This window comes from Heterodontus francisci, chromosome 13 (genome assembly GCF_036365525.1).
Source record: "Heterodontus francisci isolate sHetFra1 chromosome 13, sHetFra1.hap1, whole genome shotgun sequence".
NCBI classification, from domain to species: Eukaryota; Metazoa; Chordata; class Chondrichthyes; order Heterodontiformes; family Heterodontidae; genus Heterodontus; species Heterodontus francisci.
This window is the reverse complement of record NC_090383.1, coordinates 87,193,688-87,337,866: the sequence shown is the minus strand read 5'-3', so window position 1 is coordinate 87,337,866 and position 144,179 is coordinate 87,193,688. Positions and strand designations below refer to the sequence as shown.

Here is a 144,179-nt window from a genome sequence, read left to right as displayed (position 1 = left end):
TACCGACAAATTCTAAAAAATATGTCTACCCTTCATGCCAGGAAACTTACTTGCTCATATTCCTAATCCATTACTTCTACTCGGTGCTCTGTCAATGAGATCAGTATTGAGTAGTGGTTGGTTGGGATTGTTTCCCTGGAGGCCTTTGGTTGCTCTCATCTTAGAGAGGAGGTGAGGAGTACTAATTCTTTTAATCAACTGTGAATTGCAATTAATGGCCAGTCATTCACCTAAATAGTACTGGAAGGGAAGTTCAGATGTTTGCTTTGAAAAACTGTGCAGAATTGGGTAATATATATTAAATAAGCTCAGCTAATGCAAACCCTTTTGCACAAATTCAGTAAAATGAGGCAAGCAATGTATAATCATGTTAAAGCCTCCAGCCACATGACTGTGCTGCACAAGTTATTTGGGGAGGTGGCTGAAAGCAGGCAGTATCAATCAGCCTCCAAAGAGTGTGCCTGTCTTACAAGCAGGACCCTTGCAGTAGATAGCCCAGAGAGGCCCAGGTGTCACCAGAATCCAAGAAGACTGTCAGTGAATTTTTTCAGTCAGGCAGCAAAAGGAAAGCTTGAGCAGGTTGAGCCTATACTCATTGGAGTTTAGAAGATTGAGAGGTGGTCTTATTGAAACATGTAAGATTCTGAGGGGGCTTGACAGGGTAGATGCTGAGAGGACATTTCCCCTCGTCGGGGAATCTAGAACTTGGTAGCACAGTTTCAAAATAAGGGATCTCCCATTTAAGACAAAAATGAGGGGGAATTTCTTCTTTCAGAAGATCATAAATCTTTGGAATTCCCAATCCCAGAGAACAGTGCAGGCTGAGTCATTGATTATATTCAGGGTTGAGTTACACAGATTTTTGATTTACAAGGAAGTCAAAGGTTATGGGAGTCAGGCAGGAAAGTGGAATTGAGGCCACAATCAGATCAGCCATGATCTTGTTAAATGGCAAAACAGGCTTGAGGGGCCAAATGGCCTACTCCTACTTCTATTTATGTTCTTACGTTCTTCGTACATTTATTCCTTCCACAAGGGAATTACTAGTAAAAAGCATTGGCTTAGGTGTCACTGCTCTGAAACAAAGCACAAGCACCACATTGCAGCAGGATGCCAACATGAGCTGCCAACAATTGATAATTCTAGTTTTGGCATAAGCTTTGTTATATCTTTGCCAGACATGTAGACGCTAAATTAAAAATTGCACACACTCCTTTCAATTGCCCCAACCCCAGCATGGGTATTCCTAGGGGAGCCCAGAGGGAAACATCCTTGGAAAATGCCTGAATTTTATTCAAGCATTTTCCAAGGGAGCTTACTGTTGAATGTTCCCAGGAATTTTAGAACACCTTTTTTGCTTCATAGGCGATAGATTTTTAATGTGGGGAGAAACTCTTTTCTGTCAACTTGTTTAAGGTTGGTCACCACAATGCCTAAAATGAGAAATTCAGGGTTGTCACGACCCAGGAAATACATAATGCAAGAATCTGTCACTGTTTACTGTGACAGTTTGCTAGATTTTAGTAAAAGTTCAACACTTATGAATTGAATCAATTTTTACAAACATTTTAATAAACAGTTCCATCAATATGTTACAAAGAAGCTCTCATTGTTACTGTTCAATTTGTACATTTCTGATTAGTTTCAGTGAACCTTACACATAAAAACATACTCCATGTAATTCAAAACATGTGTAAAGTTGGCAAATTAAATCCCTGCCTCTTCCAGAAGTTGATCCCCACTCCCCATTAAAGTATCTTTGCTGCAGTTTTTTTCATGTGGGCAAGTATCAAAAATGTATGTGTCTGTGCTGAGCAGCAATATCGTGCTATGTAATTGCCTCATAATAAAACCATTGCCTGGCAAATCTATCCCAGGGACCTTTCCCCCAGAAAAGAAATTCTCTGCTTCAAGAAAGTAAAGCTTCTGCTCCAAATAAAGTCATCCGATCCTCGACACTAACCTTAACCCTAATCCTTTTGCTAGAAAACTAGGAAAAGCTGACCAACAACTTCAAACAAGCTGACACTGCTCCTGAAAAGCTGACAAATGAAAATAAAACCAGTCCTGATGTGTGCAAACGAATAGTTCCCTGAACTTTGTGGCTTAAACTTTAGGTGTACAACATTCCGTTGCTTGTATTGGAGGAAAATAACATTACTAGCTGAAGGAGAAAACCAAATGCGTGGTGTATTTGCAGGATGCTGCTAGCGCATGTGTCCTAGAAAAAATTAAATTTTTTTCATTAAAAATAAGGTCCCACAAACAGCAATGTGATAATGACTAGATAATCTGTTTTTAGTGACACTGGTTTAGTGATAAATATTGACCATCATACCAATGAGAACTACCCTGCTGTTCTTCAAAATAGTGCCATGAGATCTTTTATGTTCACTTGAAAGGGAAGACAGGGCCTTGGTTTAACATCTCTCAGTGCAGTGCTCCCTCAATACTGTGATGGAATGTCAGCCTAGATTTTGTAATCAAATCTCTGGAGTAAAACTTGAAGTCACAGCTTTCTAACTCAGAGTGCTAACACTGAGCTGTGGTTTTCCATTATTCTGCCCCTTGCCATAATTTCCTCCAACCTTCTACCAGAGTCCAGTGGCTAACAGACTGGACAGTTTCTGCTCTTCTACTCAGCATTGTCCCAGCATTAGCAATAGTGATTATCATTGCAGTATAAGCATACACTGATTGTGTTCTATTTGAAAGTATGCCAATCCACACCCTAAAGCTATTCCTAAATCTTAACCTCAGCCAAAAATTAACCTTTAAACAAACATAAGATTGGGTCCAAATTTCTTGACTCTCCCAGTGCACTCTACAGAGGGTCACAAAGAATATTTCATTATTCTGTCATTTAATATCTTCTCTGCACTAACGCTTTGTCTTTCACCACACCATTAACACACTCTGTCTTTGCCTTTGCCCCATGACCTCCTTGTCAGTTATTCTCTGTGATCCTCTGTCCTATTTGTTCTCTTTTGCCCCACTCCCACTTTATTTGCTTAAAACCTATTACATTCCTAACCTTTGCCAGTTCTTATGAAAGGTCACTGACCTGAAACATTAATTTTGCTTCTCTCTCCACAGATGCTGCCGGACCTGCTGAGTATTTCCAGCACTTCTAACTTTTACTTAAAATCTAAGTGTTGTACTAACTTTGACAACAACTGGCAGTGAAATATGGATAATACATGATCTTGACGCAAATTGTACAACCATGTCAATCCTTCCCTGCTAAATGTCAGCCTCATTAGACACATCTCTATGTTCATGAGCAGGTAGTGGTGCCTTGTATGGAAAACTTGCTGTAAATGGAGTGGATGGACTTGAAATGTGCCACCTGACATTATGGGTAGCCCATTCCTACTCTTGCAGATCCTCTTTTGCTACGTCCAGTACTAATGAACCACATAATGCTATTGTCATAACTGCACAAAAATCTGGGATGCAGAAGGAAGACTGGGAACAATTTATCTTTAAATGAAGGCACCAACGTTTCCACTGAAATCTCCTCAATCACTGGACATGATGAATCCACTGACCCAGCATTACTGCAGGAATATGAGGTGCTTCTCCTTTAAGCGCCCCACCTCCTGGCTTAACTAAACTAACAAATCAGCAGAGTGCATTAGTGTTTGCACATCAGTTTGTGTTTACAATAGTTTTGTTAATATTGGAAGCAGGTGGTAAGCAAGCATTGTACTGCACTCCCACATTTATGGCTACCACTTACACTGTAAAGTTTATGTCAACAGCAGTTTCTGAGCTGTCGTGGATAAAGTATTCCCTTCCCAGATCTGCTGTTTTTTTGGTAGCATGGTGCTCATCAAGCTCAGTTCTTCACCATAATGAATACATAAGTCAAAGAATGTAACAGAAAGAGTTTGTTTTTGTCTCATTTTGACATAATATTTAAGTTCACTATCAGATGGATTCAATTTCAGATGTTCTTGCAAAATATCGCCAGCTTGTTTTTATGAAAGATTATACAGAAATATTAACTTGTTAAAAAGCAAATGGAATTCAGAAAAGCAAACAAGTCAAACTATTGTGCTGATGTAGTTGGGTCACAGGATGAGCCATTTTATGCTTTGCGTTTGCTTTAAAGCAGAATAGTGTAATATTTTTCTTTACAAATTTGTCTTAAATAACATGCTATTGAAATGTACAAATGAAAATAACCAGCACAGACTGCTCCCAGCCATACCAATATACACTAATGTGCATTATTATTCAAATGCCATAGAATTACGGGCCAGTCATTTAATAAAACAAAATAAGCCTTTATCACAATGAGTTTGGAGTACAAGAGTAAGGAAGCCTAGCTACAATTGCTCAGGGCTTTGGTGAGAGCCCTAGCAAAACTGGAGACAATGGGAATCAAGGGGAAAAATCTCCACTGGTTGGAGTCATATCTAGCACAAAGGAAGATGGTTGTGGTTGCTTGAGGTCAATCATTTCAGTCCCCAGACATCACTGCAGGAGTTCCTCAGGGTAGTGTCCAAGGCCCAACCATCTTCAGCTGCTTCGTCAATGACCTTTCCTTCATCATAAGATCAGAGGTGGAAATGTTTGCACAATGTTCAGCACCATTCGCGACTCCTCAGACACTGAGGCAGTCTGTGTCTATACGCAGCAAGACCTGGACAACATTCATTCTTGGGCTGATAAGTGGCAAGTTACATTCATGCCATGCAAGTGCCAGGCAATGACCCTCTCCAACAAGAGAGACTCCAACAATCACCTCGTGACAAAAATAAGCTGCCGATATTTTGCAAGAACATCTGAAATTGAATCCATCTGACAGTGAACTTAAATATTATGTCAAAATGAGACAAAAACAAACTCTTTCTGTTACATTCTTTGACTTATGTATTCATTATGGTGAAGGACTGAGCTTGATGAGCACCGTGTTACCAAAAAACAGCAGAACTGGGAAGGGAATACTTTATCCATGACAGCTCAGAAACTGCTGTTGACATAAACTTTACAGTATAAGTAGTAGCCATAAATGTGGGAGTGCAGTACAATGCTTGCTTACCACCTGCTTCCAATATTAACAAAATTGTTGTAAACACAAACTGATGTACAAACACTAATGCACTCTACCGATTTGTTAGTTTAGTTAAGCCAGGAGGTGGAACACTTAAAGGAGAAGTACCTCATATTCCTGCAGTCATGCTGAGTCAGTGGATTCATGCGTTTTGTTTTTGTATTGAAAGCTTAGAATTCTGTGTGTTTTAAAACTGAGGAAAGGATTTTTCACTGTGGACATTGATTGCTGAAACTTCTTCAAGGGGTCGAAGAAGTGAGCCCGGAGGCGGAGGCGACGGAAGAAGAGCTCAACGTCATGCCGAGCGCGAAATTCATTGAGGTGGGGGCGTAAGGGGATAAAACTGAGACCTGATTGCTGAAACTTGTTGGGTTTGACAGAGTGAAATACACAGACTGCAAGGCACCTGTTTCCAAACAACTCAGCAGGGGAATGACAGGTCAAGATTTATGATTGTCATGTGACTGGATTGTTGAAGTTAGTTTCACTTTTGTATTGTGAAAAGAGTGAATTGGACTAGGAGCAGGCAGTTTGAAATGTGGCTGTGACCTGCCTGGAGACTGGAGAAAAAGACCACATTCTGTAAAGGAAGACTTGCATCTCTTGAAAAGAAATCCTGCATTTGAAATGTGGCTGTGATCTGCCTGGAGAGAGAAAAAAAAGACACAGGAAAAATTGAGTTACTTTTCTCTGTAGAAGAAGACTGCTTTTCAGAAAAAAAAACCCCTGTATGTCAGACATAGCAGATTCCTATTGCCTCCAGTCTTTGAAGAATCCCTGCCTCAAGAGTGATTCCTGTTGCCTCCTGTGTTTTGGGAGATCCTGAAATCTCATGAAAGCTTCTACTGCTAGACTACTGCTTTTTAAAACCCAAGCAGACCTGTTACTACACCCTTTGCTGAAAGACCTGTGTGATGCCTGCTGCAGACAAATTCCCTTAAACGCGTACCCATCACAGACTGTTCATCAACCTCGCCTGGAGAGACTTCGAGTGGCATCTGACTATTCACTCTGGGACACCTCACCATGCCAAAAACATCCTACCAGCATGTGATTAACTCAATCACTTTATTTTTTTTCCTTTTTATTCCTAAGAAACAGCTGTAACCCAAAAATCCTTTTCCCTGGTTAACTGGTATTTTTGAATGTATGTGTGTGTGCATGAGGGCTAAGGAACTAAGGAGCTTTTCATATATATATATATATATATATATATATATATAAAATGTAGATTTATCTCATTAGTAGTTAAGACTTATTATTTCTTTTCTAATAAATAGTTAATGTTGTTGTTGTTTAAAGAAACCCGGTTTGGTGTGCTTTATTCTGGGGGACAAATAGAGTTTCTAATTTGGCTACTCTTTGGTATGTGGAAAACTTTCTTGATATGCTGTGACCTGTGGAATAGTGGGACTGAATTAATAGTGCATCACTCCCACCTTGGTCGTAACATATTAATTGGGGGCTCTTGCAGGATGAAAATCCAATGCTAACCATGTTAATTGTGAGGGGAGTAATAATTGAAAGAGAAAAGTAAAAGAATCAGGTTTCTTGTGTAATAGGATAAAGACCATACCACTGGTGGTGAGGGGCCAAAATTCCAGGATCCTGTCTGCGCTAGTGAAAAAAGGGTAGAATGGGCTTTCTGTGTGCCCATATTGAAGAGCATAGACCCCATCGCAAATCCCAGGAACAGGGACACCATCAGGGTAATCATTGTTAGGGAACGAAGAGATCCTCACCCCATTCTGCTGCTGGAGGTTGGGTCTTCCCACAGCCACTCCACTGGAAAGACGCTGAGGACCTTGCTGAGCCAAAGAATAAATATATAAATAAATTAATTTTAAGGTCCTAAAGGAGCCATAAAGCATTTAAATAAAGGTATCAATTACCTTTAAGGTAAGAAACTTTTGGATTCTTTCCAAGGGTCACAGTGGAAGTCATGTGAAGCTTTACAAAAGTGCTAAAGTCAGGAGTAGCTCAGGAAACCTGCAGGCAAACTCCCTTGACCTAGAGGGACAGGTGAACAAGTCACCTGGTACCTTTGGCTGGGAATTAGAGTGAAAATTGAACAAGTTGGAAACCCAATCAGACCAGATTCAAGCCCAAGTTTCAGCCTCTTGGCAGGGGATGCATCCATCCTTTGCCCTCTGCAGCCCAGAAATCTCAATCCCTGAGTGTTGGTGGCTATCATAATGTTACGATCAGGTGAGGAGGGGTTAAAGGGCTCCCCTCTTGTCCCTCTCCTTTGACTGCAACAGGGTTTATTTCTTTTTTAAAGCGAATGTGCTTGCCAATTCAATTACGTGCTATGATCATAAAAGAACCCATCGGACAGGATTTCTTGAATTTAAGAAAAAGGTTAGCTTTATTATTCTGAAATGCATTGAAGTAAAATAATAAACTACACTCCAACTTTCACACACACTTGAGGTTCACACACACACAAATAGGTTACAGAATGGGGAAGGATAGATTGGTCAGATTAGAGTGCGGAGCAATAAAAAGGGGTCTACAGTTTGTGGAGTTTGGTGACTCGGTTGTCTTCTGTCTGAACTCGGTGGTCCTGAGGCTTCTGGCTTGCAGCAGATTTGGGGTTTTCCTGTAGAACAGTTCCTTCACGGGGTCTCTGTCTGCAGCAGTGGTAGGTTTGGGTCAGCAAACAGGGTTCCAAATCTGCCTGGTGGTCTGGGGAGAGAGACCGGGGGGTGTCCATCTGTCTGTCTGCTGCAGAGAGAGAAAACACAGCTTAAAACACACAGATGGAGGACCTGTCACAGGATGGCTCAGTGTGTATTTCCTCTTGCAGCTTAATTAGTTCATGTCTAAGAATTCCCTTTTCTCAATCAGAGTCCCATTGAGTGGTTCATCTCCACCCATCTACTGTCCCAAGTGTTTGCCTTTAAACGTCTTGTTAATGGAGTCTGGCCCGGTGATTCACTCCAAACTTCCCAAGTCATTGTTTTGGAGACGACTGGCCAGACAATTCAACTCCCTCTCGATACATTGGAATGTAGAGGATTTGATACAAATTTCAGTAGCCGTTTTAGCTGCTAGCAGTCACCTTTATTAAAATTTAATTCAGGTTTCCAGCCGATGGATTAAAAAATCATTAGTCCTAACATGTGTTTGTGACAATAAATAAGCCTAGCCTAACCTAATGTTCACACGTGTGAATGTATCTTTGCTACTTGTAGATCTCCTGTAATAAGTCACTTTAAGAAATTCCTCCTGAATGAAAGTATTAACTTCACCAAGTAAAGGTGAACAAAATGGCCATTGTGGTTAACATATGTCTGACATAATTTATGACTTACTAGTTCAGAGAACTTCCCAGGTAAATGGCAAAGAAACAATGATAATTTCTTAAAGTCATAAATAGACATCCTGAAATGTTGCTGAAATTTGTAAAATACAAATTCCTGGTAAATCTTAATAAATTATTTTACACCTTTAGGAATTAAAGTTGATCAATGTGATATGATAAGAGCACCCTCTGGTGGAAAATAACTGAGCTCCTGATTTTTGGCTATCTCTCTCGAGACAGCATTTGAATTGTGCACAAACACTTCCCTGTTTTAAGACATTATTTAAAACTCAACTCTTTAACAAAGCATGTCGACCCTCCAACCTATGTCCTCACCACACTATTGAGGAGCCAACCCAGGAGATTTTTGAAAGAGAGACCTTTGCTGCAGCAGGGGATGAAGAGTTCAGAGAGTGGCTTCAGCAAAGGGCCTGTACTAAACTTCAACTCAATTCACTCACTCATCAGCACCAAAGCAAACCCTGAAATACAATACCATGACATTCATTCTGCTGAAAGTTACACCTGTCATTTTGATAAGATTAGATTAGATTAGAGATACAGCACTGAAACAGGCCCTTCGGCCCACCGAGTCTGTGCCGACCGTCAACCACCCATTTATACTAATCCTACACTAATCCCATATTCCTACCAAACATCCCCACCTGTCCCTATATTTCCCTACCACCTACCTATACTAGTGACAATTTATAATGGCCAATTTACCTACCAACCTGCAAGTCTTTTTTGGCTTGTGGGAGGAAACCGGAGCACCCGGAGAAAACCCACGCAGACACAGGGAGAACTTGCAAACTCGACACAGGCAGTACCCAGAATCGAACCCGGGTCCCTGCAGCTGTGAGGCTGCAGTGCTAACCACTGCGCCACTGTGCCGCCCACTGAGTGTTATGTGGACTTGCATATTAGATACAATACGGTACTCACATTAGACTATATGGTACATGTTGTATGAGTTAGGTCATACGACCTGGGGGTTCAAAGGTCAGATAGCACATGTTGAAGGACTGTATCTGGAGAGTGAAGATGGCTGAATAATGTCTTTGAAGCAAAGTTTAAATCCCAGTATTGTTAAGTGTCATTACTGCAGAATCCAACAGTGACGATGAGATCTAAAATATTGGTTTAGTTTGCTGAACCATTGCAGTCAGATATAGCTTTTGGCAGATTGGAATCTGCTGGGATTAGAGGTGTAAACTCATTTGATCCCAACAGTGAAGCCAGTGTAGTGAGTATGTGATACGTTGCATGGCTGGAAGAGTTTGAGGCTCATACCTGTTTCTCATTGGGGCGACGTCGATGCAGAGAACGCAACGGAGGGCCTTGTTGCTGTATAATACTGGGGCATCAATGAAAGAAACATTCAAAACACATAATGGCACAGGAGAATGGGATGATTATGACAAGGCCATGGATGCATTAAACATCCATGAAGATGAATGCAACATTTCAGCAGCATGTTTTTCAGCAGATGAAGCAGACAGATGGGGGAAGCTTGTAAAATTTTTCATGAGATTGTGGCAAACATCTAAGGGATATAATTATGGAAATGATTTGGATAATCAGCTCAGGGAATGAGGTGTACAAAGTTGCCGGTTGAACTACTTGAGGCGCAAGTTGCTTGAAAAAGGTGTGTTAACCTTGGTGGAAACGTTGAAGGTGGTGGCTTCATTTGAAACTGTGGAAGCTCAATTCCACTTCATGATGTTGGGTGCAAACTCTTCAGCTTCAGGATATCCTGGATCAAACTCAAGCCAAGTGAACAAGCTTAGATCCACCGGAGGTCAAGGTAGGGGGAGCCCAAGTAAGACTGAAAAAGAGTGCTTCAACTGTGGAAATTTGGGACATTTTGGGAAGGATCCTCACTGCCCTGCTAAAGGCAAGACCTGAAGAAATTGTGGGGAAAAGATCAATTTGCTAGGAAATGCAGAAACAAAACCGAGAAGAGAGAAAAGTCTGGAAAGAAAAGCAGAAGACAGAGGAATAAACAAGGCAGAAATGTATGCCGAACAGAGGACGGCAGTAAGAATGATGGTGAATGTGATGAGGAATGCATGTTTGCAGTCACTGATGGGAAACATGGAAAGGTTTCAGTGCTGATTGGTGGGGTGAAGGTGGACATCATTGTGGATTCTGGAAGTGACAGCAATGTTATTGATAGGACATTGTGTGAAGAATTGAAGAGAATTGAGTGCACATGATAGAAATGTGTGAAGAGTTGTTCCCATACACATCCAAGATACCACTTCAAACTGGAATGTTTCAAGGCTGTAGTGCAAGTAGGTAATGAAAAGGTAGATGCAGAGTTTGTGGTCATCGAAGAGAAAGGGGAACCACGTATGAATAGAGACAGCTCAAGCCTCAGGGGTGTTGCATATTGGATTGAAGGTAAACTTGGTGAAGACATATGCTGAACTGAAGGATGAGTTCAAATCTATTTTCCAAGGAATAGGAAAGCTCTGTCATCATGTGGTGAAGCTGACCATTGATGACAACATCAAGCCAGTAGCTTAACCTGAACAAAGAAAACCTTTTGGATTGAGGAAAAAGGATGAAGCCAAGATCCAAGAACTCATTGATCAAGATATTGTTGATCCAGTAGAAGGACCACCACCTTGGATGAGTCCAGTAGTGGTAGTGCCCAAGCCAAATGAAGACATAAGTCTGTGCATTGACATGAGACAGGTGAATGAGGCAGTGGTGACAGAACACCATCATATACCAACTGTCGATGAGATACTCCAGGAGATGTCAACAAGTAAGATGTTTTCCAAAGAAGGGTCACTGACCCGAAACGTTAACTCTGCTTCTCTTTCCACAGATGCTGCCAGACCTGCTGAGTGATTCCAGCATTTCTTGTTTTTGTTTCAGATTTCCAGCATCCGCAGTATTTTGCTTTTAATTAAGATGTTTTCCAAGTTGGACTTAAAGTGGGGGTACCACCAGCTAGAGTTGCACCCAGATTCTAGGAAAGTCACAACTTTTGTCATACAGTGGACTGTACCAAAACGAAAGGCTGTTATTTGGCATAAATGCAACACCTGAGATATAACAGCACAAGAACCATAAAGTAATTCAAGGTGTCCCAGGGGCAGCCAATATTCAGATGACATCATCGTTCATGTTGCCTCCCGAGAAGAACATGATGAGAGGTTGAGACTAGTGTTGGCTAGGTTGCAAGCAGTGGGTCTAATGGTGAATTCAGACAAATGCCTATTTGGAGTGTCAGGGCTGGTATTTATGGGTCACAAGTTGACAAGCCAAGGCATTAATTCAGCAAGAGAGAAAGTTAAGGCAGTGCCAGAAGCAAGAGAATCACAAAATGCCAGTGAAGGCAAGAAATTTTCTTAGTCTAGTAAACTATTGTGCAAAATTCATACCAAACTTTGCTACAGTGGCTGATCCATTGCAAATGTTAACAAGCAAGAATGAATGATTTGTATTTGGCCAACAGCAGAAGGATGCATTCAGAGCACTGAAGGAAAGCTTGGTGAGTGCTCACACTCTTGGGATATTACGATCCACAAACACCAAAGGTCATTGCAGATGCCAGTCCTGGGGGACTAGGAACAGTGCCAGTGCAGACACATACTAGAGGACCAAAAGTCATCACTGACGCAACTTGTAAGTTGTGCTACATCTTTGACGGATGTGGAGAGGTGATATTCTAAGACAGAGAAAGAGACCTTTGGACTCGTCTGGATATTTGAAAGATTTCATGCATACTTGTTTGGCATTGAATTTGAGTTATTGACAGAGCATAAACCACTGGAGGTGATATACTCTCTGAGGTTAAAACCATGTGCTAGGATTGAGAGGTGGGTACTTAGATCTCATCAATACAAGTACAAGGTTAGTCACATGCGGGGAAGATGTACACTACAGATCTGCTATCAAGTCTACTGAAGGTGGACAGGATGGAAGGGTCACACTAGAGAAGGAAGCAAAATCGTTTGTGCGATTTGTAGCGGTACGCTCGACACCCAGAGCAATGACAACTAGGAAGATAGAGCGAGAGAGTCAGACAGAGATCCAGAAATAGGAGATATCAGGCAGAGGATCCAGACAGGAGAGTGGGAGAAGAGTACACACAAGTCCTATGTTGCTGTGAGAGATGAACTATGCACAATGGGGAAATGTGTGCTCAGAGGCAACAGAATTGTAATGCCAAGGCAGCTAAGGAACAGAATGGTGGCATTGCCTCATGAAGGTCATTTAGGAGTGGATGGTATGAAGCAGAACCTGAGAACCAAGGTTTGATGGTCTGGAACGGAGAAGGATGCAGAAAGATTTGTCAAGACGTCAGCCAACCCAGATATAGCCATCGATATTTTAGGTCTGTTTCTGTCAGGAGAGTCAATTCTGGTTGTGATTGACTATTACAGTTGCTACTATGAGTATTTCGTGATGAAGTCTACAACAGCAGAGAAAAGAGTGACAGCACTGACTGAGATATTTGTGTGGTATGGTTTGCCAGTTACCTTATATTTAGACAATGGGCCACAGTTTATCTCTCAGATGTTTTCTGATTACATGCAGGTTACAGGGATTCACCATCACAGTGTGACGCCAAAATGGCCACAAGCTAATGGAAAGGTGGAACGTCAGAACTACTCTCTAGAGAAGTGGATGAGAATTGTCCAAGCTGAAGGCAAAGACTGGAAGGAAGCACTTCTGTCATATGTGGCTGTGTACAGAGCAATTCCCCATACTACGACAGGGAAGATTCTAGCAGAGTTGCTGTTCAGATGCAAAATCCGCACCAAGCTGCCGAAAATCAGAGACGTCTCTGATGATCTAGAGGTTTGAGACCAAGATGCTGAGAAGAAGGGTGTGTCAAAGTTTTATGCAGATCACAGAAGGGGTGCCAGAAAGTCTGATATGATGCCAGGTGATGAAGTGTTGGTTAGATGAGTGGGTCTGAGCAAAATGGACACAATCTTTCTTCCAGAACCATATAATGCTATTTCCAAAACTGGAAATAGGGTGATTGTGACATCACCAGAAGGAGTAGAATATGACCGAAATACGTCATATGTCAAGAAATATCAGTGTTGCAGTAGTTTTATGATGCAGAACCCAGAGTCCAAGCTAAATCGGACTCCAGATCAAGATGCACAGATGGTGAAACAGCAAATAGCAGTTCGATATCGAGATGAGGTTCAGGTGGCAGGAGGGACTGTTGAGGTACCTGGACCAGGGACCAGAGACTCCAGAGTTTCTGACAGCAGGCTGACAGTTTGCAGTCCAGTGGCACAGATGAATCTCATGAAAGGAAACTGGTGCCATCAAGTCCAGGGACGTAAAAGTTTCTGAGATTGCAGGTACAGCCACACATCAGAGGAGACCACCCAAGAGACATTAGGATTTTATCTAATGTGAATGCATTCAGTTCTGTAATGCTAGAAAAATCATGGACATGTTTTCGGTCTGATAAGGGAGGAATGTCATAATGATAACTGAGTGTTATGTGAACTTGAATATTAGATACAATATGGTACATGCTGCACTAGATAGGAGGTCATCTGACCTGGGGGTTCAAAGGTCAGATAGCACATGTTGAAGGTCTGTATCTGGAGAGTGAAGATGGCTTAATAAAGTCTGTGAATTAAATTAAGTCTCAGTCATGCTAAGTGTCATTACTGGAGGATCTGACAACACCTACCACCAGAAACAGAAAGACAAAAGGTTGCTTGCTATGGTCAACAAGGCATCACCTGTTTGATACATCTATCGATTACAGATTGGTTTATGTTGGCTGTGGCAACAAAGAAGAAGTGCAAAGCGCAAAAGGTTAGGGCTACTGGGGACTGCCTGTCCTGAGCTTTGGTTGCAGCTCTCATTGTACAGTGTTTCACAAATCTGTCACAACCTCTTGTACACTTCAGCGAACATATATACAATTCCATCAAAAGTCCAGGTGTGTCTATCTTTGTGTATGGTTAGGAGGATAATAGTGCTTGGGATAGTCCTCTGGTGCAATTGGGTATATCTGTTGCTTGTCTTCTTCCTCCAAATTGCCTAATTATCCTATTGTATCTAATCCCTTCAGGGACCCCACTGTCTCAATTTCTAAGTGACAAAAAATGTTGTGTGGTCAAAAAAACTGTGCAACAAATCCTCTTCAGCCAATGTGTGGTTAAAAACAAAAAAGAATAAAAGGGAAAAAAAACATTTGCAAAGAATGCATTAAAATTGTAGGATATCCGTTCAACTAACTTTGTATTCAAAGACACAGCCTTGTAAACTGGAAGTACAATTTGTATGGATTAAATTACAAAGTTCAGCACTTCATATGCACAGGCTGGGAAATAACACTAAAGTCAAAATGATATGACTTCCTCTGTATTATCATACTTAACGAAACCTCTACCTATTTCTGGCAGAAGCTTCCTGTGTAAACTCAGCTAAAACTGACCTCCCCCATAATTTTGCTACTGTAGACCTTGATTGCACTTATTTATAGAATACAACGGAATCAAAAATATACCCCATATTGTGTGCAGCTGTAACTTGCATCAGGGATATTCTGAAAAATACATATGATGTGTTGAATGAATTTTATACTTATTGCTACTCACCAGTGATATTGTTTAACACCAGAATCTTGGAACTCAATTTAGTCCATAATTGGAGGACGAAATTATGGAAAAAAGCTTTCACTCAATTTACGATGACAAATTTCATGAGAACGAATGCTTGCCTTTAGGTCATCAAACTTGATGTTACTTATGTCAAAATACTGTTAAAATGCTCAAGGATGTATCTCTAGTCAAACTGGTAATGCAGAATTTGTTGCAAATCAGCAATGGCTCAAGAGTGGATAAAGGACCCGATTTACCTGGTTCTAAGATCATAAGATATAGGAGCAGAAGTAGACCATTCGGCCCCTCGAGCCTGCTCCACCATTCAATAAGATCATGGCGCATCTAATTGTGGCCTTAACTCCACTTTTGTGCCTGTCCTCCATAACCCTCGACTCCCTTGTAGATCATAAATCTGTCTGAATATATTCATGGCTGAGTTAATGACCCAGCCTCCACTGCTCTCTGGGGAAGAGAATTACAAAGATTGATGACCCTCTGAGAAGAAATTCCTCCTCATCTCTGTCTTAAAGGAAGACTCCTTATTTTTAAACTGTGCCCCCAGTTCTATATTCACCCAAGAGGGGAAACATCCTCTCAGCATCCATCCTGTCAAGCCCCCTCAGAATCTTATATGTTTCAAATAAGATCACCTCTCATTCTTCTAAACTCCAATGAGTATAGGCCCAACCTGCTCACCTTTCCACATAAGACAACTCCTTCATCCCAGGAATCAGCCTAATGAACCTTCTCTGAACTACTTCCAATGCAAGCATATCCCTCCTTAAGTAAGGAGACCAAAACTGTATGCAGTACTTTAGGTGTGGTCTTACCAATGCCCTGTACAGTTGTAGCAAGACCTCTCTACTTTTACACTCCACCCTATTTGCAATAAATGCCAACATTTCATTTGCCTTCCTAATTACTTGCTGTAGCTGCATGCTAACTTTTTTGTGATTCATGTACGAGGACACCAAAATTCCTCTGTACGGCAGCATTCCATAGTCTCTCTCCATGTAAATCATACTCTGCTTTTCTATTCTTTGCCCACTCGCTTAATCTATCTATAACCTTTTGCAGACTCTGTGTCCTCCTCACAACTTGCTTTCCTACCTATCTTTGTATTGTCCTCAAATTTGTCCACAATACACTTGGTTCCTTCATCCAAGTCATTAATATAGATGATAAATAGTTGAGGCCCCAGCACTGATCCCTGTGGCACTCCACTAGTTAGATTGCCAACCTGAAAATGCCTCATTTATCTTGACTCTCTGCTGTTAGTTGGCCAATCCTCTATCCATGCCAATATGTTACCCCCAATACCATGAGCTCTTATCTCATGTAGTAACCCTTTATGTGGCAACTTATCAAAAGTCTTTTGGAAATCTAAATACACAACATCTACGGGTTCCCTTTATCAATCCTGCTTGTTACATCTTCAAAGAACTCTAATAAATTTGTCAGACACGATTTCCCTTTCACAAAACCACGTTGACGCTGCCTGAATGCATTATGATTTTCTAAATGTCCTGCTACTACTTCCTTAATAATGGATTCCAACACTTTTCCAATGACAACAGATGTTAGGCTAACTGGCCTATAGTTTCCTGCTTTCCCTCCTTTCTTGAATAGAGGTGTTATAGTTACAGTTTTCCAGCTTCCTGGACCTTTCAAGAATCTAGGGAAATTTGGAAGATTTCAACCAATGTATCCACTATATCTGCAGCCACTTTTTGTAAGACCTTGGATGCAGACCAGGTCCAAGGAACTTGTCAGCCTTTCGTCCAATTTGTTTTCTTTGTACTTTTTCTCTAGCGATAATTGCTGCAAGTTCGTCCCTCCCTTTGGCCTCTTGATTTTCTACTATTCTTGGGATGTTTTTTGTGTCTTCTACTGTGAAGACAAATATTAAATTCTTGTTCAAAGTCTCTGCCATTTCCTTGTTTCTCATTATTAATTTCCCCAGTCTCGTCCTCCAAGGGACAAATGCTTACTTTAGCTACTCTCTTTTTGTACATTTGTAGAAGCTTTTACTGTCTGTTTTTATGTTTCCTACTAGTTTTCTCTCATACTCTAATTTATCCCTCTTTATTATTTTCTTAGCCATCTTTTGCTGATTTCTAAAATTTTCCCAATCTTCTGGCCTACCACTAATCTTCGCAGCATTGTACGCCTTTTCTTTCACTTTGCTACCATCCTTAACTTCCTTAGTTAGCCATGGCTGGTTCATCCTTCTCATAAACTCTTTCTTTAAGGCACAGTATGGTCAAAGGTAAGTGTTGAAAAAATTATGGAAGAATTTTGCAAAGTAAGTTCTAATCTTGCTGGCATTTTTACTGAGATGACAATTGATGGGAGAATAGCTAACTGTGTTTACCAATCTCGGTCCTTCCAACAGTGTTTCACTGATTAAATGGGCATCAGCCATTCCACTATACCCAAATATATATATAGTAAACCAGTTAAGAAGCCTTAATTAAATTATGAAGGTCTGTCACATATGCCAGACATCTGTGGAAGATTTTCCATGGGATTCTCCTGATCTCCTGTTGTAACTTCAATATAAAATAGGCAGAAGGAGAAATGGTGTAAAGGGTTGTGAGCCATCTATGCTGCTCCTCCATGGGTTCATTATGATGCAACACACAGATATTCCAGTCATTGATTTTGAAATTGAAAAATTGTGCATTATTACTATCAGAACAGATGTAATCCTAGGAATTGTTATTGGTGTACTAAACAAGGGTTTGGCTTTGAGTGATATGAAGTTTCTTGATTGTTGAGTTGACTGATATCAGTGGATTCCCTTTGTTAGTACACTATGAGAATTTCTAGGCTTATATCTATTAGTAGGGATGGTGTGCAGTGTTTTACTTTCAGAATCTCCCATTATGGCAGATCAGGAGACTCCCCTCTGCAGAAATTACGGGTGCAGATATCTGGATCTTGTGACAGTCGTTATGACTGGGATTTTTTGGAGGCGGCAGGGGTCCTGCTGTCGAGGCCAAAAGCAGGTCACGACCCTGCTTTGGCAGGCATCAGGACCCAGGGCCATATTTTACAAGCGGCAGCCAATTAAGTAGCTTCTGTCCAATTAGGATGGTGTCCCACCCCCAAGAGCTGCTGGCCCTATCAGAGGGCCAGTAGCACAGCAGCACCACCAGGAGTGGTGGTCACTGCTGGGGCTGCACCCAGGGATAAGGACTCATTGATAGATGTGTGCTCTCAAAGTAAGATAAGTGGGGTCTGGGGGCACTGGGGCCAGTCAGGCAGGCCCCAGTGAGAGTGGGGGAAGAGGTTGCTGAGGGCAGGTGGTGCCAATGCTGCAGGAGCAGACATTGTTGCCAGTAAGCCCCTCCTGGGCCAAACAGTGCCCAAAAAAGGAGGGCCCCGCCACCGCTGGTAAAATGTTAGCGGAGGTGGGAGGAGGTCCTTAATTGGCCACAAGTGGCTCAATTGGGCTCTGGATGGGTGGACCATCTGCCATTTTTCCCACCGCTGGCAAAATGGCATGGTGATGGGAAAACATTGGGCATGCTACCTGACGTCTTCCCATGCTCTTTTGCAGCCTTCCCGCCTCTGAGCCCTGTAAGGTGCCTCTGCTGATTTACTGTATATGTGTGACCATGATAGACCAATTTATCCTATTTAAATGTGTGTTTTAACATGATGGGTTGTCTAATCGAGAGGCAAATTAATTAAGGTAGATGGAGCACTTGTTAAGTGCACTGAACAGCCATTTTAAACTCCTGAAATTGTATATGAGAGACCAGCATAGTTGTTAATGTTGCAATTTCCTAAAGCAATGCTGCCTTCTAGCCAGAGGAATGTAACTATTGAAGCCCTGCCACGAGGATTGAGAGGCAGAGGAGCACATTGTTTATGTATGGATCATTCTCCCTTTCCAATCTGGAAGGCTATATGAAAGATGATGCTGGAGCTGAAAAAAACGATCTGCTTAGGTCAACTAATAGAACCGTCATGCTTAAAAGGCTGAAGAATTTGCTAAGCTGATGGTGAATACTTGCCTTAAATACACCTGCAAGAAAGTGGAGGTTCATTTTGGTCTCCCAGCAAGAAACTAATGGGGTTGGGCGGGGTGAGAGCAGCACGAACCGAGAGGAGTTGGTGAGGGACCTGCCCCAGTTTCTGAGTTTTCTGTCATTTTCATGGTTAAGGTGTGCTGCCACCATGAAATGTGTATCCCGTAAGAAGCTTGTCAATTAGGAGGTAGAAAGTTGGGCACTGAGGCAGGATAAAGGGGAGGGTGCATTTTTTTGTAGCCAAAATAGGGAAGCAAACTGGAGCTGCAGGAAAATGTCTGGGGGGCAATAAGAGTTCCAGCAGGGAATAGTGTTTAGACAATAATGTTTTTCTCAGGTGACAAGTAGTATGTAGCCCCTTCTGTAAGTTAGTAAAAGCAAGATGTTTATCTCTCAGAGCCTGTTTGTAAAGAGAGATTACTGACTTTAAAGTATCACCCAAAAGAAACATCTGTGTCTATGCAATATACGGTGCAAAGTTTAGAGAGGACTTGGAGGAGTTAACTACATGATCTCTACAGTTATGGATGAATGGTTAACTGTATTGCAGGCTGCCATTAAATGCTTGGAAACTCCTGTGGTATGTGCAGCTAAGCACAGCTCATAGGCACAACGGAACTATTAATCATGACGAGAGACCACTGGGTTTAAAATTTAAAGATGCTCTCTTGGCCACCTATAACATGTTGGGAAATTGCATAAATACAGCCTTGAGGCAGGAATTCAAAAGCCTCATAGCTACCTAAAGTTCTGCAATCCGTCAGCATATTCACAGATTTGTGAAAGTGCTCAACAGCAGCTCCTGCCTCTAATAGCAATGGATGAGGTGGCTATCTATCAGGGTAAAGCCATAACCCCTACAAGCATCTGTAGGCAGATGTTCCAGATAGCAAGCAGGATCACCCTAGCATTAGAAGGCACAATATCATTTGACATGACTCACGCTACACCACCCATTGAATTTACCTTTCCAGCCGCGGCTGCCAAAGAAGGACAAGAATGTTACCTTACCTTTGCCTTGCTACATCGTTCCCTATTTTCAAATACTTCCTTGAAACCTACTTCTTTGACCATGTTTTCGCTCACATAAGATCATAAGAAATAGGAGCAGGAGTAGTCAATTCGGCCCCTCAAGCCTGCTCTGCCATTCAAGAAGATCATGTCTGATCTGACTGTGGCCTTAACTCCATTTCCCTACCAGCCCCCTATAACCCTTGACTTCCTTGTAGATCAATAATCTGTCTAACTCAGCCCTGAATATATTCAGTGACCCAGCCTCCACTGCTCTCTGGGGAAGAGAATTTCAAAGATTAACGACCCTCTGAGAGAAGAAATTCCTCCTCAACTTCATCTTAAATGGGACACCCCTTATTATGAAACTGTGCCCCCTAGTTCTATATTCCACCATGAGGGGAAACATCCTCTCAGCATCTACCCTGTCAAGCCCGCCACCGCCTCCCCCCGCCTCAGAATTTTAGATGTTTCAATAAGATCACCTCTCATTCTTCTAATCTCCAATGAGTATAGGCCCAACCTTTCCTCATAAGACAACTCCTTGATCCCAGGAATAAGCCTAGTGAACCTTCTCTGAACTACTTCCAATGTAAGCATACCCTTCCTTAAATAAAGAGACCAAAACTGTACGCACTACTCTCGGTCCAGTCTCATCAATGCCCTGTACAGTTGTAGCAAGACTTACCTACTTTTATGCTCCATCCTCTTTGCAATAAATGTCAATAGTCCACCTGCCTTCCTAATTACTTTCTGTACCTGCATGCTACTTTTTGTGATTCACGTACAAGGACACCAACATTTCTCTGTGCTGCAGAATTCTGCAGTCTCCATTTAAATAATATTCTGCTTTTCTATTCTTCTTGCTAAAGTGGATAACCTCACTTTTTCCCATATTATACTTCATCTGCGAAATGTTTGTCCATTCATTTAACAAATCTATATCCCTTTGCAGACTCATTGTGTCCTCCTCACAACTTGCTTTCCTATCTATCTTTGTACCATCTGAAAATTTGGCTATAATACACTCGGTCCCTTCATCCAAGTCATTAATACAGATTATAAATAGTTGAGGCCCCAGCACTGATCCCTGTGGCACTCACTAGTTACAGTTTGCCAACCTGAAAATGCCCCATTTATCCTCTCTGTTTCCTGTTAGTTAGACAATCCTCTATCCATGCTATATATACCCCTAACACCATGAGCACTTATCTTGTGTAGCAACCTTTTATGTAGCTTCTTATCAAATGCCTTTTTCAAATCCAAATACATATTACTCTACTGGTTCCCTTTTATCCACCCTGCTTGTTACATTCTCAAAGAACTGTAATAAATTTGTTAAACACAATTTCCCTTTCATGACTCTGCCTGATTGCATTATGATTTTCTAAATGTCCTGCTACTACTTACTTAATAATGGGATTCTAGCATTTTCCCAATGATGACAGATGTTAGGCTAACTGGCCCGTAGATTTCTGCTGTCTGTCTCCTCACAAGAACACAAGAAATAGGAACAGGAGTAGACCGTATGGCCAGTCGAGCCTGCTCCGCCACTCAATATAATCATGGCTGATCTTAGGCTTCAACTTCACTTTCCCGCCTGCTCGCCATATCCCTTGATTCCCTGAGAGACCAGAAATCTGTCTATCCCAGCCTTAAATATATTCAACGATTGAGCATTCACAACCCTCTGGGGTACAGAATTCCAAAGATTCACAACCCTTTGAGTGAAGTACTTTCCCCTCATCTCAGTCCTAAATGATCGGCCCCTTATCCTGAGAGCATGTTTTGGATTCCCCATCAATGGAAATAATCTCTCAGCTGACCCTATCCAGACCCTTCAGAATCTTTTGTTTCAATAAGAATGCCTCTCATTCTTCTAAATTCCAGAGAATACAGTCCCAGTTTACTCAGCCTCTCATCATAGGACAACCCCCTCATCCCAGGGACCAATTTAGTGAACCTTCACTGTACCGCCTCCAATGCAAGTATATCTTAAATGTGGAGACACACACAGTACTTCAAATGTGGTCTCACCAAAACCCTGTACAATTGTAGCAAGACTTTTTTTTAATTCCTGTACTTCAATTCCCTTGCAATAAAGGCCAACATGCCATTTTTCTTCTTAATTGCTTGCTGCACCTGCATGCTAACCTTTTGCATTCCTTGTATGAGCACACCTAAGTCTCTGTGAACAACAGCACTTACAAGTTTCACACCTTTTAAAAAAATGTTGCTTTTCTATTCTTACGACCAAAGTGAATACCTTCACACTTCCCTACATTATACTCCATCTGCCATCTTGTTGTTCACTCACTTAACCTGTCTATATTTCTTTGTAGCCACTCTGTGTCTTCCCAGAGCTTACCTTTCCACCTAGCTTTGCATCATCAGCAAACTTAGATACGTTACTCTCTGTCTCTTCATCCAAGTCATTGATATAGTTTGTAAATAGCTGAGGCCCCAGCACTGAACCTTGTTGAACTCCACTATTCACTGCCTGCCAATTTGAAAATGCCATGTTTATGCCTACTCTTTGCTTCCTGCCCATTAACCAATCCTCTAGCCATGCTAATATATTACCCCCAACTCCATAAGCCCTTATCTTGCCTATTAACCTTTTTTGTGGCACCTTATCGCATGCCTTTTAGAAATCCAGGTATACTACATCTACTGGTTCCCCTTTATCGAGTTACACCCTCAAAAAACTCTAATAAATTTGTTAAACAGTATTTTCCTTTAGTAAAACCATGCTGAATTGTCTAATCAAACTGTGGTTTACTAAATGCATTTTTAAGACTTCCTTAATAATAGTTTCCAGCATTTTCCCAATGGCTGATTCCTTTCTTGAATAGAAATGTTACCTTTGTGGTTTTCCAATCCGCTGGCACCTTGCCAGAATCTAGGGAATTTTGGAAGATTACAACCAATGCATTCACTATCTCTGCAGCCACTTCTTTTAATACCCTAGGATGCAGGCCATAAGGTTCAGGGGACTTGTCAGCTTTTAGTTCAATTAGTTTTCCTAGTACTTTTTCTCTAATGGTAATGATTGTTTCAAGTTCCTCCTTCCCTTTTGCCTCTGGATTTTCTGCTATTTTTGGGATGCTTTTCGTGTCTTCTACTGTGAAGACTGATACAAAATAGTTGTTTAAAGTCTTTTCCATTTCCTTGTTTCCCATTATTAATTCCCCAGTCTCATCCTTTAAGCGGCCAACACTTACATTAGCTACTCTTTTCCATTTATATACTTGTAGAAGCTTTTACTGTCTCTTTATATTTCTTGCTAGTTTACTCTCATACTCTAAATTCTCCAATTTTTTAAGCCATCCTTTGCTGGTTTCTAAAATTTTCCCAATCTTCTGGCCTACCACTAACCTTCACAATACTGTATGCCTTTTCTTTCAATTTGATACCATCCATAACTTCCTTAGTTAGCCATGGATGATGCATCCTCTCAGATCTTTCTCAATGGAATATGAAATGTTAAGAGTTAGGAAATATCTCCTTAAATGTCTGCCACTATTTCTCTACCATCTTACCTTTTAACCTATTTTCCCAGTCCATTTTAGGCAACTCTGACTTCATACCCCTGTAATTGCCTTTATTTAAGTTGAAGTCACCAGTTATTTGGTATATGCACCTTTGATGAATTGTTATTGATCGGTGTGAAGCCAGTGGCCCATCACATGGGTTATCCAACATATTATTCCACAAAGTGGTAGAAAACAGATTGCTACAGTGATTACCTAAATGGTGAGTTTTACTTTCAAATATGGTGTCAGGTGACAATACTGAGCAGAGTTCAGACATTTTTCCCGAGGGAAAAATCACAGAGAACGTTCCCCTCCTGAGCTAATCACATGTACTTATTAGTTCCTGTCACAGTCGGTACATGAGCGAAGGCTTTGGTACAGATTAGCTGTCTGCTCTCACTACTAGGGAATAGAAAAAGGAAAAAAAAAGCATTAAAATAGAATAAAAGGATTTTGGTAAAAGATGAATGGAGCAAATTAATACATCCTCTCGTTGCCAGAAACCAATAACAAGTTAAATGATGACGTTGATTAAGGTGGCAGAACCTTATCTCTCACCCAAAGTCTGGAACCTATAGCAACAAATAGCATCTAAACTAACTTGCATATTTCCTATAATGAGCAAATATGGCATGGACGTGGAGACTGTTCCCTATAATAATATTGAAAAGCAGTAGCAACAAATAGAAGAAGCAGAAGGGAAGTGAAAGTGAAGAGAGTGCAAAGAGGGTGAAGTGCATTGCCTTGGGTAGTCTGTTACCTTTATATGAATTTTAAATTTTAAAAAACGCCGTTTAATGAAGTTTGGATGTAACTATTAGGTAATGTTTAACATCCTCCAGGGGCTCCAAAACATTTGGAGTAATTTCATTCTTTGGACAGTGCTGGGAGTTGTTTTCTGCTCTTGTTCAATGGCAATGGCCATCAAAAGGATGGCGCACGACCACCTTCTCAAGGGTAATTAGGGATGGGCAATGAATATTGGCCTTGCCAGCGACGCTCACATACCGTGAATGAAGAAAAAAGGAGATAAGCTGAGAACTTTTGCCCTTTGCCCTGCAACTCTCGTTACCTGTCCAAAAAGAGAGAAACTAATAACATTTTAGCAAAAGAAAACTGCCATTGCTTGTTAAATCTGTCGATACCTTGTTAATGAGCTTTCAGGGGAAGATGTGGCAGTTTTTCACCAAGGGAGGAGTTAAAATGACTGGGTAGCAGTTAGGTTTATCCACTCAGCTGCAGTTAATTAAACAATGTGGCTAAACGATCTGGCAGATTATTCTGCCAACATAGATTTTACTGCAATTTCAAACACTTAACTCGTTCAGTGTTGGTGGTGGTAGAAGGCTGCCTGGGAGTGCAGGCTCCAGTGGAGACTGAGTACAACACTCACCAGCTGCCATCTGAATTTCTAAGCTGCACTTTTAACGGCTCATTAATCACCTGAGCAACACTTAGCTCAGCAGCTTCTTAGATGAGCAGTGAATAGAAAACTAATAACTGCAAACTCAACAGATGACCAGTTAACTATTGAATACCCTAAAACACTTCATGGATGTATCATCCACGGTTATGTGTATGATTGTGTGATTTTATGACCCTGATATTAATGGAGAGGTTGGGAGGGTGTGGGGGAACATGGTGACACTGGGAAAACCAGACAAAGCCGGGAACCTGGATGCACTGCTGATCTCAATTGCAGAACCTTATTTAAATAACCTGCTACAGACCTCCACCCGATAGCTGGCCAATGGCAGCCTTGCCGACAGATGAGAGCGCAAGCTAGTGGCAGGAGGCGGCAGCTGGCAACCTGCAGTGATAGTCCCCGACTGCGGGAGGGGAAGTTTGGGGCCACTTTTTGGTGGGGTTGGGGGGTGTTGATCATTGCAACGAAAGCTCAAAACTTCCATGTGAGGACCGAGGAGCACCTACCAACCCACAATAAAACATGAAAAATGAATTTTAAGCTTACCTTCAAACTCTTCTGGCTCAGGATCATCCTCCTGGCAGCTTTTGCCTGATGGGGGAGCAAATGCTGACCATACCCCACCCCCGCCACTCCGTTTAGGTCTCCTAATGAAATTGTCATTTCCAATCTGCATATTTAAATCAGGACCTCAGTTCCTTTTGGCAGTGCCCTGCTCAAAGCAGCGGGCCAATATGGGGACATGGCAGGATTGAAGTGGAACTGTTGGGAGTAAGTGACTCACGTTACTTTAACAGCCCTCCCTACATGGTGTGGGCAGTTAAAATCAGGGCCACATCTTTAACTCTTCTGAAAGATAGTAGCCTGGATTTTGCAGTAATAATAATGGTATGGCTAGCAGATATCACCCTTATTAAGAAGTAAATTGCACTGCAACTTCTGACGACCACATATGTGCAGAAAACATCAGCATTCAAATACTTGAAGGGTGTGAAGATTCTGTACTTAGCCACTAATTACCCACTAAACATGCCATAGAAAGTTAGGGCATGTCCATTCAAGTGTAAGTGAATTTTTAACATCATGGCGAGTCTTAATTACTGCCAAACAATCTCTCTGGCACTGAAAATTTACTTTTACAAGGGTGGTGTCTCATTCCTTCAGATTTTAATTATTGTTGGAAATGTTTTCAAATTAAAATTTTGCTTTTATTACATTTTCTCGTGGTCTTGTTTACCTCTGTTTTGTTTTCTGTATGTGATTTAACATTGAATTAAATATTTTAATTTACACTACCTGGTTTAGACTCAGTGTGGGAGAAATTCGTTACATAGCATTGTCCCTAGCAGCACTACGCAGATTTATGTTGATTCCCCGGGGGCAGGCAGCATTGTGGGCCACTGCCTGTGCGGTCTGCATGGCATTCTTCAATGATATCAATGCCGAATGCCGTACTGGTGATCGGCTTACCTCCTCCTGCTTAAGAAGGCTCCAGCTGAACAGTTACTCCAGCAATCAGCTACTGATCCACTTATTGACAATTTAATCCGAACTCTAATTTTAAACAGCATCAGTGGCTTGAGTGTTTGCCAAAAATACAGCCAGCTGTCATAGTAACTGGCTGTTTTGATGATAACTGGCCTGAAAGAAGCAGAACACAAGCAGTTTAAAACATACTGGGATAGATTTTCAACTTTCTGCCTGGGTGTGAAACTGACATTGTGGACCAGCTGCCTATTAGAGAGACTACTTGATTTTAATTTTCAATTGGAGGTCCTGACTTGCTCTGTCAATTTTTTTTGACTCAATAGGGAAAGATCTTTAATTAGGGAGGCACAGTGGTTAGCACCACAGCTCCAGCGACCTGGGTTCGGTTCTGGGTACTGCCAGTGCAGAGTTTGCAAGTTCTCCCTGTGACCATGTGGGTTTCCGCCAGGTGCTCCAGTTTCCTCCCACAACCAAAGACTTGCAGGTTGATAGGTAAATTGGCCATTGTAAATTGCCCCTAGTGTAGGTACATGGTAGGAGAATGGTGGGGATGTGGTAGGGAATATGCGATGAATGTAGCATTAGTATAAATGCGTGGTTGTTGGTCGGCATAGACTCGGTGGGCCGAAGGGCCTGTTTCAGTGCTGTATCTTTCTCTATGAGTACATGCTGAAGGCAAAGTGAAAACAGGAAAGACTAGCTGTGATTGACATGGGCAGAAGGCAATTAAGAAGAATCAATTCTATTTTCAAAAAAAAAATCACTGAAACCCAATACAATAATTGAAGCTCCAGTGAACAATTCTAAATTGAGTCTCAGGTTTGCATATGAAAAAAATCACAACTTTTTCCGATTTAGGGAATTACCACAAGTACAGTGCCATTTGCCTATAATGGCATTGTCTGAAATTGCCATCGAGTTCATCAACAGGAAGGGGTTTCATTCCCTGAATATGCCGATAGTCAATGTTGCAAACCAGCTCATCCTGCAGGTCACTGCATGCTACCTGGAGTCAAGGCATGATTCATTTATTTTCAGCCAATTTGGGAATACCTGCGCTGCTCAGCGAGAGCAATGGGACAGAATGGCTGGTAGAAAACCAGATCAGAGGCCAAAAACAGGTTCAATAATACCTTGGACACAAGCAGGGTCATAGTGGTACACGCCATCAAAATTCTCAAGCTGCATTTTTGTTGCCTGAACAGGTCACAGGTTGCAGTAGAGTCCAGCAAGGGTTTCACAAATTGGAGTGGTTTGTTTCATCCTCCATAATTTTCCCATTACAAAGGAAAATAAGGTAGAAGAAGAAAGACTGGCCCCCTGTTCCAAAGAGGACAACCTTACAGCAATGCTGTAATAGCTTTTTCAGTCGCCTAGATAACAAAGGATTTAACAGACCGAAGGGCCTGAACACTCCAGTGTGATTTCTAATATAATTTAATGACAGTACTTGGAAGCACTTACTTCTGTATCAATCTTATTTTGTGAGGCATTAGATCCGCAGCTTCCATTTTGGGGGACGAGCTGACCTTTCAGCTTGAAGGCAGGCATGTCAGGCTAGAGAAGTAGCAGTGTCACAGCAACAGAACACCTTAGTTAAGAGTGCATGTCCTGGTACTTTCTTTGCTTTTTGAGTGTCTTCTGAGGCAATGTACAAATGCTTTTGATCAGTCAAGAACATTATACCGTGACAATTTATGATGTAGTTTAGATAGTGATTTTTCTTAAAACACAAACAGATCAAAAAATTGCAGCAATCTGATAGGAATTCAAGATATGAAAAAGAATCTGAGATAGATGATGAAATCTAAAATAATAAGTACTCTGTGCAGCTCCACTCTGAATATTTTAATGCTACATCTGCACATTCCCTGTTTTCCCGTCAAGACATCATTTAACATTTACTCTCCAGGATCATTTTTCATCCAGAATAAGACAGCTGAGCTTTGCTGGAAGACATGCTCTGACAAGGTTAATTTCCCATTCAGCAGATGTCAATCTGCAGAACTGCACGAAGCTAAGTTTTGGTATTGAGCCAATTCTAGATATTCCATGTTGTGACGGATGCTTCAGAAAAGGAATCCTTTAACCTTCTGCTGTCTCATCACATTGTTTTAATTTCACTGCTTTAGACCGAAAGGTCACAGGCCTATAACTCAACCTTTGACTGTAAGAGTGAATTATCCGCTCTCACTAGCTGAGTTTTGCCAATTCTTGGTAGAAAGTGACATTCATGTGTGCTTCTGACTGAAGGGAACAAAATCTATCAGAAGCAGAGAAACCCTGGAGAATGTCATTGATGATAGTTATGAAGAAATCAGGCAGTGTGGGAATAGGTTGATTTCTTCTCCACTATTAAATTGCATTGGCCTACTCTGTTCCTGGTCTGTTCCCGAAAACATTCCTGCTAAAGGCACTGGTCTTGGGTCACACAGTATGATCTTCAGGGCACCTCATCCCCTTTAACATTCCTCACTGCCTCTTTTGATGCTGCAGCGGCACCAGCGAGATTTTCTGCCCTTTCAATGGGCTGTGGGTGGGGGGGGACGGGTGGGGGGTGGTGGTGGGAGCTCCATCTTGGCAGCAGGAATCCCACAGGGAGCCTGCTGCACCTAATGATTGACCCCAACCCAGGAGAATACTTTGGGACTAGGGTGTATCTGGAGGGCAGAAGTCCCACCTCTCTGGTAGTCTGCCCAAGAGGAGAACCCCAGTACTACAGTCCAAACTATTTCACTCTCCCAGGAGATAGTTGATGGCAGGAGGTAAGACCTGAAAGCCTAATAAATAAAATAATTCCACCGGTTTATAGTTTTCAAAAAACACAAAATCAAACATGTAATATTTTCATTGCTGTATTTAATGTAGCAATTTGGTTAGCGCACAACTAAATTTAATTCAATTTAATAAAACAATTTCATTTAATCACAATAAAAAAGTTAAAAAACATTCCAGTGTGTCATTTGACATATAGCAATGGGTCACCTATAAATATCATAGATGGGTGAAGATATCATGTGCGCATGAATGATTAAGGTTATGTAGTCTGAAAAAGGAGCAGCAAATGTACTGTTAACCTTCATGGTGTTAGATTTTGCTGAGCCCTGAATACATGAGGCTGCTCCTTGAATGAGCACATGTAGCTGCATTGCTGTATACACTGGCATAATTGCTTATGTACTGTAGCAGAATTCAGGGCAGCACAAGGCTGCTGCTGGAAACCTGAGGGAACGGGCACCGGCATAAGTTGTCAGGTCATGAGGCTATCATGGTCCGAGAAATGCAGGATGGCCTGACGCAAGGGAAGGCCAAGCTTTCCTCTCCAGAAGGAAACAATAAAAAAATTAAAATCCTTACTTTTGTTGACTTCTTCTGGCCTTGCTCCTGCTTGTCACCATCTTTTATTGATACCTCTGGCACTGGGTGCCACTACCCCAACTCTCAGTTAAAATCACATCAAGGTCCAAATGACATCAAGATTCACGAAGGGCCCACCTGCTTGGGGGCAGCAGAGATGCTGCTGAAAAATTGTCAGTTAAAATGGCACTGGGCAATGAGGCATGGTTAAAATCGACCCTTTAGTGATTGAATTACCTCAGTGGACACTTCTGTATCTCTTACTGGCCAACTCAGTGGCAAAACGAGCAATCAATGCGCCTGTCTAGTTGCCTGGGGAATCTTCTGTCACCTAGAGATACCTGAAAAAGTGGAGAATATTTTATAAGTGCAGAGAAAATTTATATCATAATGCTGGTTTTTAAGGGTTGGAAAGTAAATGACTCAGTTGCAACTTCATGCATGGTTGAATGTGAATTCCTATTGATCCTTGTTTTTTTTAAATTGACAATATACTTAGTAGCAGCAGTGTCTTTATTTTATGCCAGGAATCTAAGGTCAATATTCATTTTATCAGCTGCTTGTAATAAATGTATTTTAAAAACAGAAAATGTTTTTGCATAAGTGAAATATAATTGCAATCTGTTATGTTAATGACTAAGGACCCTACCTTAGTTCCTACTGGTGCTGAAGAATAATACCTACTAATGAAATTGGTGAAAACAGTTTAATTGTGCCCTATATTTCTTATAAATTTAGAACTCAAATTATTCATAGACATAAATAAGTATATTCAATTTCAAAAGGAAGACTACCATTTGTACATTGCATCATATCTCATCTTTCAGAAATATCTGAAAGCGTTTTATGTACAATTGCAGAATTCAACTCAAAGAAGTTACTAAATGTAGGTAAGTGTTACATATTACTCAAACAAAAATGGATTTTTTTGTCCAGGATGTTTAGGTATTTTCAGAATCTTACATGGTTAAACAAACAGGTTCTTATAAAATACAGACCACCTTCAAATGACTGGGCAATTAATTAAATTTCTTTGGTTCCTACCTGAAACACAACAAACAAAAAAAACCATCATGTGTTGAATACCAACAGACACAGAGGCCCTGATGTATACAGGGAGGCAGAGGGAGGGGGATGTGCGTCTGTGGTCGGGAAACCTGAAATGTGTTCAGAGGCGGTGGAGGTGGGGGGGGGGGGGTTCTCAGAGCATGCCAGCAAGGAAGGAGAGAGAGAGTGTGCAGGGAGGGAAAACTATTGGGGGGAGGGGCCTGTAGATTGCATGGGGGTGGGTATTGGCCAATCATGGGGAGGGGAGAGATCACAGTGGCTGGGTCTGAAGATTGCATGGTGGGGGTGGGGGGGTGGGGGGGGGGAGAGTATCAGCAAATCACGAGGAGGGAGAAATCATGGGGGAGGGGTCTGAAGATTGCATGTTATGGGGGGGGGGTATCAGCCAATCATGGGGGCGGGGTCTGAAGATTTTATGTTGGGGGGATGGTATCAGCCAATCATGGTGTCATGCAGGCCCCCACCTGCTAAGAAAAAGACATATTAATTTCACCAAATGGACATTAAATTTCAAATTGTTGCTGGGAAGAAGAGAAGGCCTGTTGCAAGGGATTGCCAGGCCCCTGGCTGGAAAAACATTTTTGCATATTAACAGACAGTGCTTGTAAACAAAGGAGCTACTCCCTGCTTCAATTCAATCCACATACAGATGTGGTCAGACCAGTTAGTCACATGACTAGCTGGCTGTTGCAGAGTTTGAACTGAGAGTTTTAAATGGGAGAGACAGTGTTTGAACTGGCAGAAATGCTCCTGGACTGAAGCAGACCTCCTCTCCTGCCTGCCTCTGTGCTCCCATCTCTTTCTCACGGAGCTCCAAAAACTGAGTGAAGACACATGAACCCCAAGAGAGAAAAGTCCCCTACAGTGAACAAGGTTTAAGACGACTACTGGGCCCCAACAAAAAGCAAGATCCACTTACAAACAAGGACTCTACAGTGAGCTCGAAGACCCGTAACAAAAACTCTTCAGATATTGCCTCAAACCTTGTCAATTTATTCCATCTGCTCCTTTCTGTCCCTAGTTGCATGTGTGTATCACATATGCATGCTAGCGTGGGCGTGTTGTGTATCCATAGGCGTCAACTGAATTAGAGTTTAAGTTTTAATAAATTTCAATCTTTCTTCTTTAAACCTAGGAAAACCTGCGTGTGTGTGTCTGTGTGTGCTGGTTTCTTTGCCTTATTCTTGGAAAGCGGTGAACAAGGATTCACCAAGGGGGAACTAAAAACACAGTGTGTTTAAAAAATTAAAACCCCTGTTCGAGTAAGACCAGGGGAAGGCTAAAAGGGAACCCTAGACCTCTTTCTCATCTGGTTGTAACAATGGGGAGGGAGAGATCATGGGGAGGGGTCTGAAGATTGCATGTTAGCGGGTGGGGTGGTATCAGCCAATCACGGGGAGGGAGAGATCATGGCAGAAGGTTTGCCTGGGGAGATGTGTAGAAGCATTCCAGCTCCTCCGAGCCTACAAGACACTTATCTGCTGGAGCTGGCAGCTCCGGCCTCCCTTCAGCTGTGGGTTTCCCGAGCCCTAGGAAACCTGGCCTGCAGCTGTTAAATTTAAATGACTGTCAAAATCTGAGGCATAGAACCTTATTTAAATATTATAATTAGTGATCCGCCTCTTCAGAGCAGGTTGTTCGACCGGCCCCAAACTCACGGTGGTTAAACCAGAAGCAGATGCGTTCGTGGCAGGTTAAGTTGAGGTTTCTCATTTTTACCAATTTCACCCGAACAACCCTATCTTATTGTTGTGGGGGGACAGTTGGTTAAAATTACCCCAGAGCTTCACAATACTAACCAGAGTGATGTTTCCATGATCTGGTGCTCCCAGTGGGGTGTTGGGTTTCATGGAATGCATCTCAGGAAATAGTCTGCGTCTAGCCCGTGACTTCCATTTATGTGGATGGAAAATCTTTGGCTGAATGACCACAATTTCTCAAGATGTGCTCCATGTGAGTGCTGCTCTCAGTTGGGAGCACTGGATTGTGGAATCACCTCTAATGACCTTACTGCTAAATGGCTTAACATATATCTCTGGAAAATTAATCAACATCACAATCTATTCGTGACAATCTTAACTTAAAAGGTCCTTGCTGACCCCAAAGTGGTCTTTGACAGGCCTTTTGTACCTTTATTAATATAGCTGGCCTTCATCGTGCAAAGAAGTGCCTCAATCTGACAACAGCCGGTAACAATTAGGGTGCTACTGAGAATAATCTATTATCTATTACCTGAAAAGTTTGCAAAGAAACACTATTCAAAAGAATTCAGTTGACTGGTTTGTTTCATGAACTAATTCAAAACTACTGTGTTATTTCACTGAACTTGCTGCGTTTTACTACTGTTGCAAAAAAAACTCTATAAATAAACTTAATGGGTAATTCAATCTGATACAATATCTGGTGTGATTGATATTAATTATCCTCTGCAGTGATGTGGATGCACAGTAGCAATGAGACAATAAACACGTCCACTATTTGCCCAGGGTGCTAAATCTCTGATTACTTTGCATGCAAGGCCACGCTTCAGATCATTGCGAGCAAGAGTTTTTGAATGTGGAAGGTGACTTTTGTGTTATGTGCAAGAAAAGCATCTCGAATTGTAACACCTAATATGGCAATTGCTTCTTTGAGTTTTTCTTCCTTATTCCTCCTGGTATCTCATACCCTTCATACTTTTTCCTGCTTGCAAGCTCACTGTGTTGTAGTCAGGATGATTGTACTGTCTGTTCACTCTGATTTATTGATTCACAGGAACTCAAAGTGTGGAACTGCTTACATTCCTCAGTCTTTCTTATCTTCCACCATCCACAGGCCTTTAAAATCTAATCTTGGTGTGATCTAATCACTACTACTAGATTTTCCTTTCTTCTAGTTTTTAAAATCTATATATATATATATATATTGATAATATAAATAAATTACTGGCCAAGCATTGTCAAATGCAAATGGCTGCGTAACCACTAAATAATATATTACAAAATTAAACCTAAACTTAAAGAGAAACACAAACAGTCTCTCTACATTTCAGTCAATCACTCAGAACTGAAAACATGCCAGCTTGATTTAGAAAGGTGACTGTCGCAAGTAAATCACGCATGAATAGTGCTACAAACCATGGGCATCAGAGTAAAGCCAAGGAAAACATACATAGAGGATGTGTCATGGCTGGCAGTGAGGTAGGATATGCATCTTTACTCATGGGGCTCACAATAACTCACTTACTACTTTGCTGCTTGTGACCTGTGGTCAGACTTACCTGTGGAGATAGTTGTTATAGCTCACTGCTGAATATGGCATTTGCTCTAATAGGAACATAGGACCATATTATCAGGAACAGGCCATTCAATCCCTTGAACCTGTTTGGCCAGTTAGATTAGGACTGGCCTGTATCTTAACTTCATCTACCTGCCTTTGTTCCATAATCCCTAATATCCTTACCTAACAAAAATCTATCATTCTCAGTTTTGAAATTTTCAGTTGACTTAGCCTCAGTAGTTTTAGGGGGAGAGAGTTGCAGATCTCCCCTAGCCTCTGTGTGAAGAAATGCTTGCTGATATTACGACGAACGGCCTAATTCTAGTTTTAAGACTATGCCCCCTTATTCTAGACACCCCAAACAGGGGGAATAGTTTCTCTCTATTTACCAGATGAACTTTTTAAATCATTTTAAACACCTCAATTAAATCACCTTGTAATCTTTATACTCAGGGGAATATAAATCTAGTCCATGTAACCATTCAACCTTTTTAGCTTCAGTTTCACAGTTTAACATTATAATTTCACAATTCGTTTATGTTTTCATAATGTGACAGATGCTGAGATTTTTTTTTAAACTGCGTTTTCAAATTTCAGATCACATATAACAATAATAAAACATACGCACTGGTCATAATACAATGGTTTGGTATGTCGGGCACAGTTTTGTACCCACAATCATGCACTTGCTCAGCTCCAGATTTGACACAGTGGGGAAGATGTCAAGTAAAAGTCATGTGTTTCCGCAAAAAGGAGGAAAAATTGGAGGGTCAGTCATCATGGAATAGCCACTAAAGCAGCTGCCAGCTTCAGAACAGTAATAATGCAGGATTGGGATTAGGTCACATTCCTGCTTCCTCAGTCAAGGATGCTATGTGGTGCAGGGAAAAGCAAGAAAAAGATGACGCAAGAAAATAAAAAGAGGGAATACCACTCCAAAAAAAGAGATTTTGTGAAAAATTTATAGAGCAAATTTGGAGAACAATACTAAACGGTGAAGAACAGCCACAAAACATATAAGAAAATCAGTATTAAACAACAAAAAGGTTCAAAAAAGAGGAAATCTTTTAGACAGATCATAAATGAAAACAAAAATCATTCGGATAATCCTTTCCTTTCCAGTTCAAGAAAATCTTTGTAAAATGGGACTTTCCTGTAAAACTTGATGAATGTTTCCAGTTATGCCAAGGGCTGATTTTATTTCAATTAGGATAACCATAGAGTTAAAATAATCTTTTATCTCAATCCGGTTCTTGTAACTATAGTGTCCAACGCCTGCTATCATTCTGGTGAATCTATATTGTACAATCTCTTTGGTTTTGATGAATTTTTATTATGGGGCACTCAAAACTGTGCATGTTACTCTCACTGTGGTCTAATTATTATCTTATATAAATATATCATTATCTTTTCTTCATTCACGGGATATGGCCATTGCTGGCAATGCCAGCTTTTATTGCCGATTGCTAATTGCTCTTTAGAGAGGGTGATGAGCTGGTTCTTGAACTATTGCATTCTGTGTGGTGAAGGTACTCCCACAGTGCTGTTAATCTTTGTTGTTGTGCTATATGCTCCTATTTATGAACCCAAAATGTTTTGACTTTCATTATGACTTATCAACCTGCACTCACACTTTCAGGGAATAATGGGAATGATTTTCAATGCTGATCTTCCACTCGCCCACAGTAACTTCAGCACAAGAACTGCAGAAACCCTGGAAAAATCAGCCTAATTTTTTTTTTTGCAACAAGCCTCCAGTGAGATACTATCAAATATCTTCTGAAAAGTCATAAACATTACAACTGCTGCATTACCTTTATATATCTCATTGGTCACTTCAAAAACACTCAGTTAAATTTGTCAACCTTAACCTACCTTTTATAAATCTGAGCTGGCTGTCATCGATTAACCAAATGCATTCCAGCTTTAATGAAGACTCTTCTGGAAGTCTTCAGTATCTCCAGTAGTTCTCTTAACATGCACACTGTCTGAGGTGCTCAATGTTTCTTTCATCTGCGTGCTCCACCTCATTCTACAGCTTACTTCTTGAGTAACAGGATATCTCTTTCACACTCTTTTATCTTTCATGCCTTTGTTCACTCCTCACTCAGATGGCAAGAGCAAGAGAAACACAAAGATTTGAGGCAAGGCTTGAGGCACCTTAGAAATTCAGGAAGGCTGGAGCAGTTTACAGAGCTGGCGGGTTGCTATCTCAGACCAGAGGTAGAAGCATGGAAAAATAAAGGGATGGCGCACAGAAGTTGAAAGAACTAAATGTCCCAAGCAAGCTCTGGACACCCATTCAGCATGCAAAGCTCATGGAAGTCCTCTTCCTGTAGTTTCCACAGCAGTGGGAAAAGGGTATGTCTCAATATACAGGACAAAATATAAGGCATTGAATGGAAGTCTAAAATTTACAGCCCACTCAAGGTCGGGCTGGGCAGATGGAAGTGTCGTGGTGTAAGGCAGCTGTTTATCTATGTGGAGAAACTGCCATCTGAATTGGTCATAGTGGACATATTCCTAGGAAAAAAAGAATCTGCCAGGAGGACAAGTCTACAATTGCAACATGATGATATATTCTGAAAAATACGGATAAATAAGTCTCTTATTTCACACTTAGAGTCAGCTTTATTGGGATTTAAGCATGGAAAGGATTGCCTCACAAGTATGGAGCAGTGCCAGTGCAACACTTAAGCTGCCATTAATGGTAGTTGTGAACTTCATTAAGCACTGAATTTTCAACAATTTTAACTTATTTCCTTTCCTATTTATAAAAGGTCCCATCTAATACTTGGATGAACATCAAGTTATTCAAAGACTTGCTTCATTTTCTGTCCATTTTCAGATCATGTAGGATCAGAAACTTATTACTAATATCACTCTCATCATTGCTGCAGCGTACTCTGCAGCTGAATCACTTCACAACAGGGACATTGGGAATGTCCTCTAGCCCTTTAACACAACAGTTCTGGTCTTATATACTAGTGTGTCCTGAAGAATCTCAAGAGGAGATAAAGTCAGCATCTGCTGCTATTCCTCACAATGGTGGATGATGAAAAAAGTCCGATGGGGAAACAGGCAATCATCAGTGTGAAATTATGGTGTGGACCAGAGCACTCATTCAAGAAGTCCTGACGATAGGTCACAGACTTGAAACGCTAAGTGAAATTTTAAAACCACAAACACACGGGTTTGGGTTGGGTGGGATGTAAAAATTTTTAAATATCTCAAACCCGGACCAACCTGCCTCGAACCCACCCACTTTTGGTTTAATAGAGGTGGGATGGATTGGATTGGATGACCAACCCACTCCCAGGAGGTGGGTTGCTCATTTAAATATTTTAATGAAGTGTGTGTCTCACATTTAAGCTTTGTTTTAAACTTAACCCTGGCCTACCGTCTTTCTCGAGCCTTAGGAAACCTGGCTGCTAAGGGAGGCGAGGACTGCTGCATGGAAGAGTTAAGTACCTTTCCAGCTCTGCTTGTGGACCTGGAGGAGCAGGAATGCTTCCTCCAAGCACCCCAACATAACCTGCTTTCCTCACCACAATTAGCAATCACCCTCAATTTGACTCGCCCTCACCACGGTCACTAAGCCCCCCAACAAGCCCATCTGTGCCCCCGATCTGTCTCCAACCACCTGAGATCAACTCTCCCAACCACTGTATGCACTCCATGCCCACCCCAGCTCCTTGTGATCGCTACCCCAGTAGCAGGAAAACTACAAGCTCCTTGGCTGTGGCCTCTGCTGCAGCAGTCCCCACCTAACAGTCTATCAATCAAGTTAACTTCCAGAACTTCTTGCAAATCCCGCCGCAGTAAAGATCAGCTCTGTTAAATCTGTTTCTCTCTCCAGAGAAGCTGTCTGATCTGTTGAGTATTTCTCGCATTTTCTGTTTATATATTCAAGAAGCTTGATTGGCATCAATCATCCTTTCGCACTTAGACAGCCCACAGATATCCACTGGGAGGGGGAATCTAGATGGTTACGATGAGCGTTTGTTGTTGAGTGAGCCATAGCACACAAAGGTACAAGGGAGTCACATGTGTCAGTGGGCTTCAATAATGGACATTGGAAGTGGGTTAGAATTTACCCTCTGGTTCCAGAGCCTCATGATCTAGATCTCAGGACTCCTACTCCAGAAGAATGTTGGATGTACATGGCAGTCTTTAGAGTCTCTGGGCATCATCTGGGGGATGTGAAGCAGGTGGCAGGGGTCAAGGTGAAGTCCAATGCCACCTGGATTTGGTATGATGCAGTGCCTCCTAGAGCAAATGGCAGTTCCAGGAGCCTCTGCATTAATCCCCCAAAGGAGGAGGTCTCCAGACCAATTAGTGGATGCATTCACCACAGAAACTTGAGGCTGGATTTTCAAAGTGCTTTGGAGGCAAGCACGGGTGGGAGTGGGGATTGAAGGTTGGGTTCTCAGAAGACGTCTCTGGATCCTGACACCTCTGACACATGGTCAATTTTCAAAGTGAGGGTGGGGGAGAGGGAGACAGGAACCTGCTCACCTCCAATTAACGGCCTGTTAAGCTCCTTGAGGTGCTTGTTAATGGGCTGGGGTGGGGGGGGGGGGGGCAAGTATGCAATTTTCAATTGGCAAGTCAGTGAACCTGAACAGTCTGGTGCACGTCAGTACGCAACTTTTGGGTTCAATGTGGGAAGAAGTTAAAGTTTTTTTTATAAACTTAAAGCTCTCAGGACTTGGTGGATCGTGCACAGTACCTCTCATTTAGCCGTATAGCCACTTGCCTACCTGGTTAGGCTGCTGGCTCTCCGAGGCGCTGCCTGCTTTGTTCTGTAGGGAGTGACAGGCCCCATCATGGCTGCCGTCTGCCTTTGCCACTCGTGCTCTACAGGAAGCTCCTGTCCTCTGGTAAAGCTCCAAGCCACTAATTGGGCACTGATCTCGCCTCCAGCCCAATTAGGCCATTTACATTTAAATATAGCATCACGTGAGCGACAGAGATGGGGCACGGGGTCGGGACCTGGAAATTATCCAGGCGTCAGGTTCTCGACCCTGCATTAAAAATCAAGCCCTTGCGTCTGTATCAAGGGAATAATAGCCATTGTCTTCAGAGAGATTCTTTCAGGGTCTGTGTGGTCTAAATGCAATCATCAGACCTACCCTTCTACTAATTATTGGTCAGGCAGAGCTGGGTCTCAGCACCAGATATCACTAAGTTGCCCAAGTCAAAAAATAACGCAGTACCTTTGAACCAGATCACAAACTGTAAGATAGACAAAGCAACCAGTTAATTTCCTTTAATGAATAAAGAACAGGAAAAAGATCTATAAATTAATGACAAAAATACTCCATTTTATTAGGAACAAAGATGACAATGGGAAACCCTATGATATTGTGTTGCTAAGCATCCAATAAACATTTGGTCAAGTTGTGTGTGAAAAGCAACAACATAAGCTGAAGGCAGTAGGCGGAGCGAAGAGGTGGATAAGGCATTGACTGAAAGAAAGGAAGTAGCAAGTAATATTAAAGTCTGTGATGCCTGACTAAACAAAATGGTGTCCTCTGGAAATCAGTGTTAGGCCGCCTACAATTCCTAATAAGCAAGCTGGACTTAAGAAACAAAATGTATTTTGGTCAAATTTGGGACGGCAGTTAGATTGGCAAGGCAGCGAATGAACTACAGAGAACTCAGACAAAGCTTGGTGCAGGCCAGAGCTATTGCAAATGGAACTCAATACAGATTTAGATTTTAATAAAGAATGCTTACTCGGTAACTGCTGAACTAGCCAGTGGAGATACTAAAAATGATCTGGGATTTATAGTGAATTCAACACTTACATTGTCTACTCATTCCAACAATCAATAACGCTAACAATGCCAGTGCTAAATAATTAAACAGCTCTGAGACAATCATCAATAACTATGCTCTGCAACGAGCAGAACATCCAAAAGCAGGAAAGGCAAAGAGGAGCAGAGCACGAGGAGCAGCAGGACTGGAGGTATAAGAAAGCGTGCGAAAAACCTGTGTGGGAGAGAGGCAGAGAGGACCGGAGCCCAAAGAGCGGGGAAAAAACAATCGTAAAGTGACATCAGAGTGACGTCACATTGAACAGTGAGAGCAGGGAAACAGAAAGCAGCTGGGGTCAGTATTCAAGTAAGTTTTTAATTTAATTTAATTGAAACAACATAGAGTAAAAATTGATTGATTTATAAGTATATAAACTAAAGACTAAAGCGGTTTAAAAAAAACTAACGACCAGTTGGAAATTTAAATAACAAATTAAAATCTAACTACATAAAATAGAGATGCAGGGCCAGGCGATGTGTTGTACCTGCATGATGTGGGTACCAACGATATAGGTAGAACAAGGATAGAGGTTCTGCTGAGGGAATGTGAGCAGCTAGGGGCTAAATTAAAAAGCAGAACCAAAAAAGGTAATAATCTCCAGATTACTACCTGAGCCACGAGCAAATTGGCAAAGGGTCAATAAGATTAAAGAGGTAAATGCGTGGCTCAAAGATTGGTGTGGGAGAAATGGGTTCGAATTCATGGGACATTGGCACCAGTACTGGGGAAGGAGGGAGCTGTTCCGATGGGTTGGGCTCCACCTGAATCATGCTGGGATCAGAGTCCTGGTGAATCGCATAACTAGGGCTGTAGATATGGCTTTAAACTAAATAGTGGGGGGGAGGGTTCAGTTGCATGGAAAAACAGGAAGTTAAAGGCGAAGGTAGGAGTGCAGGTTAGTGGTGAGGCTGATTTTTACCAAACTGCAAGATGTATACTGGTTAAACCAGAAGAGAGAAATAATAAACAGGTGAATAAATCGTCAGTGCTGAGGGACAGGTTAGGGGGTATAGCCCAAATAAGAGTTCTATATACAAATGCACGGAGTGTAAGGAATAAACTAGATAAGCTGCAGGCGCAAATTCAAATGGAAGATTATGATGTGGTGGCCATTGCGGAGACGTGGCTGCTGGATGCTTGGGACTGGGAATTAAATATACCTGGTTACAAAGTTTACAGGAGGGACAGGGAAAATGGCAGAGGGGGTGGAGTAGCCTTACTGATTAGAAATAATATCACCTCATTGGTGAGGGACGACATAATGAGGGGAAAGCATCCAATGTAGACCTTATAGGTGGAATTGAGGAGCAGAAAAGGATCTAAAACTGTAATAGGTGTTGTTTATAGACCCCCTGGTAGCAGTTCTGAGGTGTTAGATTGTATAAATGCACAAATTAAGCAAGTGTGTAACAAAGGTAGAGTAGTATTAATGGGGGATTTTAACTTACACATAGATTGGGAGAGGCAGACTAGCACCTGTCAGAAAGGTAGTGAATTTCTGAAATGTCTCCGGGATAGTTTCCTACAGCAATATGTTCTAGATGTGACAAGGGGACAGGCAATATTAGATTTAGTTATGAGTAATGAGCCAAATTTAATTAGTAGCCTAACGGTGCGTGAACACTTATCAAATAGTGATCACAACATGATCGAATTCAAGGTAGCGTTTGAAAGTGAAAAGCACAAATCAGCTACTAGAATTTTAGACTTGGGTAAGGCTGACTTTACCAGGATGAGACAGAGACTGTTCACGGTAAACTGGGTAGATCTGTTAATTGGTCAAATGACTGAAGAACAGTGGAGAATATTTAAAGAAACATTCAATGAAATACAGAGCGAATATATACCCCTGAGAGGAAAAAGCTCCACTTCACAGAAAAAACAACCATGGACAACTAAAGCGATTAGGGATAGCATAAAACAAAAAGAAAGGGCTTACAAAAATGCAAAACACAGCACAGATCAGCCGAATGGGATTGATACAAAGACCAGCAAAGGGTCACAAAGCAGCTTATAAGAGCTACTAAAAGAGATTATGAAAGGAAATTTGCAAGGGACATCAAAATCAATAAGAAGAAAGTTTATAGTGACATAAAGGGAAAGCGGGTGGTCAACAGCAATGTAGGCCCACTAAAAGCTGAAACTGGAGATATTGTCATTGATAATGGGGAAATGGAAGACATGTTAGACAATTACTTTGCCTCAGTATTTACAGTTGAAAAGGGGGATAATTTGCCGGAAGTCCCAAAAAAATTAATAGCCGATAGGGGACAGGGACTTAATACAATTAACAGAAGTAAAACATCAGTAACAAGGAAATTAATTGAACTAAAGAGTGAGAAATCCCCAGGACCTGACGGTTTCTATCTGAGGGTGTTAAAGGAAGTAGGGGAGCACATTGTAGATGCCCGAACTATGGTCTTTCAGAATTCCCTAGATTCAGGAGTGGTCCCTCTGGATTGGAAAGTTGCACATGTCACTCCACTTTTTAAGGGTGAAAGGGGGAACCAAGGTAATTACAGACCAGTTAGCCTGACATCTGTGGTGGGCAAGTTGCTGGAGTCTATAATCAAGGATAGGGTGACTGAACACCTGGAAAAAATTCACATAATCAGGGACAGCCAGCATGGATTCATGACAGGAAGGTCATGCCTGACAAATCTCATTGAAGTTTTTGAAGAGGTGACTAAGGTAGTGGACAGGGGAATGTTTATGGATGTTATTTATATGGACTTCCAGAAGAAATTTGATAAAGTCCCACATAAGAGACTGTTAACTAAGGTAGAAGCCCATGGAGTTGAGGGCAAATTATTGACATGGTTAGGAAGTTGGTTGAGTGGTAGGTGACAGAGAGTGGGGATAATGGGTAAGTACTCCGATTGGCAGGATGTGACTAGTGGTGTCCCGCAGGGATCTGTGTTGGGGTCTCAATTATTCATTAACGACTTGGATGATGGCATACTAAGTCATATTTCCAGATTTGCTGATGATACAAAGTTAGGCGGCATTATAGACAGTCTAGATGATAGCATAAAATTGCAAAGAGATATTGACAGACTAGGTGAGTGGGCAAAACTGTGGCAGATGGATTTCAATGCAGGCAAGTGTGAGATTATCTATTTTGGACCAAAAAAGGATAGAGCAGGGTACTTTCTAAATGGGAAGAGGTTAAGTACAGTGGATGTCCAAAGAGACTTGAGGGTTCAGGTGTATAGATCTTTAAAATGCCACGAGCAAATGCAGAAAATAATCAAAAAGGCTAACGGAATGCTAGCCTTTATATCTGGAGAATTGGAGTATAAAGACAGAGGTTATGCTGCAGCTGTACAAAACCCTGGTTAGACCCCACTTGGAGTACTGTGAGCAGTTCTGGGCACCACACCTTAGGAAAGATATATTGGCCTTGGAGGGAGTGCAACATAGGTTTACAAGAATGATACCTGGACTACAGGGGTTAAGTTACGAGGAGAGATTACACAAATTAGGCCTGTTTTCACTAGAATTTAGAAGGTTAAGGGGTGATCTGATCGAAGTCTTCAAGATGTTAACAGGAAAAGACACGCTAGATAAAGATAAACTATTTCCACTGGTTGGAGATTCTAAAACTAGGGGGCATAGTCTAAAAATTAGGGCCAGACCATTCAGGAGCGATGTTAGGAAGCAATTCTTCATGCAAAGGGTGGTAGAGGTTTGGAACTCTCTCCCACAAACAGCAGTTGAAGCTAGAACAGTTGTTAATTTTAAATCTGAGATAGATAGATTTTTGTTAAGCAAAGATATTAAGGGATATGGGCCAAAGGCAGATATGGAGTTAGGCTGCGGATCAGCCATGATTTCATTGAATGGCGGGACAGGCTCGAGGGGCTGAATAGCCTACTCCTGTTCCTATCTTCCTATGTTCCTATGATATAGGAAAAGGTCACAAAGTTGATCCCTCATTACAGAGAACTGAATTATAAAATTAAACAAGAAAACTGACTCTTTATCTTCGAAAGAATAAACTTAGAGATGCATAAGAGATTAAGTGGTATGAGTACTATTTTACATTAAACCATGAATGCAGGAAAAGGTGACATACCTTTTCCTGGTGCACCCAATTTTTTGGTAATTTATCCTCATGTGTCAATAAGCCATTAAATTCACAGAGACTTGTTAATTTCTGGGCAATTAATTGTAATGCCTTCAGTCAGAATTACAAATGTGTTCTGACTGCAGCCTTTCAAGTTAAAAAGGCAAAGGAAAATTTAACAGAAACGATTGCCCCAACTTTAATCCTGTGACACATTGGGAACGGAAGGTGGGTGGTGGGGGTACAGTTCGGGGGGGGGGGGGGGGGTGGCATGGGTTCTGATAGCGCATGGGAAATCTGGAAGGGAGTTTTTAAACTCAGTCACTTCATTATAATTTTACTTCCGTTTTTCCTGTCCAATCAGTGGCAGCGGGCTCGATGTGGATCCGCATGATGTGCTCTCGGCTTTAATAATTAATTCTGGCACATCCTTCTCTTTGGTTTCCAACTACAAAAATGCAGATTGAAGGAGTATGTAGTTGGGAACCAAATAGAAGGGAGTGCCAGAATAGAATCCAGACGGGCAAAGGCTGTGCCTTGTTTCTGTGATGCCTCCCTGGATGTGTTGCTGGCGCTGTGAAGAGTTGGATAGAGATACTTTTTCCTTCTGACGGGAGGAAGAGAACTGCAGCGAAGACTAAAAAAGGTGTGGTTGGAAGTAGTGGAGATGATCAGCAGCAGGGCTGTAGTGCTAGATTCAGTGCAGACAGGACTTTACTGACCTTAGCAGGTCAGGAAAGGTGAGTACAGTGGTACATTAACCTACATCCTGCAGTGTGCATCACCCACCCCCTCACTCTGCCTTGTCAAGCTTACTCCATCACATCACTCCTCTCATCCACTTACCTCACAAGTACATCTACCCTCTCTGTCCATGTGCTTTGTCACATCCCTGTCTACCCATCCACCACTCCAAATCACCCTCATCCCCTTGTGCAATGCCATGCCTCTCCCTCATATTCAACCTCACCAAATGCACTCCACTCATCAGATGAACATATGCTTTTGCACTCATTCATATGTCTTATCTTTCCATTCTTGTAGGAGAACTGAGCACAGAACACCAGGGAGAGGGAGAAAGACAGAGGGGGCCCTCCAAACATCTCTCAGCTGACAAGCTCGGAGGAAGTGGCCCTGGAGATCAGTGGAGTTTCAGCATCCCTGGCTGTTGGAGATGAGGAGAGGGGGAGGCCCAGGTACCCGATAGCACCATTAAGTAAAAGTCACCCTCATGCCATAAGGCACTCAGTCACGTTGACTTGATTTCAACATTGAGTGAAACTGCTGAGCTGCGGCCCCGTGATCGGTGGGCAGCTCTTAGAGACAGGATCCCTGTCCCTTTAAAGATGGGGATCTCGCATCTTCCACTTAAGTGCAAGAACAACATAAAATTCCACTGAGGGAGCTCAGAAAGGCCAAGGAGGGGCTCCCTTCGCCTTTTTGGCCCAGTGGCAGGGGCCCCACCGGTGCCACAAAATCCAGTGCAGTGTATTTGCCTTAGTTTCAATGGCGGGTTCCAGGAATCCCAGGAGGCTCATGGATCCGACGTCAAAGTGAAAACAGTACGTCAATATTACATTCATTCAGTGATTGGTGTATGGAAACTGGTAACACATCTTTCCAGAGAGGATTGTGCACAGGCAGCCTAACGCATTGGAGTCAAATGAGGAAGTTGGCAGTCTGGAGCCCGCTTCCCATCTGGAAGTCAATTGTGCTGGTTTTAACCCCCACATGTATCCAACCTGACACACTCTTCCACAGTAAAATTCAGCCCTATGTTCTAGTACCCTAACCTGTCAGCAATTTTTTCGTATAGGCCTCTTATGAACTTGATGCAGAACAAAGTCCATTGCCATTACATAGAAGATGATCCCAAGGAAATACTCCTTAATGATAGAAACCCTGTGTATGATGTGCCCATACCGTGGGCTGGATTTTGTAGTCCCACTGCTGGGAGCTGTGGCGGGCGCAGAAAATGGCGGCTGTCCCCCATGGGACCCATGCCACCGTGCCACCGCGATTACACAGCAGGCGGCCACTTAACATATTGATGGTGGCTGCCCCCCTCCCCCGCAAACACGTAGCATGGGCAGATGCAGGAGCAGGCGCTGGTGCCATTTTTAAATGGCGGCCAGCCCTGCACACAGTACAACATAATGCAGAGTTTGGTTATACACTAAATCATGCAGAGTTGCCCCCATCCCCTATACACTAAATCATGCAGAGTTGACCCCTTCCCCACCTCGGTGGTGCTAGCTTCTCTTGGACGGGAAAGAGCATGAGTGTCGCACGACAAGCTCAAGATTAGGAAATGAAAGTAAGATCGCTGCGGATTACATTTAAGTGAATGCAAAGAGGTAATTACCGTATGGAAAGCAGGGTCCCGTCGCCGAGCAATGGAGGTGCTGCCATGGAGCCTCACTGCCGCCAGGAAGATCGGAACTAGCTATCCCGGCGTCTGATTCCGTGGAGGCAGCTGCCACTCCGATTCTCCAGCCCCTCCCCCACCTGCCATGAAACCCTACGTTGGGCTGGGAACAAAATCCAGCCCGGTATGTGCAGCAGAAAAATGAAGCCAAGTCCACAGACAGCAAATTGATCAAACTGTGGTGACACATAGAAGGTGTGAAGCTGATATCATCACTTCATCAGCTTCTTGAGTTTTAACATGTACATTTTTGACAAGCTTACAAAAATGTTAAAGAAATTAAAAACCGAACTGAAGTAGTACTGAATTTCTAATCTACTCAATAGTTCTTGGCTGCAGCTAGTTTGGTTGGGTGCGGTTCCACTGTATTATGAATATATTATTCTCTGCTTGGCATCAATAAAAAATATTCTGGAAGACTGTTTTGGATTTTTTGGTATTCTTATTCTTTGCTCTGCAGCATTCCAATGCTTCTAATTGGCAAGATAGCTTGCTGGCAAGTAACTGGGGTGTTGCATTCCTCACACTTTCCATCCCAGGTTTAGTTGTGTTGAAGTTTCTTAATTAGCTTTCTGATTTAGGTCATTCTGTCCACTGCATCGTGACTTCGGCATTCATATCACTTCTGCTTCCAAGTGCTGTGATCAAAAAGAAAATCCTTTCAATTTTACTGACAGGAGTCTGGATAAAGTTCATTTGATGAAAATCTAATTTTTTCAAATAAAACCTGACAGATTTAACACTTTTGTATTGAAGAGGGGGTAGCTTTGTATTTAGCACAATCCAATAAAAATCAGATCTCTTTTTGTCTATCCTGTATTCAGCCTGGGTTTCCACAAGTTTTCAGAGGCGGAAGAAAAGAAAATGTTTCTGCAGAGAGAGGGGTCTGACTAGTGGGCACCCTGTTAATGGGAATATTCATTTAAAGAGAGCAGGAAGTGTCTGGCTCGAGGCATTTTTGTTTTTAGGGTTATATTGACCTTAACAAAATGAGTTCAAACTCTATCATCAATATTAAAGTTACAACATGGTAAAGTTTTTAGAATGAGAAATCATATGGGATTCCTTATTTCATAAATTATTGGATTTTTTAAGAAAACCAAATTAATTACAAAGAATAAAGAAAATTGTTTTCACTGACCTTCTTAAAACTATTCACATCTCAAAAGGAATCTATCACAAATGGCCATATCTACCATAAATGGATGGTACTCTAACATAAACAGACATTTCCTTCGACCCTTTCCATATGAAGTAATTTGTCACAGTGAAATCTGGTTTCCAGCAGTGTGTTTGAAAGTGAATGCTTTAGCTGCCTTGCATTCTTTAGCTCCTAGTCCGAACGCAGTTTCTAAAGTAAATGAACAAGGTAGTTTGAGGTCCAAGTCACGATAGGTTACCAATAGTAACCGTACCCAATCGGACTTAATAGATGTTAAAGATATTAGCTTGCCATTATTTTTAAATTACTTTAATATTAAAAATCAGTAACAAGGTCTTGTTAAGGACTGTTCATATCAGTGGTAGGTGGACTTATCCAATACTGAGTCTGTGAAAGCTGTCTACAGCACATACTGAGATTCTTGGCATTGCTTCAGATTATAGCACTGTGTCAGATCTAGAAAACTACCGGGGATTGATGGCAAGAAATAAGACTTGCTCTGCCAAAAAAAATCTAGGTAAACAAAGTGTGTATTCTGTACGTACTGACTATAAATCCTGTGGAAATGGCAGAAGAATAACAAGACCCTGCATAATGAGTCCACTGAAAAATACTAACCATCCAAAAAAGTGGTAATTATTGCCCTTCAAAATGAGTCCCTTTTCCAAAATAAGTTCTAGCTGACAGAGCTCAAACAGTGAGGTAAGATTCGACTGTGCACATAAGAAAATATACTAATTTTTCCATCTAATTGACTTGTATTTCTTCCATTGCTCACTGGGCTTTAAAATAATGCTGTATTTTAATGGCAATGAGCTAAAATGGTCAGTCACGCTTACAGGAATGCAACAGTAAATTAACACTGACAGAAAATCAAAATTCAGTGTTTGAACTGTTGTTCCCAACATTGAGCAAAAAATCTAGACAACACATCACTGCATTACTGAGGGAGTGCTGCACTGTTGGAGCTGCTGTTTTTTGGATGAAGCTTTAAACTGAGGCCCTGTCTGCCCGCTCAGGCAGACATAAAAAATCACATGGCAGTATTCAAAGGAAAGCAGTGGCATTTTCCCCAATGTCCTCAACCAATACCTAAAAACAGATGAACCGGTCATTATCACGTTGCTGTTAGTGGGAACATGCTGTTCACAAATTGGCAGTCATGTTTCCTACAACAGTGATCATACTTCAAAAACACTGCGTTAGCTGTAGAATTCTATGGGATGTTCGGAGGTCATGCATGATGCTATATAAATGCAAGTATTTCTTTTAATTTCTTACCACTAGAATACTCTTTGCATAAGACAGCTATTTTGTTATTACCATGGTACCAACTAACTAAATACAAGTAAATGCATGTGAATGACAGACTTGATGGCATAGCACTTTGATATCACTGCCATAGTAGGACAATACTCACACTCAGGATTAACATAAAGTAAACTTCTGATGTTGGCCATACTGTCAGGGGAGATGCAAAGGTGAAGCTCAATGGAAGGATAATAACTGGCATGGAATCCCACCCACCAATAAATTATACCTTGATATTTATTATTGCCATTAATCTAAGTATTTTTTATACTTGTGCAGTGGTGCATGCATAACAGACTTACAGTACCTACCTTACAGCAGTGACTACAGTTCAAAAGTACACCATTGGCTATAAAATGCTTGAGATCATGAAAGGTGCTATATAAATGCAAATCTATCTACCTTCCTTCGAATCTTGGCAAAATCTCTTGCCCCATGCAGAGAACGTAAGAAATCGGAGCAGGAGTAGGCCATTCGGCCCTTCAAGCTTGCTTCACTATGCAGTAAGATCATGGTTGATCTTTGACCTCAACTCCACTTTCCCACCCAATCACCATATCCCTTGATTCCCCTCGAGTCCAAAAGTCTGTCTATCTCAGCCTTGAATATACACAACAACTGCTCTCTGGGGTAGAGAATTCCAAAAATTCACAACCCACTGAGTAAAGAAATTCCTCCTCATTTCAGTCTTAAACAATTGACTCCTTATCCTCAGACTTTGCGCCCTAGTTCTAGACTCTCCATCCAGGGGAAACAACCTTACAGTATCTACTCTGTCAAGCCCATCAGAATCTTATGTTTCAATGAGATCACCTCTTATTCTTCTAAACTCTGGAGAATAAAGGCCAAATTACTCAGCCTCTCATCATAGGATGACTCTTTATCCCAGGAATCAGTCTAGTGAGCCTTTGCTGCACCACCTCCAAGACAAGAATAAATCCTTCCTTAGATGAGGATAGCAAAACAGTTCATTATGGCTGGAATTCCACTTGGAGTATTGCTACTGAGGAAGTGGTGAGAGCCAATTCAGGTTAATTATATACAATTAGCTCCCATTTCACCAGTGCAATGAAATTTTGCAAATGTTGCATGGGTCCCACACAATGTCAGGAGCTCATCAGTTCAGAAAAGGCGAAATCAAAGTGGAGATTCAGGTCAACAAAGAAGTAAAACAGCAAGGTTCAGGGCAGTGCTAAATGAATTAACAAATTAATCAGAACCAAATCAGAAGGAAGAATGACATGTATAAATCCTGTAGGGAAAAAAATATGAATACAGAACATGATAAGAGGATTAACAGAGGGTCAAAGAAGGACCTCTAAAAACTATAACTGGAGATATAAAACATAACAGTAAATTAGTATTTCAGTAGTACCACAATAAAAAGGCAGGTGAAGAAATGTAAACAAAGTAGAATCTGAGAATGGGCTGGAGATGGTAGAATGGATGATTCCTTTCCTACTAAATACTGGGAGAAAATAAGGAGCATTCTGCTCTTCCTCAGTAGCAATACTCCAAGTGGAACTGTCAGCATAAATCAGCTGGAAGTCCAAGACAGATTAAAAGGGCGCAAATGATTCTCCATAAATAGGTTACTTCTCCGAGAGCAGTGAGAGTGTCAGGCGAGCAGATGTGTGAAGCATTCATGGTCATTTCTGAGGGAGTAAATCATTACTGGGGGATGGGAGGCGCGGGGTACAGTGTACAGGCTGCAGACATCCCTTTGTATATAGCGCTCTCAATTGTACTGCCGACCTGCTCTCCCAACCACTGTCCTTAATTTGATGGCGAACACGGAAGCGTAATTGGCCGCCTCCTGTAAAATCGCGCCGGAGGACGCACTGCTGATATGAGCGGGTTGGGAGCCCGAAATGGTCCCGACACCCAAGAATTTTATAAGTTTGGAAGATTCCAACCTATATGTTCCTTTTAGGCTCCCATAACACACCGGCTAAGATGATACATAATACGCCCAACATGCATAAAAATGTGGATACATTAGACCTAAGAAAGCAACTGCGCTAATCCGTATAGATAGAGCAAACGTATATTCACAGCTTAGAAGTAGCATATTGCTTCTCAGAGTAACTATGTGATGTCTTACAGGCATTCCTATTCAGACCTAATAAAACCCATTACATTCTTAAGACAGTTACAGATGGCTTATGGCCGCAGAATAAAAGCAAAAACGTAATGGCAGCTGCCTACAGTTTACTAGGTGTTCAACTAGTTGGAGACAAATATTAGGAAAATTAAATAAAAGGTAAAACAGACGTAGTACGCTCAAAAATCATTTCCCACCACCTCCCTGAGTGCTAAACGTTTGTGCAATTCAGGCTAATTTGGAGCAGGATTTAATTCCCCTGTTCACCTTTCCTCCCCCTCTACTTTGTCCTCTCACTCTATTGCTGTTCTCCTTCCAACTCCTGCAACCCCCATCTATCTCTCCCTTCCCTCGAGGGAAGGCGTAGTGGATCACCACATCTGCCAGAATAACTTGCTCAATGGGAGAGGGCCATCTAGGATTACCTAATCAATGGGGTGGAGGGTGGGCTGACCCAGATGCATGATTATTTGCCCAATGGGAGATGGTTTATAGGGAAACTCGCTTGGAGGGGTGTACTTCATCATGATGAGGATGAACATGCTCAGTAGGGTGGGACATTATGGGGGAAATTACCTGGAGAATAACAAGCAATGAAGGATGGGGAGAGGGTTGTGGGATGGGTAATGAACATGTAGCTGAGTGGACAGTGATTAAACTACTGCATAGTGAGGGGTTTTGCAAGAACTGGACATATTGTTTTGTGCAGCACAAAGTTATGCAGTTAGTTCACAGTGGCAATGCACAATGACAACACTGGCTGCAATATTACTTGTTCCTTTGGTGTGTGAACTATTGTAAGACTCACAGGACTACAAGTAATATCCAAAGAAAATGCACTTTTTTACTATACTTTAAACTAGAATATATATATATATACAGCTACTGCAGAGCCACACTAACACAGAACTTACTCTGTCAGGCTACACCCACAACTCCTTGGTCATGTGTGACGTGACATCATTTCCTCTGCTGAGTTTCACTTACAGCTTCTTAAGGTAGTCCTCTAAAGGTCGTACCACAACATCCCCTTTTTTCCAAAGATAAAAATGTATGTACAATATACAGTGATGTTATGGTTTGGACTAACTATACATGATTAAAACAAAATACTATTTACAAATAAGCAAGTTTAAACTCTCTAAAATGGAGAGGAGGCTTGCTTATTTGTCCCAATCTCGTTATCGTAAGCCCCTACCCAGAGCTGAGCTCATCTTGACAACTACTCTGAGACTCTGGTGAGTCGTAACTCTGGTTAGCATGCTCTTCCTCTGTGCTGGTGCACACCACGATGACTCCGTTGCACCTCATCTCATCCAGCTCCACTTTAAGCTTCTCTTGAATGGTACACTGCATTTCCTTGGTGCGTCAACAGTAGGAATTGCATCCTCCCTGATGTGCAATATGACATCACCCTTGAAATCGCCGATTGCATCAAACCTGGGTCTGGGTAAAGTAGTTTCAGGCCGCTAATCAATTCAAATGCACTCAGTGTTACTCCTGCCGTACATTTCGGTGCGTTGCTGACCTCATGTATTGTGACATAAATCTTGGCATACTGGAAGTCCTGCGACAGCTGGTCCAATTGTATCTACAATACAACACATTTGTGGTGGCTCCCATACCTGCACTGTAAGGTTATCGTTCCCATGCACTTGATTGGAGAATAATTGTAGGCAGTCAGCCTAGCTGTGGTGGGTTGCACCATAGAATCCCATTTCTTTAGATACATATCATTCAGTATACAGATGGGCAGAATATTTGCACTTGCTCTGATGTCAATTTTTACTCTGATCTTATACCTGCCACTCTTCTGGGGACATATAAACCCGATCATGGTGAATGCCTCAGATTGCGTGATAGCATTGATATGTTGATCCAAATTAACTATGTGAAATGCTTGATCGCTGTTCACATGAGTGCATTCTTCATCCATGTCCTCCTAACAATCTGTCTCTCTGCAGACCTGATGTACCTGCTTGGGTTTTTGTTGTGTGTTGGCGTACCTTTTGTTGCGTTTGCCATCCTGCCTTGCAGACGTTCTCTCTGCATGTGATCTGCCACCATTCCTGTGTGCAATATCTGAGCTTGGCCTTCTGTACTGCCTTGCCCAATGTCCTTGCATGCCACATGCTGTGCACTGGTCCTGGTACGCTGGACAGTTGTGAATTGGGTGAGTCAGGCCACATTTGCCACAAGACTTAGCAGACTTCTGAGCCTTGGTTAACATACCAATTGCTGTAGCCAGCCCCAACGCTGGTAACTGTTGGCACCCAGCCATGATGGGTTCAAATTTCCTTCCTTCATTTCGTAGTGCATTTATGGTGTACCTTTTCTTCTTTTCTAGCAGGTCTTTTTGAAAGACCTCTACTGGCAACAAACTGGTCAATGGACTCGTCTTGCCTTTGCCAGTAGGTCATAAACTCAAGCCTTAGTACTCAAAAAATTACCTTCACCTTGAGTTGCTCCTCCAGGAATGTCCCTAGCTTGCTAGGGTCCTTCTGATCCTCAGCCGGCAATCCTAATGTGTTGATACATTGCAGACTGTCGTTACCCAGTACAATCTTAATCTTGATAGCTTGTTTCTCTGGTTCACTCAGTTCTTGGTCCAGGAAATACAGTTCCAACTCTTGTCGAAACAGTTTAAATTCAGCCGCTATGTCTTCCAGTCCATAACTGGATACCTGAAAGTAACTTTCTGGATGATTCTGCTTTTTAACAGATATAGGATTTCTTTTTACAGGTTTTCTTTTTCACCGACACACTTCTTTTATAGGTTCTTTACTTGACAGGTTTTCGGTTTTACAGACACAGCTTTCTGTTTCCTTTTTTAGACAGGTTCGTTTTTGCCGGTCTGCCCCTTTTATGAGTGAGCCAACAGCAGTTTTTGTGTACACAGCTTGTTTGATTTTTTAAAACTGAGAGAGCTGTTTTATTTTGCAGAAGGCTGCAGCTTGCAGTACCTTTAATTTTATGCTGGACCTCCAGTGGTGCTGTTCAGCTCTTCCTGCTCATTTCAGCTTAGGCCCCACACACAAATAAAACTGGTAAAGCTAAAGCTGTACTACCTCTTTTCAACTTTTTTCACCCACTGCCAGATTAGATGAAAGATCCAATCCCCAGGCAAATTGCCTACTGTACTCACAGAGATTCAATCCCTCCTGTGGTCCTGTCTGTGCCCTCCTCCTGAATCTTCAGCCATTCCAGGTAAGTGATTGGCTGTTCTTTGTTCTTCTTGGTGGGTTCTTCAGACAAAAATCAAAGGTTGCCATGATGTAATATTTGGTGCTCTTCAAAAAAATATATCTGACTGCTGCCACCATATTATATTACTTGTTCTTTTGGTATGTGTACTATTGTAAGACTCATAGGACTGCAAGTAATATCCAAAGAAAATGTGAGTTTTTATTGTACTTTAAATTAGAATATATATATGTATGCAGCTATTACATGAGCCACACAACACATATCTTACTCTGTCAGGCTACATCCACAACTCCCTGTTCATGTTTGACACGACATCACTTCCTTTGGTGACCTTCACTAACAGCTTCTTCAGGTGGGCCTCTTAAGATCATTCCACAACACTGGCAAGGCAAATATATCTTTCAGAACCATGGGGTCAATGCTTCAGGGAGGAGTGAAATTGATCAATTCTTCTAATGGGGTATGGTGAGTGAGCGGGGCCATTTTTTGGTAGGTCTGATGCACCGGGGGCAGTATTTGCGGCAAATTGTGTGCTGGTCCAGGCCACAAGGCCAATATTTATTCATTTTTCATTAAGAATGTGTAACATTTAGTGAAACTGATTAAACAAATCCCGTAGTTACCAATTCAGTACATTTTTTTCTGACTGGATGATGGACAAAGTCAAAGCAAAGAAAATAGTAATGCTGACTTTAAAGTAGATCGTGACAAAGCTAAATTTATTTCTCGGTTTTAAAGGGGAAAGAGCTGGGTGAGGGCTATAAAAACCATCTTTAACCCAATAAAATAAAGGTCCAGAAATTTGAGCTCACCCAAAAATGGGGGTACAGGGAAGCAAGGACTGATTCCTGCACCCGAATAGATAGGTCCGAGGTGTATGTAATTTTGAGTCTCGGGCCTTAGTATTATCGAACCGGTATTGCTGAGGGGCCTCCAATGGGTGTTAGCCCTCTGATTTGAATATGCGGCACAGTGGCGCAGTGGTTAGCACCGCAGCCTCACAGCTCCAGCGACCCGGGTTCAATTCTGGGTACTGCCTGTGTGGAGTTTGCAAGTTCTCTCTGTGTCTGCGTAGGTTTCCTCCGGGTGCTCCGGTTTCCTCCCACATGCCAAAGACTTGCTGGTTGATAGGTTAATTGGCCATTATAAATTGCCACTAGTATAGGTAGGTGGTAGGGAAATATAGGGACAGGTGGGGATGTGGTAGAAATATGGGATTAGCGTAGGATTAGTATAAATGGGTGGTTGATGGTCGGCACAGACTCGGTGGGCCGAAGGGCCTGTTTCAGTGCTGTATCTCTAAACTAAACTAAACTAAACTAAAAGAATTAACTACTACTTCAGGCCTATTTTTTTGCCTACAATATGGCAGCCCCACACTTCTGGCTAATAATGAGAAAACAGGCAGGGTGCCATATAATGTCTAGACTCAGAAGAGTGAGAAGTAAACTGTTAAGAAAAGAAAGATTAATCTTTAACTTTCAACAAATACTTATCTACAGAGAAAACAAGACAATAAAGCAGGTTTTGAAATTTTTCAGAGAGTTGGTGAAGATGTTTACAGCCTAGGCAGACACCAATCAGCCAGAATGTGTAATTGCAGCATGACAAGTTTACATGTGGACACATGCAGAGAGAAATTCAATTCATGGCTGCCTGTTTTCAGACGTAGAATTTAGCACCAGGCTATGCCATACTATGTCTGCACTGGGCACTATATTGGATTGGCTGATTTTTAGTTGTCCTGTTGTTTGCCTGAATCAGGCATTTGGTTCCTTAAATATGTAAATTGGGGTCCTACATGTGTTGTATTATTTACTGTATGATAAGCTTCCTTTATAGAAAAGGAAAATATTCTGACAGAAGCATCTAGCTATAATTTAAATAATAAATAAAATTTGTTCAAAGAATCACATCAAAAGTCTTGTTTCTAGAAGAGGTCAAATGGAGCTGAACTGTTTGCCTATAACTGTGGCTGATGGAACACACATGTAACAAATTCCTGTCCCTCTGGGGTAATGATTTCATTTTGGGATTTTCAATATGTAGCATATTTTTCAAGATTTCTGCATAAAGTGACGACTGAAAGAAGTTTGCTGATGGTAACAGCACAGTGGCAGCTGAAAATATGACTAATGTTTTCCTGGGCGTAAAACAGGATTGAGAGGCACACAAATTGCTCCTAAAGGAATATAATCTACCTGCTGCACTGTTACAAGCATAGCACTTCTGAACATTCCATTACAGGAGCCTTTTCATGGATATGCCCATTAATCATCTTCAGTTCCGTCCTCCATGCATGACTCAGATCTATAAAATTCAATTAGTACTCTAACTGCAGTGACCTCTGACAGCTCCACACTGCATTCCAAACATTCTCACCTATACTCCAGCACCAAGGATCCTTTTGACATAACTGTACCCCTCTCCACACAACCCTCCCTCCATCCATATTTCTTCAAAGTCTAGCCAGTTTTCTTTTCATGCCCCAAATGCTTTAAGAAAAAAAATAAAGATACCTTTAATTCGCCACAATACCTCACAATCATGTTTTACAATATCTGCATCTGGGACCCGAACTCAGCACAGCAGCCCTTGCATACAAAACACGACATCTGCAAGAGTGAAAATACACAGGTTGGTTGTGTAACTGGGTTTAATTTAGCAAAACATGTTAAAAAACCAAAAATATACACCTCTGCATGTGCTTCTTTAATAGGTTGCAGAAATGAGGATCTGAGCAGCTGCCACGGTGCGTTGAAATTGTCTATTCAGCCCACCCAAGCAGATAGTGTGAAAGTTTCCTCTCGCTTCCTGACAGCTGCTACAAATGTTAAGCGAAATGGGCTCAGTCCAATTTCTGACAGCCTAGATTGTGCAATACAAACTGACCCAAATCCAGTACTTATTGTCACTACTGTCTTTGGAAAGAAAATATGGGGGATTAAAACGTTGCTCTGATAGAGTAGAATGATGGATATTGAGGTTCGTACGGAACTACACTGATGGAGGAAGGGAGATGGTTGGTTCTATACCCCTGGACCCCTTTACTATCTTCAGATCCCGGGGGAGATCATGTTCGAATCATGTTGGAAGCTTGCGTTGTGGAAACAACTTTAAAGATTTAAGTTCAGCAATGCTTGCAATCTTTACCCTCCAGGACATGCATGAGTGAAAGAGCTAAAACGTTGTCTCAGTTTTCAGCATACAGGCTCAGTCAAACTGCACCAGGTCATGAGGTACCTCTTTGTGACAACATGCTCTACCCATATATTTGGGATAGGCAAGGTGTGTACTCTTAACTTGGTAATCTTTCAGATGCTGCCTAAACTCTTTTTTATTTGTTTCCACAACCTGTTTGGGACCTGGGTGTCCTTGTCAATAAGTCACTGAAAGCTAACATACAGATGCAGCAAGCAATTAGGAAGGCCAATTATATGTTAGCTTTTATCACAAGAGGGTTTGAGTACAGGAGTAGCGAAGTCTTGCTTCAATTGTATAGAACCTTGGTTAGACGGTACCTGAAATACTGTATGCAGTTTTAGTCCCCTTACCTTAGGAAGTATATTATTGCCATAGAGGGAATTCAACGAAGGTTCAATAGACTTGTTCCTGGGATGGTGGGACTGTCCTATGGAGAGAGATTGGGGAAACTGGGCCTGTATTCTCTAGAGTTTTGAAGAATGAGAGGTGATCTCATTGAAACCTACAGAATACTAAAGGGATAGACAGGGTAGATGCAGGTAAGATGTTTCCCCTGGTTGGGGAGTCTAGAACCAGGGGACGCAATTTCAAAATAAGGGGGAAGCCACTTAGGGCAGAGATGAGGAGAAATTTCTTTACTCAGAGGGTTATGAATCTTTGGAATTCTCTACCCCAGAGGGCTGTGGAAGCTCAGTTATTGAGTATGCTTATAGCAGAGATTGACAGATTTCTAAATACAAATTACATAAGGGAATATGAGGATAGTGTGGGAAAAAGGCATTTAAGTGGAAGATCAGCCATGATCGTATTGAATGGCGGGGCAGGCTCGATGGGCTGAATGGCCTACTCCTGCTCCTATGTTCCTAAGCCACCCCACACAGCTTTTCTGTACTTCAAATGCAGCGTCTTCAAAACGGCAGTTTAAATGTGGAATCTTCTTTCTTCTACCATCAGGCTTCCAGCAGCATGCAACTTCACCAGTTAAATAGCAACACCATCCCTTTATACCAAGTGCTATGCAGGAGAACCTGTTCCAGTAATCAGTGAGCTCCTGGTCCTAGCCCAGGCAGGGAGCTGGCGGGTCACATGCGGATGAGCCGTCCTCAGAAAGTTGCACAAAGTCACCCATTTTAGGAACTCACGAAGGTGATATGCAGCATAAAAAGGTTGCGCTGAGTATGTGCTGAGATTGTAAAATCAGCCCTAATATTACATCCGATATTGTTCATACAATGTCTTTAATTATGTCCATCTAGGTCTGTGAGAAAGGGTTTGTGTTAATATTGACCTCACTCGTTCTTTTGTTCTGCCAAAGATATTTCTACAGATTGGATTTCTGCAATTTAAAAACATCCTATTTAATTAGTTCTCAGACACTCCATACCAAAAATATTCATGTGAAAGCATTTGAATAAGAGTTTGTTTTTTTCAAAAGTGGACTCCAATTACATCACTTGACTGCTCTCGCTCTGCTACTGTCACAAGATCTCAATACTAAATGACAAGACCTTGAGTTCGAGCCAGATATCTACCATTTGCCATTCACTCATCAAATTATGGCTTCTGCAGACAAAATTACCTCTCAGATGGCCAAATCAGTCTGTGTGGTTCACTCAATTATCAGTAATAATGTACGTTTTATAACTGAAACTATTTGTGAAAATAAAATAGCGCAATAACTTTTGATTGGTTATTTAAGCAACCAGTCAATAAAATAAAGAAACGTTTTGAACTTTCATTTCATGCCGTCTTTCCTTGATGAGCACACTTGCTAATAATGGGGCTCTGTTTCTGCTGCTCAGTGGAAAAAATTTACAATTTCTTCTGCTAACAGTGTCGCGCTATGCAGTACAAACATGTGGAAGAAATGATTGCTCTAGATGAAAGTTCACTTTGACAATTATATTGACTGAATTTTAATTAATTCTAATTCATTTGAAAACATTTTGCGATACAGATAAGCTTTTCAAATCCGTCAATCACACTTTTATGATATATTGAATAATACATTAACACCAGTTCAATGTGACAACATGGGCTGCTATTTAGGGCCTAGAACACAATATAATAATGGTACTCAGAAATAACTCAATGTATGGTTGTCTCATTTCAGCAGTGATCCAAGTTTGGAATATTATCATGGCATTAGCAGAATAGTGCCAATTTTGATCTCTCTACCATTCTGTTTTTCAGCAGGAATGGTGCGGCATGGGGAACAAAATTGCAAAAAAATAGCTTACCACCATCTTCCTGCCCACTCTCAGAGCTCTGGATGCAAGAGGGAGCCTCATTACTACATGCAAATTGGGTCATTGTGATCTAAATTAGCGCAGCATCTATTGAGCGCTGGACATGCTCAGTGGTCCTGGATGGTACCAGTTCCAGCATTATTTAAAATGCACTGACTGGCAAATGCTCAGATCATTGGAATCAGTTGGGAAATTCTCACTTGATTTATATAGGCAATTCAGCTTGGAAATAGCTGCACTTTTTTCCTGAATTCACTTCAAATCCTCAAGGATGCTCAATAAGCTTCTGGCTGTTGCAGAAGTTGGAAGTCACCTTTGTCACTTCATTCTGCCTAGAGGAAGAGGAAAAGTGGCATCAACAAATGTGAAAATCTCAGGGGGCTGCAGTTGGGGCTGCAGGAGTCCACAAATGGGAAGGGCTGCTCACAGGTGTCCTTATCCTGCCCATTCGGTCTACAGACTCAGTGCCACCTACCTCCGGTTTACTGAAGAACAGCGCACAAGGAGTCTGTTCTTCCTCAGAGAAGCGGCTATTGACCTGTGCAGCCCTTGAAGCAAATTCTGAAACACACTACCACAACTGGCACTGTATTGCCTATGACCGTGCAAGTCACCACAGCCCTCAATATTTCTTGGGCTCTTTCCAGGCTACAGCAATCAGCAGTCAATGACTGCAACAAAGATCAACCAGCATATCATGTTCTCCATTGATATGTGGTACCAGCAGGAAAGGGCTGTGAAGTTTGCAAACAAGATGATGGTGATGGAGGCTCCTGTCAAATCGATGGATGAGTCTCAGTTGCTACAAGTAGGCTGATGGAAACAAAACCTGTTCCTGGACAAACATATAGGGTTGCACATATAACCTTGAAGCCTGCTGAAATGGATAAATGAGTTACTTTGTATGCCAGGTGCTTGTCAGGCAGATGTCACCTGTCAGTGGATTTGTCTTCCCAGGTACAGATTGTGATTGGTTGTACCCACATAGCTATCTGGCTTTCTGCCAATGACTACAAAAGCACCCTGAAGCCAAAGGCATAATGGAAAATGGTGCAACATTATGTTGTGCTGGGCCCCCGCCTGCCAAGAATGAGGCATATTAATTTCACCATATGGACATTAAATTTCAAATTGTTGCTGGGAAGAGGAGAAGGCCTGTTATAAGGGCAGCCAGATTTGGATGGAGGACATTTGCATACCAATAGGGACAAGAGAGGTTACTTCTCTTATCCACTAATCCTAAAATGGACTTTGATCACCAGGTGTTGTGTGTAAGATGAGCATTCCAGAGACTGCTAAGGTGATACAATCCACAAACTGGTTAAACCAGCTGGTCACATGACTAATTGGCTGGTTCAGGATCTTTTGAACTAGCCACAGAGTTTGAATTGAGACTGTTTGCTCCTGGACTGAGAAGATCTCTCCTGTCTGCTCCCATCCCTTTGTCACAAAGCTCTGAATCCATTGAAGACACATGAACCCCAAGAGAGAACAAGGTTTAAGAAGAATACTGGGTCCCAGCGAAAAACAAGATCTACCTACAATCAAAGACTCTACCGTAAGCTCGAAGAACCGTAACAAAAACGCTTCAGATATTGCCTCAAACTTTTCAACTTTATTTTTCTTCTGCTCTTTTCTGTCTCTATTTGCATGTGTGTATCGCATATGCATGCTAGCGTGGGTGTGTCGTGTATCCATAGGCATCAACCGAATTAGAGTTTAAGTTCAAGTTTAACAAATTTCAACTTTTCTTTCAACCTAAGAAAACCTGTTAATGCTGGTTTCTTTGCCTTATAATTCGAAAGTGATAAACAAGGATTCACCAAGGGGGAGCTAAAAACATGGTGTTTTAAAAATTAAACCCTGTTACAGTAAGACCAGGTGAAGGCTGAGAGGGAACCCTAGACACCTTTCTCACCTGGTCGTAACAATTATAATGGTGCACAAATGCATGAAACAGAATGAAACACATGAAGCAGGTACCCACAGTACCTTTCTTCCATGGTTTCTTTCTTATCCAATTAAACCCACAGTGTGCTTCCATAGTGGCTTCATCATGGAAGGTGGAAGCCTGCTGGTGCTAGGATGAGGGCTTTCTAGGTGTTCAAGGCTGCTGAACTCTAAGATCTCGGACCTGAGAGGGCCTGGTTGCAGAGTGTAGGGTCTTGACTACTTCTGGGGCAGTCTGGATTAGCTGACTTGCTCTTGCGGAGAGCCGGCATGGACACGACGGACTGAATGGCTGCCTTCTGTGCTGTAACCATTCTATATGTTTCTGTAAGGGAAAAATATACCACTTTCATTGTGCTATTGTGACTCTCGTATTGCGGCTCAGCACTCCCACCAAATGGCAGGTGAGCAAACTACAGGAAATCTGTAAACCTCTATCTATGTGAGCTCCCAACTTCCCAGGGTGGAGGAGGTGGTGGTGTCCCGAGCCTGTATATTACCAATATGAGCATTGATGGTTGGTGCCACAAATTCCCGGAAAGTGGGCCCAGTTGTAGCTTCCACGGAGGTCACCACACATGCAGGGGGAGATTGCAGAGTGCTGATGCCATACACCAGAGCCTCACACACTGTCCACCATGGTGCAGAAGATTGCAGGCAGGCAGTTCAATGTGTTCTGCAATTGATGCTGCACAGAAATCATCCTTCTTTCAAAGACTGGGCACTAAAGTCTGCATCTCGATTCTCTTCAGCAGAGCTGGGATGTAAACTAGCCCCCAAGTGAGCTATTTTCAGGACCGTCCTGCTCACTTATGCTTTTTTTAAATTCTTTCATGGGATGTGGGCATCACAGGCAAGGCCAGCATTTGTTGCCCATCCCTAACTGCCCTTGACAACTGAGTGGCTTGCTATGCCATTTCCGAGGGCAGTTAAGAGTCAAGCACATTGCTGTGGGTCTGGAGCCACATGTAGGCCAGACCAGGTAAGGATGCCAGTTTCCTTCCCTAAAGGACATTAGTGAACCAGATGGGTTTTTATTACAATCAATAATAGTTTCATGGCACTATTACTAGGATTAGCTTTCAATTCCATGTTTTTAATTAATTATTTGGATTTAAATTCCACCAGCTGCCATGTTGGGATTTGAACTTATGTCCCCAGGGTATTAGCCTGAACCTCTGGATTACTAGTCCAGTGACATTACCACTATGCCATCATCTCCCCAGATGAATCACCCAGCATAGACCCTCTCTCATTCACTATCTGTACCATGAGAGGTGCTGACTTCTGTGCTGGTGCTTCGAAGGGTAAGTGTGAATGATGGGGAATCTTTGGGAGGGTGGTTGCTCCTCCATCTGTACAACTGCAGGACCCGAGTCATCATATAGACCTAGGAAAGGGGAGAGGGCCCAGGGTCAGCATGTAATTGGAAAAGCAAGCACAATGCAGTACCAGTTTCAATGCTTCCTTTATGTGCGATTGTTTGAGGAAAGAGAAAAGATAAGTAATCAAGCACCCAGCAACCTTGCCATATCGCCAATGCTATACAAAGTCCCTCTGCCTACAACGCCCAGGTCAACTTCCTTCATCAGAGTGAGGGCTTGTATGTTGGCTGAACCTCCCCACCCTGCTCTCACCCCTCTCTCACCCTCTCATCCACCCCCTCCCACCTTCCCAATCCCCTTCTCATGCTCCTTCTCGCCCTGCTTCCCACCCTCACAACCCCCTCTCATCCTTTCCCATCCTCTCTTCCCCTCCTCCGGTTCTGACCCCCTCTCTTCTGTCGCCTTTCAGCTTGCATTGCAAGAAGAATGGAAGTGAGTTAATGTGTGGTCTTTTGAAAAGGCTTGTGCAGATGTGTAAGGCAGCTTTATATGGTGTGCATGCTGAAAAGCTGAAGCACCAACTTATGAGCTGGAGCAGAAGGTAGTATGTGAAAGAACATGCTTTCAGTGGCAGTCTGAAACCACGTGACAGAAATACATTCCAGTTGTTCCTAGGTAAATGCAGAATGGTGTTTGTGCAAGTCTGAGGGAGCAGCAGGTGATGAGTATGGAAGCAGAAGCAGGGGTGGTTCCGTGTCATGTTGTGATTGGAGGAAGAGCATGTGCAATGGGGAGGAATAGGTTGCAGTGCTTCCTGAACTACTTTCTGACCCTACAGCCAGGTCCTTGGGATTAGGCAGCAGATATTGACATTCTCTGCCACCTCTTTCCAAGCCTGGTAGCTGGTCCGCCTGGGCACCCATCTCACCTGCTTCACTAAGACTTCCACAGCTGAATTGCACAAGATGGGGTTCCTTGGCAGTCATTATTCTTTGCCAAAAATTCAAAAATTGTGCATAATAAACCACAGCAATGAAGACACATCTGCTGTAAGAGATGCAAGCCCACTTTAACAATGCATCAGGGAAACTGGATATCCCACTCTCCCAAACGGTGAGCTGCTTATTTGTGCTGGAAATGTATGGTTGGCTTGCCTGTACAATTTAGATGAGATCCAACCATTGTTCTGCCCATTACCTGTCCAATGTCCACTATCCATCAGAATTACCCCAATATTTTGGAGATGACCATATGTTAGTGTCTAATAAGTTCTGTTAACGGATGTTAGTAACTACTGTTTAAAGGTAATAGGGTGAACAGATGTTGGGTGTTGATTAGTTAATTGTACTCAAATGTATATATAAAGAGCCAATCAGCACTGGCTTGGTGATGTTAGGAGTGGAGAAGTAAACTCTGTGGCAGGCAATAAGCAGTCTCCATCAAAGCATCCTAGTCTCAGTGTCTTCTTCGCAAATAGGCTTTGAAGTTTCTCTACCACCATTGAGGATGGAAAGTGGTTCACAGTGATTGTAGAATAATTTAATCAATGAAAAATATATTCCTGCAATTCTCTGCCACTGCTGTGCTGACTTTTAATGGAAGTGCTATGTGCCATGGTGCCTCATTAATGCAGTCTGCCAAACTGAAAACTAATATTGATGTCCCTACTTTTATTTTGGAAAAGAAGTAAGATAGAATAACCAAAGAGTTCTTATTCATTAGCACAGCAGACCTTGGCTTCATGCTGACAATTGGAACAGGACACAAAGTCCTTGGCCCTATAACACTGTCCCACTATTGGGAACATTGTGGTTCCCTGTAGTGCTAAGAACCTCCTATGTTGCTCTACCAATATAATTTGTACTCTTGGCCTCAAATAAAAACCCAGACCAAAGCACCAAGAAATAAATATCAGGCCCTATCACACGACTATACAAAAGGCTTATCCTGGTTTATAAACAGATAGTTGAAATAGAATTTGACTTTGCTTATACAACAGCACTTGCTTTATTAAATGTTAAACATTCGAATACAAGCTGCCTGAATCTCTTTTTCTCTTACAGAGGATGGGATCAGCAAGCTGTGGCTATTCCAACAGTTTTACCAAGTGCTCCTTGCTGATATCAGTGGAATGGGGTCCCAACTGTGTTCTAGTTGGGATTGGGGCCTCAAGGGGGGTGGGGGGGGCGGGGGGGGGGAATCTTTTTCATTCCATTTTGCAGGTGGAGACAGGGGACTGTTGGGGACAGCCTTTCCCCTTTTTCAAATAAGGTTACTTAGTATCTCCCTAGGCTGGCAAGCATAGACCAATGTTTCTGGCTTCTTTGGCATGCACGGGACCCACCTCATGGACCCTCTGCCTGACCCAGTGAACTTTGGCAGGGTCAGTGTTGAAGGCCATGGGTGGGTGCATCCTGGCAGTTGAATTTCCAGCCCTGGATAATCAAATCTAGTGTTCAACTGCAACATCGTCACATCTTCCCTTCTTTTGAGTTAATGAAACAAAAACATTTTAACTAAACTTCAGAATGGATTACACTAGGTCTGACAACCCAGGGGGGTTATTCGGCTCTTGCAGTTGTTGTTGGGAACTAGACGCTTTCTTGATAACGCATTGCTTTTTTCACATTCTTGCCACTGGAAGCCCTCAGTTGCTTCATGTTGCTGCTTTTCATACTGGGCTCAACACTTTCACCTAGAGTGAATACTTGAATAATAGAAATTTCAGACTCATCTGATATTGGTGGTAATGCATTTTTGCCTGCAAATCTTGATCAGTCTTATCCTTCTTTGAAATGTGTCCGTTTTGGGTTCTTCTGTTCAGTCCAATTGCTTCTTTGCACTTCAGCCCTGCTTTTCGGTGGTTTCACTCATGGCAGACAGTCTCACTTTGGATGAGTACAGATCACATAATTGAGTGTGCAACTGGGAGTGCTTGAAGTGCAGCATTTACCGCAAAGAAAATGCCTAGAGGCTTGGAGGGCTACTGATTTGCTATTACCCAATTTAAGCTATAGCACAAAGTCAACATTACATCCTTGAGACTGAAGTTGCTCATAGTAAAGGCCTGCTACCCGACCCGAACCCGACGGGACCCGACGACATGTGTCAGGTTCGGATGGGGTCGGGTTGCTCTTCTGGGTCCGGCTTTTGGGCTCAGCTTGAGTCCAGGATAGGATGGGTCCGGGTCGGACACACAAATTAAGTATTGCTGCTAAGTGTTAGAAGTAAAAACCTTCCTGAGCTGGGAGTCCGGGACGTGAAGGAGGGGAAACTCTGAGTCTGCGCAGTGAGCGAGTGAGCGTCCCTATGACGTCATCACGCTCATGCTTCAGCTTCCTGCAGATTCGGAGTCACAAGGTAGGTAAATGGAACATTCCGGTGATCGGGTTGGGCTTGGGTTGGATCGGGTCGGGCGCGGGAAAAAATGGAGGGACCCAGGCTGGGTCGGGCTCGGGTCTGATGTGGTTGTCGGGTTCGGGTCGGTTTTTTTTTTCCCTGACCTGAGCAGGCCTTTAGCTCATAGCATGGATAAGGGTTTCAGCAAAACCACCTGTGTTTGAGTCAGAGATTGACATATGTTGCAGAGGTAAGCAGATTTGGTGATGTGACGATTGGGGGTGTGATGCACAACTTAGGTTCAAACATGATGCTGAGGTTTTGCATGGTTTTATTCAGCCTAAATGCAAGATCAAAGAGGGGGCAGGCATCAATAGCAAGAGGGTGGAGTTTAGGATGGGCACTGAAAATGTTCTGGACATTGTTTTTATTGGAAATTAAAATCAAGCCGGTTCTATAATTGGTGGATGATTCCCTCAGACCAGTTTACTGTCCAAGCAGTGAAGATGAAAATTACCCCTACGGATGTCATCAATAATGTTCTGGACGCTGGGAGTCTATCGATGTGGAAAATTTTCTGCCTGTTTTCTGTGGGGATAGTGATGCAAGTATTTGTTGGATTCATCTGTACATTGCAAATTGGCGTCGCTGATTTCCCCTGACATTAAAGGCCTGCTCAGGTCAGGGAAAAAGAACCCGACCCGAACCTGACAGAACCACATTGGACCCGAGCCCGACCCGGCCCAAGTCCCTCCATTTTTTCTCACACCTGACCCGACCCGAGCCCGACCTGAACCCGACCCGACCACCGGAATGTTCCCTTTACCTACCGTGCAACAATTCCGAATCTGCAGGAAGCTGCAGCATGTGCGTGATGACGTCACAGAGACGCTCACTCGCTCACTGCACAGACTCAGAGTTTTCCTCCTTGACGTTCCAGACTCCCAGCTCAGGTAGGTTTTTTACTTCTAACACTTACCAGCAATACTTACTTTGTTACTTTCTGTGTCCGACCTGGACCCGACCCGACTCAAGCCCGAAAGCCAGACCCGGAAGAGCAACCCGACCCAACCTGAACCTGACACATGTCGTCAGGTCCCCTCGGGTTCGGGTCGGGTAGCAGGCCTTCACCTAACATCGCTTGGAATGAGCCTGAGGCATAATAGTCCAAGGGAAAGAGAGAAACAGTCGAGGAAACAGAAATTAACAAGGGAAACAAAGTAAAGATTGGGTAGGGGTGGGCACAAGGAAATAGAGAAAGAAGTGGGGCAGCAGTGAAATGGAGGGCAAACAGAGAAATTGGAGGAAGAAACAGGGATCACAGGTGAATAAGTGGGAACTGTAAACCTTTAGGAGAGTATTTACCACAATACAAATTATTTGCTATTGATTTGGTACTTTGAGAATTTTCTTTGTAGGTTTACATTGGAATTATGACCTTAACAGTCAATTAATGTCCTAGGCTTTGCAAATTCAGGAATGGTGGGACTCTGAAGCTGAATTGTGAAGAAACACACTCCACATATTAAACTGAAGAATCTGCAGCATCTCTGGTATGTTTCCTTGACTGAAAACATTCACTGTATGTCATGCAGCAATGACAGTTTCAATTGAAGAGAAAGCAGCCACTCCTGGGAAGAGTGCAACCCAAAGGGATAAACACAGGTCGATTGTAAATAGGTGTAAATTGAAAAAAGATTAAATATTATTGATGAAGGAACTAAAATAAGTGATGACAGGATGCATTGTGAAAATATGGTGATACGATAATACTTTGCTGGTGCTTTTTTATTTATGAAAGCTATTTATACAGGATATCCCAGTTAAACAAAAAAGCTATGTATAATGGGATTCTGCCAAAATAAGCAGTTAAACAAGATTCTTTCTGTTCAATGGAGTAAGTAAACAAAGTATGTTTCATTCAATAAGCTCGGGCTCCTACAGAATTGAAAACTTTTTGGCCATGAAATTTGGCTCTATAGCACTTCTAGTGCTGGTGCAATGGAAGCCCAAATCCAAAAAATGATGGCCAGAACGTTTACTGCTAATTCGGGCATGGACCACATGGTGTGCCCTGACTGACAGGGCAGGAGCACGGATGTTATGTATTCACAGAGTGGACTGAATTTTGTTGAGCTCCCGACGTCAGGCTCCATGGCGTGGGGAACTGGAAGATTACAGTGCCAGCGGCCCGCCATGGAGCCTGATGCCAGGATGCCGAGTCTGATCTTCCTGGCGGCGGTAAGGCTCCGTGACAGCCCCCCCACTGCTTGCCGATGGGACCCAAATTTAAATATTAAAATTAACTTTACGTGTACATTCAAATCCAATTCCCTGCGATCTTACCGTGGGATTCGGATCTTCAGTGCGTCAGACGGCACTCGCATCTTCACATTCCTGTCCAGGGAAAGCTGGTGCCACTGAGGTGGGGGAAGGGGGATCCGAGCACTTTTAGTGTAGTGGGGGCGGGGGGGGGGGGGGGGGGGTGTCAACTCTGCATTTTTAGTGTGGGTGGGGGAAGGGGTGACCTCTACACTTTGTGCAGTTTGGGGAGTGGGGAGAGAGGTCAACTCTGCACTTTGTGCAGTTGAGGTGGAGAAGGGGCCAACTCTGCAATTTCAGTGTATTGGGGGGGGGGGGCAAACATTTATATTTAGTATGGGGGGGGGAAGGGGAACTCTGCATTCTCTGAGCAGGGCTGGCAGCCCTTTAAAAATGGCGCCAGGAGTGGCGGCGGGAAAATAAACTTCAGCCCAGTAAGTCTAAATTGAGTCTTACTGTAGGGTGCCATTGTAGAACTTTTTTATATACAACTCCCCAATACAGAGAGCAGCAGATAGGCAGTATACAAATATACAAATGCTCAGCGATCACAATACACTAACTCAGCCAGTTCAACACAATTCAGCTGTTCCAATACATTACACTCCCTCCCCACTTAAAAAAAACTTATACATTAAATGTAAAATTGAATGTACATAATTTCCCACAATACAATAACAATACCCTGAAATGTAACAGGTTGGGTTCAATGCTTGTTACTGTAATCACAACTAAAACAAATATAACCAACACCAGTATGTCTTTAACAAAAATATCATTATTGCCATAAGGTAATGAAAAGAACAACTTATTTCTTTTTCCTTCCCACATACTTTCAATTAACCTATCTTGCTTCTTTCTCTTTCTGTCTGGGTATCTTCTTCCATTTCCATTAGCTTGACTCTGCTCTCCCAACATCTCAGGCTGTGTTGGCCTTGAACTTTGACTACCAACTCCACTTAATGGTTGGGACGGTGAAATTGATTGATTTAGTCTCAATCAAGGATCCTGACTCACTTTGCTCTACTAGTGCATTCTGTGATTTTTATTTTATTTATTTTATTTTTGTTATTTTATTTAGAGATATTGGCAAACTTTTAGTTTCTTTGTGACTCACACTTTCATTCTGATTTTCACTCAGAACAATAGGAAGTTGGACTTTAGGAGATTTCTCATGCTCTCCCTTTGTCAGATCTCCTCTTTCAAGCAAATGATCTACATGACACTGACAGAGTCCCTCTCCAATCCTCACTAGATGTGTGAATGCATCTAGTCTTTTTACAACAACCAGAAACGCATACTTTTCCTTAACACCTCGGTGGTTTTTCACCATGACCTTCTGACCAGCACTGAACTCTCTAAGTTTCATGCCTTGGGTATCATGACTCATCTTCACTCTGTCTTGCTTTTCTCTTACTTTGCTATTGACATCAGGCTTAAACAAACTAAGCCTTGTCCAAGGAGCATTTTTAAACACGACCTCGTAAGGTGAGCAACCTGTTGTAGACTGTGGGGTTATTCTGTCTTCTTTGGCGTCCTTGTCTCGAGAGACAATGGGTAAGCGCCTGGAGGTGGTCAGTGGTTTGTGAAGCAGCGCCTGGAGTGGCTATAAAGGCCAATTCTAGAGTGACAGACTCTTCCACAGGTGCTGCAGATAAAATTGGTTGTCGGGGCTGTTACCCAGTTGGCTCTCTCCTTGCGCTTCTGTCTTTTTTCCTGCCAACTGCTAAGTCTCTTCAACTCGCCATGCTTTAGCCCCGCCTTTATGGTTGCCCGCCAGCTCTGGCAATCGCTGGCAACTGACTCCCACGACTTGTGATCAATGTCACAGGACTTCATGTCGCGTTTGCAGACGTCTTTAAAGCGGAGACACGGACGGCCGGTGGGTCTGATACCAGTGATGAGCTCGCTGTACAATGTGTCCTTGGGGATCCTGTCATCTTCCATGCGGCTCACATGGCCAAGCCATCTCAGGTACCGCTGGCTTAGTAGGGTGTATATGCTGGGGATGCTGGCCGCCTCGAGGACTTCTGTGTTGGAGATACAGTCCTGCCACCTGATGCCAAGGATTCTCCGGAGGCAGCGAAGATGGAATGAATTGAGACGTCACTCTTGTCTGACGTACGTTGTCCAGGCCTCGCTGCCGTAGAGCAAGGTACTGAGGACACAGGTTTGATAGACTTGGACGCCATTTTCCCACACTCACTTGGCCAGTCTGGACATAGCAGAGGAAGCCTTTTCCATGCGCTTGTTGAATTCTGCATCGAGAGACAGGTTACTGGTGATAGTTGAGCCTAGGCAGGTGAACTCTTGAACCACTTCCAGAGTGTGGTCGCCGATATTGATGGATGGGGCATTTCTGACGTCCTGTCCCATGATGTTCATTTTCTTGAGGCTGATGGTTAGGCCAAATTCATTGCAGGCAGCCGCAAACCTGTCGATGAGTCTCTGCAGACACTCTTCAGTGTGAGATGTTAATGCAGTATCGTCAGCAAAGAGGAGTTCCCTGATGAGGACTTTCTGTACTTTGGTCTTCGCTCTTAGACGGGCAAGGTTGAACAACCTGCCACCTGATCTTGTGTGGAGGAAAATTCCTTCTTCGGAAGACTTGAACGCATGTGAGAGCAGCAGGGAGAAGAAGATCCCAAACAGTGTAGGTGCGAGAAAGGAGTCTGATGAGGCGCCGCTATGCTGAATTGTGCCTTTCATATTGTCATGGAATGAGGTGATGATACTTTGTAGCTTTGGTGGGCATCCAATCTTATCTAGTAGTCTGAAGAGACCACGTTTGCTGACGAGGTCAAAGGCTTTGGTGAGATCAATGAAAGCAACGTAGAGGGGCATCTGTTGTTCGCGGCATTTCTCCTGTAGCTGGCAAAGGGAGAACAGTACGTCAATGGTGAATCTCTCTGCTCGAAAGCCACACTGTGCCTCAGGGTAGACACGCTCAGCCAGCTTCTGGAGCCTGTTTAAAGCGACTCGAGTGAAGACTTTCCCCACTATGCTGAGCAGGAAGATTCCACGGTAGTTGTTGCAGTCACTGCGGTCACCCTTGTTCTTAGAGAGGGTGATGATATTGGCATCGCGCATGTCCTGTGGTACTGCTCCCTCATCACAGCATAGGGAAAGCAGTTCATACAGTGCTGAGAGTATAGCAGGCTTGGCACTCTTGATGATTTCAGGGGTAATGCCGTCCTTCCCAGGGGCTTTTCCGCTGGCTGGAGAATCAATGGCATCACTGAGTTCCGATTTTGTTGGCTGTATGTCCAGCTCATCCATGACTGGCAGAGACTGGGCTGCATTGAGGGCGGCCTCAGTGACAACATTTTCCCTGGAGTACAGTTCTAGGTAGTGTTCCACCCAGCAGTCCATTTTCTTGCGTTGGTCAGTGATTGTGTCCCCTGATTTAGATTTGAGGGGGGCAATCTTCTTGATGGTTGGCCCAAAAGCTCTCTTAATGCCATCATACATTCCTCTGATATTTCCGGTGTCAGAGGCCAGCTGAATATAACTGCATAGATGTTGCCAGTAGTCATTTGCGCAGTGCCTGGCTGTTCTTTGTGCAGTGCTTCTGGCTGCTTTAAGTGCTACGGATGTTAACTCACTGGGGGCTTTCTTGTAGTTCAGCAGTGCAATGCGCTTAGCGGCTATGACAGGTTCCAGCTCTTCAATATGAGATTGAAACCAGTCTGCATTCCGCTTCACACGTTTGCCATAGGTGGTCATTGCTGAGTCATAGATGGCGTCTCTGATGTGGGCCCACTTGGTCTCTGCATCCCCTGTGGGAGTGTTTTGAAGGGCTTTTTCAAGTGAATTTAGAAACTTGCGTAACAGCTGTGGATGAGAAATTCTGCTAGTGTTGATGCGCGGCGGCCCTTCTGCTTGGAGTGATGCAGCTTCTTTGGTTTGAGTCTAACCTTGCTGCATACCAGGGAGTGGTCGGTGTCGCAGTCCGCACTGTGGAAGCTGTGTGTGATTTGAACGCTGTTTAAAGAGGCTCGCCTTGTGATGATGAGGTCCAGCTGGTGCCAACGACGTGATCTTGGGTGTCTCCAAGAAACCTGGTGACAGGATTTTGTGTGAAAGAACGAGTTGGTGATGCAAAGGTTATGATAGGTACACAACTCAAGCAGTCTCTGTCCATTCTCATTCATCCTTCCAATGCCATAGCGCCCAAGGCAGGAGGGCCATGAGTCATGGTCGGCCCCAACCCTGGCATTAAAGTCCCCCAGCAGGAACAGGTGTTGGGTGTTGGGGATGCTACTAATGATATTATGGAGTTCCTCGTAGAACTGGTCTTTAGCTTCAGGTGGGGAGCAGAGTGTTACATAGAACATAGAACATACAGCACAGAACAGGCCCTTCGGCCCACAATGTTGTGCCGATCCTTTGTCCTCTGTCAAGGACAATTTAATCTATACCCCATCATTCTCCTTTATCCATATACCTATCCAAAAGCCTTTTGAAAGTCCCTAAAGTTTCTGACTCAACAACTTCCCCGGGCAAGGCATTCCATGCCTCGACCACTCTCTGGGTAAAGAACCTTCCCCTGACATCCCCCTTATATCTCCCACCCTTCACCTTAAATTTATGACCCCTTGTAACGCTTTGCTCCACCCGGGGAAAAAGTTTCTGACTGTCTACCCTATCTATTCCCCTGATCATCTTATAAACCTCTATCATGTCACCCCTCATCCTTCTCCTTTCTAATGAGAAGAGGCCTAGAATGTTCAGCCTTTCCTCGTAAGACTTATTACGATTGTGCTTATTATGTTGGAGCATAGATGCTGAGTAGGTGTACTAGACCAGAGGCGGTGAACAGTCAGATGGACAGTATGCGTTCCGAGCCATTTGAGGGAGGCTCTATCATGCTGAGCAAAGAGTTTCTCATGGCGAAGCCCACTCCATGCTGTCTTGGTTCTTCAGGATCCCTACCCTGCCAGAAGAAGGTGTAGTCTTGCTCTCTCAGTGATCCGCTCGCAGGGAGGCATGTCTCCTGAAGTGCTGCAATGTCCACATTGAGTCTACTGAGCTCGTTGTTAATGATGGCGGTCTTCTGAGAATCGTTGATTTGTGTAAGGTCTTCCGACAGGCCAGGACATATAGTTCTGATGTTCCAGCTTGCAAAACGAAGGGCTGGTACCTTCTTTCCTTTTTTGGTCATGCTGTTTGGTGTGGTGTTATAGTCCACTTGTCGGGCAATGACCCTGAGCTCCAAGCACCCATTGAAGCAGGTGGACTGTGGCAGGACAGAACCTTACTGACTGGGGGGCTGCCCGGTTTGAGGTGGGCGGTAGCTGTCCAGTGAGATGCGATGACCTCTCCCACCGACAAAAGCAACCCGTGGCGCCTAATCTCTACATCAATTGAGCTGGAGTTATAACCCGTAACTGCTGCCTTCCGTGTTGTTCTGGTCGCTGTGAGGCGACTATGGAGTGACCTCTCCATGGCGCATGCTTGGGCGAATGTATGGAGGTTGTGAGTTGCCCAATCGTCAAAACCCCCCTCTCGGCCTTCCTGGTGGGGTCCAAAGGAGTGCAGAGCATGACGTTTGGCACCGGTATGGCTGCAGGAACTGCTGGAAACATGCCAAAGGTGACACATGACCACCTTCGGGGTTCCGCTCCGGATTTTCTGTTAGAGTTTACTCCCTTAGCCTTGGTCTCTCCTGAGATGCCCACAAGGCAGTGGGGGTATTAGGGCCCCTACACAGGGGTAGGTGGATGCCGGTGGGAGGAGGTGGAGGGAAGGGGTTGCGAGGGGGAGCTGGGATGGGGGTGCGAGGGAGGTGGGGGGAAGGGGGTGCGAGGTGGGTGAGCTGGAATCGGTGGGGGGGGGAAGGAGGTGCAAGTAATAAAACATTTCATCAGCTCCCACCATTGCCCCTTTTACAATGATGTACTGCTACTGGGATCGGGATCTGGGAGCCGAGCCAGAGTTGTGGGGAAAGTTTGTGTGGAAACAGCGCGGAATCGCCAAGTGAGCGGGAGCCGCTGCCGGGACCATATGGCCGCTCTTCCTCCTGATCGCCGCCGTGGACGGGCTCCCCGAACACAGCCATGTGGCCTTCCTGTCCAGTTGGCCAAGCTTGGCAACCACTGGCAGGGTCTTCATCAGCATTCCTTTCCCGGAATGCCAGCTGTTCACCCTCTCGCTGCGGTGAATTCCTCTCCCAGCCTTACGCGTCCACCGCCCTGGATGCCGCCATCAGTCATCTTGCATTGGGTTATTCTGTAAGAGAACAGAAAATTGTCTAGCCTGTGTCAAAGAGAAACATGGAAATTACTTTTATAGCTTGTCACCTAGAAAATACTTCTGCAAAGATCTCTTCACAATTTGTACGCTTCTTTCTGCAGCACCATTCAATGCTGCATGATATGCTGGTATTAGAGTGTGTTTGACTCCATTCTTACTCAGCAATATTTAAAACTCTTCAGATGTAAACTGTGGTCTATTATCTGACACCAATACTTCTGGCAACCCATAAATTGCAAACCAACTTCTCAAAATCTCAACAGTTTTACCACCTGTGATGTTGGGCATAGACTCGACATTTATCCACTTGCTATAGCCATTGAACAAAAAAAAACTCTTTCTCTTCCACTTCAACGAAATCGACATGTACTTGTTCCCACAGTTTTCTTGTGTTTGACCATGGAATGAAAGGAACCTTGGTTAGATCATTTCTCATTCTGAGACACACTTCACAAATTTTTCCCAACTCTATCTCCCTTTGAATCTCAAAAATAACTTCTTGCTACTGCTTTCATATGGACTATCTCTGTGTGCTCTTGATGAAGTTCCTCTAACAATCTCTCCCTAAACCTTGGAGGAAGAATGACTCTTAAACCCCATAGGAGACAGCCTTGATCTACACTCAGTTCATTTCTACATGTGAAATACTCCTGCAATTTCTCATCATCACACTCATTAGACTAGCCATTCATGACATTATTGAGTACATTACTGAGCACCACATCCTTGCGAGTTTCTTCAGAAATTTCTCTGGCAGACACTAGCATGTCATTTGTATTTGTAAAGTAATTCACAGGCAACTCATTGGTTAAAATTGAATCAATCTTCAGTTCCTCAATGTCAGACAGGCTCTTACTGATTCCTACTGTAAATAACTTGGCCCAGTTTAACTGTAGTTTCTTAAGCCAATTTCTTCCTATCAGGGAGATTTTGTTCCCTTCCCCTACGACCAATGTCAAGTGATAGGAGACATCATGGTATTCCACCCTAACACTAACCACCTAACACTGGAGTACTGTTCCTGGAATAACCAGTGAGCGTCACACCAGTCTTTCATAAGGGAATGTGACTTAGGGACTCCTTGTACTCTCCTTCTGAGATAACAGACACTGTTGAAGTCATCTCAGCGATGAAAGCAAGTTATGAATCTCTGACTTTCATTTTTGCTATGGGCGCTGGAATTATATCTTCAGCCCTTTAACTGTCATCTTGCTCTCTGACTGAATACAACTTTTGATCTTCCTGCTCGATAACATCAACTTCTGTTTCCATATCTATCATGCACCCATTCAAGGACGTCCAGGTTCCTGAACTAGCTTTTGGTCCATCACAACATTGACCTAATGCATTGCTGCAACCTGGAGCTTTACCGTGGCCTAGAGCATAACTGTTTCCTCTACTCTTGCATGCTGTCTGGATATGACCGACTTTCCCACAGGCATAGCATTTTGATTGAAAATGGAAGCATTTCGATAGTTGGTGGCTACCATGGCATTGGTAGCATCTAAATTTCTGACTGAGTCTGTGAACTTAGCGGCCGTGGCCTTGTTCCCACTGAAATCTGGTGGATCTCCCCTGCTGACTCAGGAAAAACACTTCCTTGCAATCTGTTACTATCTCTTCATGCCATTTACATGGCTGTGGCCTCATCGCAGGCCTCCTTCCACGCTTTTACCCAAAAGCTTGGCATGTATTTTACTGTTCTTTAGACCTCCAATGAACATGTCTCTAAGGTTGACTTCTAAGTTTGTGCCATAACCATAGTGACGAAAGAGTTTCTTTAATTCGAGAATATAATCTGCAATAGACTCACTTGGCAACTGTTTTCTTTCATGAAATGCAACTCGGAGTGCAATTTCATTCTTAGTTGTGCCATAATACGAGTCCAGAATCTCATTAATTTCAGAATAGTCCAAAGTACTAGGGTCTTGCTGGTAACAGTGGTTAAATGCCACCACAAAAGCATCTGTTGCCATCATAGTGAGGAAAACATTTACTTTATCCTCAGCTCCTAGCTTATTAGCTTGCAGCCAAATGTGTAACCTTCATTTATAATTACACCAGTCCTCTTTGTTCGGGTTGAATTCCCCCATTATCCCAAAGTAAGTCTTCAGTGCCATTTTTTTACAATTATGCACCGTGCTGTTGACACAACCAGAGCAATCTTTCAAATCACCCAAACTTCCTCAAAATCGACTTTGGGAGTTCCAAATAGTGTGTCAAGATATTCTTCATACTGTAATCTCTCGAATGAATTTAAAATGAATTAAAAATTTCAATCCCACCTTTGTTGTGTAATCACTAAGTAAATCTAAAATGAGTCTTAGTGTCGGAAGCCATTGTGGAACTTTTTATTTGCACCTCCCCAACAGAGAAGGCAGCAGAGAGGCAGTATAGCAGTATACAAGTGCTTAGTTATCAGATTACACTGGTTCAGCCAGTTCAATACAATTTAGCTATTCCGATACACTACCATGGGCAGGCTGGGTGTGCACTGGAAGCATGCAGAATGGGTGAATTGTGACATCAAACAGCCTCGAATGCTGATTTGGCACACAGTCTGCCATTCTGGACTGCGCAGTCCAGTTAATGTCCTCTTTAAATCACGTCCAGTTGAATATGCGTTCAGCTACACAATGGATCCCCCCACTAGCGCTATTTAAAGGGCCAGCCATCCAACTTCTCGGTGAGGTGCTTTTATTGGAGGAGTTCTGCAAATTTTTTGGAGAAAGTCCCCTCTCAGTAGTGGGGCTATTTGTGCAGTCCCTCTTGGGCAGCAACGTGATCTGAAAATGGAGTACAGGCAGTGGAGAGGAGAAGCAGTACACTGGGGGAGGAAGAGGAGGGGTCTCAATAGAAGGCCCTTCCTACTGAGGGTCTTGAGGGAGCACCTCTCCTACCTTTATCTCAGCCAGGAGCAGTATGTGAGGCACCTGTCTTTCACCAAGGAGGTTGCTACTGACTGTGCTGTGCTGCCTCCTACAAGCCGACCTACAGCTTCACAGCAAGGCAAGGGTGGCACTGCCAGTAGCATCAAGGTCACTGTCATCCTAAATTTCTACGTTAGCGGATTCTTCGAGACCAGAGCAGGCAACATTAGCAACATTTTGCAGTCTGCTGTCCATTGCTGCATCAGGAAGGTGACAGAGACCCTGTACAGAAGGAGAGGGGACTTCATTATTTTCTTACTGGCCAGAAGTGAGCAAGCAACTTTGTCAGGATAATGGGATTTCCAGTGGTGCAGGGTGCACTCTACTGTACGCACGTGGCTTTGTGGGCCTCACACGTTAATGGGAAGATTTTCTGTAATTGGAAGTGTTACCGCACAATGAATGTTCAGTTGATAAGTGACCATGCCCAGAAGATCCCGCTCTGAGCTCATCTTGTCCATGAGTCCCAACTCCTGCTCCCCCAATCCTATTTCCACTAAACTGCTGACCAGCCAACTTCCCCTCCTGGTCTCAATGTTAGCCGATATTGTTAATGGTTCTCTCTCTTCATGTATTGGCCCTCTCTCCTTTAAATCTGCTGTCATCACCCCTCTCCTAAAAAAAAACTCTTGACCCCACCATCCTTGCAAACTGTAGACCCATCTCCAACCTCCATTTCCTCTCCAAAGTCCTTGAATGTGTTGTTGCTTCCCAAATTTGTTCCCATTTTTCCTGAAACTCCATGTTTGAATCCCTCCAATCAGGTTTCTGCCCCTGCCACAGTACCGAAGCAGATCTTATCAAAGCTACAAATGACATGCAATGTGACTGTGACTTTCCCTCCTCATCCTTCTCAACCTGTCTGCAGCCTTTGACACAGTTGACCACACCATCCTCCTCCAATGCCTCTCCATTGTCATCCAGCTGCATGGGACTGTTTTCACCCAGTTCCGTTATCTTTATCATTCTTATTCAATTGTAGCCAGTGTATCACTTGCAATGGCTTCTCTTCCTCCTCCTGCATCGTTACCTCTGGTGTCCTCCAAGGATCTATCCTTGGCCCCCTCCTATTTCTCATCTACATGCTGCCCTTCAGTGACATCATCTGGAAGCACAGCGTTAGTTTTCACATGCAGACTGACGACACTCAGCTCCACCTCACCACCACCTCTCTTGATCCCTCCACTGTTGCTAAATTATCAGACTGCCGATCAATATCCAGTACTGAATGAGCCGAAATTTCTTCCAATTAAATATTGGGAAGACTGAAGCTATTGTTTTTGATCCCACTCCAAACTCCATTCTCTAGCTACTAATTCCATCCCTCTCCCTGGCAACAGTCTAAGATTAAACCAGTCTCTTCACAACTTACGTGCCACATTTGACCCCAAAATGAGCTTCTGGCCTCATATTCATGCCACCACTAAGACTGCCTATTTCCAACTCCGTAACATCACATGACTTCACCCCTATATCAGCTCATCTGCCGCTGAAACCCTTATCCATGCCTTTGTTACCTCTAAACTTAACTATTCTAATGCACTCCTGGCGGGTCTTCCACATGCTACTCTCTGTAAACTTGAGGTCATGCAAAACTCTGTTGCCCATGTCTTAACTTGCACCAAGTCACATCCTCCTATCACACCTGTGCTTGCTGACCTAGATTAGCTCCCAGTGAAGCAACAACTTGATTTCAAAATTCTCATCCTTGTTTTCAAATCCCTCCATGGCCTTGCCCCTCCCTATCTCTGTAACCTCTTCCAGCCCCACAACCCTCTGAGATATCTGCACTCCTCTAATTCTGGCGTCTTGAGCAATCCCGATTTTAATCACTCCGTTATCTAGGCCCCAAGTTCTGGAATATTCTTTCCTACACCTCTCCACCTCTCTACCTTGCTTTCCTCTTTTAAGACACTCCTGAAAATTTACCTCTTTGACTAAGTTTTGGGTCATCTGATCTAATGGCTCCTTTTGTGGCTCAGTGTCATATTTTATTTTATAACGCTCCTGTGAAGTGCTTTGGGACGTTTTTTAATGTTAAAGGTGCTATATAAATATAAGTTGTTGTTGTTGTCAATGCCTGCTATCCTGGCAGCAGCCACAATGCGTTCATCCTGTGCCAGTCACCTGCCATATTTGGCTGCTGGGAGACAAGGATACCCACTCTACACCAGGCTAATGACTTCCATTCACCACCCGGCCATGCAAGGATAGCACTCCTATAAAGACAGCAAGCAGCAAAGACATGGAACAGACCATTGGCATGCTGAAGCAATGCTTCCACTGCCTGGGCTGCTCGGGGGAGCTGTTCAATACTCACCGGACATGTTTCCAAGTTTGGGGTGGGTTACTGCATCCTCCATAAGCTTGTTATCATGAGAGTATAGCCTTTGCCACCAGGCCTTTGAAGGTCCCCTTAGAGGACGAGGAAGAGGAGGAAGTCAGGAGGTTACTTGGACCCCCATCCCTTGGGACAGGCTGTCTGTGCATGGATACTCAGACTCCGGTTCCCCTGTGATATCATCCTCACATCACAGTTGCTCCACAATCCCCCACCTTTCAATCCATCTGCTAAGTTGCATCACAGCATCCTCTTGGCCAAAATCCTGAAATAAAAGACACCAAGAACACCTTAACAACTTGATCCAGCAATACTTCCAATAATATACACAGAACTGAAATATTCACCCTAGTGCATTCCCTTGGTGCCAGTGTTACTGGTGCATTTGCCTGCCCTACAGTTTCTACACAGTGCTATTCCAGTGACTGTGACATGGCTGGTGGAAAGCTGCAACTTTCACTGGGAGAAACTGCAGATGGCTTTGCAGGATGATCTTGAGCAACTCTGGTCCTTGAGGGCCTGCTTTCAGACTACACGACTTCAGCATGGGTAGCAGCAGTTCTGGGTTAGCTAGCTGGCAGGCTAGGGGTCTGGTGAAGTGGCAGTGGTGAGAGCATGAATACTGTCATCCTGAGAGGACAGATTGCTGGGCTGCTGTGGCAGCCTGCATACCTCTTTGCACACTGGTATCTGCAGCCAAGATGGCAGCAGTCCGAGCCTGCATAGCACCCATCTGAGTTTGCGTGGCAACAAACATGGCTTTAGTGACCTCATTCTGAGCTTCCACTGTAGCACTGAGACATTGGATGGCTTTTGCCTGTGTTGCAGTGGAAGTGTGACATCGGCCACCAGATGCTGCATCATGGATGGATCTGTAAGTGCTGTCATGGAGTTAGCAAGGAAAGGATAGGCTCCAAGCTCTACTCGAAGCTCTGTGCCAAATTGGAGACAGACTCCTTTTGTGCTCCTTGACAGTGAGAAGAGGCTTTGCGCAGGCCTGGCACTGCACCAAACACCTCAGTGTGCGTGCCCATTAGCGTTCTATACGCTGCCCCATCAAAGTCCTCATCTGAGTCCTCCATAGCAGAACTCGTCTGTGACCTCACTGTCTGCTGAGCTGGCAGACGAATAATCCTTTCCAGCTGGCCTGGCTAAGCCCACTCGTGCCTGGTGACTCACCGTGTGCTGATCCAACTCTGTACTATGCTCTAAGGTAAACGTAGTGCCAGTATCTGAGCTGGTGGTTGCGAATGTCAGACCAAGTAATGATGCTTCAGCTTCAGAGGTCTGGTGTAGTGCTTGTCCTTTATGGTGAGACTGCACTAGCTAGCCAGGAGGCAGTTCTTAGGTATCTGGAAGCAGAAATGCAGAAGAGGAGGGTTGGGGTGAGGGAAGGGGAGTGCAGACAAAAGTAAGTGGTCCTTGGTCACACCACCTGTAGCTTGCACTTCATGCCAGGTAGCAGGATGTGGCGGGGCGTGGGATTCAAGAAGGGACATAAGGCAGGAACATATCATCATCCTGAATGCTCTCAGTGATGCTGATGCAATGGCTTGAGTAACAGCCGGCCCCATAATGTGGAGCACTGTCTTCTCCAGAGGGCTCAGTTGATGCAGGTGTGCCTGTCCCCAGCTTATTCTCTGCTGCTCCCTGTGGTTATGGCCAACCTTAAGTTACAAGATAGAGGGGAGAATGTCAGTCAGTGTGTTGCAATGTGTTTGGATAATGTGCCTGCTGTAGCTGGATAGCTGGAGGTATCTGGAAGCTGCGAGAGGTGGATGTGAGGCTGGTAGCATTGGATTGTGTGTGGGGGTGAGGCGGAGAATCTGGATGATATATTGGAATCCTGACTGCTGATGGGTGAATGATGAGGCTGTGGTCCATTGTGTAGAGTGAGAGGTTGGTGGAATGGTGGGTAGGAGATGTCATGTGAAGACGCATTCACTGACCTTGACCACCGTGTGAGGTCATTGAACATTTTGCGACACTGCAGCCAGACCCTCGGGGCCATTGACCTCATTGGCTGTCTGCTCCCACTCCCTGCTCAGGGTGTGCCTTGATGGTCTCCTAGCCCCCTGTGGGAACATGGCATCTTTCCTCCTTTCCACCTCCATCACTAATTCCTCCAGTACTGTATCAAAAGATCCGGGAGCCCTCTCCCTTGCCTGTTGTTCCATTTGCTGTGCTTCTCCTTCCAGCAAAGCCTTCCAGAGACAATTGCAGCAAGTCCTGTTGCATAAGTGCTGCTCCCCTTTAAAAGGCAGATCCCGATGTCAGGACCTCAGCAAAATCCAGCTCCACGATTCCCGCACCCATAAATGGGCCTTATCCAATATTTTCCTTTTTGGTGTAATAGATTAATCAAAATTGTTCATATAACTGCAGCAATACCACACCCACACTTTCCAAAGTTTGTTAAAGTAGAATTTGCAGTATTAAGTCATAAAGAAAGTAATTTTTACAATTAAACAATAATTCCGCAATGTGTCATTAATGACTGTACTCTGAGTCATGTCGAGATAAGGGTTGTGAAATTCAATGAGGCCAGAAAATGGGCGAAGGGATCGTGATGCACAATTAACCCGTGCCCTTTGCTTCCGATGCAGGAAACATGCAATCTTCGTGCTGCTTGCTCATTTAAATGATTGCAATGTGCAGCCTATGCTAAGCACATTGTTGAGTGACTGCACGCCAGAGCACACGTGCAAAATCATGACAGGTGAGCACGACTAAAAGCCAGCCTGTATCTCTTAAAAGGGGAGGTGCATTCTGGCTGGAGCAGGTGCTGGAACTGGTTGCTGGAGGGAGTGTGAGCCAGAGCACTGAACTATGGCACAATATGTCAGCGATTGGGCTCCAAGATGTTCTGATACTACACTGGATGCCTCGGTTGAGGAGGCGCAGAGGAGAAGAGCTGTCATCTATCCACAGGAGACCAGGAGCCCTCCAAACAAACTCTCAGAAAGCAGTGGGAGCAGATAGCTGTGGTGTTGAATACCAAGAGTCTCGCCCCAAAGACCTGGCTGCAGTGCAGCAAGAAGTTCAATGACCTCACACAAGTGACCAAGGTCAGTAAATGCACCTTCAAATGTCATATTCTACCAACTGCACCACCAGTCTCACATACTGCTCCATTCACCACACACTTATCACTCACCGACCAACGATCTCTATTAATCAGGACTCATACCTAACATTCATAGCTTCATCTCACCCTTACACTTAGCACTGCCTCAAACTTCACACCCACATCTCTCAGCTTGTACATATGGCCAACTATTCAACCATGACAGCCACATCACTCAAGAGTTTGCACAGCACTCTTTGATACACTTCTCCCTCTCTTGCAGGACATGTTCGCGCATAACCAGAGGCAGCAAGAGTGAACTGACAGCAGACAGGCATGCCTACATGTCCTTAATCCCATGGAGGAGATGGTGGTTGCCATCATTGGAGCGACCATGACTGAGGCCATCACCAATGGCAGGCTGGAACCATTGATGTATGCTTGAAACCACTCCACCATCTCACATCCTACTTCTCCTCATTCCATACTCTCTTCTGATTTACAAATTGTAGATGGTCTAAGTATACAGCTCTTGCTTTCCCCTCCTCCCCTTACCACAACCCTAGCCTTGTCCCTTTCTCATTTTAGAACTGCAACCTTGCTAGGCTGTACTGGAAGAGAAGGCAATGGAAGAGTAGGAAGACAGTGATGTAGAAGAAACACCATCACTTGCTCTGACACTTGCAACCAGCAGCTCAGATACTAGCACTGTGCATACTTTAGAGTAAAGCTTAAATGCGGGAACTGCACATGGTGAGACACCAGATACAAGTGGCCAGCAACCAGGGCAGGGGACAAGGGAAGTGCAGGTACCAGCTCGCCGGACGGTGAGGCTGCATATGAGTTCTGCTGCAGAGGACTCAGACGAGGACTTTGATGGGGCGTCCTACAGAAAAATGCTGATGGGTATGCACACTGAAATTCTTGGTCCATTGGCAGGCCTGCCAGAAAGCCTGCGGTCAATGTCAAGGAGCATGGAGGAGTCCAGCATCAATTTGGCACAAGGCTTTGCACAGAGCTTGAAGCCCATCCTTTCCAACGTGATAGCGGTGGTCAACTCTGCGAAAATGCTTGTGAACCCGACAATGATGCCAGGTTTGATGATCAATGTCTCAGCTTCCATTGCAGCACAAGCAGAAGCCTCCTAAGATCTGGATGCTGCAGTAGAAGCTCAGACTGAAGTCATGGAGTCATGGGATCCAGGGAAATGCAGCAAGGTGGATACAAAATAGGCTCAGTGGCAGGAAACAAAGGGTAATTATTGACGGTTGTTTTAGCGACCGGAGGGCTGTTTCCAGTGGCGTTCTGCAGGGCTCTGTACTGGGTCCCCTGCTTTTTGTGGTATATATTAACGATTTGGATGTAAATATAGGGGGCATGATCAAGAAGTTTGCAGATGACACAAAGATTAGCCGTGTGGTAGATAGCTAGTAGGATAGCTGTAGGCTGCAGGAAGATATTGATGGTCTGGTCAGATGGGCAGAAAAGTGGCAAATGGAATTCAACTTGGAGAAGTGTGAGGTGATGCATTTGCGGAGGTCAAACAAGACAAAGGAATACATGATAATGGGAAAATACTGAGGAGTGTAGAGGAAGTGAGGGACCTTGGAGTGAATGTCCACAGATCCTGAAGGTAGCAGGACAGGTCGATAAGGTGGTTAAGAAGGCATGTGGAATCCTTTCCTTTAGTAGCTGAGGTATAGAATATAAGAGCAGGAAAGCTATGCTGAAATTGTATAAATCATTGGTTAGGCCACAACTTGAGTACTGTGTAAAATAAAAGCAAAATACTGCAGATGCTGGAAATCTGAAATAAAAACAAGAAATGCTGGAACAACACAGCAGGTCTGGCAGTATCTGTGGAAAGAGAAGCAGAGTTAACGTTTCGGGTCAGTGACCCGATGAAGGGTCACTGACCCGAAACGTTAACTCTGCTTCTCTTTCCACAGATGCTGCCAGACCTACTGAGTGGTTCCAGCATTTCTTGTTTTTATTACTTGAGTACTGTGTGCAGTTCTGGTCACCTCATTACAGCAATGATGTAATTGCACGAGAGAGGGTACAGAGGAGATTTACGAGGATATTGCCAGGACTGGAAAAATGCAGCTATGAGGAAAGATTGGATAGGCTGGGGTTGTTCTCCTTGGAACAGAGAAGACTGAGGGCAGATCTGATTGAAATGTACAAAATGTTGAGAGGCTTGGATAGAGTGGAGATGAAGGGTCTATTCACCTTAGCAGAGGGTTCAGTGACAAAGGGGCATAGATTTAAAGTGATTAGTAGAAAAATTAGAGGGGAGATGAGGAAAAACCTTTTCATCCGGGGGTGGTGGGAGTCTGGAACTCACTGCTTGAAAGGGTAGTTGAGGCAGAAACCCTCAACTCATTCAAAAGAAGTCTAGATATGCTGTAATCTGCAAATGTTGGAAGGCGGGATTAGAATAGGTGATCATTTTTCGGCCGACACAGACATGATGGGCCAAGTGGCCTCTTTCTGTACCTTAAACCTTCTATGATTCTATGATTCCTTTAAGACGAGTATATCCTTCCTTAGGTAAGGAAACCAAAACTGTATACAGTACTCCAGGTGTGATCTCACCAAGGCCCTATACAATTGTAGCAAGAGTTCCTTACTATTAGACTCCAATCCCTTTGGACAAAAGACCAACATACAATTTGTTTTCCCGATTCCTTGCTGTAGCTGCATATTAACTTCCTGTGATTTGTGTAAAAATCCTCTAAATACCAACATTTCCCAGCCTCTCACCGTTAAAAACATATTCTGTTTTACTATTTTTCCTACCAAAATAGGTAACTTCACATTTTTCCACATTATATTCCATCTGCCACATTCTTTCCCAGTCACTTAAGGTGTATAAATCCTTTTGCAGCATCTTTGGTCCTCCTCACAGCTTCCTTTCTTAACTAACTTTGTATCATCAGCAAACTTGGATGCATTACATTTGGTTCCCTCACCTAGGTCATTGATATAGGGATTGAAATTACTGGGGTCCAATTATTGATCCTTACAGTACCCCACTAGTTACAGCCTGCCAACCCAAAAATTACCCATTTATTCTACTCTCTTTTCTATCCATGCCCTCAAACCCATGAGCCCTAGTTTTGCATAATAACCTCTTGTGCAGAGCCCTCATTGAATACTTCTTGAACATCCAAATATACTATATCCACTGGTTCCCCTTTATTTATCATGCTACTTACATCCTCAAAAGATTCTTAACAGATTTGTCAAACATGTTTTCCTTTTCATAAATCTGTGTTGACTCTGCCCAATTATACTACCATTTTCTAAGTGTCCTGTTATCACATCCTTAATAATAGATTCTAGAATTTGCCCTACTATTAATGCCAGGTTAATTGGCCTATGGTTCTCTGTTTTCACTCTCCTTCCTTTCTTGAATAGTGGGGTTACATTTGACACCTGCTAATTCACAGGGTCCGTTCTAGAATGTTGGAAATGCTGTAAGATCAAAACCAATGCATTCATTATCTCTGTAACCACCTCTTTTAAAACCTTAGGGTGGAGGCCATCAGGTCCAGGGGAGTAGTTGACTTTCAGTCCCATTAATTTCACCAGTATTATTTCTTTACGAATATTAATATTCTTAAGTTCCTCATTTTCACTGGACCCTTATTTCCCCATTATTTCCGTAATGTTTTTTGTGTCTGCTACCATGAAGATAGATGCAAAGTATTCACTTAATATCTCCACTATTTCCTTATTGCCTTTATAATTTCTCGGGGGTTGGTTAGCAGAAAGATACCAACAGCGTGGTTTCAATCCCCTCTACTGGCTGTGTTAATTCATGGAGGCCTGCCTCCTCACTTTGTCCCAAGCTTGAGGAGTGGTGCCCCTCAACTATACATTCCCAACTGTGTCTCACTAATGCAGAGAGATTCCTTTGGGACTACAGCTACAGCATCAACAATTATAATTTTGCCTGCCTTTGCCTCTAAGGGACTAATATTTACTCTCGCTGATTTCCTTTTTACCTCGAGAAGCATTTACAATCGATTTTATGTCTCTAGCTAGTTTACTCTCTGTTACGACCAGGTGAGAAAGGGGCCTAGGGTTCCCTCTCAGCCTTCACCTGGTCTTACTGTAACAGAGTTTTAAATTAAACACACCGTGTTTTTAGCTCCCCCTTGGTGAATACTTGTTCACTGCTTTCCAATTATAAGGCAAATAAACCAGCACAAACAGGTTTTCTTAAGTTTAAAGAAGAAAAGTTGAAATTTCTTAAACTTAAACTCTAATTTGGTTAACGCCTACGGATACACAATGCGCCCATGCTCGCATGCATACGTGATACTCACATGCAGATAGAGACAGAACAGAGCAGAAGAAATAAAGTGGAAAAGTTTGAGGCAATCGCTGAAGAGCGTTTTTGTTACGAATCTTTGAGCTCACTGTAGAGTCCTTGATTGTAGGTAGATCTTGCTTTTCGTTGCGGCCCAGTATTCTTCTTAAACCTTGTTCGCTGTAGGAGACATTTCTCTCTTGGGAATCATGGATTTGGAGTTCCATGAGAAAGAGATGGGAGCAGACAGGAGAGGCTGTGGCGAGCCAGTCAGGGGAGGTTTTTTATGTCCAGGAGCAAATAGACACTCTGAGTTCAAACTGTTTGTACAATTGAGAAAAACCCAGGTTGCCAAGCAGGTTAGTCATGTGACTAGCTGGTCTGACCATGTTTGTTTGTGGATTCTCTCGTCTTAGCCGACCCTGGAATGTCTCTTCTTACACACAATACCTGGTGCTCAAAGTTCATTGTGGGTTAAATTGGAGCAGGGAATAGCCCCTTTGTTCTTCCAAGCACTGGCTGTTAGTATGCAAAAAATGTTTTTCCAGCCAAGGGCCTGGTGATTTTTTAAACTTTTTAAACAAGTCCTTTCTTCACTTCAGCAACAGTTTGAAATTTAATGTCCATATCGCAAAATTAATATGCCTTATTCTTGGCAGGTGGGGGTCTAGCATGACACTCTCATATTCCATTTTCTCTTCGTTTGTCAATTTTGTCATCATCTTTTGTGAATTTTAAAATCTTCCCTATCCACAGGATCTTATTGCCAACAATTTAAGCCTCTTCCTTGAAGCTAATTCTATCTTTAACTTCTCTTGTTAGCCACAGTTGGACTACTTTTCCTGTGGGTTTTTTTGTTCTTGAAGGAACTGTATAATCTTTGCAAATTACGAGTTACTTCTTTAAATGTTTTCCATTGCCTAAGTACCATCATGTATTTTAATCTATTTTCCCGATCTACTTTAGCTAATTCACCTCCTCATACCTATGTAGTTTGCTTTGTTCAAAGGGTTACTTTAATATTTAATTATATTTCATATGCAAGCTCTCCATGCGTGTATGGATCGTGCACTGGAGTCATGAGCCAGGTGGTCAGCTAATAGCCTTTGTCATCCAGTAGCAACTCTTTGGTTTGCTGTGATGGCTCAAATGCAGATGGTAGAGTGAACTGTTGTATTACGAAGGTATCATGTCGGCTGCCAGGATACTGATCATTGACCTCTATGATGTGATGAGTATGGTCGCACAGCAGCTGTACTCTGAAGGAGTGAAATCCCTTCTGGTTGCTGTAGATCTCAGAAATTATATTTCATAGAATCATAGAATGGTTACAGCACAGAAGGAGGCCAATCGGTTCATCGCGTCCATGCCTGTTCTGTGCACGAGCAACTCACCTAGTCCCACTCCACTGCCTTTTCCCCGTAGCCTTGCAGATTGTTTCTCTTCAGATAATTATTCAATTCCCTTTTGAAAGCCACAATTGAATCTGTCTCCATCACCCTCTTAGGCAATGCATTCCAGATCCTAACCACTTGCTGTGTAAAAGGGTTTTTCCTCATGTCACTGTTGCTTGGAGTCATAGAGAGATACAACACCACAACAGGCCCTTTGGCCACCAGCCACCCATTTATACTAATCCTACATTAATCCCATTTTTCCCTCTCACATCCCCACAATTCTCCTACCACCTACCTACACTAGGGGCAACTTTTTACAATGGCCAATTTACCGATCAACCTGTAAGTCTTTGGCATGTGGGAGAAAACCAGAACGCCTGGAGGAAACTCATGCGGTCACAGGGAGAACTTGCAAACTCCGCACTGGCAGTACCCAGAACTGAACCTGGGTTGCTGGAGCTGTGAGGCTGTGGTGCTAACCACTGCACCATTGTGCCACTTCTTTTGCCAGTCACCGTAAATTGGTGTCCTCTGGTTCTCAATTCTTCCTCTTAATGGGAACAGTTTTTTCCTATCTACTCTGTCCAACCACCTGATGATTTTGAACACCTCTATCAAATCTCCTCTTAATCTTCCTTTTTCCAAGGAGAGCAGCCCAGCTTCTCCAATCTATCCACATAACTGATTTCCTCATCCATAGAACTATTCTCATGAACGTTTTCTGCACCCTCTCTAATACCTCACATCCTTCCTAAAGTGTAGCACCTGCAAAGCGACGTGTATACAGTAAATGGCATCCTGCACCAGAGTGAATCCTGCAATCCTGGCAACACTGCTTTCTCACTCCACCTACTTCTCTCCAGCAAGAGAGAATGACATGCAATCAGTCCTCTTTGCATACAAAACCTCAGTGGCATCCCTTATGCAACAGTGGATGACAAACTGAAAGATTTTGCAAATATTGCCTGCTCCAGCCTGGAAGGAGCCTGATGTATAAATGTTCATAGCCTCGGTAACCTTCAGAGACATTGACAATGCTGTCCTTGCCCTGCTTTGAGGCCGCTAGTCTGCCTGCAACAGGTGGTAGATTTCAGTGAGCACCTCCCTGGTGAAGTGGAGATGTTGGATTCTCTGTTCCTCACTAAGGTTGTAACATATGTAGGAACATAGAAACATAGAAAAATGGAGAAAACATTAAAACTAGAGTCTTAAATCTAAACAAAGGTAACTACAAAGGTGTGAGGGGAAAATTGGCTGTGGTAGATTGGGAAACTACACTATAAGGTATGACTGTAGACAGGCAATGGCTAGCATTTAAAGAATTAATACATGGTTTACAACAAATTTACATTCCTTTGAAGCACAAACACACAGCAGGAAAAGTCATCGAACCATGGCTAACAAGAGAAATTGAAGATTGTATTATATCAAAGGATGAGGCTTAGAAAGTTGCCAAAAAAGTAGTAAGCCTGAGGATTGGGAACTTTTTTTAGAATTCAGCAAAGGAGGACCAAGAACCAAGGAACTAATAAAGAAAGAGAAAATAGAATATGAAAGTAAACTAGCAAGAAACATAAAAATGGACTGTAAAAGTGTTTATAGGTATGTAAATATGAAAAGATTAGCAAAGACAAATGTGAGCTCACTACAGGCAGAGACAGGAGAATTTATAATGGGGAATAAGGAAATGGCAGAGAAACTAAACAAATACTTTGCGTCTGTCTTCACAGAGGAAGATACAACAGACCTCCCAGATGTAATAGAGAACCAAGGGACTAGTAAGAATGAGGAACTGAAAGAAATTAGTATTAGTAAAAAAAGTAGTGCAGGAGAAAGTAATGGGACTAAAAGTTGATAAATCCCCTCGACCTGATGATCTACATCCCAGAGAGTTGAAAGAGGTGGCTGTAGAGATAGTGGCTGCGTTGGTGGTCATCTTCCAAAATTCTAGAGATTCTGGAATGGTTTCTGCAGATTGGAAGGTAGCAAATGTAACCCCACTATTTAAGAAAGGAGGGAGAGAGAAAACAGGGAACTACAGACCTGTTAGCCTGACATCAGTAGTAAGGAAAATGCTAGAATCTATTATAAAGGATATGATAACTGGACACTTAGAAAATAATGGTAGGATTGGACAGAGTCCAATCCATTGGACATGGATTTATGAGAGGGTTTTCGATAAGGTCCTATACACGAGGTTAGGAAGGAATATTAGAACATATGGGATTGGGCTAATATACTGGCATGGACTGAGAAATGGTTAATGGACAGAAAACAGAGAGTAGGAATAAATGGGTCATTCTCAGGTTGGCAGGCTGTGACTAGTGCGGTACAGCAAGGATCAGCGCTTGTGCCCCAGCTATTCACAAACTATTTCAATGATTTGGTTGTGGAGACCAGATGTAATATTTCCATGTTTGCTGATCACACAAAACCAGGTGGGAATGTACTTTGTGAGGAGCATGCAAAGAGGCTTCAAGGGATTTAGACAGACTAAATGAGTGGGCAAGAACATGGCAAATTGAATATAATATGGAAAAATGTGAAGTTATCCACTTGATTAGGAAAAACAAAAATGCAGAGTATTTAGAAAGATAGAACCATATTTCTGAAATGGTGAGAGATTGGGAAGTGTTAATAGCTAAAGGGACCTGGGTGTCCTTGTTCATAAGTCACTGAAAGCTAACATGCAGGTGAAGCAAGCAATCAGGAAAGCACATGGGCCGGAATTTTACCAGCATTAAACATGTCTCTTCGGAGGCGTCCAGATGGTAAAATGAAGTGTGATGACATCGGGCCGTGTTCGTGGCGTCATTACACGCAGATGTCAGTTTACCAATGTCGGACGTTGGGCGTGAGCGAGTCTGCGCTTGCCCCCGACTACAAGTAATTGAAAGGTAATTGAGGTCATTTAGAAAGCAATTGACTACAATTTTACGTATGAGGTCTGATTTAACGTCTGTACATCGGCTCGTGGGGTGTTTCAGCCAACCGGCAGGCTCATAAGGGCGGCAGGCATTGATTCAGGAGGGAGTTGGAAGTACAATTTTTAGTTTTACTCTGAAATAATCCTAATGCTATTTGTATATCCTGACAAGGTGTGTGACTTGCAACTAGTGCTAAAGGATTCATCTGAATGTTCTGCACTGCTGATGGGGACCCATCAACTTTGATTTATGTGATGAAAGGAAGGGGATCTCGTGAGCCAGTCCTAACTGCTGGAAGCTAATACCTGTGGTCAGAGCATCTGGTGAGGAGTACAGCAATGGGAATTGTTCAATCTGGAGATGGATCATCAGATGAGGAGGATCTTGCCCCTGTGAGGGACAGAAGGACAAATGGGCAGGGGAATGTGCAACAAGCTGACCCAATGCACCATCGTGATGTGGGAGGGAGAGCAGGTGGCAGAGTCGCCCTGGAGCGAACACATGTCAGGAGACATGCCTACCCAGCAGGACGGGCATACCGACCGTGTCTGAGCTACCTGCAGCTGTCAGAGCGCCAGTGCAGAAGAAGACTGCGGCTGTCACGGAAGACTGTCACATCTCTTTGTGAGATGCTGGCAGAGGATGTGTCCTCAAACTGTATCGGTGGCCATCCAATGCCGGTCGCTCTAAAGGTTACAATAGCTCTTAACTTCTATGCGTATGGCTCATTCCAAGCCTCCGCGACAGTCTTGTGCGGTGTCTCACAAGCAGAAGCGCACCATTGCATCAAGGTTGTGACTGATGCATTGTTCCAACGTGCTAACCATTTCATCACGTTCAAGACGGACAACACTAGTCAGGCTGAGAGAGCCAGAGGCTTCAGCTTTCCAATGGTACAGGGCGTGATCGACTGTACTCGTGTGGCCCTTAGAGCCCCAGCACGTCAGTCGGGGGCATTCATTAACCGCAAGGGATACCATTCAATGAACATTCAGCTCGTCTGTGATCATCGTAAGAGAATCATGCAGGTGCGTGCACGTTACCCTGGGAGTTTTCATGATGCCTTAATTCTCAGAAACTCCCAGGTACCTGCACTTTTCAGCCCTCCAGACGGAAAAGAGGGATGGATACTTGGCGACAGGGGTTATCCTCTGAAGACATGGCTCATGACACCAGTGAGGAATCCAAGGGATCATGCGGAGGAACGATACAATGTGAGCCATGCGGCCACCACAGTGACCATCGAACCAACTATAGGCTTGCTTAAGATGAGGTTCAGGTGTCTTGACCGCTCAGGTGCAGCACTGCAGTATGCACCATCAAGGGTTTCAAGAATAATTGTTGTCTGCTGTGCCTTGCATAACCTGGCGATTGAAAATGGAGAGGCCCTGGATCAATGTCAGCGCGATGTGTCATCAGATGACGATGATGTTTCTGATGATGAAGCTGGACACCACTCACTTGATGGTCATGGAGAGGAAGCTAAATGTAATTTGGCTTTAACTGCTCGAGAGACCAGGGAGTCTTTAATAGGCGTTTCCATTGAGAGTCTGTAAATTTTCGGACAATTGGGATTAACGTATGACAAGACTAATTGTGAGGCTCTGAAAAGGCAAATTCACTCACCTTCACGGGGAGAGAGAATGCGACGATGCAATCCTTCACATCATGAGGAACGCCACCCAAATGTGAGACCTCACATGTTGAACTACTTTTGTTGAGCAACAATGTTGGATTTGACTTGAGGAAAGCCATGACAAAATCTCAGAGAACCCAATTTATTACAATATTTTGTAACACATTCAAATAAAATTTCAATTCACCCTGTGAACCAGTATTGATGTTAAAGTGATTTCTTAAATCTTTTCCGAGTGCTCTTTCGGGTGCATGATCCCTCACCACCAGACACACCAGAGGCAGGTGGTTGAGCTGTTTGCTGCCCTGCTTGTGATGACTTTGGCGGACGTCCTCTGCTTGCTCGCGGCCGTGAGGGCCCCGGCATCTCCGGGTTCTCCTGAGAAATCTCATGAGCACCCTGTAACACCCTGGGATTTCGCAGATCACATGTCCCTGGCAGAGGGAGCAAGGAGCTGGAGGATGCATCAGAGGCGCCCTGAGAGGAGCTCCCATATGCGATCTGCTGCCCCTGTGCCCTCGTGAGGCTCGGACGATCCTCAATGGTGACATCAGAGGGATGAGCGGCCTTGATCTGGCGCCAGCGCATCAGATTCTGCTCTCTGGTGCTCTGGTCCAGGGAGGCCACACTGGATCTGACGTCACAAAGTGCATCCAGAACTGGCCCCTCCACTGCAGCTGCCAATCTGTCAACTGAGGAAGCCAGATGTTCAATTGCCTGAGAGTTAGCAGAACTCATACTCTGGATGGTTGTAGCTAGAGTCTGATTAATCGCGCCCAATGTCTCAGGCAACTCCGCCAGATTTCCAAGGACCACTTGCTGCACCTGCAACATCTCCCACTGAATGGATGTTCTCAAAGGCATGTCAGCAGCTTGCTGCTCTGCACTGGCCTGGCCTCCCACACTCCTCCAACTGTGTGAGGCATCGGCCGATTCTGCCTCTGGTGGCTGGCCCGGCTCCTGTGCTGTGCTGACACCTGGATGTGAAATCGATTCCACGGACACGGAAATCCCAACTGAGGTGACTGTATCTGTGCTGGTGGTTGGTGCGTCATGAGGATGTGACGGTGCGCCCTCTGAGGCACCCTCCTCAACCTCAGAGGTGGATGGTAGTACAATGGAGATGCTTCCTGTTCCATGCTGTTGGTCACCTGCTGGGAAAATCATATTGATCAGGTTGATCAGAAAGCCAGAGTTGAGAACATGTATTTGAGTCCATTATGGTCACATCAGTGTGATGTGACATTTGAGGGCAAAATTATGTTCATTAGTCAATCATCACAACATTGTCCCACCAACGCTCCCCCACCCTGCCTCCTCCCCCGCCCCCCCCCCCCCGAAATGCACTAATACACCACTTTCCGGATCACTCACTCTCATGGCCATGTCCACCGGCCTCGCCATCTGCTACGGCTTGTCCTCCTTCCTCCGCTGCTATCATCAATGCGCCCTCCTCCATTCGACTGAAGAATGCAGGACAGGCCACGCCACCACCTGTCCGGGACCTCTCTCGGGCGTTGTGTGCCCTCTTTTCCTAATTAAAGAAAAAAAATTAGTTCAAACATTTTTGTGGGCATGTCACGCAATCACCCAAATGGGTTGATGTGGCATTTAACTGCTGTGCCATTGCTGAGCTTTCCCTCATCAAACCCTCCTCAACGTTCATCTCACATATGCCCATCTTGCATCCCAATGCAAGGAGGCAGCCAGGCAATGATCACACAGGGGTTCCACATTGCATCATGAATACAAATACACCCTCCCTTGACAAAATAACGATTAGATGAATGAGGAATGCCCCTTACCCGGGCAGAGCGAAGCAGGTCATTGAGGCTCTTGCGGCACTGTATCCATGTGCGCCTAACGACGCCACGACTGCTGACCTCCTCCGCGACCTCCAGCCAGGCCCTCTTTGTCACTTTAGACGGACGCCTTCTACCGTCTGGGTTGAACAGGATCTCACGCCTCTCCTCAACCACCTGAAGGAGGATCTGTAGTGATGCATCCGAAAAACGGGGGGCTGAGTGAGTGCTTCTCTCCTCCATGACTTCCTCCACCTGTCTTGAAATCTCTAAGTCCTTCTGCCCTAACAAAAGTGCAGCCTCTCAGTGCACCACAACTAATACAGCAGATTTACAAACAATGAATGACTACCTGGTCAATTTCATTGAACTAAACCTTTTTCAAGGGTTTACGTCAGACATTCCCAGATGTGGTCCCGCCCCCAATGATGTATATCTTCCCACCCGCACGAGCCGATTCAGGTCTCAGTTACGCCGCGAGGCCGCTAATTGGCTGCCCCGTGCGTGATTCCAGTGGACAGGAGATACAGCGCTGGAGCGGAGGCCGCATCCGTTTGAGCTCCACCTGTACTGGAGCCAGCGATTAAGGTAAAATTCCGGCCATGATATTTTAACCTTTATTGCAAGAGGATTTGAGTACAGGAGTAAAGAAGTCTTGCTGCAATTGTATAGAGCCTTGTTGAGACCGCACCTGGAGTATTGTGTGCAGTTTTGGTCCCCTTACTTCATGAAGGATATACTTGCCATAGAGGTAGTGTAATGAAGTTTCAATAGACTCATACTGGGATGGATGGGTTGTCCTAGGATGAGAGATTGAGGAGACTGGGCGAATATTCTCTAGAGTTTAGAAGAATGAGAGGTGATCTCATTGAAACATACAAAATTCTTACAGGGCTCGACAGGGTAGATGCAGGAAGGATGGTTCCCCTGGATGGGGGGTCTAGAACCAGGTGGCACAGTCTCAGAATAAGGGGCAGGCCATTTAGGACTGAGATGAGAAGAAATTTCTATACTCAGAGTGTGATAAATCTGTGAAATTCTCTCCCCCAGAAGGCTGTGGAGGCTCAGTCAGTGAGTATACTCAAGACAGAGATTGATAGATTTCTAGATATTAAGGATATCAAGGGATATGGGGACAGTGTGGGAAAATGGCATTTAGGTAGAAGATCAGTCATAGTTGAATGGCAGAGCAGGCTTGAGGGGGCCGAATGGCCTACTCTTACTCCTATTTCCTATGTTCCTATTTATGGAACAGAAGGAAACCATTCGGCCCATTGTGTTCGTGCCAGCCTAATCCCACCTCAGCTCTTGGTCTGCAGCCTTGTATGTTATGTCATACCAAGTGCACATCCAAATGTTTTCACCCTCTGGGTGAAGATTTACTCAACTCCCCTCTAATCCTTTTGCCAATTACTTTAATTCTATGCCCCCTGTCAATTGAAGTCTCAGATAATAGAAATAGGTCCCTTCCTATCCATTCTATCTAGGCCTCTCTTAATTTTATACACCTAAATTAAATATCCCCTTAGCCTCCTCTCTTCCAAGCTAAACAACCCTAGCCTCTCCAATCTTTCCTCATAGCTAAAATTCTCCATTCTTGGCAATGTCCTTGTAAATCTCCCTTGTATCCTCTCCAGTGTGATCACATCCTTCCTGTAATGTGATGGCCATAACTCTGTGCAGTACTCTAGCTGCAGTCTAACTAGTGTTTTATACAGTTCTTGCATAACCTCTCTGCTCTTATACTCTATGCCTTGGCCAATAAAGGAAAGTATCCCATATGCCTTCTTGACCACCTTATCTACCTGTCCTGCTACCTTTGGGGATCTGTGGGCATATACTCCAAGGTCCCTCTGTTCCTCTACATTTTTCAGAATCCTACCATTCATTGTGTATTCCCTTGCCTTGATTTTCCTCCCCAAAGGTATTCACAGAATCACAGAATAATACAGTGCAGAAGAGGCCCTTCGGCCCATCGAGTCTGCACCGATGCATTAAAGACACTTCTCCAGATGGAATTCCATTTGCCACTTTTCCCATAGGGTACAATTTACGATAAGAACTTGGTGCTAATGGACTGCAACCCAAACTCTGTCCGACCAACACAGATAGCATTCATTTTGTGGTTCCAGGGCCACAGAATTTAGGGATTGTTGGGGTTGAATCTTCGTCTATAGTAATGCTTTGTACCTTTATCATAATGCATTGGAATTCCATCATTGGTAATGTTAAAGTAAAAATTAATCCAGCAGACAATGAGCACCGCAAAAAATTGCATACTTATTTTCCTGCTAGTGTTGTTTGCCATTGCACAGAATGAGGCCATTCTAATTTAGCCCTTGATTCTCCATGTTCCCTGGAGAAATCCTTCCCAGGAAAAATTCATCCACTGAAAATGAATATTAAAGGCCAGTCATATCTTTGCCTGATGTGTGGAATCTCTTATAGCTAGACTTCACCTATCATTTACTTATCATTCTGTTTAAAGCTGTGAGGATTGATTTTGGAGCTCCCCTCTTGCTGGTTTGATGGAACAGGATGAAGAAAACCATCGATAGGATGCCAGGGAAATCAGACAAATGATCCTCCAGCCATTTCTATAGATCAGGACATAGAATTTGTCAATACAAAAGGAGAACAACCTTTGCAGGCTTAACTTCACCCGAGGCAATTACAGAGCTGTGCAATGCAAGAGACCTGAAGTAAATCTTTGTGCCAGTGATAATCAACGTCACCACTATCACCAACTTTTATGTTTTTGACTCCTTCCATATTATTGGACATCTGCAATATCAACTAATCTGAAATAACAACTGGATCAATACTTTAAAAAAATCACCACTGAACAGGAGCAGAAACTTTTCAGGGCTGTCCAATTTCACTGCAATGCTGAATTTCCCAAAAGTACAGGGATTATTGATGGCACCCAAGTGGACATTTCAACAAATAGGAACAATGTTATGCCCTTTATAAGGAAAATCTAAGAACAGAATGGACTTCCACTCCATCAATGTTAAACTGGTCAGTAACCAGAAGCACCTAATCATATAGGTCAATGGTAGCTTCTCAGTCATATATCACAATGTTTTCATTATAAGACAATCATTTTATGTGGAATAGATCTGAAGGGGAAGACAGACTAGCAGGTGATTATCCATGGGGGTTCTCCCACTTTTCCACTGTAACTTTGGTGAGAGAGCCGTGGAAATCTTAGAAATGTAAGCCAGATCTACCTATTGCATGGTGAGCCAAGGGAGAATGCAGTGGGGTTTTGGGGATGCTTGGTCAATCCTTCCATTGGCAGGGAGGTGCAAGATATCCTGACTGTATGGGGCAGGCAAGCACTGGAGATCTGCCTATAGTGATGCAGACACCTGCTAGTCCCATTTAATTGAGCTGCCCTCCTGCTAACCTCATAAACTACCTTGTGGTCAGCACATGAAGGCACTAATGGGCATGATCCTGCCATAGCCACTGGGATTGTGACCTAAAAATTTTCAGAATTGTAATATTGAGATGATGGAGTTTCAAAAGAACATTCAATAACAATCTATTGCTGGTTACAGTATTATTATACGTGCACAATAATGGGCATGCATAACACCACTAGATATTTGGGGTGAAGCCCTTATTACAATGATATTGTGACAAAAGTTTCAGTTGTAAGTTGCAGCTTGAATGTGTGCCCTGCTGTACTATGGATAAACATTCCAGGAGCTGCACAGCGGTCTCCTTTATACGGGCTAGCAGTAAATGAAAAACAGGCTAAGACAAAGCACTTGGTGAATGGCATAGTTGGGCCATCTATTTAATATAGCAAATACTGTTGGTTAGCCTTGCCATATGGCTATTTGTTATCTGCTTTCACATTTGTTTCAAGTCCTTTAAATGGAGACAGCATAATCTCTGGCAGCCACTTCCGCCCAGGAATTGTGGATTACTGTCTTCTGGGAAGGGTGTCCTGGTTTGCCAAACATGGCGCCCCTCCTTTCACCTACTTCATATAGCAGCACCTTCACTGCTTCATCAGTGAACCTGGCAGTTCCTTTTAGTCATCCATTAATAAGCATCGTGTCGTTCCACTAGCTGCTGAAGTGCAACAGTCCCAATATTCTGGTAAGGCATGCATGAGCCCTTATAGGCAATCCTTATAGTGAGCAGAAGCTTGCCATGTAAGTAATCCTAAATCCAGATATTCAGGCAGAAATGGCAGGTCATGGGGATGTCCCACTGTACATTACTCTAATTTAACTGCTGTCAATTTGTATCCAATTAATTTTTTCCCACAAATATACTTTATTTATGAAATTTGTAAAACTACATTACAAAACAATTCAAATTGGACATTTCATAAAGTGCAATACAGATCAGTTTCTTTCAATACAGTACATGAGGTGCCTTATTACCCGTGTCATTCCAGGTTATATTTACAAGGTATATTTGCATTATGTATTAAAAACATTCTCTGGTGCATACAGCCCAAGGGGGTTTTACGCGGTTTCCAGCCCCTTGGTATACTATGGCGGGAGGGCCTTGCACAGTAGTGCTGCCCCAAGCTTTAGTGCATCCCTCAGCATGTAGTCCTGGACCTTGGAATGTGCCAGTCTGCAACACTTGGTCACTGATAGCTCTTTGCACTAGAAGATCAGCAAGTTTTGGGCAGATCAAAGTGCACCTTTCATTGAGTTGATGGTCCTCCAGCAGCAGTTGATGTTTATCTTGGTGTACATCCCTGGGAACAGCCTGTAGACTGCTACGGAGCTGCTCAGGATGAACCTGGAAAAGAAATCACTGCATCGCTTTCCAGACCTGTTTTGCAAAGGCACATTCCAGAAGGAGGCGGGCAATGGTCTCTTAAATACATCCTTACTGCATTAGATCACAACGACTAATGCTCCTTTTATAGTGCTGCAACTCTGGGTAACCCATCTTCAGTGGCAGAACTTTAATGTAAATGTGGCTGGATATGTATTTTTGGTAGCATGGAGTACCATTTCAAAAGGAACTGTCTTCAGGTCATTATGGCCACAGCCTTGGAAATGGCAAGTAATAGTGGACACAACAGTTGAAGGAAACGCTGCTGATTACCATTTTGTGTGGTCTTCACCAGGACAAGCACTGAGCTCCGCTGTACAAGCCAGCAACATGGTTGTTACCAGTGCTTTAAAATTTGCCCTGCAATGTAAAAGGGGCAGGTTCCAGATCATCAAAAGCCTAGCATGTTGCAGAAAAGTGTGGCTGCAGTATAAAGGGAATATAAAACAGATTTGCAATTAGGAGAATCATGTAACAAAACCAAGCAAACCAGCCATTTTCTGTATGGAGCAGCATTTACGTCCCATGTGGTATAAGTCACAATTTAACTATCACTAACAAGGTAGCTTTCTTTTATTTTAGAAGAATGCAGCCAACAGCAAATATGTAGCTCTCATGCCATCATCAGCACTTTTAAATATAAATTACTTGATCTTCTTTGTTCCCTAATGCCAGTGTAGACTCAGCAAGCTGACATCAGGACTTTGTTTAAAAGTAAAAGCGTAGACCATTGTGAGACCCAACTTCCAATTTGCTTTGTTGAATGATAAATATCTTTAATCCACTGACTGGAGATCTGAATTTATATATTTTTTAAGAAATTTAAAAAGGAACAGATAAAAGATGACTTTGCTAGCAGCGTAAAATGGCCGCCTAATTTGCAACACTGTATCCTACATTGCAAGGCCCGTGAGGGAGACAAAATATCTGCTCATCCCAGAAAGAACCAGGACCCAGGAAGTTTAAGGGAACTGCCAGTTCTTTTTTTAGCAAGATGTAATACACTGTTAAATAATATGCTTCAATCACTGAGTCACTGTCATGTGACAAGCCCTCCCCCCTCCCCCATGGCTTTAAGCTGGTATCTCTCTGCAGCAGAAAGGAGAAGCATCAGGGCTCTGACACGTGCAGTCCCAAGTGGGGGTCCCTCTCTCTCTCTCTCTTTCTCTCCATTCCAGCTTGCAAGCTTCAAATCCTGCCTGTTGACTGACCACCTTTGCATACTCTGCCTACAATCAGAAATCCCATGGAGGAAATCATCCACATCGCTGTCTCCAAGAGACCCACTGAACCAGTCATCTGCCTCTTCAAACTAGAAGCCTCAGGACCACTGAATTCAGCTAGAAGCCAGCTGAATCACCAAACTTCACAGACTGTATACCTTTTTTTCTATGGACTCTAACTCAGCCAATCTACCCTTGCCCACCCTGTAACCTATTTGTGTGTGTGTAAACCCCTAGTGTGTGTGTGGGAGTGAAAGTTGGCGTGTAGTTTATTATTTTAATTAGTTTGGTTTAAGTACAACAAAGCTAACGGGATGAATTTTATTCTCCTGCTGCTGGGAGTGGTGGTGGGTGAAAGATATGGCAGTGTGCATGTGCAGACCACACACCACTGTGATCTAGCACGCAACAGCTCATTTCCATTCGCAGGGTGGTCCGCCATCCCCAATCACGTGGCGGGGATGGGCTCTGCGATGTTGGCAATGCATCAGCATTGGGAAGGGAGCAGTGTTTTCTGTTGGGAATTGCTGTCAAAGTGCTGCTGGTGCTAGTTACAGATCTGTTATTGATCTGTCAATATCGGTTATACAGATCTTGCAATTTGTAATAAGTAGCGAGGTCCCATGTTCAGATTGTCAAGAAAACCTGCTATGCCAAAGGAGGAATTTTAATTCATCAGTTGGAAGCTTGCATTAAACTTTTAATGGAAAAAATCCTACAGTTAACTTTTTAAAAACTGACAGCCAAGATGGCCACTGCAATTTGCATCTGAAACACCTTGCATATTCAAAGGCATCCAAGAGGAGACTGATGAGCCTGTACCCAAAACAATGACTTTCTCTATTGATTGAACTACCTGAGATTGCTTTCATTAGCATGACATTCAAAGCCATCCTGGAACACTACCATTGAAAGGGCAAACCCCTCCAAATGTAAACATTGGCATATTTAGGCATGAGAGATTGAAATTTTTAAACTTTTTTTTAATTCATTCATGGGATGTGAGCGACGCTGGCCAGGCCAACATCTATTGCCCATTCCTAATTGCCCTTGGGAAGGTGGTGGTGAGCTGCCTTCTTGAACCACTGCAGTCCATTTGGGGGTAGATATACCCACAGTGCTGTTAGGAAGGGAGTTCCAGGATTTTGACCCAGCGACAGTGAAGGAATGGCGATACAGTTCCAAGTCAGGATGATGTGTGACTTGGAGGGGAACTTGCAGGTGGTGGTGTTCCCATGTATTTGCTGCCCTTGCCCTTCTAGTTGATAGAGGTTGCAGGTTTGGAAGGTGCTGTCTAAAGAGCCTTGGTTCATTGCTGCAGTGCATCTTGTAGATGGTACACACTGCTGCCACTGAGCATCGGTGGTGAAGGGAGTGAATGTTTGTGGATGGGGTGCCAATCAAGCGGGCTGCTTTGTCCTGGATAGTGTCGAGCTTCTTGAGTGTTGTTGGAGCTGCACTCATCCAGGCAAGTGGAGAGTATTCCATCACATTCCTGACTTATGCCTTGTAGATGGTGGACAGGCTTTGGGGAGTCAGGAGGTGAGTTACTCGCCTCAGGATTCCTAGCCTCTGACCTGCTCTTGTAGTCACGGTATTTATGTGGCTACTCCAGTTCAGTTTCTGGTCAATGGTAGCCCCTAGGATGTTGATAGTGGGGGATTCAGCGATGGTAATGCTGTTGAATATCAAGGGGAGATGATTAGATTCTCTCTTGTTGGAGATGGTCATTACCTGGCACTTGTGTGGCGCAAATGTTACTTGCCACTAATCAGCCCAAGCCTGGATATTGTTCAGGTCTTGCTGCATTTCTACACGGACTGCTTCAGTATCTGAGGAGTCACGAATGGTGCTGAACATTGTGCAGTCATCAGTGAACATCCCCACTTCTGACCTTATGATTGAAGGAAGGTCATTGATGAAGCAGCTGAAGATGATTGGGCTGAGGACACTACCCTGAGGAACTCCTGCAGTGATGTCCTGGAGCTCAGATGATTGACCTCCAACACCCACAACCATCTTCCTTTGCGCTAGGTATGACTCCAGCCAGCAGAGGGTTTTCCCCCTGATTCCCATTGACCTCAGTTTTGCTAGAGCTCCTTGATGTCATACTTGGTCAAATGCTGCCTTGATGTCAAGGGCAGTCACTCTCACCTCACCTCTTGAGTTCAGCTCTTTTGCCCATGTTTGAACCAAGGCTGTAACGAGGTCAGGAGCTGAGTGGCCCTGGCCGAACCCAAACTGAGGGTCACTGAGCAGGTTATTGCTAAGCAAGTCCGGCTTGATGGCACTGTTAATGACACCTTCCATCACTTTACTGATGATTGAGAGTCGGCTGATGGAGCGTTAATTGGCCGATTAGACTTGTCCTGCTTTTTGTGTACAGGACATACCTGGGCAATTTTCCACATTGTAGGGTAGATGCCAGTATTTTGGCTGTACTGGAACAGCTTGGCTAGGGGCGCGGCAAGTTCTGGAGCACAGGTCTTCAGGACTATTGCCGGAATATTGTCAGGGCCCATAGCTTTTGCAGTATCCAGTGCCTTCAGTCGTTTCTTGATATCACGCGGAGTGAATCGAATTGGCTGAAGTCTGGCATCTGTGATGCTGGGGACTTCAGGAGGAGGCCGAGATGGATCATCAACTCGGCACTTTTGGCTGAAGATTGGTGCAAATGCCTTATCTTTAATCTTGAATCTCATTGAAGGTACCAGAGAATACACTGAGGCAGTCATGTGACTGTCTGTCCGTCTCTGTGAAAGCTGGGAATTTCCCTTGAACAAGGCAGACAAGCCATGGACTCAAACTGTGCAGAGCCAGAAAGGCTGTCTCTCTCTCTCTCTCTTCAGAAGGCCTGGTGGGGCGTGCAAAGCCTGGCTGTCAGTTGCTAGATCCAAGACAAAGACACCAGGGGAAGAACACCACCTGCAAATCTGCCTCCAAGAAAACCCTGAGCCAGGTAGGCCAGCCACAAAGTGCACTTCTACCAGCCAAAGACTCCAAGGGGGAACACAACTTCAGTCGGAAGACAACAGAATCAACCAACCCAACAACCCAACAGACCGTGTATTAATTTTTATTTGTTTTGGACAATCACAAATCTACTCCTGTCTGTAATCTATTTGTGTGTGTGTGATTCTCGTGTGAGTGTGTGTGTGAACGTGTGGCATATTTTTTATTTTATTTAGATCGGGTTTAGATTGTTAAGTATAATAAACTCACCTCTTTCTTGTTTAAACTCAAGAAAACCTGTCCAATTGGTTCTTTTATGATCACGACAAAGGTAAAAGGTAAAACACTCACTGAGGTGGTAAGCACAACCACTGTTTAAAAAGGAATAAAACCTATTGTGGTCAAATAAGAGGAAGGACAAGAGGGGAGCCTTGTGACTCCGCCTAACCTGGCCGTAACAAGATGCAACACACATGGTGCTGCTGGAGTGAGTGGAAAATACAGGGAACAGAATTGTTTGAGGCAGTAGCAGCCTCATCACAGGAGAGCCACTCTGTTTGGGATGAGTTGGTGCAAAGAACCAACAGTCTCCACCATCCCCAGGACTGGGAGTGGGTGAATGAGATGTTTGGCAGCTTCAGGAAGACCGGCAAGGTAAGGCTGCACAGCAACACAAAAGCAAAATATTGCAGGTGCTGGAAATTGGGAATAAAAACAGAAAATGCTGGATACACTCAGCAGATCAGACATAACCCATGGGGTGAGAAACAGAGTTAATATATCAGAACTGCTGATGAGCTGAAATGTTAGCTTAGTTTCTCTCTCTAAGTGCTAGCTTTGTTTCTTTGTCCACAGGTTCAGTCTGACCTGCTGCGTGTTTCCAGCATTTTCTGTTTTTAAGGTGACACAGCATTTGTCTATGCAAAGAATATGGGCGATGTATACTTGCCACATAGAATTTGCTCTCATCCCGGAACACCTTGTGGCCACAAGGAAAGACAATCTTTCAGCCCTTTTGGATACTTGCATACCTAGCCATATTGCTGCAGGGCAAACCTTGTCGCTGCTGCTGAATTCCAGACCTTTTACTGAAACTGTGAAGTTATGCTGAAAGGTAAGCTTCCAAATATCATGTTCAGTGTCTCCTTGCAGGTGGGTGTCAATGCCTGTACTGTTCAAGCTTCCAACATCTCTACGCTATTTACGTCCATGCAGGAAAAGCTAATACATAACACGAGGTAGTAAAGGTAAACTGGAAATTTGACTGCTCTGCTTTTTGCACAATAGGTCTGTTGACAAAAATATCTAACAACAATTTGATCAGGTGATTCAGATGCTATCTCTCGGATAGTTCCATATTGCTCTTAAGGTTTATGGTTGTCATCTGATTCCTTTTGATTGGACTATTATCTGCAATTCATATTGGTTATTGCTTGTCAGTTTGCTTTTCATTGTGTTTTCATTGATGCTGGATTGTCTAAATATCTATAACTTTGTGTTCTTAGCATGTGCTGCAGTGGAGCTAGTGCCACAGAATGCCTAAGTTCCCTCCTTAGGCACAAGCCGAAACTGTGCCCATTTTGCCGATGTCAAGTTACACACATGCATCCTCCCCTTGTATTAGAATATTACCAAATTTGAAATGGGTGTAATGGGAATAAATCAGCATAAACAATTGGGCTATAGAAAATAGTAAACCCACATCATATACTACTTCTTCTTTAAGACATAAAATATAAGTTTCAACTCAATTAATTATTGTTCTTGCACATGAAGCAAAACATGTTTAGGAAACTGTCATTTGAAAAGTTTTTTTTGTTTTAATGCGTCTTAGGAACATAGGAACATAGGAGCATAGGAGCAGGAGTAGGCCATTCAGCCCATCGAGCCTACTTCACCACTCAGTTAGATCGTGGCTGATCATCTACCTCAACGCCACTTTCCCGTGCTATCCCCATATCCCTTGGTGTCATTAGTATCTAGATATCTATTGATTTCTGTCTTGAACATGCTCAATAATTGAGCTTCCACAGTCCTCTGGGGTAGAGAATTCCAAAGATTCACCACCCTCTGAGTGAAGAGATTCCTCCTCTTCTCAGTCTTAAATGGCCTAACTCTTATTCTGAGACTATGTTCCCTGGTTCTAGACTCACCTGCCAGGGGAAACATCCTATTCACTTCCACCCTATCATGCCCTGTAAGAATTTTGTAAGTTTCACTGAGATCACATCTCATTCTTCACAGCTCTAGAGAATAAAGGCCCAGTTTCCTCAATCTCTCCTCATAAGACAATCCTGCCATCCCAGGGATTAGTCTGGTGAACGTCCGTTGCACTCCCTCTACGGCAAGTATATCCATCCTTCGATGAGGAGACCAAAACTGTACACAATACTCTAGGTGCAGTCTCACCAGGGCTCTATACAATTGCAGCAAGACTGCTCTCTATTTTTTGTCTGTTAATCAATTCTCAATCCATACCAGTGTATTCCCCCCCATCCCATGTACTCGAACTTTGTTTACTAACCTCCTGTGTGGGATCTTATCAAACGCATTCTGAAAATCCAAATACACTACATCCACTTGTTCTCCTTTATCTATGCTACAAATAACATTCTCAAAGAACTGCAACAGATTTGTCAAACATGATTTCCCTTTTGTAAATTCATGTTGACTCTGCCCAATCACATCATTATTTTCTAAGTGTCTTGTTCTCACATCCTTTATAATTGATTCCAAGATTTTCCCTACTACTGATGTCAGGCTAACAGGTCTATAGTTCCCCATTTTCTCTCTCCCTCCTTTCTTAAATAGTGGGGTTACATTTGTTACTTTCCAATCTGCAGGAAAGTTTCCAGAATCTGTAGAATTTTGAAAGCTAACCACCAATTCATCCACTATCTCCATAGCCACCTATACCATCAAAGTGCATTAAAAGGAACAGAAAATAGGAAGTATGTCTCAATGAGGAATTTTTTTTCAGACTCAAATAATTGCAATTAAAAAAACAGAAGAATGACTTTGTTTCCTGCTATGCTGAAATTCCAGTTGCAATTTTGAGAGAGCCCCTTGAACAAGTCGAATTCAAACACGTTTGAGAGTCAGGAAAATGGGCAGTTTTATGGGTGGAGATGTGTTCAGGCTGAGGGATTGATGGATGGATGTAAAAAATTGAGGACATTTGGATGCATTGTAGTTATATGTGTTACTGACTTTAACACAAAATTCCACAACATTTTAAGCCACAAAATTGATTGGCAACCAGATTATGGGTGTATTTGGGCACAAATATGGAGGACACTCCAGCCCGCACAGTCAAGCCCTGTTTTACAAGGGTTTGACCAGAAGTGGATTAAATGGGTGTTAGCTGTCTAGATTTGATCCTGGTTCACTGTAATTCAGGTCATATTGCAACTCCGTGCAAGGAGCAATTCATTATTCAGTGCTAAAATTACATATTCCAAGAACAGGTTCTATAGATTCAACATATTTGGAAGCACCCCAGGAACCCAGAAAAATTGCTGTTTATGGTTTTTTCTGGGATTTCTGGGGCTCTTCCCTTAGAGGCACAGTGCAAGTGCAGGAGAAACTTCTCAGTGATTCGCCCTTTTCGTTTATCCATTGCCATGAATCATCTTCAGTATTTGCCTTGTGTTTGTTTTTAGCTTACAGAATCCAACCCAGTGTATAACAGTCTGAAGCATTATAACCATGTTAAAGATTTTTTTCTAGTCCTTAATGAAGAAGTGCTTTAAGTTTAATGTAACAAAACAGAAACTGATGAAGGATCTCCATTTGAAACATTGCCCAAATTTGTGGTCAGCAGCGAAGTGACAGCACTTGCCACTGACCTTGAAGAAAGCTTTCCACAAATATCTAGCAAACTCTGTGCTGTGGCTTTCACCTTTCCTGAAGTTAATTTCATTCTGGTGCCTGCTATAGGGGATCTCTAACATCCAGCAACAGTAATTTCATCAAACATTGAAGAATTCTCACAGACAGCAAACCAGGAAGTAACAAACAGGTTTGATCATTCAATTTTTAGAATTTTACCCAGAATTGGGTCATACAAATGAGAGTAACATAGATATCACAATATCACACAAACTTAAAAAAACCCTTTTTATTATTTAAAAAATATCTAGAATTTTTATCATGGATTGAAGAAATTGGATATTTCAGGAATATAACATTAGAATTTCAGGGCCAGAGAGGTTGTTCAGTAATAATTATGACTTTGTATGCCATTAAAACACAGTTACACCTCATTCAACAAGGCATAACTTTTTGAAGGGTCTTTATATTAAGAATAATAGTGTAAAATAACTCATGTCAAATCAGTTTTTCTAATTGATCTCCATCTGAGAACACCTCAACAGCACACCCAACAAAGGAGTGGGAAATCACTGACAGAAACTTCTGGATTTCCGCATTTAACTGTGCATGTGCTGATGCCAGAAGCTGCTGTTAGTTTCACAAAGTAATGACGGCAAATGCTGAGAGTTTTGCCATCATTACACGCGGAAAATCAAAGCCATTAATTTATCGGTTCTTTCCACTCAGCTGCTGAACTGCTGAGTGTTCCCAGCTTTTTCTGTTTTTGTTTAAGATTTTCCAGCATTTTCAGTTGTTTGTTTTTTGCTTGATGTAATGAGTCGTGGAACCACATTTCCATCCCCTATGTATTTTCTGTAACTAGGATTTAATCCATTATTATTTCAATGTTTAAACATTAGGGTTCTTGATTTTCAATAACCTGCAATCTATTCCAGTACCACTAGATGGTAGATTAGGACAGGTAATTCAACCACTGTTCAATAACATCTCTATAGAAGGTCTAATTTCCTCTTTTTTTGCATTCATAATATAGGACACTGCCCATCCTCGTGGGTACTCATCAGTGCTTATTATATTACTGCATTGTGCCCCAGTGCTTGCTCAGGTGAGGAGTGAATAAATGGATATACTTGGCGGGTGTGTAGTGCCCTTTCCTTTCTGTTTTGTTTGCTGGAGAAATGGTTTCTCCCTATGCCACTGAATTCTACAATGGGGACAGGAGTCTGTTTGGAAAACAAGGATATTCTGTTCAACAAAGAAGTGGGCTGCTCAGCACATACGAAATACATTTACTGGCTTTTACCCATGTATGCTTATATCCATTGTGTTGCATTGGAAGATTGGGGGAGATTAGATAGTTGGGATCCTAATTCCAGTCAGAGTTGCCCCATTTCTTGCTGGACTAAGCTTTGCAGAATGTGCGGCAGTAGATGTGTGACACAGTAAAAATCTTGAAAGAAGTGTGTTACTACCCATAACTAAAGGAAATAAATTGGGCACATAAGGTTGAAATGACAGTGTAAAACTTGCTTGGGTTTCCTGTTTCCCACTGAAATCAGAGCACGGTTCAAAGGTACTGTTTCCAATTTGATGAAGGGGGCTAGCAAACATTAACCAGTTGTCGATATTGTGAACTCAGAGCTGTTTTCCATTTCCTGATTCTTGAGTCAGGGGAATGGTAGGCAATGTTCAAATGAGGCCCAAAATGCAGAATAAACTGAACAGCCTTCTGTGCTGCAAAGAGATAAACAAGAAATGTATTGTGTCCCCGACCACTTTAAAAATAGAAAGGGGAAAAGGATAACTTTCTTGCCACTTTACAATTCAATAATGAGGTCACAATGCAAAATGCAAAACTATCCTAAAAAGAAAATCCTTTTTATTAATCACCAAATTGTGAGAATTTTACAGTGCATTGAACTAGTATCAACATCTTTCGAACTGCTAACACTCCCAAATTATTTTATAACATCCTTCTGGTAAAATATATTATCCTTCAACATAGTGGGGCACATACTTGTTTTACGACTATATTGCACTTCTCAACTTCAGTGTCCATTCACATTTTAATTACAGATTTAAAAAATACATTTTCTATTTAACTATTTAAAAGTTTGGCAAAATCCTGGCCGTAAAATGATGCTTAAATACAATGTTTTAAATAGAACATTCTAGTGGTTTCAGCCACTTTGTCTGCTGTATTGCGGAGTCTATATTACTAAGGTGTAATTGTTTGCCTTTATATGGTGTGGGATTTCAGCACTTTTCAAAGGCCCAATGATGCCCTTTTCCTGCTCAGTTGAAGTTCTGTTACATGTTAGAGAACAGCATAGAGATTATTTTAGATGATGGCTTCAGGAATTCCAACATTCAGACTTTCCAAATCTAGTTCATAACCTGAAAGCCACAATCCAGACTAAAATGTACCGCATGGTACACTGCCTGTGAATAAGGCCATATTCTCCACTAGAATGCTACAGCTTAGACTGAGTGTAAAAACATTGTGACATGTTTCCATTACTTGGCCAGCAGGGAATCAGACATGCAGAACATGAACCACCAGGAATATTGGGTGCAGAACAAATAGATCACTGTGTGGAAAGTGGATACCATGGAGGAAACTGAAATAAAATCAGACATCTACTGTCTCAGTCAGTCTCAGGTGATACCTGTTACTTGGCACAACTTAGAAAATAGCATGGAGCATATTGAGAAGCACCAAACAAATAAATTATCCTTCTGTATACACAGTGCAGTGTTTGTTTCAAAGGGAAAAGTTGTTATATGCGCCTAGCTGGGTAAAATCTTATTTGTATCATTGTGAGAGTTATTAAAATCTAATCTACAATCTGGTTACAATCAGCGTTGCATGGAATGAAGGTTCAAAAATGAGAAAGTGCCAGCTTAGTTCATTTAAATGAGATCGGATAATGACATAATTAGTGTTGTTAGTTAAGAAACAGTAATACTTTACTCATGTGCTGAACTATTTTCAGGTAATGTGGTAGAATATCACTAAAAATGCCATTTTTGTTTACATTAATGCTTTGCATTAAGTAGACAATAAGATTCTATATCGCTCAAGAAATCCCTAATTTAAGTTAGCAGATACTTAAATATTGAAAATGGGCGGCTGGGCAGGGTCGAGGGTGGGGGTGTGGGGGTGGCCTGGTGTTGGTGGTGGTGCAGTTGGGTAGTAGCTGGGGTGAAGGTGCTATCACTAATTTCTTTACCATAGCAATTGGCCTCTCTCCTACCAGCTAAAAATGGATGGAAGCACAGCATAGAATATATGATTGGTTCTTTTTAAAATTAAGGTGTTACTTTCTCTATTTTTATTGATGTCGAGCTGTTAAAATCAGAAGGATTGCTGAGTGTGCTGTAGACTCGAACTGGTAAATCGCCAGCATGGCCTATCCAGTAGGAGGTGCCATACTACAGGAATAAGCATCCTGAGAATCAGATACAGCAAAGGAAAGTGAGCTTCGCTACTCTGCAATTGGCTCATTCATGCCTACTTACAGAATGGCTCCAGTGTGCTCTGTTGAAAGTGTCCTCCAACAGAAAAGCGGGTTCTTACTGGAACCTCTTTACTCTCCCTGACTATCAGTGGCAAAACTTCTACCACCTCTAGATGCATGGGATTCAGCCAGTGTTAGACTGACCTGATTACAAGCAATGCAAATTAATCAGAGGTTATTCTTTCAGGCAGTATCTACTGACAGTGTTTAATGTATGCACTAAGCAGCTTTTCATAAATTGAAAAATCTAGGTAAAGGGCTCAGGTCACCAAGGTTGGTAAGAGTGGAAAGGTGGTAAATCAGGAAGCAGTAATTAGGTGATAACAAGCTTTGGTTTAAAAGCCTGAATTAACGACTAAATGGTAAATCATCCAATTGATGAAGTTCACATTTGAACTTTTAATTTGCTTACATTACATCCTTGTGAGTGTGTGTGTTTTATGCAGCTATTAATCCCTGGCTGGAATTTTACTTTGAGTGGGAGGCCTCTCCCAACAGTCGAAAAGTCAGGGGCAAACTCGCCTTCGCCGGGCCTGGGGAGCCACGATGGGACTTTTTGCTCCCCAGACCCTTTGGCCGTGGTGGGACTTCCACCTCCTTGAGGCAGGAAATCCTGCCTAATGGAGCTGCCGGCCAATCAGCGGGCCAGCAGCTCTTTGTCCCAGCAGTGCCACTACTAGCAAGGTGAAGGACGGCCCCGGAACAAAGGTAAATTTTTGGGGCCTCGCAGGGGACAATCGGCCAGGCCCTGGCGAGGCAATGGGGGTCGGATGTGGAGGGGGTGAGTGCTGTGCGGTGGGGGAAGTTGGGGCTTCGGGAGTGGCCCTCCATGGGGCACAGGGTGCTCGATCAGGAGGGCCTTCCCACAGCCTGCAAGAAGGTTGTTCTTGGGGCCTTTGCCATCCGCCCGCCTAGGGTAAAATACCAGCGACAGCGGGAGAAGACCCTTAAGTGGCAATTAATTGGTCACTTAAGGGCCTTGATTGGCCTGGGGTGGGCCGGCCGTTTCTTGCCTCTGCCGCCCCATGTAAAATTGCAGCGGGAAGGCATCGGGATGAGCCCCCCCCACCCCCCCACACCCCTCACCTCCCACTCAATTTTACGCCCCAACCCCCACCACCAGCCCGCTCACTGGGGGGCCGTAAAATACTGGCTCTTAATTTTAAACAGGCTAATGCTTCAGTAAGTTAGTGCAACAGAGATGTGTGTTCGGTGTTAGTGTGTGAAGTGAGGGGTTCCACAGCTGTGAGGTCCTGGGAAGGAATGGGTTAGGGAAGGAGCCAGTGAACCCAGCCTGGATTTCCAAACAATGAGGTTGCCGGGAGGAGGAAGCAAGCGTAACTTGCTGAACAGTTAAAATGCAATGTTACACAAAGTAACTTCATCAACATTGTCCTGGAAATGCATCAAAGGTGCACTTTTGTATTCATAAACTCAGTTGCCTGTATGATATCCCAGTTACCAAAATACCACTTTCATAAAATACGCCTAGTAGAAAGCCAAAAAATATTATCATTCCCCTTCCCCGCATCCCCACACCATCTCTAATCATATATAATGGGGTACAGACGCATGGTGGTTATGTTATTGGACTAGTAATCCAGAAAGCCTGGACTAATAATCTGAAGACAAGACTTAAAATCCCACCACCACCACAGTAGCTGGGGAATTTAAATACAATTTATTAAATAAATCTGGAATAAAAAGCCAAAATAGGACCTTACTACCTTTAAGATTTTCAGAGGTCAGAACCAAAAGCAGGTCACGGCCCCGCTGGTGATGCCTAGCCACCTGCCTGCATAATCTTACCAATGGCGGCCAATTAAGAGGTTTCAATTAAGGATGCGGGTGGGACATGCACCTGACTGGGCCAATGGGAGGTCTGCAGAGATGTCCTGCCAACAGCCCCACAGGGAGAGGTGGGCATTGCTGCGGCAGGCAGGAGAACACGAGGACACCTCAAGATGGAGGAACCCTCTGAAAATGCAGGAAAATGTTAATGTTATTTGTGTCTATAGCTGCCAGGCCAGGATTATGGAGGGGAACCCCTGTCACAGGATGGCTTGTAGCCCTGTATAAATAAAGGAGGCTTCGCTGGCTCCCTGGCCTGCCAGCAGGAGGCTGCCTCGAGGGACCTGACAAGCTTTGCCCACAGCTTGGGGCCCATCTGCTGCCAGTAAGATCCTGGCAGCATTCCCACTCTGGCCCCAAGTGGCCAGTCAATTACCACTAATAGGCTACCTGTTGCTGCCAGGTGGGTAGCCGCTACCATAATGATAATATAAAAGCAAAATACTGCAGATGCTGGAAATCTGAAATAAAAACAGAAAATGCTGGAAATGCTCAGCAGGTCTGGCAGCATCTGTGGAGAGAAAAGCAGAGTTAATGTTTCAAGTCCGTGACCTTTCATCAGAACTGTCAAAGGTTAGAAATGTAATAGGCTTTGAGCAAGTGAAAGGGTGGGGAGGGTGGGGGAGAAGAACAAAAGGGAAGGCCTGTGATAGGGCAGAGGGCAGGAGAGATTAAATGACAAAGATATCATCGAACAAAAGGCAAAGGGAGTGGTAATACTTGTAGTAAAAGACAAAGCATTTGTCCAGAGAGCACGTTAATGGCAGAATAATGAACAACTCTGTCTGAAAGCAAAAACATGAAAACCATGTTTAAGACTGGTACAGGGTTAAAAAAAACAATCAAAATGGTGGCCATAGTCAGAAGTTGTTCTCAATGTTGAGTCCAGAGGGCTGTAGAATGTTTAATCTGAATCTAGGTACTGTTCCTCGAGCTTGCGTTGAGCCACTACCATTGCTCATTCACCTTTGGCAAGATCAGCCGGAAGTTGGAACGCATCAGGTGGCTGACTCAACGTGCCATTTTTAAAATGCCCTCCCCCAGCCACCTGCCACCAATGTCGCCTCCATGCAGCTGGTAAGATTCTGCCCCTGGTATCAGATAATGATAACCATGAAACTACCAGATTGTCGTAAAAGCCCAGCTGGTTCATTCATGTTCTTTAGGGAATATAATCTGCTGTTCTTAAATGGGCTAGCCTATGTGTGAGTCCGGACATACAGCAATGCAGTTGACTCTTAGCTGCCCTCTGAAATGGCCGAGCAAGCCATTCAGTTGCATTCTAAAGAGCGGCTCACCAGTGCCTTCTCGAGGGTAATTAGGGATGGGCAATAAATACACCAACATTCTGTCAATGAATTAAAAAGTACTTGTAAGAGATCTGTATTCAAAGCACAAGTTTAAACTAAAAGTCACTTAACCCACTTCTGCTGTTCACACATTTACCCTGACTTTTTAATGTTCTTGTGAGCCGCCATTGTATTTATGCAAGTTGATAAAAATATTAACTTTCCTGCTAAGAGCTTAAATTGTATTTATGATGTCTGGGTATCGTACAGTAAACTAAGTGTTATGTGAAAATGGCTCTTGGAGGAGCAGAGCTGGTAAAAATATCCAGAGAAGTCTGGCCCTGAGGAGTGCATATGGAATTGGCCTCGAGCGGAGAGGTCAATTACCAGGGACAACAGATTTAGGGTGATTAGTAGAAGGATTAGAGGGAATCTGAGGGAAAACTTTTTCACCCAGAGGGTGGTGGGTGTCTGGAATTCATTACCAGGAACAGTGGTGGAGGCAGAAACCCTCAACTCTTCTAAAAGGTACCTGCACCTGCACCTGAAGTGCTGTAACCTGCAAGGCTTCGGACCAGGTGCTGGAAGGTGGGATTAGATTGGGCAGCTAGTTTTTTCGGCTGGCACGGACATGATGAGCTGAATGGCCTCCTTCTGTGCCGTAATTTTTTATGGTTCTATGATTCTATAGAAGGAGAGAGGCCACATTATAGTGGAATTAATAAAACATACTGCTAGATTATGATCTTGTTACCTTGGATTGAGAGCAAAAGGTACTTGCAAGAATTTGTAGAAAGTTGTCTAAGGTTCCTCACTATCACAAGAAAGTCTTCACATTTTGTTATAAACACACTCAATGAATATTTGCCATTCAACAAAATGTTTATGATAGTTTAATGCATCTGTAAGCATTTTTAATCTGGCCTTTACTTTCTCTTCTTTGAGTCAGTTGCGTAGAAATAATGTTTTTTTTCACAGCGTACAATGAAGTTAATGTTATTTTCAATTTTCTGGTAGTAGAGCTGTAAATGCCTTAAAGTTACACGACTGATTTCTATTTATTCTTGCTCCATTTTCCTCCCTGCTAGTGTAATTACTCATTTCCTCTTATTAAGATTTAGGTATCTGGAAAGTCCTATGAAACATCATAATATTCCACAGGAAAGATGACATTTACCATTCGACTTTTTAAAACTACAAGCCTAGAAATTGGCGACGAGATGAAGTATTACACTGATGGCAAATCAGCATCACTGGCGAGCAATGTAAGGAGCCTATTATTTCACTCAACCCCCACTCGGCATCTGTATGTTAGGAAATTGTTGTAACGCTGTTGAGCTGGGAGCTTCATATTATGCATTAACTTGATTGAGATTGTTAATTCCAGGATTATTGCTGGTTAAAGGGATGCACACAAAATTAAAAATCTTCTGCACATATGAAATGAGTATTTCAGCTGAGGCAATTTTTTGCATGTTGATACTAAGAAGGGAGCTTAACTCCATACAGTTTGTGCATACACAAAGTGTATAGCAATGGGAATTGCTTTCGGTGCTCTCGTGTTCCTTGACTTACAGGAGGAGGACAAATAGGAGCAGAGAAGGGCTGCCAGAAATGTTAAATGGCACCAGAGATGTGGGCGGACAGTCACCGTGCCACTCATTATAGCTACAGGCCCAAACATGGCTGGCTGACAATTAATGAAGAGCACTGCTTCTGGGGTCTCAAGATTAGGGGGAATCACCATCTGCTTAAGCAAGACCTGCAGATCAACTCAAACACAGCTAATGGCCAAAAGGGTGTGAACTGGCCAAGCAGGAGGTAGATGTTGACCATAAGGATGAACAGCCAGGAAGAGAAACACTTAACTCAGTGCCTGATCGAATCATTTAAGGAACCCTCCTGCCTGCATGAACCTGATAAAATAGTCTAAATCACTTTCAATTGCTCGATCCTCTGGACTTGCACAACGAATATCAATGTCCTTCCTTTACTGTGCTGATATTTGGTTCTGCATAATCACAAACATAGCCACAGGACAAGTTTAAACACAATGAAGTCAAATTATTAGACATTATTTGGAATGATGTGGAAGTGGTGAACTGCCTTTCCAGGGAATCCTCATAGTGCTGGTGTATTGTGTGGTCCATCTAACTCCGAGTTGTCTACTAAGTGCTTCTGCAATGGAAGAAGTAAATGAGCAGTCTGGCTGCAATGTTTCTGTGGGATTTAGGTGACCCTGTACCACCTTCAGATGGATCTGCTGCCTAGGCCCTAAGCTCTGGAGTTCCCTAAACCTCTCTGCCCCTCTAATTCTCTCTCCTTACTCTTTACCATCTATCTCTTTGGCTCAGCTTTTGTTCACTTATCCTAATTTTTCTTCTTGTGGTTCGGTGTCAAATTCTGTCTGATAACACTCCTGTGAAGCACTTGGGATGTTTTTACGACATTAAAAACATGATATAAATGCAAGTTGTTGGTAAATGTAAACTGCAGACTGAGTTAGTTTGTGGGATTCTGTGCATCTTCGAATGGTTGACTCAAGAATGGCATTAGTGGAAGCTTTGGGGTGGGTCATCTGGTGTATGGAGTGAGAGGAAGGAGAAAAAAGATGAAACGTTAAAAAGAACTCCCTCGCTGTTAAGAAAGCCGAGCTTCTGGCCTACAAAGTGAGCATGGGGTGCCCTGAGCTGGAACGGCCTACCCAATATTAGGCTTCGGACTGTGTTGCCAGCAACGGCTGTCAGGTGGCTCTTGCAAGAGGGAAGGTGACTGGGAGTCGAGACAGTGATCGGGAGAGGGTCAAGGCTGTAATCAGGAGGGCATTGAGCAGGGGTTGGCATGTGCGTTGGCCAGAAGTGGCTTGTGGTTTTAGTGTGAAACCTGTCTGATGCCCTCTTTACCAAATTGCCTTGCTATAAATATAGCTGGCACTGGGCCATCTGCCTTCAGGAAAAGCAGGTGGATATGTAGCCTAACTTGTGGTCCCTACAGGGCCTACATCAGTCCATCAACGCAAGGTAAATTTTGTAAAAAAAATGCTTTTGCCTGAATGTGGAGCTAGGAGGAGGATTAGTATTCCTCCCAGCTTCTCGTTAACACTATGGGCTGCATTCAGCCACCATTCAGGGGGCTTCTCCTCTCTGCGACATCATCGAATTTCTAGCTTTTCCCCCCAAAGAGAACTTGGACCTTGGACATGTTTGTACTTTTACTAATTGATCTTGAATCAGCCATTGGTGCAGTTTGGATAAGGGGATCAAATTTAATAGCCTGGTTTAGCTCGGGTGTAATAGTCAAAAATGTGATGATGGGTAATTTTAACTATCCCTGTAAAAAATACACAATGATACATGAATGAAAGATACTGCAGCCTGATGAAGGGTTGAGTTGACAATGGGGTCTGGTTATTATCACACTGCTGTTTATGGGAGCTTGCACACAAATATCCTGCTGCAGTCCCTACATTACAACAATGCTTACACTTCAAAACGTAGATGAAACAGACAATATAGTTAAACAACTTGGAGCACTGCTCTCTACTGGAACTCCAGATTATGGGAGTATACATGTAAAGTAAGTAACTCAGTGTTGTTAGCCAATGGAGTATTTATTGAACAGAGAACAAAATAAAGAAGTGAGGTGTTTTGCTTTCCACCATTATCAGTATATTAGAATCTATCCACAAAGCAGCTCAGGCAACAATGGATAGGGTCCAATTGCCGCTGAATTGCTAAGCATTAATTTCTCCTGATTATTAGTCTCTGTTTTGATTTTTTTTTGTAAGTGAGAAGGCAAATAATAAACAGAGAAGCAACTTCAATTATTAAAAGACATTTAAAAATTGAGGAATTTGCTCACAGCACTCTCCTCATAATGATAATACTGACTCACTTGACTTCATCAATCACTAGCACTGGTGCAAGAGCAGCTGCTATTTAACTCGCCACTCAGCTATTCCTCAATTCTTCATTTTAGATGGAGATAGTAGGAAATTCTGTTCATGGGCTTAAGCTTGACCCATTATAACTTAGCGATGGGGGCAAGTAATGTTGATATTTGAATAGTTCAATTACTGGTTAGAGTCAACTGGAGTATTGTGCTCTTGACTGACAAATGACTTTCGCAGAGCGATCTTCTTGCAATAGGATTAGTTCTGGATAATGGCAGAAACGTTATTATCCTGCAGTGCCTCCTTGCACCGATTATGTCATCCAAGAACATTTTTGCTGACATGTAAGTGTCGACACTCTGTCAAACTGTATGGAGTCAGCGCAGTAGAAGCAGAGGCAGAGCTGCTCTGACTTTGTCTGCAATCCCATTTACCCTCTTGGGGAAGTTTAGCAGTTAAAACCTGAGGCCCACCAGCAGCTACTGGAAACTGCTGTGGAATAAATCAAAACACAGGCTTTTATTTCTGCACTTCAATATTTCTCTTTGTCTGAGAAAGTCATCGACTGGAAATCTGCTTTACCTCAAAAAGAAATAAAAGATGTCCATCTTCTCCTCAGGAAATGGTTCTTGGCGCTTTAGGCTAGATTTGGAGGGCCACGGGGACTATGATGGCTTTCCTGCTCTTCCGCCTTCCACTTGATGATCGTGCACAGGATTATGCAATAATGTTTTATATCTTTGCACCAACATGTTTTTATAATCATTATACAAAAGCTTTTTGCTCTAAGAATATATTTTGTTGGCATCTGTCAAAGGAGTTAGTTGTATGGTAGTCAAAGGTAACAACTGTAATCCATTAAATTTGCTTGCCTTGAAAACAGATTAAAAGAAAGATTTGATTGGTGTACAATTTCTCACAATGTATCTTGATACATCTTCTTGAAACTGTGATATTACATGTATCCATTTATATATTTGTGTCCCATCATCACGATCCAAAAGTTTATAACTTCATAGTAATACATAAGTAAATTTAGACAAGAAGAAATGTAATTCATTTTTAGCTGAATGGCAAGTGACCAGTAGCTGATGTTATGAACTGCATTGCAAAATTAAGCAGACAGACTCTTGGCAAAAATATATTTTCAGTACTTGTGCCAGCAATAGCTTAGATGCTGATAGTGGATCTCAGCAATACAGCAGTAAACACCTAGGACTGAATTTAATGCCTTTTATAGTTTTGCTTTTTCCGTCTAATTGTCTCCCCTTTTTTTCCAGAAGTTGCTAACTGCCCATGGGTGCCAACTACCCTCTGGCACTTTGCCAATTGACCAATCTTTATGTGTGAGTGAAACAGAAGCCAGGAATTTCCTTGAAGCTGTTCCACTCCACTGTCGGAACTTTGCTAGAAGTGTAGTGGCAACCCCGCTTACAACAACAACTTGAATTTATATAATGCCTTTAATGTAGTAAAATGTCCCAAGCTGCTTCTCAGGACTGTATCAAACACTTTACGATTTTCTGATGTACTTCCCAGTGAAGTTACTGTGAAATGCGAGCAGGTCTGAGGAAATTCCTGGCCAAAATGTTCGGAGACTTTTCATTTCCATCATGGCTGATCCCAATTCTGTCTTCACTCAACATCCACTTTCCAGCAAGAGGCATTAAATACCAATTGTGAGTGCGAATCTTGGCCGATCTCTACCTCTTGGCTTACAATGTTGCTCTGGCTGAGGTCAGCTAACTCAGCACAGAACTGTAACTTTCCCAGTTTCCTTGGTTCAGTTCCATTCTGGAAGGTGATCAGCAGAACTCTGAGCATCAGTCCTTAAATTGTTTTATTTTGTATGCAAGGTGCTGGTTGATGAATGTTCGCTGTTTCTGTATCTGCCGCTGGAAAAAACACTCCCCAATTTGCTTACAACTGTACTCTCAAAATCCCAGTTTTCTAGTCTTGTGCCCTCTGTTCACCACAACATCTATGCAGCTACAGATCTGCTCAACCACACCCTTTCCTACACATTCGACACCCTAGTCCCCATTAAAACCATTACTCGCTCTTGCCCTGGCCGCAGCCCTGGTATGGCCCTCATCTCCACTCCCTTAAACCCAAGGGTCACAGACTTGAATGGATATGGCAGGCAACTGGTTGAGCCATTCATCACCAGATCTGCCTGAACCACATAAAAGAACAACAGGATCCTGCTCTCAGCAGCTAAAACTGTTTATTATTCCAGGGTCATCCTGGAATGAAAAGGTAACCCATGGCTTCTCTTCTGTACTGGAAGTTGTCTTCTTAAACCTCTCTCCCCTGTCTCCTCCACCCTCATCTCCAATGACAAGTGCGAGGAGCTCATGAATTTCTTTGTCACCAAGACTGAGACTGTCCAATCATCTGCCTCAGTCACTTCCCTCCCTTCCCCTAGCCCACCAGGATAAACTTCCTCTAAAACTTCCCACTGCCCTGGCCCTGAACTTGTTTCCTTCTCTAGTTTCTCACTTATCTCCCCTCATACCCTCTCCTTGCTCATCTTGTCAATGAGACCCACCTCTTGCTCTCTTGACCCTATTCCCTCTAAACTACCGACTAACTTCACTTCCTGGCTCCCCGTGTTAGCCGATATTGTTCATGGTTCTCGCTCCTCAGGTTCTGTCCCTCTCTCCTTCATATCTGTCGTCATCACGTCTCTCCTCAAAAAAAAACTACTCTTGAACCCACCATTCTCGCAAGCTACCGCACCATCTCCAACCTCCCTTTCCTCTCCAAAGTCCTTGAGCCTGTTATCACATCCCAAATTCCTCTCCATCTTTCCCTGGACTCCGTATTTGAATCCCTCCAATCACGTTTCCGTCTCGCCACTGCACCGAAATGGCTTTTATCAAAGTTACAAATGAAATCCTATGTGACTGTGACAAGGATAACTATCTTTTCTTGTCCCTCTTAACCTGTCTTCAGCCTTTGACACAGCTGATCACACCATTCTCCTCCTATGCCTCTCCACCGTCATCCAGCTAGGTGAGAGTGCTCTCGCTATTGGTTCTATTCTTCGCTATCTAGTCGTAGCCAAAGAATCTCCACCAATGGCTTCTCTTTCCATTCCCACACAGATACCTCTTGTGTCCCACTAGGATTTATCCTTGGATGTCTCCTATTTCTGATCTACATGCTGCTCCTCGGCGACATCATCCAGAAACACAATGCCAGTTTCCATATGTACGCTGACGACACCTAGCTCCACCTCACCACCACCTATCTCGATCCCTCCACTTTCTGTAAATTGTCAGATTACTTATCTGATATTCAGTAATGGATGAGCAGAAGTTTCCTCCAATTAAATATTGGGAAGGCTGAAGCCATTGTCTTCAGTCCCCACCACAAACTCCGTTCCCTCACTGCCAATTGCATCCCTCTCTCTGGCAACTGTCTGAGGCTAAACCAGACTGTTCGCAACCTTGGTGTCATATTTGACCTTGCGATGGGCTTTCACATATCCAAGCTATCACTAAGACCACCTCTGTAACATTGCCCTTCTCCACCCCGCCTCAGCTCTTCTGCAGCTGAAACCCTCATCCTTGCATTTGTTACCTCCAGATTTGACTATTCTAATGCACATTAGTCAGCACTACTAATGTGCTGACTACCTGATTCTACCCTCAACAAACTTGAGATCATCCAAAACTCTGTGCCCATGATCTTAACTTGCATCAAATACCATACACCTATTGTCCCTGTGCTTGCTAATCTACACTGGCTCTCAGTTAAAGAATGCCACAATTTTAAAATTCTCATCCTTGTTTTCAAATCCCTCCATGGCCTCACCCCTCCTTATCGCTGTAATCTCCTCCCGCTCCACAACCCTCTGAGAACTGCCCTCCTCTAACTCTGGCCTCTTGAGCATCCCCCATTTTAATTGCAACACTGCTGGGGGCTGTGCCTTCAGCTGCCAAGGTCCAAAGCTCTGGAATTCCCCCTTTACATCTCTCCGCCTCTCTACCTCTCTTTCATCCTTTAAGACACTCCGTAAGACCTACCTCTTTGGCCAAGCTTTTGGTCATCTTCCCTAATATCTCCTTCTTTGGCTCAGTGTCATATTTTGTTTTATAATGCCTCTGTGAAGTACCTTGGGATGTTTTATTATGTTAAAGGCACTATACAAATACAAGTCATTGTTGTTGCTTAATTTTAATAGACCTTAATGGAAATGTTAATGATACAGGTTCGGATTACTGAACTTCATATATTGCTTCTTAAAGTCTTTTGCTGTACATTGCTATGTACATTCTTTTTATGTAGATGTTAAATTGTTTATTTTCACGCACACAGAAATGTATTGCAACTGCTTACAAGGTAATACATGGACTTAATTGGTCAGAAGACATTTATGATAATGTGCTGGTATTTCAGCCAGGATGTTGCGGATGAATTGTCTTTCGGGAAGCAGAGAAGATGTTGCAGCTATTTACACCTCATAAATAATATTCTGAATATTTCAAGTAGAATAATTGGACCACTGCTTATTCTTAAACTTTTCTCTCAGTTTTATTTAACAATTTTTATTTATGTTATGTGTTTTATGTATTTATCCAAAGGAATAACTTGCATTGAGGTAGCGCAATGAAAGGTTCACTCGATTGATTTCCGGGATTAGAGGGTATTCCTATGAGGAGAGATTGAGTACAATGGGTCTCTACTCTCTGTAGCACTTGCACTTGCTTTTCCCTGGGATGAAGACTTGAAATGGTGTAGGGTATATCGGGTTGAATTCTACCAGCCCCTCGATGCCGTGGGTTGTTGCAGGGAAGCCTGTAAAATGCTAGCGGAAGCGGCATGCCTTGACCCATGATGCCGAGAAGGCCCTGCCGGATATCAGTGGTGGCGGTGAAGCCTCATTGCGGCACCTCCACCCCCCAACCCCTGCACCCCCCCCCCACCCCCCCACACCATGTCGCTTGGCGGCGGGGCCTTCATTACAATATTGAAATTAGCTAAATTGAAATGCAAATTAACCTACCTGCTGCTGCCGGCTGTCCCATGACAATTTTTCGGCCAACCGGCTGCAACTCACGCGCCTTTGGAACTCCATTGGAGTTCCGAGGCGAGACACTGGTGGGCAGGGGGGAGGAATAATATTATCAGGGCGGGAGCAGGGAAAACTATTCCTATTGGTTATGGGGATGATGGGAAGGGATTGAAGGCCAAAAGTGAAGAGGTTGGGGAGGAAAGTTGGGGTTGGGAATAAAGTTCATGTTGTTCATATTGCCCCGCAAACAAACATTGGGGGATGGGTGGGAAAGGGCCTCCAGCATTTATTTCACTTTTTAAACTCAATTCACTGAAATATCACTTTAAAAATTAAAATCCCTTCTAAGGGCTTGAAGCCCTTTAAAAATGATGCCGACAACGGTGCAGTGGCGCTGGACTCCATTGCCAGGGACGCGGCGGCCGCACCCTCTACATCTTCAGGGGCAGCTGCTTTGCCCCCTCCATTTAAGTGAGCCCCCACACGTAATATCACTGGGGCTGTGCAGGCGGCACTTCTGTGTCGGAAGGCCGCCGACTTCACAGTGCGCCGCCGTGGAACACGGTGCACTGATAAAATTCAGCCCATAATCTTTTCCTTTATCATTGAAGAAAAACTTGGGAGGTTTAGGAGGACCGATGCACTGTTGTAGATTTCTCTTGTGATATACCAGTCAAACTTCCGTGGCAAAACCCTGGTACTATTTTTCAGGTGGATGAATTCAAAACCAACTCCAGTCTCTGCCTTAAAGCTGGTGGTGTTAGGCAGAGCCCTTTCTCTTCAATGGCATAGAGGTTTCTCTCTCTGTCTTTTGTCTGCCCAGAATATACCTTTATTAAAACTCATTATCAGAAACTAGTTTCTGTCATGTGACCAGAAATCTCTTCCATTGAATTCATAAGTAGTTTCTGATGGTTAGGCCATTGTCAGACAATGGGGTTCAGGTGTTACTCAATCACATACCATCGTGATAAAGTAGAGCTTTTCACACCCATTCTCTGGAGTCCAAGCTTGGAGTCAAAAATTCTGCCACAGAATTGTTAACCCAATTGGTTGGAAAAATGCAGTCATTACCATAGAAAGGGTCATTTGCATCTTAATGGCTTCTCAAAGATATGTCTAGAAAGATCATTTGTATTTTAATGACTTTGCCAAGACATGTTCAGACATGAAAACTAGCTCAGAGTTCTTGCAGTTTCATGTGTATTGGTAGGAAAGAAAAGGTCACCAGACTCTCAACTCCATTTTGTTTTACAGGAAAGATATCCGTTTCAGGTTTATTTCATAAGTTCATTTTATAATTCACAAGTTTGTATTGTATGAGCATGATAAGAGCACCTGATATGGTAGATGCTGAGAGACTGTTTCCCCTAGAGGAAGAGTCTAGAACTAGAGGGCATAATCTCCAGATAAGGGGTCGGTCATTTCGGACAGAGATGAGGAGAAATTTCTTCACTCAAGAGGGTTGTGAATCTTCTGAATTCTCCACCCCAAAGAGCTGTGGATGCTCAGTTGTTGAGTACATTCAAGACAGAGGTCGATAGATTTTTGGACTCTAAGGGAATCAAACAATATGGGGTTCAGGCAGGTTAGTGGAGTTGAGGTTTTATAAAATAGTGAAGAAGGCTTGAGGCACTATATGGCCTGGCCCTGCTCCTATTTCTTATGTGCTTATGTCATCTGTAGGCAAAAAGTCAGAAAGGCAGGCATCCAGTCTGTCCCCAGACATAAACCAATGCTGCTCTGAAACTAGCTGCCAGAAGTTTTGAAAAAATAAGCCAAATTGACAATGCCTGTGTTTTTCCCTTCTTCCTACCGGGATGGGGGAAAATGTCTGAGCTCCCTCTGTCACTCTCTGACAGTGAAAAATGATACGCCAGTGTAGTGGCGAACCCACATCACACTGCTTCAGGCACTCCATGCTGGTAGCCTGCTTTGCTCAACACCCTGCTATTGGCTAATGGTTGTGGTGTTAATTACTGTTTCCATTATACGGGGGCGGTGGTAACCGGCAGGGCAGATCACCCACCTATTACACAAACCACACCATTTTCATCTCCATCAAAATCAATTTTAAGGTGTAAGAGTTTACTTAATGAATGTGGCACTACTACTCTGATGAATGGAATACTATATAGAGCAACAGTCACAAAATAAAAGGGAATCCAATCTTATTCTTTTACTTCTTTCTCTGCACATTTCAGCTCTTATCACAATATAGTGCATCCAGTGGAAGTCTGCTTACAGAATATGTAATGGGTAAGTGTGAAGTGCCAAATTCTATAAATCTCATAACTCACAAGTGACACACTGAAGTAAACTAGTATTCCACACTTCATTCTATTTGTACCACAAAGTTGTCAAACATTTCATTCAACTTTGTAGTCATTTTTTTTACTGTTTTATTGTCTTTGTTATATTATAATTTTCAATCTCACTTGTAATGTAAATTTGATGTGTAAATTTCAGTGTGTGGCAGTTGAACTTTAGTGCGGCCGAGTCTAAACGTCACCAGTAGGATTATTCCCAGTCGCTGGCTTAATGGCACAATAGGAATGTGCTGGCTTCAGCCTAATCACATTTTCTGCCATAAGTGGTGACTTAGTGAGATATGCGGAGAGCAATGGCTAGCCAGGAGTGGTTACAGTACAAGAATTTTTTCAAGGAGTTCAGTTAATATCATTTGAACATACAATTGAGCTTATAGCTTTGAAGTCTCTCCTTTTTATCTTTGTTTGTCTTACAAAATAACGTGTAGATATCTTGTAACATTGCTAACAGGAAGCTGGAGGACATTGGACCTAAAATTGCTGGGATCCCACTCTGCTGTTGCGAGTCTGTCAGGTGAGACTACCAGCTGCCTGCTTCTCTGAATGTTGACCCCATCTCATTGGGGTAATGTTAATATTTGAGGCAGGCAGTCTGGGACTGTAGACATGCCCTCCCTGAAGAGTGGCAGAAAATAAGAGTGCGCCCTACTGTGCCAATGGGGAGTAGCCAGAGGCTTTTAATAGGCTGAAGATTAAACTAAAGGAAATCTTATTTCTCTACAGGGAAAACAGGGCCAGCATCCTGAAATAATTGATTCCTTCGAGGATCAATCACATTTGCTCTTTAGATTTCATGGCTTTAGGAATGCCCAGTATGGAACCAATTGTAGGAAAGGAATCTAAAGAGCTTTCGGAACATGGTGAGCACATGGGATTAGAATTACTGCCTGAGCACAGGATAAACATTGAGATAGACTGGTTGAGTCAAACAGCCTGTCTTCATGTAATTCTATGTAAAGGACACCAGGAGAATTCTCCTGCTTTTCTTTCGATAGTGCCATGGGGATTTTTAAATCCATCTGAGAGGGCAGACAGGGTTTAGATTTAACATTGCATCTGAAACACACCTACCACCATGCAGCTCTACCTCAGTGCTTCACTGAAATGCCAGCCTAGATTGTACCCAAATCCCAGGAGTGGGGCTTGAACTCAAGACTCCTGACTCAGAGATAAGAGTGCTATTGCCAGTGAACCAAGGCGGACACCTCGATAGATTTTAATAATATGCCAGCACTTCCCATGGAGTTGTACATAGTTGGGTAGTTTTGATTTTCTGCAATAGTGTAAAATAGGTGACAACATCCACTCCCACCCAATTTAACAGTTAAGTTTCGGAAGATGTGTGAGGGGCTCGTCATTCAGACCCCAATGTGATTTTGACTCAGGGTCGAGCAAGTCACACACAGCGTCGAACGTGCTGCTGACAGATGGAGCCAGGGCCAGAATAGGCCCAGCAGTAAGTTTTCCTTTTAAAGATTTACTGGTTTACATGTGGGCCAGAAGGAGCAGGATAGCTCCTCTGGACCCCACTTGCAGCCTCCCCTGACCTGGGATTCCACCACCAATCCACCATCACCCACCCATACCCACGATTGTCTCCCAGTGACTTGCGTTAGTGTCAAAGATCGCTACCTCATGTCCCCGGCAGCAGCCATCTGCCCAAAATTCCACTCCCGTCCATTGGCCTCCTTGTCCTTTCCATTGGATTTGGGTGAGAGTCAGTCCTTGAAGATGGTTGTAAGGCCCAGTGGTTAAAATAGCCTAGGCATCACACTGGCATGGCCATGTAAGTTTGCCGCTCACCCTGCACTCTCCATTCGAGCCTATCAAGTCCGAGCTTAGTCTTTTGGCAAAGGCTCAGCCCGTGAAATAAAATTTTGAATGAATGTATTCAAAGACACAAAATACAATTCAGTAGACAAATTCAATCGTGTTACGTGGCATACATTTTTTTAATTTTACGTTTGTTAAACTTATATTTTGCACATTAACTGTTTCAAATTCTAAGGAAAAATGTCAGTTGAAAAATTTCCTGTTAACATTTGTGGGGAAAAGTCGACCAATGGCCTGATTGTGCAATTGCAGACTAGTGTGCCTATATAAGCAATGCTATTATAAATGCAGATGTAGTAATTATTAACGTAAGGTATGAAAGTGTGACAAAAAGAATGACAACAGGAAGCAAGGCTTTAATTACAAGAATTGCTTGCATGTGTAGGATTTTAAATAAAAGGTATATATACACGCAGCAGCATTTATGGAGGTGCTGTGTAACTGGCTGTTCAGAGGCATGGAAAAGTAGCCTTCTGTGACCTCCCTTATGATATTTCCCCTCTCTCTTCAGAGCTCTCCCTAGAGAGCAAGCTATAATTGTAATTTTATGGCTTCAGTTTTATTCTGACTGATCTTAAAGTCAAAGTTTAGTGAAATTCCAATTTACTACATGATAACTACTTTCTCAGTAACTGCCCCACGCATTCATACATATCAACCTCTTAGTTCACATCATGAGTTTTTCCTCTTGATGTGTCCGTTTTTACAGAGATTCCTGTGTTTTCTAAGAAAATTTTCCCTTTTGGGTGAAGGAAGCTTAGGAAATATCAGACCCCATTTTACCTAATTCCAAAGTGGGTGCCTTGTGTGTTCAGAATTCCAAGCGCCAATGCAAGTTGTGCACATTATTTCAGTGACTTCACAGCTTGTTTCTCAAAATTATATTTTTGGCAAATTTTCGTATTTGCCATAGTAGGTAATGGCAGTTCTGTGAATAGGAATATGTTTCTTTTTGTCACCCAGTGTCAGCATTAAGCACCTCTCTGTCAGGTCAGGTATAACACAATCGCTGCATTCTAAGGGCTGGATTTTGTTCAGGACGCGAATGGGGACATTGGGGGAGGGGGGAGTGGGGGCGGAGAATCGTAAAGCAGCCGCCCACCAGGAAATCCAGCACCACGACATGGTTTTGGATTTCATCAGTGGCGGGAAAGCACAATGACGGCATTCTCGCCACAATGCGATGGGAACCTATTTTAAATTGCTGAGATGTTGATTTAAATATATTTTAGTTTAGTTTTTAGTTTAGAGATACAGCACTGAAACAGGCCCTTCGGCCCACCGAGTCTGTGCCGACCATCAACCACCCATTTATACTAATCCTACACTAATCCCATATTCCTATCACATCCCCACCTGTCCCTATATATTTCCCTACCACCTACCTATACTAGGGGCAATTTATAATGGCCAATTAACCTATCAACCTGCAAGTCTTTGGCATGTGGGAGGAAACCGGAGCACCCGGAGGAAACCCACGCAGACACGGAGAACTTGCAAACAGCTGTAAGATCACACAGACCCAACACACAGATGTTCGGAACAGAGGTTGGACCATCATTTAGGCAGGGATCTGAAGTCCATGAGCGACCACGTCAACATAATTAGCATATCCTCATGTACCAAGGCAGGAGGCCAAGCAGGTAGAGCTACGCGCAAAGGAGCCAACAGAGAACCTCACCATAAATCATTTGCAGCCATCCTGGTGTCCATTCACAGAGAGTGAAATAAAGGCTCTCCTTAATGCCTGAACTCCGTCACGTCCTTTCCATTTGTGGTCCCTCTCGCGTGCAGATAGGCGAGTGCCCAGGGGAGATCATTTGTTAATGGAGGCTCTCATCATATTGGCATGTTAATGAAGGCTGTGTTCACATTGGCATTGCCCTAAGGGGGAAGGATGAGGTCAACATCTCACAATTAAGGCACAAAGCCGCATGGCTTTCAAACTATGAAACCTAAGGATTTCAACAAAGCATCTTTTAATTATTTAATTCAAAAGATATAATATACACCAGTGAAATCCAAAGTGTTGCTATGTGCTCTTTTTAATCTGTTTGCGGGTGCTCCTACGTGGTGTGATCCCTGCAGCAGCAGCTGGGCTGAAGGCAGGCTGCTGATCAGGCTGCCCCTTGGCCTGTGATGACTTTGGTGGGCATCCTCTGGCTGCCTGAGGCCTGGAAGTCTCCAGCTGCCTTGGGTGTCCTGGACTGGTGCAGGACTCTGCTCAGGCATTGCGGCTGCTGGAGCTGGGCTCACTGGCGGTGGGGCTGAGGAGCCAGTGGCCACACTCGAAGGGCCCTGAGGTAGGCCCAGAAGTGGATGGCAGCCTCTACTCCTCCCTTTGAAGACTCACTTGAGCCACCCGGCTGACCAGAGCAGGACCAGGAGCTGCAGAAGCCTCCAGGCTCCTGTTCCTTCTCTCGCCTTGCCACTGCTACATTGAGCTCATGGCCAAGGTGATGGTGTGCAGGACTGCATGGATCTGTGGGATCTGGCTCTCCATAAGTGTCGGCAACTTTTTGATGGAGGAAGTCATGCACTCAAAGGCCTGAGACATGGCAGCTGTCATGGCATAGATGGACTCCTCCATCGTCTGCTCATGGCTGCGCATTGCCTCAGGCATCCTGCCAGATTTTTCCCTAACCCTCTTTGCAACTCCAGCATGCCCTGTGCTGTCAACACCAGAGGCTTGTCATCATCCTACGGCTCAGCATGGGCCTGGCCATCCAAGTCCTCCAACTTTCGGAGGTCTCGGCTGTCTCAGCCTCTACCAGCTGCTCAGGCATTTGCGGTGCTCTCACCAGTTTGTAATCCAGATTCTAAAGCCGAGCGTGTATGCACCAAGGTGAAAGTAACTGTTCTGGTGGAAGGTGCAAGAGAGTCATGGGATGGTGCATCCTCTAAACCTTCTTCCTCCTCAGAGGTGGGTATCTGTTCTCCAATGGTTGCGGACGTCTGCAAATGAGAGAACACAAACATAAGACGCTTAGGCTGTGCAGTTCTCCTGCTGCCTCCTAGCATTATGTGGGTCTCCAACATTGATGCACATGCCAACGGGAGACAATCCTCAGTCTCTTGCTCAGGGACTCCAATCTCCCTGTCACCTACTGATTGGCCGCCCTGGGTGCCCGCCAACTCCAAAGCCTCTTCCTCAGTGGAGGTCAGTGGATGTACATCCGGGATTCCTCTGCCTGTCCAGGACATCTCCCTCCTATCATGGGCCCTCTTGTCCTGCATGAGAAAGGATGGAAATTGTTCAGAATGGTGCACAGATCAACATGACAGTTCAGCTCTTTTCAGCCCCTCAAGCCCGACTGGAGAATCTGATGTCTCTCATGCCGACACTCGCTGTCATGGGAGTTAAGGGGCTGAGCTGTGAAGAAAGGTGACCTGTGGCCAAAAGACATCCATGCATCTGTTAGGAAGAGACAGGCCCCTAGGCACTTAGGCAACACTGCATTGCTGCCATCCTCCCCATGTACTCACATGCAAGCCTCAAGAAGGTGACTGGTATGGAGCACTCACCTTGGGAGAATGCAGAAGGTCATTGACCCTCTTCCTGCATTGGGCCCAGTTGCGCTGGGTTACCCCACAGCTTCTAACCCCCTCTGCGATCTCTGTCCAGGCTTGCTTGGTCTGGCAGGAGGACCTCTTCTTGCCATAGCAGGGGATGAAAATCTCCCACCTTTTCCTTGCAGGCTGGAGGAGAATCTGCAGGGAGGCATCATTGAACCGTGGGGCCACCCTGTGTCTTTGTTCTGCCTTTGTCTTCGGCCTTCCTCGGGGGATGGGGTGATGCAGGACCCAGTAGGATGGAGTTGGATGCTGCACCGTTTCCAGAATAGCAGTTAACACAGGGCTGGTAGGCCTTGAAATATGGTGCCAGCACTTGCTCTGGAGTCATCTGAGGATGTAATCAATGAACCTCCCACCCCTGCCATGTGATTGTGGGGGGGGGGGGAGTGGGGCGTGGGGAACCCATGCAAAATGTGTAATTGCAGTGGGATGTGTGCCCACATGACAGACAGGAAGAGTGCCACTTACCAGGTCCACTGCCAGGATCTGCAGCGGGCTCATTAAATTTAGCCCTTCAAGTGCACTATCACGACAACCTCAGAAGGCTATCCACTTTTCTATCAGTATGAGTTTTTCCGTTTCCTGCACAAGTCATCCTTTTGGCCAGCTGATGAGATTGCAAATTTCTTGTTGAATTATGAGAAGTTCTGTTCTTTTGGAGCAGTCCATCATGAACTGTTGACATTGGACAAACTCACATAAGACTCATTCAGCCAAAAGGAAGAGAATTTCATCTCCAGGAGTTTGGGCTGGTTTCCCGGGGTGAAAATGTAGCACTCTAACCCAATTCTTGATCCAGTCGCCAGGACATAATTAACAATATTTCTTCACTACGTAGCACAAGGATTTCATTGTTTCCATAATTTTCTTGCATATACAGGAAAATAACTAGGGACCTAAGGCAAAAGTAGATTGAAAATCTACACGGCATAGAAAAATGTTTTGCTGTTTGCTTTGGTTAGCGTGTTTAATTTTTCATTTATGTATTGACAAAGGGAGCCGTTTCCTTCAGTCTCCCAGCAGAGTAAAGGCATAAATGCAAACATTTTCCCTAGTTGCAATTGTTTGGCTCCACCCTATCCAATAGCAGGATAAGAACCTACCAATTCCTCTCAGAAGGGGAGTAGTGGTCAACACTGAAGCATATTAGTGACTTACCATCTAATTCTTTTTGCACTCATTGGCAATAGAAATATATAAAAAGAAAAACTTGCATTAAATTAAAAATTAAAATTGCATCTTTCGCTACCTCAGGACGTCCCATTGCACTTTACAGCCAATTAAGTACTTTTGAGTTGTAGTCACTATTGTATTGTAAGAAATGTGATAGCCAATTTGCATACAGCAAGTACCACAAACAGCAAATTCTGCAAGTGACCAGATAATTTGTTTGGTACTGTTGGATGAGGAATGAATGTTTGCTCCGACAGCAGGAGAACTCCTTGCTGGCCTCTGACTAATACTGTGGGATGGTTTATGTCCACCTGAACAACAGATGAAGCCTTTGTTTAACATGTCATTCGAAAAATGGCATCTTAAACTATGGAGTACTCCTTCAATACTGCACTGAAATGCTGCAGTCCCAGGGCAGTTGTTTTGTGTGTGTATACAGGTGCATGAGAAACAAGAAACAGTAACAGCAACACCAGTGAATGCTATGTCTACAGTTGGTGTATTAGAACACCTTTTCATTGCAGTGATGGTCACTTTTCATTACATTTTGTTTGTTCTCAGTTACTCTATTAATCTGCTGTTGTAGGTTAAGCACTGTCAATCTATGTGTTAACAGTATAGAATTTTTTTGGCTACCCTTTTCTCAGGAGATTCTTATTATTGTTTGTTGTATAATTTATGATGAAACATGATGATGAGTATCACTGACAATATATCCGCATCTAGGGCCAGATTTCCAAAGTACTTTGGGAGCTACTATAGATGCTGGCGTGGATTGAAGATTGGATTCCCAGAAAGTGTCTCTGGATCCCGATGCCTCCAGGATGTGGACCAATTTTCAAAGTGAGGGTGGGGGAGAGGGAGTCAGGAACCTGCTCGCCTCCAATTAACGGCCTGTTAAGCTCCTTGAGGAACTTGTTAATGGGCTGGGGAGGGCGAGTGTGCAATTTTCAAATGGCAAATCAGCGAACCCGGACAGTCTGGTGCACGTTAGTGGGAAGAAGTTAAAGTTTTTTTTTATAAGGTTAAAAATCTCGGGACCTGGGGGATCGTGTGCATTCCCTCTCAGTTACCCTTATGGCCACTTGTCTGCATGGTTAGGCTGCTGGCCCTCTGAGGTACTGCCTGCTCTCTTCTGTAAGGTAGCTGCAGGCCCCATCATGGCAGCCGTCTGCCTTTGCTGCTCATGCTCTACATGAAGCTCCTGCCTCCTGGTAACGCTCGATGCCACTAATTGGGCACTGATCTTGCCCCCGGCCCAATTAGGTAATTTATATTTAAATATAGCATCATGTGAGTGACAGAGATGGGGCACGGGGTTGGGGTACAAAAATGATCCAAGCTTGGGTTTTCGACTCCAAATTGAAAATCAAGCCCCTGGTATCCGTATCTGCTTTTATAAAATGATTGTGGCAGACCCAGAGAATCCATCTCTATTCCTATCAGAAAAAAAATCACTATATTACATGTTTTTCACAGGTAACTATGTCAGTAATGTAATAATTTTAAAATGTTTCTTTCACATTTTGTCAGGGAAGAATGCACAAACCTGTCTCACATGTAAGTGCCAGCTTCAAGGGGAATTGGTGGGGATTAGTAATGAATCACCAGTGTTTATATTGATTGTTTAAATAAGAAATTAAAAGACACAATCCCTACCCAGACTATCCTTGTGTCTTTGAAATCTATTTGATTAATTCAGAAAGCACCTTGTTTTATTTTCCTTGGGGGTCACAGCTTCTGCAGTGATTTCCTTCCTCCTTCACTGCTTCACATCACTAGCTAGTAGGATACTCGAGGGAGATTCAGTCCCATGCCAAACTTTGCATTTTCCAAATTTACTGAAGAGAACTGCAGATGGATTTTTAAAAATGCTTTTGAATAAATGTTGTAAAATTAAGTTAATTGTATTGTAATCTATCTCATCAAGTGACTTGCCCATGTTTTTGTTTCATTTTCTCAATAAACAGAAATGGATCTTTTAGTCTGAGCTAATGGTCTGTCAGCAGATCAGTCAGCAATGTACATGGGTATGCTGCACTATTTCCAGTCCATTCTCTAATAATAAAATGGTTCATTCTTCAGCTGAAAGCCGGATATCCTAGATACTTTGCACATGAAGACAAGTTTCAGTTCACAGGAATTTTGACTATGGACTATGAGAGTTGAGCACAATAAAATATACTGGGTGCGTGTCTGAATCATAACAGTGCTGGAAAGCGTGCAGTGACCTCCAACTCATGTGTTTTGCTTTGTTGCCAGCAACCCCGGTCACATTCACTAAAGTCAACTGTTGAAGAGAACAGACAGGAAACTACAACATCTAGCATTTGAATGCTGGCCGTTCAATCAAGACACAGGCAGCTAGCAGTTGAAAATCACCCCGTGTTTTTGGGAGAGGAGAAGGGAATGGGAGGAAAAATGTAAGTATGAAAAATACACAACACAAACACACTTCTGTCATCTTTAAGCCTGCACCTTTACTGTTTTGAAAGCACTTGTTGTTCCTGTGGGATTTTTTTTTTATTTTATTCTTGGCTGAATTATTCCATTTCTATTTTTGGAAATTGATGAACCTTCAGCATTCAGAATGTGCCAACTTGGAAAGACTTTTTAAAATTTGTAAATTTTCAAATGGTAACCGTGATTAGGTCAGGTGACCACTCAGAAGCAATGAAATTATTTATGGTTTTGCGATTTTGCTTTCCAGAGAAAATTGATAGGAATTCTGAGCACTCCTGAGTGTCTTCATAATTGTAGCCTGACAACACATTGAACTGGGGCAGTGACCACTAGATCTGTCCCTCCCAATCAATGTGGATTGCAGCAATATAGAAAATTGCTTAGTTTGGAAAAGAATGCACTCGCTGAGGGGGAACCAGGCGAAATTCTTCAAAATCTGGTTTTCATTTTTGGTCTACTGACAACAGCTGGTGAGCTCATTGACAACATCCCATGTGTAGCTCAGGTGCCATGTGAGGGGGGCACAGGCTGACTCACCAGCCTACAAAATCTCAGAAATGCAGCTTAACAGATCGTAAGGTCATTAACCTCAGTGTAACAAACATCCTCAGCAGTGAGTATAAAGACAGAACTATATCACCCACGAGGCCTAGCTACTGAGCCTTCCATAAACTTGTATATAATTCATACTACACTATGCGCACTGTATGAAATACACTGATTCATGCTTTCTATACACTATGCCAGCAAAGTAGAAGTGCATGACTGAAAATAGTTGCAAAATACAAAAATAAAGCAATTTAATATGGTCTACGATGCCTCACAATGCCAAATAGTTTGTTGATATTCACTGATTAGTGTGGTACCAGAAGGTAGCTGCTACCTGTGGAGCAATAACCCAAATTAAGCCATCAACTTCAGGAGATGGTGATAAATAAAACTCCATGAATGTACTTTGGAAGCTCAGTGGTCGCAACGGGAACATACCTACAAGTTTGCTCTAAAAGAGTCTCCTTGTAGAATAGGGTCAGTAACTAAAACCACAGTGTTGAACATTGGAATGTACACAAAGTTCAGTCAACAAACAGGCAGAAATCCTGGCTAGTAGCTACAGCCACAAACACTACATGATTCCAGCTATTCATACAAAGTAGGATATGTGTTGATATGGTTGGGTGAGCAGACTGAGTACTGAACACTGAATAGAGATCTGGATTTTGGGCATTTGCTTAGAATCTTTACATTATGTTTATTGCTACAGCTGAAAAATGGTGGGTTTATTTGGAAATACAATTAATAAAATGGCAGTTAATATATTTTTTCACTTCACAAATCTTTCAGTCACTCAAGTTGTTTGAGATTCACAAATACTGAACTACCGTAAGTGTATTTTCATTGGCGAGTGACAGTTTTGTAATGTAATTTTGACCTTCTAACTCTTTTGTGATTTAGAACTTGATAGAATCAGTTATGTGTATTTGTCCAATCAGGTCATTATTTTTATTTAACGAAGAAATGTCACTTTTGTGCTGGATCGTAAATAATGGGCATTCCACTCAATGAATAAATTAAATGGATATATAGAACTGCAAGGAACAAAGAAAACTGAAACCTGTTGAACTATCTGAAAGAAAACACTTCAGGGAATTTGTGCAGTGGGGCACCTGATGGCGCACAAGGCATGCTAGGTGAAGAGAAAGAAGCAATAAATATCTGTATAAAGCAACTGCACAAGAATGGTCAACCTTCATATTGCTTAAAGCCATATCTGATCTTGCATTGTTTTAATACCAAAATTATTTTTGCTAATCTAAAGGACCAGAAACTGATCTATTGACTGAGATAACTTAACCAAACAAAGGACCGGCTTTTCCACAATTTACAGTTTAAACATGTTTTCTACTTTTCCCAACTGTATAATAGAGGTTTCATAAAAACACTACAATGACAAGGGACTGGGGTATAGTTGTTTTTTTTTAGAACAAACTATAGCAGTGAAAGGTCCAAGATGGAGACAATTATATACATGAACTATGTTGAAATACTACAAAACTAAATTGTTTAATTCACTGACAATTTGTGATCCCAGTTGCAGCATAGGCAAACTGTGACTTCGTGCCACTCCCATACTATACATACACATGGGGTGGAATTTTCTCAGCTTAGTCCCTCACCAAATGGTGGGAGCTTTAGCAGGGCGGCAACCTGTTGGAATCCCTAGCGGGTTTTGTCATGGCTCTTTAACCGAGCCATGACATTTGCATCCTGCTTCTGGGTTCCCCCGACCAGTCTGGGAAGTTGGGCGAGATGACATGTCCATTGTGTTAAAGGAAGGATTTGTAATTAAAGGGACCCCAGCATGGGTTACAATGGTTCAACTGGACATGGATTTTTGAGGCTGCAGCAACTACAAGAATGGAGAGGAGACCTGGGAAGGCTGCTCCCCGGGTCTCCCACTCTTACCTGGAGTTCCTGCTAAGAGATCTGAGGAGCTGCAGTAAGGTGATCTTTCCAAGGATGGGAGGAAGAGTACAACCTCTCCAAGCAAGCAGGCATGGATGGAAGTGATCACAAAGTCAGCAGCAGGTGTGGTCCCTCCAATCCGGAAACAGTGCACCAAGAGGATCAAATACCTCAGCAGGGCATGACAAGTGAGTGGTATAACATTTTCAGGTGCCAAGCTCCCTACTTGGACTTTCCCAGAATTTTCCTGCATAACCTCAAGATAACACATCTTGCCGCTTGACTCATTCCTCTCTCTCCAGGCACCTCACATCCCCATCTGAATAGCCAACACTCACATTCACCCTCAGCCTATTGCCCTTTTGCACCAAGCCTCACAGTAACCCTCCACAAATGTGTCCTTCTCTGCTATCCACACATATCATTGCTAACACTCATAACTCTATGCTTTCTCTCCTTGCAGGAGAACAGAGTACACAACCTCAGGGAGAGGCAGAGACTCAGGTTGCAGGGAGCAGGGTCACCGTCCAACGTCAGGCATTTTGACAACCATTGGTAATGCTGCATACCACCTGGCCCACTGGGAAGGAGATCTTTCTCCAGGAGGCTGCAGATGTCAGCCACGACCTGCCGTGGAAATCTGAGCCTTCTGGGGCACTGGTGCTCCCACATGTCAAGAGAGCTGATCCTCTGTCCCGCTCCCTTGGAGCTGGATCCTTGTGTCCATCATTCCTGCCGTATGGAGCAGCATGTGGCTGAGGAGAAGGTAGCTGGTTCTGCTGCTGATGTTGTACCTGCTGGTACTGTTGGTGTTGCTGCTCCTCTTGATAATCCAGAACTGCAGGGCAGAGCTGCATAAGCTGCTCCCATGCTGAGGTGAAGGCTGGCAGCAGGGAAGTGCTGCTGAAGGTGAGTGAGGCTCAAGACAGGTGAAGTGACTTACAAGAAGTTGGCAATCTACAGTCAAGCACTGAAAGCATTCTCTGAGAAGTGCTGTGAGCAGCAGCCTCTCACCTGGCCATGGCTGGAGTTCTTCAGTTTCACTGTTCAAAGGCTTCCCAGACTGTCAGTTTCACTGAAGAAGATCTCTCCACTATGCACTTTCCTCTGTCTCCCTGGCAATGCGCTGACAGCTTGAGAAATAGGTCTGATGGCTGTTAAAGCCAAAACCCTTGGCTAAAACAGTACTGAATTACCTTTTAGAATATTTAAATACCTTACCCAACAGCCCCAAGGGGGTCCCCCACTCACCTTCAAACCCTCCCATGACTTTTCACCTTATAAGGAAAAGACAGAGTTCCACCCTTTGCAAGGAATGTCAGAAACTTCTGGAGGGAGACCCAGTGCCATTGCAGGTGAGTGAAGTGCTGGACAGGTGAAGCTCCTTCTAAGGAGTTGGCAATCCCCTGTCAAGCAGTGAAAGCATTCTCTGAGAAAAACAATAGTCTCCCAATGGCCATGGCTGGAGCTCTGCAGTGTAACTGATCAAAGCCTTCACAGGAAAGCTGGAAGAGGGCGGGATGACTTTGGGATCCTGACCCAATGCTAATTTCAGAGACTTTCCCACCAATTCCGCCAATCAGAAGCTGGCAGCTGCAGTGCCACCGTGGAGGCAGTAGCTGTTGTTGGAGGTGACCGTCCTGGAGGCCAAGGAGCATCGCCGGAAGCAGACCTCAGTTAGATCAGGGTGGAAAAGGTCTTGCAGGGTGGGGGGTTGTGGAGTGGAGGGGGGTCAGCAGCAGGGGCAGGGGGGGTGGCCCTCAGCGGAACCCTCCCCCGCCAAAATCCCACCAAATTTTATGCTCTCCCCACCTCCAAACCATCGTGGAGAGCATAAAATTTCTCACTGTGTGCACTAGAACCTACCACCATCTTGCTGGGAAAATTCTGCCCAACCTTTCAAGTCGCTACTTCACAAAGAGTATACACTTCTCGGAAAGGAACAGAGAAAATTAGAGGTAAAAATGTTGGCCTCCTGAGTTACAGCATCGAACCTTGATTGCATTACTGTATGTGTACATCCTTACTCCTCTTTTGTACTTTATACAAGAAGTGCAGCGAATACAAGTCGTAAGTAGGAATGAAATCCTCAGCAGAGTCAGCACTGAAATGGGCTAAGCCACCAAGATATAAAGTAAGTCAGACAGACACTGCTGGCAACATAGCTCCTTTCAAAATGTGTTATCTTGTCACACTGCAAGCTACAATGTAGCAAAGATACTTAATGCTTTAAAACGTTAGCCCACTTGAAAAACACTAAAAACTCAACTTAGGATCTGCATATCAGTCCTCAGTGCATTGGAATCACATACCGCTGATAAAACCCCATGACATATTTCAATAACTAACTCCAACACTGCACAGCAGGCATCACTGTTTGACTGCATCTCTGACAGGGCCCTGGTACACTTTAGTATCAAAGGATTAAGGCACTGAGCAACAGTCATCCCAGTGTGAAAATAGCTATGACATTCTCCGGTATAAAAAGGCAAGCATTGTAAGTGAATGTGAGAGTGTGAACTTACCACTGACAAGGTTTTGACACTGTTCTTTCACAGCCATAAGATATCCAGGTGATGTTGACAAGAATGTGATAGTGTCATTGCTGTCACTATAGCTGGAGATATGAGCATGTCATTGTGAATGTTTTTGAATAAGACCCTATGTATTATTTATATACTCAGCACTTCTGCATCCCCACAGTCTGAGAATAGCATAGTTTAAGCATTTTAAACATATGGTCTTGAAAATCCATTGAGGTTTTGCTGGTCTCCTTCCATGACTCAAGAGACCACTGGAACCCATCATAAAAAAACCATCAGCAATTCCATCGCACTGGGTCTCCCTCCAGAAGTTTCTGACATTCCTTATAAAGGGTGGAACTCTGCCTTTTCCTTATAAGGTGAAAGGTCATGGGAGGACTGAGCTATTTTGCCATTGTAGGTGCGTTGGCAGCCTGGACTTGCATCATAAAATCTACACGAGGAGTGTCACGCACACCGGAAGAACGACAATACAACAATCATGGACAAACTCTGAAGAGTTATGAAAAACTGACTTTGTCTTTAAAAAAATGAATCTCTGTTTTAAAAAGTGAACAATGGTCCAAAATAGTCACCAAAGAAAAAGGGATTGGTCTTCTGTGTATTCAAACTGTCTGACAAAGACAAAAGGGCAAATCTTCAAAGTTAGGAGGTGTCAATTGAACCCATCCTACACCTATCCTAAAACATTACAGAATTTAATGTCTTCCTCTGAAAAAAAGATGTGAAGTTGCCACGCCTTAGGCCATTGTGCGATCACCATGGGGAAGAAACCAGAGCGTCCCCTCACAGGAGGCGAGAGATAACAGCTTTGCCTTAAAAAAGACAGCCAGAGAGAGAGAGAGAGAGAGAGAAAGAAGCAACATCCTAATGGCTGCATTTTCTGACAATGCAACCACTAGGTGGCGCAGTACTGGCACATGTGTAAATGTAGCCCCATCGACTGAAATGTCACTGTCTGCGACGTCTCAGGTAGCTGCCAGTAATGAAGATGGCGCTGCTCAGTTTGTCACAAAAATGTATTAAACTGTGATCTCCGCCTCCATCCCACCATCAAAGGTATCCCTCTCCCTCCTGCCATTGTGATTCTCCTCGCCATTTCCTCTCATGCTCGTCTGCTCGCAGCTCGTTCCCTGCCTTGCCGCAGCTGATCACTCCCCACCTCGCCACAATCCTCCCCCCCGCCCCGTCTGCCACTGTCTCCCCGCTTCCCTCCACTTGGCTGCTCGCTCCCTACTTCCCCTCCCCAACCCCGGCTGCTCACACCCCACCTTGCCACTTCGGCCACTCACTCCCAGCCATGCTACTTTCCCCTCTCAGCCCCTCACAGCCATCCTCACCACTCCCCCCCTTGACTGTTTGCTCCCAGCCTCACCGCTTCCCCCCACCCTCAGTTGCTCGCTCCCGGCCTCGCGTCCTCCCTCCTCTTGGCCACTCGCTCCTCATGTCGCCCTATCAACGCTCAGCCACTCACTTCACCCTCAGTGGCTCATTCCCCACCACTTCTCTGGGCGGCACGGCATGGAGCGATCAGCCGAGGGGGGGGGGGGGGGCAGCGGCATGTGAACAACTGAAGCGGCAAGGTGGGACGCGATTGGCTGAGGGGGGGAAGCAGCGAGGCCAAGAGCGAGTGGCTGCTGGGGGGCGGGGGGTGCGGGGGGGTGCTGGCCAAAGCGGTGAGGCCAGGAGGGACTGGCTGAGGGTGGTGGAGGGGGGTGGCGTTGTGGGGCAGTGTCAAGGCGAGAAATGAGCAGCCGAAGCAGGGCATTGTTGGGGTGGGGGGGAGGAATGGAGGTGGCGATTGCAGCCATTGAGGGGTGAGGCAATACTCGGACATCATTACATCTGGCGTCATTGCGCAGTGACATCGGTGCGTGCTTGCACAGATTCATACCAGAAAGCTGGCAAATGTTTGGACACACTGATGTTATCGGCGATCACTCTGCTGTGAGTTCTCACTTTTCTTTTAAAAAGCCTGTCAGAACCCCCCGAATCTGTTGGGAACTGGCTGTTCCCGATGTCAGCAGCTGTCAGCTGTGAAACTGACAACAATCCTTTTTAAAAGAACTGACCAACCATCTGCTGAGCGTTCCATTCTCTGCAACTGTGTAAAAGAGAGAAGGAGAAAGGAAGGGGCGAGAGAGGGAGAGATGGGGGAGAGACTGAGAGGGGAGATCAGAGAGAGGGAAAGAGGGGGACAGAGAGAGGGGGGGGGACAGAGAGAGAGAGGGGGGGGACAGAGAGAGGAGGGGAGGAGAGGGAGACAGAGAGAGGGGGAGAGGGAGACAAAGAGAAGGGGGAGAGAGAGAGACAGAGGGGGCAGAGAGAGTCAAAGAGTAATTTGCTTACAGCACAGAAGGAGGCCATTCTGTCCATCATGCCTATGCCAGCTCTCCAAGGCGCTATGCAGTCAGTCCCGCTCCCTGGCTCGATCGCTGTAGCCCTACATGTCTATTTCTCTTAGATGGCCATCCAACTTCCTCTTGAAGTCATTGATTTTCTCCACTTCCACCACTCCTGTGGGCAGCGATTTCCAGGTCATTACCACCCACCATGCTTCCTCATATTTCCCCTGCATCTTTTGCGCAATACTTTCAATCTGTGTCCCCCAGTCCTAGAGGGGAGGAGAGAAGACAGAGAGAACGAAACACACACACACATCACGGGGAGAGGGGAAGAGAGATCAAGGTCTTTCCTGACAAATGGACATCTATCCAGAATACGACCATTGCTACATCAAGTGGGCGGGCAGAGATTGACTACTTATGCAAGCAAAAACAATGCCAGGTATATCACTAAATCAGTTTTCAATATAGTAACGAGAAAGTAAGTCAATAAATTAGTCTTCTCATTTAAAATGCACATTTGTTGTATTTATTAGTAAGATAAATTTTTAATGCCTTTATTTTTCTAAATTTGCTCACCGGCCCCTAGGCCGAGCAAAAATTGTAATGCGGTCCTCTGCCCCAAAAGGTTGGACAACCTTGGTGTACATGTTCTTTCTGTCTGCAAGATGAGCTCCCTTTTCTTGATGTATTAGTTGAGAAATCTACTAAGGGGCTCTCTACCACGGTCTACCACAATCCTACCTTCACTAGTCAATACACACGTTGGGATTCTTACAGTTCTATGAGCTATAAGATTTGCCTTATTGGCAACCTCGTAAATAGGGCCTGAGCCATTTGCAAGCTTGATACTGAAATATGACAAATCAAAGTCATCTTGCGTGGCAATGGCTCCCCTGATCAGATCATTTCTCGCTGTATATCGTGTAAACTTATGAACGGGCTTAAGGCCATCATTTTTGGCCCTGCAAAGTGCCCAATCTACCTCAGGTTACCCTGGAAGGGTAATGTATCCCAAAAATTTGAGCAACAGGCGAAGCTAGCTGTTTCACGCAGCTGTGCAGTAGCAACACTTGTGGTGTTCGCCACTAACAGGATGCTGCCGTCAAACCAAAAAGACATTGTGGCGATCACACGAATGAGTAATGTGATATATGAATTTCAATGCTAGTACTGGCGGATTGTATCAAACAACATGTCCCTTCCGCTGTTCACAACGGGCAAGGTGCATGCCCTACCCAACCAGCCCGTGTTTGCAAAATTCAAAACGGGGTGTCCAACATTAGATGTGATTCTGCGATTGGACAACATTTGCTAAATGTGTGCTAAGAATTATGCTGAAAACCAATTTAAGATTGTCAGTCGGGCTCGCAGTGTGGCACATTTGCATGTACTGGAAGCTACATATATTAATGCACAGGGCCCTGTTCTTTGCAGACAGAAAGAACACGTACGAACATTGCGCCGGTTTCAGCTAAACAAAATAAGTGACGGCCATTTGCTGGTCCATTCCTCAGGACAATGCCTTGACCAATCAGAGTCAACCTGCCTGGTTTAAATTTCAAACAAAGCTTGGCAGTTAACTGTCAGTTCCCATAAACTGGTGCATTCTCCATGGCAATGCCCCCACCAATCAGAGTTCACTTGCCAACTAATCAACGCTCTCTTCTCATACAGCATAAATTTGTTGTTTTCTCTTACATTGGTATTCTTGCAAATTGTCCTG

At 43.5% G+C, this 144,179-nt stretch overlaps 1 protein-coding gene across 3 annotated transcripts; it reads left to right on the top strand.

The window, feature by feature from the left end:
* Positions 1–40,203: 40,203 nt before the first annotated feature.
* Positions 40,204–93,652, top strand: LOC137376481 (putative nuclease HARBI1). 3 transcript variants are annotated; one of them, XR_010976238.1, is made up of 3 exons: positions 40,204–40,287; positions 45,095–45,246; positions 46,430–46,887. XR_010976238.1 is itself a non-coding variant. In XM_068045135.1 (2 exons), exon 2 carries the CDS (start codon positions 92,228–92,230, stop codon positions 93,443–93,445), a length of 1,218 nt encoding a protein of 405 aa, XP_067901236.1. In that variant the 5' UTR covers positions 40,204–40,287; positions 92,061–92,227; the 3' UTR covers positions 93,446–93,652. The 3 variants fall into 3 exon arrangements, 1 of the variants encoding a protein (XP_067901236.1); XR_010976237.1 differs by having other exon boundaries at positions 45,095–46,887; XM_068045135.1 differs by lacking the exons at positions 45,095–45,246; positions 46,430–46,887 and adding an exon at positions 92,061–93,652.
* The last annotated feature ends 50,527 nt before the right edge of the window (positions 93,653–144,179 follow it).

Coding starts and splice junctions, on each gene's coding strand:
- LOC137376481 (XM_068045135.1), top strand. CDS start 92,228: ATGGGAATTGTTCAATCTGGAGATGGATCATCAGATGAGGAGGATCTT.